Source organism: Pteropus medius, unplaced genomic scaffold (genome assembly GCF_902729225.1).
Source record: "Pteropus medius unplaced genomic scaffold, Ma_sr-lr_union100, whole genome shotgun sequence".
Lineage (NCBI taxonomy): Eukaryota > Metazoa > Chordata > Mammalia > Chiroptera > Pteropodidae > Pteropus > Pteropus medius.
Genome location: NW_024349801.1, coordinates 24,927,525 through 25,055,659, shown reverse-complemented (window position 1 = coordinate 25,055,659; position 128,135 = coordinate 24,927,525). Strand labels below are relative to the sequence as shown.

General features: G+C 38.2%; 5 protein-coding genes, 1 non-coding gene and 1 pseudogene across 8 annotated transcripts in view; 4 read left to right on the top strand and 3 right to left on the bottom strand.

Moving 5' to 3' along the window:
* Nucleotides 1-7,511: 7,511 nt before the first annotated feature.
* Nucleotides 7,512-21,610, bottom strand: GATM (glycine amidinotransferase). The gene is made up of 9 exons (XM_039888241.1): nt 21,351-21,610; nt 19,644-19,862; nt 14,268-14,463; nt 13,302-13,492; nt 12,198-12,335; nt 11,890-12,054; nt 10,369-10,432; nt 10,030-10,146; nt 7,512-8,041 (listed from the first exon to the last, which is right to left on the bottom strand). Exons 1-9 carry the CDS (start codon nt 21,417-21,419, stop codon nt 7,929-7,931), a joined length of 1,272 nt encoding a protein of 423 aa, XP_039744175.1. The 5' UTR covers nt 21,420-21,610; the 3' UTR covers nt 7,512-7,928.
* A 16,773-nt stretch (nt 21,611-38,383) lies between these two features.
* Nucleotides 38,384-55,114, top strand: AFG2B (AAA ATPase AFG2B). Of its 3 annotated transcripts, none has more exons than XM_039888240.1 (8): nt 38,384-39,564; nt 40,559-40,744; nt 44,991-45,149; nt 47,681-47,890; nt 48,393-48,585; nt 50,684-50,814; nt 51,674-51,799; nt 52,975-55,114. In XM_039888240.1, exons 1-8 carry the CDS (start codon nt 38,464-38,466, stop codon nt 53,140-53,142), a joined length of 2,274 nt encoding a protein of 757 aa, XP_039744174.1. In that variant the 5' UTR covers nt 38,384-38,463; the 3' UTR covers nt 53,143-55,114. The 3 variants fall into 3 exon arrangements, 2 of the variants coding, with proteins under 2 accessions (XP_039744174.1, XP_039744173.1); XM_039888239.1 differs by having other exon boundaries at nt 48,393-48,617; nt 50,680-50,814; XR_005658521.1 differs by having other exon boundaries at nt 38,430-39,564; nt 50,680-50,814; nt 52,975-53,133.
* A 48-nt stretch (nt 55,115-55,162) lies between these two features.
* On the top strand, nt 55,163-55,236 carry TRNAV-UAC (transfer RNA valine (anticodon UAC)). Its single transcript has one exon. It is a non-coding gene; the product is annotated as a tRNA-Val (tRNA).
* A 3,302-nt stretch (nt 55,237-58,538) lies between these two features.
* On the top strand, nt 58,539-62,852 carry COXFA4L3 (cytochrome c oxidase associated subunit FA4L3). The gene is made up of 4 exons (XM_039888238.1): nt 58,539-58,886; nt 59,061-59,146; nt 60,068-60,128; nt 61,704-62,852. Exons 1-4 carry the CDS (start codon nt 58,851-58,853, stop codon nt 61,770-61,772), a joined length of 252 nt encoding a protein of 83 aa, XP_039744172.1. The 5' UTR covers nt 58,539-58,850; the 3' UTR covers nt 61,773-62,852.
* A 21,964-nt stretch (nt 62,853-84,816) lies between these two features.
* SLC30A4 (solute carrier family 30 member 4) lies at nt 84,817-111,558 on the bottom strand. The gene is made up of 8 exons (XM_039888237.1): nt 111,366-111,558; nt 110,718-111,222; nt 104,725-104,871; nt 92,612-92,765; nt 91,032-91,233; nt 90,256-90,361; nt 89,362-89,496; nt 84,817-88,721 (listed from the first exon to the last, which is right to left on the bottom strand). The coding sequence occupies exons 2-8, from the start codon at nt 111,106-111,108 to the stop codon at nt 88,567-88,569; spliced, it is 1,290 nt and encodes a 429-aa protein (XP_039744171.1). The 5' UTR covers nt 111,109-111,222; nt 111,366-111,558; the 3' UTR covers nt 84,817-88,566.
* Nucleotides 111,559-113,515: 1,957 nt separating this feature from the next.
* The window catches only part of BLOC1S6 (biogenesis of lysosomal organelles complex 1 subunit 6), a 43,680-nt gene continuing 29,060 nt past the window's right edge, over nt 113,516-128,135 (top strand). The window contains exon 1 of the mRNA XM_039888236.1: nt 113,516-113,712. The gene's annotated coding sequence lies outside the window, so the exon portion shown is untranslated. The remainder of the gene's footprint in view (nt 113,713-128,135) is intronic.
* Nucleotides 125,894-128,135, bottom strand: part of LOC120622829 (39S ribosomal protein L3, mitochondrial-like) — a 3,238-nt pseudogene continuing 996 nt past the window's right edge.

Below are 128,135 nucleotides of genomic sequence, written 5' to 3'. Positions count from 1 at the left end.
TCCTTTCCTTTCCTTTCCTTTCCTTTCCTTTCCTTTCCTTTCCTATCCTTTCCTTTTCCTACTTCTTCTAACTATTATACATCTCTGGAGTACCTACTAAGTGTGAGGTGGCAAAGAGGACTCAGAAAATAATTTTTTAAAATAGTCCCTGACTTCAAGAAGTTTACGAAGCGTATAAAACATATGCATAAAAATTATAATACAAATTGCAATGCGGATGTTCTATGTCAGTACTCCTTTTAAAATGATCAGAGACCAGCTACTCAATCAGAATCTCTGGTCATAGGGCTTAAGAATCTGCATTTTAGCAAGGCTTCTAGGTGGTCTCATGCACATTAAAGTGTTTTATATGTTTAAACATTTCCTTGGAGACTCTAAGAAGAAAGGGGTCGATATCATCATAAAGAAAGCAGGAAAAAAAGGAGTAGAGAAGAAAGTCGGGGAAATTTTATGACTTTCTCCAGTAATGATTAAGTGACCAGGAAGAGAGAAAGTACTCTGCTCTTTATAGTTGGCTTTTAGCATGTCATTACATTGCAGATTAATCACTTTAGATTGAAGATTAGGTAGAAACTCCTAAGTTGCAGAGTTAAATGGATTTTGAAATATGGAAATTCCTTTGTACTTCAATCAAGTTTAAAAAACTGCTGGAACTGTAGTTCGAGCTTAGAAAACATATCTATATGTAAAGCAGCTTGATATGATTGGGATCGAAATAGCAGTAGTTATCATCAAAATGACTTTCCCATTCTATACGTTTTACACATAAGCACTGTTTTGCTTTGTAATTTTAGGTTAAATTTATTAAGAAACATTATCAATCAACTGTATGGCAAAAGCGAATTTCCAAAGCTATTTATGTAGTGTTCAATAATAGTAGTTGAGGGCAGTTCTCTTTCAGAAAAATTTTTATCTCAGCTTGAGCTCAAAGAATTGCAATGAAAGCTTTACCATTGCTAAGCCATTGAACTACTTTGTGGGACAGCAAGTTGGAATATTCACACAATTCTTCAGTCATTTTAAACTCAGTATTGACTCCTCGTACAATCAACAACTAAATAGTATCAGTTAACATCTGTTGACCCATCAAGAGCTAAGGAAAACAACTCAAAATCACTTGCTTTCTTGTTTAATTGACTATTGATATTGCTCCCAATGTCCTCAACTCTTAGAGCACTCTTCACACCAAACGGCTAGTAGTTTTAAACAAGTTTGTTTTTTTTCTGGACACATTTCCTCAGCTGATGTAATCAAATGCGATTTAATTACCTCACCATCAATCAGCACATGGCTTTCCTTGTTTGGCTAATAAATGAGGCAGTAGAAAATGTACTTTAATTGTAGCCTTATTTTCATTTTTTATTTTTGTGAACAAATTTTGCTGTGATGAGATATCCTATTTTCAATTTTCTAATTTTTCTGACCATTTCTCTCCTGTGAGTTAGGGATAGTGTGCTTGGTTTGGTAATATCAACATATATTGTATTCTTTTAGCACAGCTATATAATGTTATTGTGTAATAAACGCAATGCTCTGCCATCTAATCTGATCAAAATAATCCACACTCTGCTGTTCCTTGGAAGGATGACATTTGAAGTCCACTTTTCTTTTCTTGTTTTGACATCATGGGAATGCACTGACAATAAAAGAATAAAATATCACAGATACAGTGTTATATAAGTTATCTGAACCACTGTCAAATTGTAACCATCAGTGTGATTCACAGTGGTGAGCAGTAGTGTGAAGCAATGATAGCATTATAGAAGGTCTCCGTCACAACTACTTAATTCTACCATGATAGCACAAAAGCAACCATAGACAATACATAAATGAATAAATGTGTCTGTAAATGTCACAGTAAAACCTTATTTATGGACACTGAAATGTAAATTCCATGTAATCATCATGTGTCATGAAATACTATTCTTCATTTGATTTTTTTTTGAACTAGTAAAGAATGCAAAAAGCCGTTTTAGCTCATAGGTCGTTAAAAACAGGTGGTAGTCCAGATTTGGCCTGCAGGCCATAATTTGCTGAACGGTGCTCTAGAAGATGAACTGAGGCAAGAATGTTTCAAGAGAGAGTCTAGAGAGTAGCCACTGAAACTCTGAGTTCTTTGTTGAAGTTAATGACAATATTGTGGGCCAAACTTCAGGTGGATTGAAGTGGATAGTAAGAAAATAGACATGGGAAAAATAAGCAAATCTTTAATGAAATTTCACTCTGAAAATGGGGGTGGGTAGTGGTGAGAAATGAGAGGTAGCTGGGGAATTGCGTGATTTAAAAGAGAAGTTTGTGTTCAATAGGAGAGATTTGAATATGAGCACTTTATTTTCTCTTTCTTTTTTTAATAAGGAAAATAATACCTATTTTGAAGTTTGTTAGAATGGTCAGATGAGATACGATATGCTTTGTACCTAGGATGATGCCTAGCATATGGTGGGTTCTCAATAATAGGTATTAATATTCTTATACGTTCACCTTTATCTCTAGCCTAGAAGTGGTTTAAGATGATACCTGGTTGCTGACACCCCTAGGTAATTAAAAAAAAGCAATCAAAATTCTTTTTTTGAAAAAAGATAACATCCATGATTGTACAAATGAATCATATAAACCATACATTGATTTGGCATATTAGTGGATTTATTTTTTTTAATATTTTTTTATGTAACTTTTTTTTCTGTAAAGCATATATGGAGTTACTATTATGACCCAGAAATTCCACTCCTGTACTCAAGAGAAATGAAAGTGTATGTCCACACAAAAACTTATACTCAAATGTTCATGGTAGCATTATTCATACTTGCCAAAAAATGGAAATAACCCACATGTTGGAAAAATTCCACATGTCCATTCATCAATTGGAAATAACCAAATAACCCACAAATAAAATGTGGAATATCCATACAATGGAATTTGTTCAGCCATAAAAGGGAATGAAGTACTGATTAGAGCTACAAAATAAATGCAACTTGTAAACATTTTGCTGAATGAAAGGAGCCCATAACAAAAGACCACATACTGTATCATTCCATTTCTATGAAATGGCCAAAATAAACAAATCTACGGAGACAGAAAGTAGGTTAGCAAAGGCCTAGGGCCTGGCAGAGAAATGAGGAGTGACTGCTAATGTGTATCGGGTTTCTTTGTGGAATGACACTTTATAGTCTGTGTCTGATAATCTGATATCTGGAGTCCCTGTGGATATGTTTCTATTAAATGTTGTTTTGCTGAAAGGGTCTTTTCTCCTCCTGCATCTGTCTTTCTTTAGTTGTGTGAGGGATTTTGTATATAAAATTTTATTTTTAGAAATATTTTGAAGCCTAGATGGATGTTATCTTTCTTCAAAAAAAAATTTTGATTGCTTTTTCCAAATTACCTAGGAGTGCCAGCAACCAGGTGTCATCTTAATCCACTTCCAGGCTAGAGATTTTTCTGGGCTACCTAAATAATTTAAAGTTGAGCTGCAGACAGTGCAAGGGCTGGTTTACTTCCAACTCATCTTAATTTCTAGTGTGCAACTGGCGTCATGCACAGCCACATTGGAGCCTAACGAAAAAGAAACATCAATACTACTGATCCTGTCTCTATTTTAAAATTTGGTATTTCGTTCATCATGATTTTTTCATGAATTTTATTAATTAATTTTAATTAGTAATACTGCAGTAAAGTATTATTTATCTGGATTACTGAGGTTTTTAGTCTCCCTGAATTTTGTGCCCAAGATGAGCACTTCACTTACTTCACTGTACCCTCAGCCTTGGTATTTTTACATCTGCTTTGGATTTTTATAGCCTGAGAGTTTGAAGAGACAAAGTTGTGGGTCTCCTCTAAAACTTCTTATAAAATCTCATAGAGATTTTGGGGGCACTCTCAATTTCCTCCTTTATCATCTACTTAGAATTAAGCACCTAAAGATTTCCATATAATTAGGGCTGAAGTGGATTAAACATAAACATTTATCTTCACTTTCCCCTGAAATTGCCAAAAAATAATAGTAGCAAAAAAACGAGGTAAAAACTCGCAAGGATTAAGCGAAGGGAAAAGAGAAAACAGTAAATGAGAACTGTCTACAACTTTTTGGAAGACGAGACAGCTGATGGAGGAGTGATAGCTGATCTAGATAGCAAGGTAGAGGAAGCAGAGACCTACTATCTACAGAGACAAATAATGAGAAGTGAGCCAGTCCACCCCACAGAATTCCACAGAAAACGTGTTGTTCTCATTATCAGTTGTCAGGGAGAGGAACAGCAATTTGCATTCACATGTTATGGATTATAATACATTATTATTGCATCACGTCAAAGATATTTGAACTGAACTCATCCACATATTGTTATTGTCTGGTCAGGTGGAACCTAGATCTAGTACAACTGGACAATGTTCTAATATACTATATTGATATTATGGTTACCTCAGAAACTGAGGATTAAACTAAAAGTGACCTTACTAAGATCATAAATCATATGACTGATTGGGGATGATTGATTAACTCCCCCAAAATACAAGGCCTTGCACAAACTGTAAGACTTGGGAGGATTGCATGAGCTGAAGAGATGACAAAACAGAGTGTGGGTTTGGCTGCCCTGGGCCCTTTGCTGAGGCAGCCTTTGGCTTTGATGCATATTCTTACTTTAACATTGTTGCTATATTGTGTCCTTTTCCTGCAATAAACTGTAGATTTAGAAGAATTGTCATTTGGGGTCTATGAGTCAGCAATCAAACCTTGCTTAACTGTTACTGTTAGTGCACTAAGTGATGGGAATCTGAGTACATTTTATATTATTCTAATTTCTCAAAAGAACCTATGCATCCAAATAGTTGACCCAAAAAATCTGAGGTAGTGTCTTGTTATAGTCTCCTGGAACTACTGGGGGGTATTTTTATGTAGTTACGAGTTAACACACTATAGTGGTCAGATCCATGAGCTTTATTTTTAAAGGCTATTCCTGAAAGGAATACTTTGCTTTTTACTAGGAACTACACTTGTCCTACAGTGTCAATATTAGATATTTTTATTTAAAATTAAGTTCATTTTTATGACAGTGGTTCATCTTAATATGTATGGCTGTTTCCTCTAGACAGGGAATTACAGAGAGGCTTGGTGTTCCCTAGGAAGAGTGATAATCTGAAGTTATTGATGTTATCTGGACACCTGATATCCATAGCGGCAGATGGTGGGCCTTCTGTCTGCTGGAGATCAGAGAAGCCACTGGGTTGCAGGAGTGGTAGATGACGGGTAGAAAAGAAAACTGATAGCAGCTGTGTGGTAGAGACTAGGCTGTTTCTATTTTCCTCTATAACCTTGACAAAAGAGCATACCCAAGAGTAGTATCATAGGATCTAAAAATAGAAACTTTATTAAACCATTCAATTGAGCTATCTTTGTTGGAATAATTGTCTTATTTAATAACAATGCAAAAGGGACAGATGAGGAAGAAGGAAGAGTCCAGGATGACTTGGCCAACAGAGTCAATTATGATATTGTGTGGAGCCTATAATGCCTTTGTATATCCAGATAATGTCCACAGACAGTTGGGAACAGGACCTGAAGCTTGGGATAAGATCAAGACTAGAAGATCTAGGCATAGGGTCTCTGCTCCCACATGACCCTGGTAGTTAGTAGTGGATATGTGGGAGAGGAGGACCGATGCACAGACGAAACTGCCCAGGAGGATCCAGATGAGGAGAAAAGGCCCAAGTATAGTACCCCATGGACATCTACCTCTTAAGGGTGGGAAGAAGACAATCCAGTGAAGGAGCTTGAAAGTCAATACAAAGAGATGGGAGAAAGAGGTATCACAGAAACCAAAAAGAGGAGAGACTTTCAAAGGAATGATTAGTAAAGCCTGAATAGAATCCACTTGAGAGGTCAGGTCAAAGATATTATCAATACTTTGCAGCGATAAGATAGAAATCAGCAGAAGATTGAGGAATAAATAAAAGGTGAAAGAGTGGAAATAGTAGATGTATTCTTTCAGGAAGCTTAGCTCTAAAGAAAATGAAGTTGCCAGAGGAATAGTTTTTGTTTAAACATTATTTTGAGCACGATTATTTGCTAAGGGAAAACATACACACATAGGTTGCAGTTATAAAAAATATGATAATTGATGTAGCAATTTCCTGAAAGAAGAGAGAGATTAGAATTAAAGGACAGTTGTGAGGATTAGAGCTGGTCAGAAGGTTCACCTCTTTCTGCAGAAGTAAGAGAAGCGTCTCTGTAGAGGGTTGAAAATGAAAGGCAAGTGATGAGATGATGGTCTGACTTTTCTCTTTAGAAGCTTAGCCAGTAAAAGCAAGGAGAGAAAGAACTTTAACCAGAGAAGGCAAATGCTGATATATCTGTACGGGACTGAGCAGAAAAGCTGAGGGAACTGACACCTGACGGCCTCTATTTTCTCTGAAAAATGAAATAGTGTGATCGAGTAAGAGAACATAGTGAAGATTTAGAATAGCCACTGAGGAGAATGTAGAGGGGTGTATAATAGAATCTCCAAGTAGTATGTAGACTTTCAAATATATACTACAAGTGTGCACCAATCCACATGACTGTATAGATTTCTCAAGCAGGATTCAGTCCAAGTGTAGGACTGATAGGTGATTCTGTGGTGTATGAAAAAGGACACCAGGATATAAAGGAGTTAAAAGGCATGGTCAAAACCTATGTATGACTCACGTCAAAGTACATTTCCCCTACCCCCTTGAGATTTTTCACGAATCAAAACATTTAGCATCTTGAAAAAAGACTTTTTTCCCCCACGGGGACCTAGAGTGATTCCCGTATATTCAGAAGACATTCAGATATTTTTGAATGAGTAAATTGATAAATAAATTTTGACTCTCCGAAACATTTTTGAATACAAGTATTAGGTTTAAATTTTTATCTACTAGGGATGGATATATTGATTATTTCAGAGCATTAGGTCTGTCCCAGGAGCTAGATCCTACAATTTACCTATGCTCAAAATAATTAGACCGACGCCAACCTTTAATAAAATCCCTTCTGTAACACAAAAGTTTATTAGAATAAAAATACATGTACAATATTCAACATGAAAATGATCTCACATCGCATGTAGGTTTTACCATTAGTTTTTTTAATGCTTTTAAAGTTTGGGCTTAAAATAATTTGCACAGCTGTAAACAAATCTTAGATTGCAAAAGATGCCTTGTATACACTACATATGAAACATCAAAATTTAGAAATGGAAACTGACAGTTATATCCTATTGCACTAAATAGTTCTGTAAAATTTTAGAGAGGAGAAAGAGATTAAAATAAATCACTTGAAATGAGGTAAATTGTATGAAGACATTTTTAGCAGTAAATATCACCAGTGTTGAGATGAGAATATTAACAACATTCATGGAAAATTCACTTAAATGTTTGCATAGTCTATGTTATTTTTTAAAAACAAAAATTAAAAATTAACAGTATTTCTTATTAGAAAAAGAGATAATTATCTGATTTACTTAATATTTGTGTACATTCTAAGTCTTTCATTCAGAAAAAAGAAATGATACAAACATTCACAAGTCTAGCAAAAAGTTAAAAAAAAAAAAATTGAAGATTAGGACCAATAGTTCAAGCTGCCTTTTGGAAAGAAAATTAAAAACAGAGGTAGATAGTTAAATATTAGCTTCCAAGTTACTCAAATGATTAATTTTTGTCTTGGGACACTTTCACCAAATTTTTACGCTTGAAGCCAAACAGCAAATAAATTTAGGAGTAGAGAGTAAGACCTAGCACAAGTTATTTTCCTTATATTGAAGAAAAGGAATAAACATAAACCAGGCTTAAGACCCGTGTTAAGGATATGATTGTTTAAAGCCCTACAGTTGATGCACTTTTTAAAGCAGGAGAATGAACCTTGTCCCTATGCGTCCTAGGTTTATCTGAGGCCAAGCCACAAGCTCCATCAAGCACGGTCAGTCAAAGTAGGACTGCAGGGTGCCTCGGCGCCGGACATCGCAGGTCCAGCAGTGGAAGCCTCCTCCCAGAGAATTGGCATTACGAATGTTAACCTTAATGGTACTGATACCTGCATTGAAAGAGAGATACGTGACCAGTTAGATGGACTCACATGAAAGTAAGCCTAAAGATGGGTAGGAATATTCCTGTCATTCGAATCCTTCAGTCTACTCTGACCCAGGACAGTCTTTCAATTTTATTTTCATCAATTATATTTCATTTGATCTATTCCACTGCTAATATAAAACCTTCACCAAAAAGTTAACAGAGACTCTGAAGTCAATTTTGTGCTACTGACTATTCACAAGTGAATAGGTAGGATGAGCAGACATATTTGTCAAATGTTCAGAAATGATCAAGCACTAAAATTTCAAGGCCTTTTAGAATTATGCTTTAACTGTTTTATCAGACTGTTTTTAATTTTACCATGTCAATTTAGTAGGAAAAGTATAATTTAGCCAACTTGAGAAGCTAACTTTACCTACTCACATATAAGCAGAATTTATCTGACATCATTAACTTTTTACCAGGCTGCCTTAAGGAAACAATGGAACAGAGCTTGTACTTTAATATCTGGGTTGTATGGTCAGCTGGGTACCAAAGCTACTCAAGACAATTAATTAGTTTAATCTGGCACCGTTTTTATTGACACAGGTACGATGTTTATGGCACAGTCACCCAACAGTATTTAGGAAAACCCTGTTGTTCGGCATAATGTGGTTTTAAAACAATTTATTCTCATCTCTCGAGGAACCCATTATTTGGAGGAGAGAGATAAGCTACAGAGTCACTAAAGATTCCACTGGTATGGTGAGAGAGGAAGGCAGCAGAAGACACCCGGAAAGACTTTCCTGAGAAGTGAGACTAAGCGGGGCTCTGAAGAGTAAGAAAAAGGTTTGGACAGAGGTAAGAAGTGGGCTTGGGATAAGGAGTGGGCTTTTAAACACAAGCATATTTCGTGATGGACAGATGTATCTCTTATTCAGATTGCTAGATCTACATTAATCCTGAATTGGAGAGAATTCAGTTGCTTGAAAAAATTTGCTTTAAGTTCCCTATGCCTAAAAAGACTTTATTACAAAAAAAAAAAAGACAAACCAGATCTTTGGTATTTAATAATATTTTAAGATGAGAAACAATAAAATCTTAATGGACAAAGAAACTGAATAACCTGAGCATTTGGGTAATTTAATGAAAGCCATAAAAAAGTAGTATAGCATTAGGGATTAAATCATTATTTTGGGCTCAATATAGACCTGACAGGCCAATCCTTTTATACTGATACTACATTAAAGAGGGATGTGTCAAAGGGTCAAATAATTTTTCCTGGGTCGTAACACTGGAAATATAAGACAAAATATGACTCAATTACAAGTGTACAACCTAGCTTTATTTGACACTTAGGATACATGTTAAAAGTGATCATCATACATACTTCTGTACTTTATATAAGAACCATATGAAAATCTTTCCTTTCAATACTATTCTCAGCAGTATTAGAATAACTAGTCTAAATTTTGAATATTAGGACAAGCAAACTCCCACCTAAGTAAAAACCAGTTCTGATTTTTAGTTCAAAGTCGACTGATTTACTGACACCCTCTATTGCATTCCATTACTTTGTTCACTGTACTTATCACACATATAAAGTCACTTCTGTATCTGCATCCTTATAAGTCCTTTAAAATATGTAATGACAATTAAATTACTCTAAAGGATCCTCAACAATTTCTTATCTGGGGCAGGGCTGAATAATCTCTATGCTCATCTACAAAGGGGTAGCTCTCCATACATGGGCACCAGGAGTTTACGTAAGTCACAGAAGATGGATACACTTATTGCTAAGGGAGTGCCTGAGGAGTCTGGGATACTCTTCCAACCTTATGATGTTATGACTGCTGAAAACAAAAATACTGTCCATCTACAAAATAATAACTTGGTACCGCTAATAGGAACAGAAAGGGAATTAGATAAAGCATACATCAGACCTAGTATTTCATTTCTTTAGTTCATTTAACATTTTCATGTATGACAACATGCTTCATTTATTGTACATACCCAGCTTTTCAAACATCTTTTGAATTGGGACTTCATTGGCATCCACCATAACACGTTTTTCATCTAGCATTAAGACATTCATGGAAAGCCATTTGGATGACATCCAGAGTGGGTGATCTAAAAATAGCAACAACTTTTAAATCATGTCTGCTTTCATTTTTGTTTAAAGCAAAGATTTGAAAGTGAAGAATACTAAAGAGGTAGTTCAATTCTTTCAGCAGTTCACTTTCCCTGCAAAATTTTATTTTAACCTTAAGACAATTAATCTATAAATGTTATGAATATCCTTGATGACTGAAGTAATCATTTTAGTCTATGAGTATATAAAAGTAAACATACCATCTGGGATGACTGGTATTGGAGGAGTAACTATGGTCCATCCTGCTTTTTTGAAAAGATCAATCTGCAAGACCAAAAACAAAAACAAAAACAAACCCCAAACCCAAGGAGGGTTAAATCTATATATATTATTTTTATCATTCTTGGTCTCCGATAGGCTTTATGATTAATAATTCTTTTTTGAGAAGCCGTCTTCTCAACTAATATAAAGAAATTAAAATTTCAAAACATTTCGATGATTTTGTCTAAATCCTAATTTAAAATGTACATAAAATCCCCACATTACCAAATTGAGGTTTAAAAGTAACAGAAATGTTAAAGCTTTTAAAAATATTCTTGTGCTTTTCTCAGGTTTAAGAGATTTTAAAATACCTAAGATACTGTCCTTGATAAATCCTCATTAAATGTGACTGTGTCAAACCCATAGTCCATCCACTTCATAGTCCATGCGTGATAGTATAAAGACAAATGTTTGGGTAGTATTCCCAAAGAACCATAACTGTAACTTAGCCATCCCTATGTTCACATACCCACTTAGTATATCAATGAATTATATTAAAGTAAAATGACTAATCTTCATCACTGGGTATAAATATATGGCATAAAAATGAAGTTATAAGGTAAAATCATGATTTTAAAAAGAAGTACCGCAGCCTAGCAGATAACACAAAATCATTCACCACCCAACTGGAAGTAGGGGGCAGCAGGCTGAAGTGGGAGGCTCAGGTGATGGGGACAGACCAGCTGCAGTGCAGCATCTCTGTTCCTCCCTGCAGGGTAGGGCTGGCCAAGAGAGGCCTGACCCACTGGAGAGGGAAGAAGACACCCACTGCCCATTGGCAGTGCTCCAGACATGCAGGAATCATCCTGTTTGCAATTCAGCTGCTGTGGAACCCGGGTTACAAGTTATGAGATATAGTAGTCCTTCCACCTGTCTGCGGTTTCGCTTTCCACAGTTTCAGTTACCCGTGGTCGACCAAGGTCCAAAAATAATAAATGGAAAATTCTAGGTATTTTGAGAGCGAGAGAGAGACCACATTCACATAACTTTTATTACGTTATATTGTTATAGCTGTTCTATTTTGTGTTAGTTATTGTTGTGAATCTCTTACTGTGCCTAATTTGTAAATTAAACTTTATTATAGGTATGTATGTACGCGAAAAACACAGTATATCCAGGGCTCTATCCATGTACTATCCATGGTTTTAGGCATTCACAGGGGGTCTTGGAACATATCCCCTTGGGTAAGGGGGAATCACTGCAGTACCACTCTGTTCGATAAAAACACTTCCATAGGCACAAACTTGAGACTCTGGCAGCAGCAAGCAGCCAAAGTCAAAGTCTAATGACATTACACTGTGTATTTCTGAGTGCTGGATATTTTTGATCATAATAATGTTAAACATTGCTGAATTTGTCATTTAGAACCGTTAGGAATCGCAGAAGTGCTTAAAATAAAAATGGCGATTTTTTATTTCAGTTGCTAGACTTACTTTTCCAAAGTCCTTACTTTTCCTTACCTGGTGACATGGTCTGTCAGGATTGGAAAGCACAAGACCAGGTCCAATGATATTGAAGGTGGCATCAATATGCATTGGATTGGGATCTTTAAAGGAGATGATATGCACTCTGTAGTCTGGAGCAAGATGCCTACGCATCCATTCAATGCCTAGGTAGTTTGTAACCTGAAAATAAAAGAAAGACATAAATCTATAAAGATTCAGTTCTATATTTAGATAACTAAAAATAGTTACAATAAAAATATTTGAATTTAGAAATTAAAAATACAATAAGAAAGTGTGAAATTTCACAGGCAGCCTTTATCCACCTGGCTTCTCTGTGCAAAAATATCTCTTCCAGCTCGAATGAAGTCAGCAGCATCAAAGCATGGCTCGAACTCAGTTGTCACGAATTTTCCCTGAGCAGCCAATTTGTGTCTGTCTGCCACAGAACGAATGGGGTAATCCTAATTGGAACAAGAATAAACACACACAATGCATTGGTTCATGAAGAAATTATTTATAGGACATTCATTACTAAGAAAATTAATTTAACATCATTTTTTTCTCAAAAATACTACTACCCTGTTCTAGACTAAAAAATGCACAGGGCAGATGTAGGCCCATGCCAACCAAACTAAAAAAAAAATCAACATTTAAGAAAACATTTAAAAACTAAGCATGATAGCAATTTCCTGATACTTAAAAGCAAGCAGTACAGAGGCAGTACTGATTCTGAAAATATTCCATGACCCATGTATTGATTTATGTAGCTACCTATAATACTGAAAGTCAACAGGATGAAGTCATTCTGTATTTAGAAAAGGAACTTGGTCCTGAGCCTAGCTCTTACCATAAAATGAGATCCCATGCTTCCCCTGCCAAATGTGACTGGGTGTGGTGGAATGAATTTATTACTATGTCTTTAAACTTCTAGAAGAAATTTTGATTTTTTGATTCTTTCTATAAATGATCAAGTAGTGATCTAATAAGGGACACACACTTCCTTTCACTGTGAGTTCGGCCTATAGACCAAAAGCTTTCTCTAAAAGAAGAGAATGGAGTTCAGCCTAGTGACTTTTCTGTCTTCAACAATGAATAGGCAAGTTTTTCTCCCTGAAATGGAATGATACTACTCCCTCATGGGGTTGTTGTGACATATAAACAGGATTGAGGATGTAAATAAAGCTCTTAACTCAAGACCTGGCACATGACAAGCATCAAATAAGGGGCAGCTATTATTACTATTATTGTTATTATCACTATATCATTTACTCTTATTTTCATCATAAAATGATCATTTTTAAAAAAGCAGGTGATGCTCTCGGTTTCTGAAATGCATAGCAAATACAAGGTATCTGAGACTCTCTATCTCATTCTCTGTGGATTATGGAGAAAATTTACTAATAAGCTCGCTATACTCAGGAGCTTACCTGGTCATAAAGCTCATCAGCCATTGTGGGCTTAGGAGCCGTAGTCCACTTGGCGCCACGGTGGAAGTAGTCTTTGATAATCGACCGGTATGCGCGGTACTCAAAGAAGCGGGCACGCCATGCCATGGGAGCTTCGATAATCTCATTTCCCACGACTATCAGGATGTCTCGAGGCATCGCACCGTATAAACCTGTCAGACCAAAAAGGCCCACAATCACCTCAGTAATGCTAATTTCAAAGACAGAGAAGTCTATATTTTATGATTCCATTTTTTCGGTTAAAAAAAATTTACAGAAAATCTCTATGTGTGAATGTATACAATTATATGCAAATAGAAAAACATATGGAATGATACATATTAGATTGTTAACATGAATTCTGTGTGAGGATGGTGAAGCCAGAGCAAAAAAGAGAGAAATGAAAAGGAAAAAAAATGAAACAATAATTAGTCCTTATTCAAAGAGGTCTTGAGCCGCCAAGTTTTCACCTTTTGTAAGCTCCCTTCTTGCTACACAGAAACAGTTCTTCAGGGAATATCAGTACCACAAGATAAAAATCGGGCCAAGGATGACTTGTAGAACTATAAATTAGAACACTAAATTCAGGCACAGGAACAATCTTGTAACAGTGTCAGTTAAAAATAAAATGGGAATGTTTCTGTTCCTCTCTTAACTTTTATTCTTGAGGAAAATTAAATAGAATCCACTGTTCTTGTGTAAGAAAATTACCATAAAGTTTAGAAAAACTGTTTCTTTCAGGGAGATTCCAGATTTACAATGGAATCTTTAATGTGTACATCTTAATCATATCAAAAAGAACCTAAGTGTTCCTTAATTATCTTTAAAGTTTTGAAGGATTATTAAAACAAAGGAATCTCTGAGAAATTATCAGAATTTTCTCCTTACATATTAAGAAATAAATTAAAAATTAAGATACTAGCAGTTTAGGTATATGACATCACTTACCCGTAGACTCAAAATCCGGAGTTTTATACTTTAACGACCAGTCAATGGGGTCAGGCCTCCTCACTGTCACTCCTTCCATTTTTAAAATATTGCACATTTCTTCAATTTCGGCAACAGCCTTTTTCAAATGGTCTTTGGGAAAATAATGGCCTCCATGCTTTTGGTAAAATGGCCAGTACTTTTCATATGTGTTGGCCTAGAAGTAGAAGAAAGTAAGTGAAATATTTATAGGAGAAAAATACGACTCTATCATGATAGATTCATAAGTGGTGAACTATGATTTATATAGCCTAACAGAATTGAGACAAAGATCACATCTTGTGAAGTATTGATCCCCAGCACCGAGCACAGCACCTCTCTGGGAAGACACTCAATATCTGTTGAGTGAAGAACTCTAACTTCCCTCAATGTTTTGAGACCTTTTGCGCCTTCTGTCTGAGATCTCATGCCCTCCTACTCACAGCACATCTACCCTCACACAGTCTCGGAATCCTCTTGGGCCAGTTTCTACATGTTTCACAGACAAACCAGGAGATGGTTGCCCTGTTAGAAAGTCTCGATGAAATCAAATAAGAGAACAAACGAAATAGCATAAGAGACTAAAAGCGCACTTATACTAAGATAAAACCTAGGGCTATCCATGCATCCCAGAATTCTGTCTGGAAAACTGCAATTCAAGATATAGGAAAATAGAATACTGCCTCCATAAAGGTTAGGGACATACTCTCATATATGCTTTGTTTCTCTTAAAAAAACATTATTGATTTTTCCCATTCAACAGAATTGCCACTTGGCAAAATTGTGCAGCAGTACAAGTCTGCCTGTGGTGCTTCCTACCCTCCTCGTGCCAACCTGTCTCACCTCACCACACCTTTCCTTTCTCCAATCCATCCAAACTCTCATACTGCTTCAGGTCCTTACATAGTAGAAGAAAGTGATCTGATAAACGAATTCACAAATTTTTAGTAACTAAAAAAAAGTTTAACATTTAGAAAGTAACCAAGGTTTACATGTATTTTAAAAGACAACTAAATGGACAACAGCTGAATGCTTTTTAAAAGGCTCAATCGATTTGCTAAATATTACTATAAAATACCGATTTTCAAAAGTATAAAAATCTGGAAGAATTATTCATTGAGATTGTTTTGCATGCAGCTAAGTTCTCGATTTAAAGAAATACATTGGGAAATGTAGGTGATGCATGGGGATGTAATTTGTCCAGACAGATAAAGCGGAATGCCAATCAGAAGATTCAAATGCTCTGGACTGTCATCGAAAAGTTGGCAAAGTGATGTGCATTTAAGTATTTTACATTAAAAAAAAAATGTTTAAAGCAGGTATTTAAGAAATATTTTCTTATAGCATTGCTTAACCAACGACCAGTCCTGATCACCCCATATAAAAAGGTTTCCATCATAAATCAGACAATTTCAGATAGTGGTAAGTGCTATAAAGAAAGGAAAACTAGGTAATGAAATAGAGTATGTCTAAATGTCTAGCTCTTTAATGTCAAAGACAATCTCTTTTCTGGATTTTCTGTTTTTACTTTTATTTTCACCTCAACCTAATAAATATCAAACTTATGGAGGCAGACCTGCTTCTTGTTAGTTCAGTATCAAGGTTCACATCAGTTAGACTGGGGCTGAGACTGCTGGAGAAAGATTAAGAATATGAAAAACCACTCTTTTGCAAACACTAAGAATGCCAGTGAAGCTCTAAAACGGGTTGGCAAGCTAAAGTCCACGGGCTAAATAAATCTAGCCCGCAACTGTTTTTGTAAATAAAGTTTTATGGGAACACAGATACACTCATTCATTTACATATTGTCCATGGTTGCTTTTGTACTACAATGGCAGAGTTGAGTAGTTTCAACAGAGACTTGTAATCTGCAAAGTCTGAAATATTTATTATCTGGTCCTATACACCTCCCCTCCCCCGTTTAAATTATTAGTTAGCTGCTTTACTTCTGAAGATCTATATGCAAACAACAGGCTCAATTTCTGGCCCATGAAAAATGTTATCGGTATTAAAAATGTGAGTAGTTTTTAAGATCAATCTACTCTTTTAAATACAAAACAAAACAAAAGCACTCCGCTGTTTTCTACGCCTAGGAAGTCCTGCAGCAGCAGCCAGAAGGAGAGGATAAAAATGACTCTTTATATTCCTCTCAGACACATCCTGATACTACATCCATTCACCACTTCCTCCTTCTCATGCCAGGCACATCTCTTACAGTCCACTGAGGGACAAGAAGTCTTTGAAAATTTAACAATAGGTTACAGCAGATGCACAGCCATGTTGTCTGGCCAGGCACAATCCAAAGTACCCTGTGTGATTATTTGTGCAGAGTGACGCTTGCCTTGGTAAATATAAACTTCCCTGGGAGAAAAAAGTTGTTTGAACAAGTTTGAGTTTCCTCGTATAGCTCATACTCTAAGTCTATACAAAGTCCAAATCATCATGGCACATTATATTTTCTAAGAGATAGTTGGAAGCTATTTACACTTTCTTTATAACCCTGCTAAGTGAGTTAGCAATCATTTACCAAGTGTCTGCAAGATAAACAAACACTATATTAAATGCTTAGCATATAATATTAATAATGTTGCAGAGATGTGGCTGCATTCTAGAAACTTTGTTGTCTTTCAGAGCCTAAAATCTTTCAGGGGGTTTGACAAATGGATTTTAAATACTGTCTTTGGAAGGCTAGGAAATCTCAATATAAGGTTCTTATTTATAGCTGTAAACATATTATATTAACTTTGATTGATTTTGTATTTTATAAAAGGTCCTTTATCAGTGATTTATAAAAAAGGGCAAGAGCAAAAGAAAAAGCACATATTTAATGGGAAGTATTTACTGTTTTGAAGAATAAAAAGCCATTTAGCATTTAAAAATTATGCTTCCTGACAGCTATGTTCCTCGTTCCCATAAAATTTCTCTAGCACTTACATCTTCCAACATATTTTATGCTCTAATTGCATATAAACAGTTTATGATATTGTTTTATCTTTCATTGTTCCCTAAATTGATTAATACATCTGTGTCATTACCCTCCAACTAGAAGGTCAGGCCTTGCCTTCTAGGGACCATACATGTCTTAGACTTATTTCCTTTCCATCAATACCTAGATTAAGCATGTGACATAAAGCAGAAGTAACCAGACAAATGAATGATATCAATACTGCTAATGTTACTTATATCTACAACCATTATACCTTCAATGTACTTTTGTAATGTAATTAGCAAACTGGGTCTATATAACTATAATGAGCTATGGTTTTGTCTTTTAAGATACTTAACATGTAACCTTTTACCTTCATATTTATCTCATTAGGTAGATAGCAAACTTCTTAATATCTTCATTTTACTAAGGCCCAGAAATTTCTGGAATCTTGCACAAGGTCAAAGAGCTAATTAACCGAGACTAACTATCAAGCTTTATGAAATATTTAATTCAATCCTGGTCTCCTGACTTCAGCCTGGTATACTTCCCACAAGCCCATGAAATTACAAAGTCTAAAGTTATATATAAATCAAGTGACAAAAAAAACCTCAAAATGTCTGAGAATTCTGATTCTATAAGATCACATGGTATAAAAGTCAGTAATTTTAAAGACAAGAAGAAGGATTAACTAATGCCTTAATTTTAAACTTAATTTCACCCAATTATAATGGTTAGCGGATGGGACATCTTTCCAAGAAAAGACTTTAAAAAGATCATGCCTTTTAAAACATGTGGATGATATATAAATTAATCTGTTCATCAAATTTCAAATATCAGAACCAAAGGTAGTTTAGAACAATTAGAAGTTATTACTTTTTCTATTACTCTATCTTCGAGGTCCTACTCAAGGATCATTTTCTTGGCTAAGACTGCCTAATTATTCAGCAATTGGTCATTGTTTTTTCCTTAGCTCTCCTGGCACTTCATTTCAACTGCCTTGGTAGTTGGTTGGCATAAGATACTTAGTATTAGTCTTCGTTTCTACGTGAACATCTTTTCTCTCCAAATGCTAAGTCATTTTGTGCTAATACCTCTGGAGCCCTGCTATAAGGTAGGCAACATTTTTTATGATGATGACAATGATATAACAGAACTTATTTCCTCAATCCACATTACAAATACAAATGTAAATATTCAGGAAGAATATAAGGACATTGAAAATATATTTGTAACACACCATTAATGGAAGCTTAGACTGTGTCTACAGTGTTGATGGCAGTCCCTTAGATATGGGACCCTTATGCAGTATACAACCTGAACATCAACCCATGGAGGCCCTGGCCACAGCCATTATAGATGAAGAAACACTAGGAATTTTTTAAAAGGGAGATATTACTTGTTACAGGGAAATCCTGTAAGACTTTGTGGAAGGTGCTATTGGAGCTAGGTGGTCATAAGAGGGGTGCAGGAAGTTGGGTGGGAGACCTAGGTAGGAGCAAAGTCATGAGGTGTGTTTGAGGAACAGTTTGGCTGCTTATATGGTTATCTTAAAAAGTCTGCTTAAAACCAAAGTGGAATATCAGAGGTGAGAAAGACCCAAACAGGAATGAACCTGCTAACCTGTCACATTAACACATGTCTAAATGAGTCTGTGAGTGAAATGGGAAGGCAGACCAGAGCCAGATTGTGAAGGATCTTGAATACAATGAGGACTTTATCCTACGTAGTGTGTATGTTGGGGGAAGGGTAGAATATAGAGACGTGATAACATCAGGATGAGTAACATCATTGAATTTTGGTTTAAAAAAAATCACTGATCAAAGCTGGAAGGTGGTTTGGAGAGAAGAGCAAATTAAGGCGACCAGTTAGGTGTTAACTGCAATAGTCCAGGCAGTAGATGACATCCTGACCTAAGGCAGCCGCGGAAGCATGGAGGCAAGGTTCATTTTGACAAAAGGCTTGTTAGATCTTGGTGAATGGACACGGAGGTGACTGAAATAGAATCAAAGATGATTCTTTGGTGTTTCAGCTTGAGTAAATACGAATGCCAAAAACTAAAAGGAAGAAACGAAGAAGGGTCCAGTTCAGCAGAGTGACTAACAACTGAATTCAAGATGTGTCAAGTTTTAATCCTGTTGCAATATGTGATAAGGAGTTGATCTGGACATAGTTCAGGAGAGAAATCTGAACCTGAGTGGAAGTGGGAGCTGAAGCTTTGAGACAGAAAAAGAGTCTCGCAGAATCTGGAGGGAGTCATCATTTGTGTAGTGTCAAATACTGCAGAGATGCCAAGTAAGGTAACTTAAAATCAAGCACTAGATTTGGGGCTTCTGGAGTAAGCTAAAGTGAGGATGAGGGTGAGAGCAGAAGCCAGACTGCAGAAGGTGAGGAGCGAACCCACTTCAGACACGTGAACACTCTTGCTTTACCTTCACCTCCACGGTGAATGGTGGAACACAGGCGTTTTCTGCTCTGCCCACTATCACTTCCTCTAAGGGATCCCATTCGTTGTAAGAGGAGACCGGGCAGTCCTTGGGCAGAGGATCAGTGGCCTTGTCATCAGCTGCACAGGAATTCTGGGAGGAAGCCGTAGCTGCCTGGGTGCTCTGGAAAGTTCGCTGCACCCATCCTGTTAAGGTTCTTCCAAGCTTCCAAAAACAAAGAAAAGATTATTGTGTAGTCCTATATAGTACCTGCGGGGAGGGGTAAGTAGCAGTGGGATGAAAACTCAAGACAACATAATGGGACATTTAAAATCCGTTTGGAGTGTATAAACCAAGTTGTTAGTTTATAGGTAAGTAGTTGGGTTACAGGTAAGTTTTACCTTTCTTTTTACTTACACATTATCTTCTTATATGTTATGTTAATTGGCATTAACTCTTCAAAACCCCTCAGAAGATTTTTGTCCCCAGTGATCACACACTTATATCTCAGAATAGTTTTCTGCAATCAAGCTTTAGTCAAACTTTAACCATCTTGTCTGCAGATGATGGGTCACCTTCTTCCCAGAAAACTACAGAAAGCTGCTCCATGTCTCCCTGCCAAGACTAGCTGGGGGAGGGAGCCTCCTTTACCCTTCAATATCAAAGGTACGAACGTTAGACTCCCACGCCCCGCCCGCACTCCAAGTAAAAATATGTAAAGGTCCTTATCTTTCAGAATAATCAGCTTCAAATCAAAAATCTTTCATTGCTGACACGCTTCATATTCTTTGGTACTACATTCTAAGAATGATCAAATGCCATTTGCTCCATTTTACAGATGGCCCACAGTCCCCTAGCCAAGACAAGGATTAACCTGAGCACAAATTTAAACAACTAGAAAGGAGATCTAAGAACTTCAAAAAAGCCTTTAGAAAATGCAGGTCCTATAAAAATCTAGAGCAGGGAAAGTCCCTCACCCACCGGGCAAAACGCGAGTCCCCAAATCTCTATCCTACTCTGTTAAAAGCCTTAGAGAGAGGCAGGAGGGGAAGCCAGAATGGGGACCAAAGCAAGGAGAGTGACAGCTGTTCTGAATCCAGTTGCTTGGGGGAGCCAAACTGCCCTGCTATTTCTGTTTTAGGAGCTAGGAAGGGTCTGCAGGCACGCGCTCAGCTCACGAACCAGGGAAGCGGAGGGCGGGGACCAGGCAGAAACTCTGGGTACAGAGCAAACTCGCTCCAACTCCTCTCGCAACACAGGATTCCATGTTACACTTGGGGTGGGCCTGCTCGCTCCCTCTCCATCCCCAGTTCATACTTTGCTTCTTTCTTCTCCCGTCCATCCACCCCATACTCATGCCCAACTTCATACCTACCCAAGGCAATGAACCCCAATAACACCATGCTTTTACTAAGAGGTGTTACTTGTCACCCCAGCCCTTTACTCCCCCGGTCGCTAGCTCCGTGGAGCGAAGAGTCTGCTGGGAAGAGCGGCGCCCCCTGCGCTGATCGCCACCGAGGTCCGACGCGCGCAGAAAGCAACCTATCCACAGGGTGCGGCCCCAACGCCTGCCCCCCGTTTCCTGGGACACCGCCAAGCTCCCGGCAGCCAGCAAAGGCTCTTGAAGCCGAACTTCCAAGGCGGGTCAGAAGGGACGGGGTCATGCAGGGCTGGCTGGGGAAAGCGAGGGGACAAGGCGGGCGGCGCACGCACCCGAGACCCGATGTAGTGCACCGCCTCCGCGCCGCGGCTCCCGCCGCGCAGACACCGCACCCGCAGCATTTCCCCGCACCCGGCTGGTCCACGAGCCTAATGGTCCTGGCGCTGAGCCGCGTCGCTCGGCTCTCCCGAGAGCGCGCCCGCAGTGGGGTGTCGGGGCGCGCGGCCCGCCGCCTTTTGTACGGTCGCCCCGCCCCGGCCGCCCCCCGCGCGCCCATTGGCTGCCGGGAACAGGTGGCTGGGTCGTGGGGCCGCCTGGGGTTAGGAAAGGTTAGGGACTGCCCCCGGCGCAGGGTAAAGTGCCCCGGCCTCCCCACCCTTTTTTTTTTAGTCAGTTAATCCACCGACTGACTTTTGCTGCGCTGGAAGAAGGCTCTCCTGGGTTCGCCCAAGGAGGCCACGAGTGTCTCAGGGAAGGAGAGGAGCACGCTGTTTCTGACGAAGTAAATTAAAGAGTATTACGACTGTTGTTTTAAATTTACATTTAAGGATATAAGCATGCAAGGCGTGTGTACATCACACATTTAAATTCATCTGTGTGCACTGACCCAGTCCCCTTATATTACAGTAAACGAAAGCATCTAAAGTTTAGGTGGCTGTTCAGGGCAACACCGGGATTGAGACTAGAAAGGATTTAGCGTGGAATTCAGGTCCTCCGCTCCCCCCCGCGGTGCTGCGCTTTCCACCCACGAGCCTGTTAGGTGTTCTCTGGAATACTTATCGTTTCAAATAGTCGTTCGCCATGTGCCCCTGGCTTGAGAAATTCAATCACGAAAATAGAGACAAATGTGGGCCAGAAGTAAGAGAGGACTACAGTTAGTTTCTTCGCTTCTATTTCATGTATTTAAATTTTCGTTTCAGTTTGATTAGGATACATTTGTTAGAAAAGTAGTTCCCTAACAATGCAAAGTCTTTATTGCTATGGATTTGTGCTAAACAGAGAACTCAGTTTAACGTTTAAGTTCCTAGCAGGAGAGGGGGCAGAGAGATTTGAGTATTTCATTTTTGTACCTACAAAATAGATGTTTATTTTTAATGAGCTGTTTTTTTAATTCTGGTATCTCAAACTTGTTTTCTAAAGTTCGTTGATGGAAGGCACCGAATAGGATGGCATGGTGGGAAGATGTGTGCAGAGGGAATTGGGAGAACTGGGTTCTAGTCTCGACTCTGTTACAGTGTCTTCTGGAATGGCAATCTTCTAATTCTCATGGGAAGAACAATTGCGTTTATTGTCCCTAGCACACAGGGTCGTTGAGGGGCCAACGGGAGAGACGGTACATGCAGAATTTGGTGTGGCACTAGATATATATGAATACGAGATAATATTTTGCCAGCTTGAGACTTCCAAATGTGATGATAGGGTAAAAGGAGCCAGTAAGTCTAGGTTACATCTTAGCTCTGCTTCTAACCTGCTGTCTGATCTGGAACCAAATTCCTTCATCTTTCTAGTGAAGGCTTTAGGAAATCCCTAACATTTCTCAAATTTTATGAAGTATCTTCTCCCAACAATTAAATGTGGTCACCTCTAAGGTCTAATTCTCTCAGTATACTTTGGGTAGATAGAGATGTAATCCTCCTCAATAAAGGAATTTCAGAGTCCAGTAAGTACACATAATGAATGGTATTGACATTATACCATTTCTGTCTGAGATCTGAAGACTCCTCGTGTCACTCATTAAAGACAATATTTTAATTTTGTAAGATGTAAGAATTGGGGGTACCTGGAAATATGAGGTCGAGTCATCATTAAGTTTTACATAAAGAAAAACTCTTATTATAGCCATAGAATCCAAGGGAAAGTGGATAGAGCCACTCAAACCAGTCCTACTGTTACAATGGCAAATCGAAGCACTTTTCTCACCCCCTTTTCCTTTCTTATTTATTTGTTTAGTATTTATTTATTTTTGCTCTCGAAAAAATTCTATAACAATTTTTAGACTGACCATTGATTAGAAGCACAAGTCTTCCATACTGGTTCATTCATCTAATACTTGGCCAACTCTGCCAAATATCAATGGTGATGTCTGAGAACTCCTTGGTCTTTAATTGCTGCCTTTTTTTTCCCCCCAGATAAAATGGAATAAGCTGTGAACTCTTGGCTTCTTCTCCCTAATTGGCAATAGATTAGTTTTGGTGTGGTTGCATGTTTTCATTTCTCATGGATAGCTACCTAGGATTGGAATTCCCGTGTCACGTGTTAACTCTGTGTTTAACATTTGGAGGAACTGGCAAACAGTTTTCTAAAGTGGCTATACCAGTTTTACATTCCCATGAACAACATGTGAGGGTTCCAATTTTTCCACATCCTCACCAGCACTTGTATGTTCATCTTTTTTATTATATCCATCCTACAGGATGTGATATACAATGATATATCATTGTGGTTTTAATTTGCATTTCCCTAATGACTACCAATGTTGACAATCTTTGCATATGCCTATTGGTCAACAGTACAACTATTTTGGGTCACCTCAGTCTTAGAAGAGGTACAAGATGAAATACCTTTATTTAGGGAGGAACTAATGCCCATTGACAGGGACTAACATTCTTCTTTCAAGTGAGGCAAAATTAATAGTTGTTTAAAAATATAAAAGGAGAATACTTCTTTAAATAGATTGTGTAGGACTCTAAGGTTAAAAACACCCTTCATCTTTAAAAAATGATGAAAGTTAACCTCAGAGTTAAATGATTGAGAGGAAATTTCTCTTTTAGAGTATGTAAATAAGTAGCGAATACAGTTCACTATTAAAGAATTAAACAACGGGCTTGTCAGAGACATTATCACTGATACTCCCTTTTGGAGAAGGCTTTGAGACTTGCTTAGAAGTTAGTAGAAAATATAACAAATCTACTGTTTTGTAAAGGTAAAGTTATCATTTTAATATAAATAAACGCATATAGAGACAGTTTACAGAAAAAATAAAGTATATGTGTATATATGGGGGAGTCTATCATGTGGCCCTACCCTTAATAGCGCTCAATAATATTTGCTGATTTAATTAATTTAAAAATCACTCTACCTCACAATAATAGCTGTTTACTGAGTGCTTATGGTGTGCCAGATACAAACTTCATACATGTTATCTCATTTACTCATCTACGAGGAAGTATTCTTATAATAATCTCATGTAGATGAAGAACCTCAGCCTTAGAGAGGTTAAATAAATTGTCCAGAGTCAAACAGCTGCCAAGTAGCTGACAGAGCCAAATCCAAACCTAGATGTCTATGCCCTTAATTTCTACTTCTCTTGATTTTCTCACAAATTCTCAAGGAAATATCTATTGCATAACGTAAGATATATATGTAGTCCAACTACTTCTAATATTAGATATACTTCTGTAAGCTTCATGTTGTGTCACATGCTCCCAGTATCCTTCCGGATACCTCTGAGTGTTCCAGGAGCTATTTATCAGATAATTGCCCTTATAAGGATAACACTGTACCTATAAGATCGTGTGATAATGAATCTTTGACAAATTGAACTTCTGTAGGACAGCTATAGCTGAATGTTGAAGATAGAAAAAGACCAGAATGTAGTATGTGAAGCCTCTAAATGAGCACAGAAGTGACTTAGGCACTTTATTGATACCTCTACAGAACCAATAGAAGGGATTTTAGCATAGGGGTAGCTGTTGTCCATTCCTCCCCGCCCCAACTACAGTTAAAGAACATCAGGAAGGGTCTATCCCATTGGGATGGTTCTGGAAAGAGACCACAAGTTCATCCCCACTTAAGTACAATCTTGAGACTTCTAGCAGGGGCTAAAAGCTCACCACTCTGCTGAAAATGCTGTGCTTCACATTTCCTGCTAAGCTGGCACTTCCCTTTCCTAACCCAACAGACACCAGCAGTGGTAGTGCCGGCCAGGGGTGGGCCACATCTATTCAGCACCCAAGAGTGAGGAAGACATATTGGCCAATTCCAGAAATGATGCAGAAGTTAGTGAATCACCATCATTATGTTATATAATGTCAGTGCCACAGAGATTCCTTTGCCTATGAAAATTCTTGGTTTGGCAGGAAATATCCTTTAGATGCCTTAGTGGTGGGAAGGCAGCTCTCACTGAACTTTCTTCCTCGTCTCACTTGTTCAGCCCTAATTCCTCTCCCAGTATTTTTTCAACCCTCTTCTTCAATCTGACCCCCTATATTCATATCTGGCTTAGATTCTCAAAAAAAAAATGCGATGAAATAAGAAACGAAGAACCAACAACTAGAGAATGGTTAAGGAAATTACAACACATTCAGCAATTCCTATGTCATGCTATTAAGAGAAAAAGAACAGAATATGAAATTGTACTTATAGCATTCTCTCAACCATGTTGAATATCTATGCATATAAAAGATTGGAAAGAAATTCACTAAAATTTTAATAGTGACTATCTTTGGATAAAGATATAATGATATTCTTTATATTCTTTTTACTGCTTTTCTGCAATTTGTGCAGTTTTCTATGAGCCATTATTACATTTATAATCTGAAAAAAGAAACATAAATGCCATTTTTTTTAAGAAGCAAAAGTTTCTGTGTATACCTAGAAAGAATTCTTTTATTGTCACAGATGTTTTCTTTCTCAGCTCTGCCCCAAGAATACTGTAGACATTGTTCTGGGAGAAAACCTCCCACAGCCACCTGGCTCCCCTCATGTCCACACACGTGGTGATCTGGCAGAATGGGGAGATAAGCATGGGAAAGAAAGCACTTCTGTCTGTCGTGTGCTTTGCCCAGCTCTCACAGATCTGTGCTTGCTATTTCAGCTCTTTCTGTCTCACTTGCTGCTGGTGAGGAATTTTCCAGAATTATCACTCCCAGCAAAAGGCAAATCTTTAGGTGGGCCCTGGGAAATGGAGAACATCTTTATCCTTTTCCCATATTTCTACTTGGTTTGGGCAATATCCCAGGAGAAAGCACTTCTCAGTGCCACCCCCAAGATCATTTAAGTGGCAAAACTCCTCCCTGTCCCCCTCCACCAGTCACATTCTCACTAAAGAAAAGTCTACTCAAATAGAAATATTCAGAATTTGCAAGCTTAGATCAAAGACAGAGCCAATTTTGGACTTTTGCTTAGAAATCCTAAATTGCTGTTTCTACTATACTGTTCAGAATTTAAAAGCAAAACTATATACTAAGACTGAAGATTGCAAGGTCTGAGCCACAGGTAATCAGTTGTAAGATGGAATTGGAATGATCTGAGAGGCATGGATTTTTTTTTTTTTTCAATGAAGGCTTGATTTAGAAATGACAGAATATGACAGCTAATGCATGGCCTTTTCTAGAAAGTTATGTTGTTCATGTGACAGCAGCTAAGTCACCTCAGGGGACAGATTTCATGCATATCAGCATTCCCAAGAGAGCGCATCTGCAACATGAGACACTTGTGCTTTTCTCGCCCAGTTCCATAGCAACCAAATTGCTGACTCAGAAGAATGAGAAAATGTAGTAATCCCAAATTTTCATACACAGGCATTTAGAATAAGTGTTTACTACTATAGGACTGATTCCTCACTGACTTTGGTTAGATCATATGGTATTATTTCATGGTCTTCTTAGTTTCTTAGGTCCAAAGCTTTCTCTACTCTCTACAGGCAGAGTGGAGCAATATCTCCCTGTGCAGCAGCATACCTCGTTAATACCTCTTTTATGGCACTTATCACAGGGCTGTAACAGCTTGTTTGGAGATCTGTCTATTTCACCAGACTGAGACCTCTGGAGGGCAAGCCCTTGCACCTAGCACAGCAATTGTTGCTTAATAAACGTTTGTAGAATTATTATGTAATCAAAATGTTAGTATTTTCTCCTCCAAATTGATACCACACTTTAAAACAATATTTTAAATATTCGAGAGGGGAATATTTATAGAAGTTTAGAATTGGGAGGGACCTCACCTTGCAAATGGGAAAATCGCAGCTAAGAAAGTCCAAATAACCCGTCTGAATTCATCGAAAATTGCTGAGATCACTTCTTAGTGCACTTCTCTTTTAGAGAGTTAAATGAGATTTAGGAAAATGGTCTTTGATTTTATGCTCTGCAAATTCAAATCTGTAAGCCTTTAACTTCCAGGTTTTGTAAAATGGTGCTCAAGAAGAGTGTTAAGTACAGATATTATAGGTAGGCATTTCACACAAGTCTGCCCTCTAAACTTGTGGAAGCTACGTGTCAAGAGAAATCTTACTTTAATATGTTAAAACTATTTTCATGAGTTTGTGGGAAGTTTTATTTTTATTTTCCATTACAGGTTTTATATTTATAGAAAAGTTACAAAGATAGTACAGAATTCCTGTATATCTGTTATCCAATTTGAGTTTCCCACGTTATCATCTTACACTAACATGGTACAATTGTCAAAACTAAGGAACTAACACTGTGCATTACTATTAACTAGACTTCAGACTATTCGTATTTCACCAGTTTTTCCACTATTGTCCTTTTTTCATTCCAGGATCCCACATTACATTTAGTTGTCATGTTTTCTCTGGTCTCTTCTGGTCCGTGACAGTTTCTTAGTCTTTGTTATTTATGGCCATGACAGTTTTGAGGAGTACTGGTTAGGTATTTTGTAGATTGTCCCAACAGCTGGGTTTGTCCTATGTTTTCATCGTGATTAGACTGGGGTTGTAGGTATTTGGAAAGAATACCACAAATATGAAGTACCTGTCTCATCACATTATGTCAGGAGGAAAATGACATTTCCATGGTATTACTGGCGATATTGACCCTGATCACTTGGTTAAGGTGGTATTTGCCAGTTTTCTCCACTGTAAAATTAGTATTTCTCCTTTCCAGGCTATTTTTTGGAAATGAGTCATGAAACAAGTCTGGGAGGGGAGAGAGGTTTTCTTCATACATTATTTGTAATTCTTCTGTAAGGGAGATTTATCTCTTCTTCCTTTATTTATAGAAATTTTAGTTTAATAGATAATAACAAGTTATTGAATCCATGGGAAGTTAAACTAAAATTATAACTATATAAGCATAAGTTTTAGCAGATGTAAAATAGGCATATGGTGTTGGAATATGAATTTAAGAGATAAACATCTCTTTGGCGATACCACCATGGCTGAAACATTTCATATTAATAAACTTTCCAGATAATTAAAGTTTATTTTTTTAATTGCTAAAAGTTTTTTTAATATATAAGTTTCTCCCATTCTATGGCTGCTTTTCTATGATATATCATATGCTTTTACCTTCTTGAACAGAATATGCTGAAGATGATTTAACCTTTTTACAAAAATTGATCATTATACTGAAATTCACAGCAATGATGATAGTTGAACTTGATGACTTCTAAAGTTTCTACCAATCTAAGTTTAATAACTATTAGGCAAAATTAATGAAATTATGTCCCCAAATAACCGAAGCCTTCTTGTTTTCAACCTACGGTATTTACCTTGGGGTGGGGATACACTAAGTGGTCTGAGCCTTACTTCTAGACCAGAGAGAAGTGATAGGTGTTCACACAAAAACATCCAGGACAGCACATACAAATCACTTGGGGAGGTTTTAAAAGGCAGATTCTGACTCATGCCCGAGATTCTGCATTTCTAACAACTTCCCAGTTGATGCCAGTGCTGCTGGTCCATAGGTCACTCTTTGAGTAGCGAGGACCCAGGAAACCCCATATACCAGACTTTGTGGTCTGGCTGTTGACAGGGCTACAAGGCCAGAGAGTTTTTGGGACAGGGCAGAGCCTTTCTCTCATGCTGCAAAGAGCTTTGAGTGGACATGGATCATTCACAAAGTATAGCCAAAGCTTAGATAAAGAGAGAGCTAAGTGACAAAAATAAATACCTCATTCTTCCAATATAAGCTAAAGGAAGGAAAGAGAATTCTTTTCCTTAAGAAAATTACTTTTGAGGCAAACATTTCCTTGACTGTATAGTTCCTTTGATGTTGAAAAGAAGTATCCAGACTACATCAAAAGACAGTAGGCTAGTTTTATGTGAAGATTAGTTTACATAATCTTTAGAATATGTAAAGATGTGGAGAGAAGGTCCAATTCTAGAACTTGAGTCTTTTTATCCTAAAATTACATGTGAGGATTTTAGGACAGCATTAATGTACATTTTATATGATTGCTTCTACTATTTTTTTTTACAAACAAAAGGCGAGTTTGTCTGTCCTTCAAGACCTAAGTAAGCCACAGCAAGCTAGACCCTTAGCTGCTTTCTAACTAAGCTAAAATGATATATGGAATCTATATATTTAACTATACAATGAAATTATGATTCCTGAATGAAACGTAGTGTCTATTAGGGCAACTAATAAAGAGTTTTTGACTGTGAGAAGTCTTTCATATCATTGTATATATGACAGCAGCCTATCTGAGATAATTCTAGTCAGAAATGCAGTGCTGAGGAAAGAACACTATGCTGATCTGGTGACTTGAATTCTAGTCCCTGCTTGACCATTAACCACTTGGATAATATTAATTCCTTAAACAAGTCACTTAACTTCTCGAGGCCTAACTGGTTAAACTGATAATCTCAAGGTTTCTTTTAAGTTCTAGTTTTTCAGCACCCCATTCTGATATCTCAGAAAGATATTTTGTGTACATTTCAAACAATGCTTATCCCTGTTTATAATGCAATTAAGAAAGCCAATTCTGCCAACTTTGTGCCTAACCCTTGAGCAAGTAGCAGCTTGAATGTTATCTGATATCAAGTATTCCTCCAAGGAAAAATAGCTGAGATTTTGACCTCATTTCTTACATTGATATATTTGTGGTGTAAGCTAGCTATGGTTTAGTTAATGTTATGCAGAATTATTGCTAAATTCTCCTTTTCCCCAGATAAAAATAAAAGTTTATAGCATGAATTATTTTTTTATAGCATGAATTATTAACAGTTGGTAAGATTCTGAATTTATCATAAGCGAGTGACAAAAATTATACGAGTTGATTTTAAAAAGGTAAAAATTAAAAAAGCTGACTGCTACCTGAAAAATTTTAGCTTGGTAAATATGTATCTAAGATGGTGGCAGACACTATGGCAAAGTGATATATAGCACAGCACATAGTAAAGAGTGTGGGCTCTAGAGCTATACTTCCAGGTTTGAAGCCTGAATCTACCACTTACTAGTTGTATGATCTTGTCAAGTTATTAAACTCCTCTGTATCTCAGCTTTCTTGAATGTAATAGGGATAATACTAGTACATAACTTATAGAGTTATGATGATTAAATGAATATATGTAAAGCACTTAATACTACTCACTACAAGTTAGCTATTATTATTATAATTAGGAACTGAAGTGGACAGGTCACATTAATAAAAAGATGCCGAGAGCAAATTCAGAAATGGGGAAGATAGTACTTTCCATATCTGCTTCCTATATTGAATATTCTCTGTAGTACATGCTAAACACTCTTGTTTGAAAATATCACTATTTGTGTGTGTGTGTTGCAGTATATCAAAGAGACTTCAGATATATCATCACATTTGAGTATCAGCAATCTAGAAAGGTAAAATCTCTCATGCAACTTAGAAAATACTGCTGACTTGCAGAATGGATCCTGAGAGCAATAAAGCCCAGCACAGGAGGATACAGTAGGCCATCCATTCCTATCTGGATCCTGAAGAGTGTTGCTGGGCTTTTAATATGTCACCAGAGATGTAATGTGGGGCTATTTCCTTTCCCAAGGTGACCTCATCGTACATTTCTTGAAAGAATTATGTTTGATCATATCTTCATATTCACCAAATATACTGCATGTTTCTTGGTAATAAGCATCTTTTGCATGCCTTAGCTATGTATCAGAAAGTAGCCATTTAAGGCACCCTGTCTGTTTAGCCCTGAGATACTTGTGCTGCAAGGCAATATCCTATAGAACAATACCACAAAAATGTTTCAGAGAGAATTAAGGGACCAGTAGAAAATGGCTATATGGTGATGATGGAATATAATCTCTAGCTGAGTAATAGGAAATATGAATCAGAGAAGTTATTGGCTTATTATTATTAATTAAAATAATAACATTGACTACTTACTATGTGACTGGCAGTATGCCAAGTGTTTTATGTGAATTTAATCTCCATGATATTGAAGTACAGCAAACAGTAGGAGCTCAATAAATATTTGTTGAGTAAATGAATCTATGAAGTAGGAATTACTTTGATCTATTTTACAAACGAGGAAAGTTAGTTTCAGAATTTTAAGTTTTGCTTAAGGTCACATAATTATTAACTAGTGAATCTAGCTTGTAAACCCAAATTTAATTATAGCATAGCGTAGTGTAGTGGTTCAGAGTGCAAATTTTGGAGCTGGCTAGTTTTGAATTCTAGATCTGACACTAGCTGTGTGACCTTGGGGGAAGTTACATAACCTTTCTGTGCCTCAGTTCCTTCATTGGTAAATTAGAGATAATAATTCCAACCTCTCAAGTTTTGGCAGATTAAATGAGATCATACATGTAAAGCACTTGGAACTGTACCTAGCACAGTATAGGTGTTACTGTTTAGTAGAGCCTTATATTACATGTCAGTAGAGCTTCCTACTTTTCAAAAGAAATTTCCATGAATTATCTCATAATATCCTTATAAGGTAGGCAATAATAATTACAATTAATTTTATAGTACGTCACTTAATCCTCAGAATAATCCATTTTCTAGATTATAAGAATCAGGCTCAGAAAGGTTAATGAATTGCTCAAGATCAGTAGCTAGCCCCTGTTGGGAGGAGGTAGATTGAAAGATTAAAGATGATTAACATACAATGTCAACTCTTAAAATCAAGAAAGAGTAGAAGGAAGACAGGAAAACAACTAGCTCATTCAAGGCAGAATGAAGCCATATGCTAAAATGGGTGCAGGTTACATGCTGAGGAAAGCCAGGGGAGGAATCGGTGAATTCTGTCTGGAGGTAGTGTGTTTGCCTAGAATCCATCCCAATGACCCCAAAGCAGGTCGGACACCATTTTGTGGTAATGAGACATACAGAGGTTACTTGAAGTCAGAAAAGTTTGAAGGTCTGAGAGTAGCAGAGCAACATGGAAAAAAGTTTCCCAAAGAAAACTTTGAAAAATGCCTAGGCATTCATGGCCACTCCCACTCATTTTTGGATGTGGGAGGGAAACACTGAACTTCATTTCAATGGATAAATGAAATATTCAGTACCAAGGACAATGTGAACAATGTGACTAAAGAAAGTTCTCTATCTACTTGAGAGGATTCAGAATGTGTATCTTCCTCCCTTTATCGTCAGTGTTGCTACTTTGGGACTCAGCAGATCAATTTCTTCTGGAGTCAGTCCTCCCATTTTAAGGCAGAAAGGTTATAAGATCTCTTTCTTTCCTCTCAAGGCTTGTACTCTTCCAGCCAGATCTTGCCAATCAGTGAGTTATAATGGTGCAGCAAAGATTTTCCTGTTCCCCCTGCCTGATCTGGATGCCTTGGAAAATAAAAATTAAAGATTTCATTCCATTCTTGGATGGGGTGTAGCAAAAGACTAGAGGAAACTCTGATGAAGTAAATACCTATGAATTACTATGAAGAAACCATTTTCAGATTGCGTCTTCCCTATTTCTGTAGACTGGCCTTGTTTTGGGCTCAGTCCCCAAGACCAAATTTTATATAACATTAGGTTAACTCCTAGAAGAGTTTGAAGGATTCACTATGATAGGTTAGAATTCTGAGGTCTAACATATCTCAGATATAATACTCAACCAGATTTTCTGAGATTCTTCAAGCTCATTGTCCTAAATTCATACCAAATCTCTAATAATTGAGAGAACAGATATATTTAATTATTAAGTACTTAACTAGCATTTTACTCTAAGTGGGAGGGGGGAGCAAAAATCATAAAATATTAGAAAAGAGTGGTACAAAGTCCCATATCACTTAAAGATTTCATTGGAGTGATAATACAAAGTTGCACTAGATAATTGCCTAGCAACACAAATAGAATGCAACTAGATGTACAAATATATGGATAGTGCTATATGCTGGACTTCTTTCTGGTTCAGTCTCCAAGATCAGATCTTACATAAAATTGAGTACACTCTTAGACAAGTTTGAGTGTTTGAAAGAGCTAGGATTTATTAAAATTGGTAATACCCCCAACCATTCAAAGTACAGTGATTTCCTGGCTGGATTAATACAGTGGCAATGTGAGGAGAAACTAGAGGGATGACATTTAGTTAGGAGGTGTTGTAACAATCCAATAAAAGTAATAAAGGTTCCTATTGATAGTAGGAAGAGAAAGGGAAGATGAATGTTTAGATAAGTCAGTGGCACATGGGTTTCAAATGGTGTGCTATATTCAACCTTAAGATATAGTATTGGAATATCAGCAATGATTATGGCAACAATCCTGACTTTTAACAGACTCATAATGATTGATTTAACTGAAAATTGTAAAATGTCAAGAGAGGGAGAGTTGAGTGATAGAAGTGGCAGGAAGTGTGGCTGCAGTCAGGAGCAAGGACATCTTCCCTGAAAATTACCCTTGAGGTCTACCTGAGTCTGCCTTGAATAGTGTCTGATGTGTCTGAATAGTATAAGATATAACCACATACCATGGGTCATCAGACTCTATTCCCTAATTTCAATTCGACAAGTATTTATTGAGCACAACTATATTCTAGCACACTACTAGATTCTTGTAAAGTGTACTGTAGATACATATTTTAAAAGTTCCATTCTTAAACTACTTACTATCTACACAGAGTAACAAAATAGCCTTCTATATGTAAAACAATTAGAAAAAATAGAATGTAAATGCCAAAGGTACAGTTAGGATAATACTGGCCTTCTTTCAATTTCTTAAACACGGTAATCATGTTTCACCCTCAGTGCACTGGCATAGCCCAACCCTCTGACTGGTACACCACTCCCCGCAGGCCCCCTACCCCTGGTCTTCTGCTTGGCTTTCTCTCATCCTGTAGGTTTCAGCTTCAGTGTTTCTTCCTCAGAGGGGACTTCTCTGCTTTCCTGTGTAAAGCAGCCTTTTTCTATTTATTTTTCTTTATAGCAATTTTCATCACCTTTAATTATCTGATTTATTCACTTATTGGGTCCTTTAATGTCCGACTTCACCACTAGACTATAAACTTCATGAAGGCAAGAATTACATTTTTTTAAACCACCATATACTCAGCCTCTGGTACAGTACATAGCACAAAGTAAATGTTCAATAAATATTTGTTTAATAAATACACGAATATTGTTGCTTTTGCTAGTTGAATAGTTTGAACCAATATCATGGGGAATAATTATCTTAAAGACTTAATTTCTGAAAAATGATGAAACAAAAAGTTTCCTGAAGATTTGCAAAAACAGACTTTCAGAATAGTGTTCTGTGAACCGTAGTTTGCTAGTCATTTGTAGTCTAGCAAAGATTTCTGATAGCTCTAATTGCTCCTCTTCCCTGACTCTGTATCTTGTAAAGAACAAGTCTAGCCTTGACATATGAGAAAAACTAAAGGTGGAAAAATTTAAAGAACAAATTTAACTATGTCTTATTTTAGAGGATTTTTATTATATACCTTAAAATAAGAAAATCTGTTTGACATACTAGGTATCTGAAAATAAGCTACTTGATATAGCTGCATGAACATGTTGAGATAAAAGCATTTGCAAATCATGCCTTTTCAAGTGTGGTTAAATAAATCTCTATACTTATCTATTATAATTCATAATCATTGCTACTATTCAAATATATTAGGGTTGAACATAACATGAAAATGGAAACTTAAGACAGATTAGCATTCATGGATCTATAGATGACTCATGCTACTGAGTTAACCATTTTCTTCAGGTTTTTCACAATTATGGCATATTTCACATCCTAAAATACATTTAATATGTAATATTATTAATGCTGAAGGCACACAAATAATGTACAATAATTACTCTAAAAAAGAAACGGGTCCCAACGATTTCTTTTGAATTTTAGACTTACTGTTAATTAAGAATGTTTATAGCTAATTTAATATTAGACAGATTGTAACCTTGAATATAACAACTGAAATTAAGAGAAACTTTGTTACATGCTTCTCTTTAGGAAAAGCTTACAAACGATTGTTTAGCAAGGCTATTTGAAACAATTCAAAGCTATAATTATTTTTAGGCTATAGCAAGATAAATTCCGTTTGTTCGGATTTGATCTACCACTAAATTTTAGATTTGAAGACAGTCTCATTTTGATATTTAATATAGCAATTAAATTATAACTTGGAAAGTGAGTTCTATATGCCTGCAGCATGTAGAAATTATTTGAAAATAAGTAACTATATAGACAACAGACTGTTTCATATACCATGGTGTGAATCCTGGGAAAACCTAGTAGAAGTCATAGCTGAGAATAAACACTTCAAATACAATCCAAACGCCTTTGGGCTTATATGGTTTTGGACTCCCTCTAGTGGTTCAACCTTTTGGTGCTTTAATTGGTACTCTTCAGGTCAGAATCACCAAATTTGGGGTTATATTAAAATCAAACGAATAAAAGAAACACACAACTCCTATTAGAACAGTTTTATGCAAGGAGAAGACTCTACCACTGAAGAGTATGATAAATGTGGATATTAAGATAGTTGAAATAATAGTGTTGCAAATAGTGGTTTGACCTAAAAGGACACTATGGATTTAACTGGTTAACTGGAAAAGCTAGTTATAGTTGTGCTGAAATCATGTAGATGAGAACTGAAAGCCCCAGGAAAAGGTTTCCTAGTTGCTTTTGTTTGCAATCTAAAGTGAGAATTGGACCTTTTAAGGAAAGGGTGAAGTGAATATTTCCTCGATATATAGGTCCTACAAGGTCAGAGAATTCTAGTTTGACAGTGTATAAAGTCAACTTTTCAGACCAACCCAAAGCAATATGTAGTTTCCTCCACATAATAACTCCAATATCACAGCCTCTACATCTGTTTTAGACCAAATGCAGAAAACTCTAAGTTTGATTTAACTTTATTTGCCTTCCTTTGTTGGCTTTGGTTATCTATCTGCCTTGGCTATATCTTATAAAGAGTCTCCTATCTCTTCTACATGACCATACTGAAAATATGAGGAGGAGGACTCCTATGTTCACTCTATTAAATTTTCACTTCCTGGCCAGTTCTGCACTGTAGATATACATAAATCTATCAACTCTTTTGTATGACAACCCTTTACATATTTAAGACAGTTATGTCTTCATTAAGTCTTCTTTCCCTTTTTTGATCCTCAAACTTCTTGGAACCAGAACAAAAGAACCTCCATAAGGTACAGGATTCATTACAGAATAACTTAGTGGGCATTTTATTCACACCTTCAGGGGGTCAGTAAAAATATTGGCTTTTTATTTCAGAAGATACGAAACTGTTCTTGAAAAGTCTGAGTTTGGAATCTTTGTTCTCCAAAGAGAACAGAAGCCAATAAGATTAAGAGAAAGAAGAAAATAGGATGTAATGGGTGACTTGCCCATTTCAGGACCTCTTTTTAATGTGCTAGTTTTCGACTCCTTTTAAGTTGTTCTGGCAATGGAGCTGGAAACATACAGCAGAGACCAGATGAGTGACTATGTAATCCAGACGTCAGTCATAGTGTCTGCCTGGGGTTTGGGTAGAGTGAGGCCAGGAACTGGCATTGGTTTTAAGATCCCAGATCTGATTACTGTCCATTGAGAAAACATTGCTATAGAATCTGCAGTTGATTACAGTTGACCCTTGAACAACACGGGTTTGAACTGCCTGAGTCCACTTATATGGGGATTTTTTTCCCCGATAACTATGTACTGTAAATGTATTTTCTCTTCCTTATTTTCCTAATATTTTATTTTCTCTAGCTTACTTTATTGTAAGAATATAGCATATTTTATATATATATATATATATATATATATATATATATATATATATATATATATATATATATATAAAACATGCAAAATGTGTTGAGTGTTTTTATTATCGTTAAGTCTTCCAGCCAACAGTAGTCTATTAGTAGTTAAGTTTTGGGGGAGTCAAATGTTACATGCAGACTTTTGACTGGGAGTGTGTGTCAGCACCCTTAACTCCTACATTTAAGGGTCAACTGTATTTGCATAAATAGAAAAAAAAAAAACACGACCTCCCAGTGTGTCTTAAGCACACTATCTGCAATGTCAATTTTGTAATCTTATAAATTTGGGTTGCAGTGAATATGGGGAAAATAGAAGTAGAAGAATGTGACTAGGGTAAAAACAGGGAATATTTTTTTTGACTTTGAATATCTGTACCTCTTTTTGATGAGCAGAATTAAAAAGAATAAGCAATGTATTCCAGTTGATACAGAGGAAAGATAATTCCCTATGGGTGCAAAGAGAATAGCAGGCAGTTTAATGTAGATAGGCATCGCCTCTAATACAAGACTTAGTACTGTCGTGCCCCAAATCGATGATAAGCACTTACCACATGAACGGAAGAGGTTATGATTAAGTCGTTGTTAAAGAACATTAAGAGTAAACCAGGAATCTGAACAGAGTGTATTGGTGTGCCGCAAATAAGTCAGATGGCCTGGTTTTTCTTCTTTCCCCTCTTCAAAGGATTTAAAATGCTACACTATGCTTCTCTCTTGCTATGCTGGCCCTTTCCTTTACGAGGGCATACAAACATGCTGGACCTCACAAACAGGTTGGAACTCAGGTAATTGAAGACTTCAAGGCTGTATTTCTCAGCTACCACAAGTCACCTAAGACATTAACACCAGAGCACTCCAAAATACTGTGTCCCTGAGGGAGGTTGCGGTTTTTTCACAAAGCAGTCTTTAGGCTGACATTCCAAAAGCCCAGGTGGTGATGCTCGAATCCGAGAGCCAAGGAAAGAGCATGCTATTCCAGCGACTCTCCAAACCACGATCATTAGACCTCGTGAAGTTAGCTTACGCTGCCTCCCAGACACCAGTAACAAAGGTTTTGTTCATAAAGTTCTGGAATAGGCGACTGGATTTCATCAAACAGGACACAACAAAATAGATCCCGCGGGGCCAAAATGTCTAACTTTCCGATTGGCTCTTTCGGCCTCCACTCAGGGGCTAGTAACTGAGCGTCTTTTCTGGCGCATGCGTGTCATCTGCTTCCGGTCGCGGTGCTCGGTGCACCGGTTTTTCTGCCCGGCTGGAATTCCTACCTCACTTTCTTCAGCCTTGGTGTGCAATGGCTCCGGACTCAGGTCTCTTTGATGAAGGGCCGCTCTTAAAGCTCATACCCTTAGACACTAGGGACCGGGGCACCCAGCGCTGTCGCCTGGGTCCGGCAGCGTTCCATGCCTTGGGAGCGCACTTGGGCTCGGCGGTGAAGATCTCGCTGCCTGATGGCGGCTCCTGTCTCTGCACCGCCTGGCCGCGGCGGGACGGAGCGGACGGCTTTGTGCAACTGGATCCGCAGTGCGCGAGCCCGGGGGCGGCAGTGAGGGCGCCGGGGTCCGCGGGTAGTCTCAGCCTGAGCCGCCTCCGCCTAGTGCCCTGTCCACCCCTTCGGCGCCTCACCGTGTGGCCAGAGTTGCGGGAGCAGGATGGCGCGCCGGGTTCCCTGAATCCGACTGCGGTGCTGGAGGCAGCGCAGGAGCTGCTGAGGAACCGACCGGTCTCCCAGGGCCACGTGGTGGCCGCTCCGCCGCGCGCCCCCGGCCCAGTGGCCGCCCTGCACATCGTCAGCGGGGTGCCGAGCCCGGATCCGGCCGGGCTGGTCACGCCTCGCACCAGCATCATTCTCAGCGGGGAGGCACCGTCGGAAGCGCAGCCGCAGCCGCAGCCCGAGGTGCCCCTGGGGGGCCTTTCGGAGGCATTCGACTCGCTGCGGGAGCTCCTCTGCCTGCCGCTCCGCTACCCCCGCGCCTTAGCCGCGCTGGGGCTAGCAGTGCCGCGCGGGGTGCTCCTGGCGGGGCCCCCTGGAGTGGGCAAGACCCAGCTGGTGCGGGCGGTGGTCCGGGAGGCGGGCGCGGAGCTTTTGGCAGTGAGCGCCCCCGCCCTGCAGGGCACCCGGCCTGGAGAGACCGAGGAGAACGTGCGGCGGGTCTTTCAGCGCGCCCAGGAGCTGGCCAGCCGTAGGCCCACCCTCCTGTTTCTGGACGAGGTGGATGCCCTGTGTCCCCGGAGGGGCGGTCCACACCAAGCCCCCGAGAGCCGCGTGGTGGCCCAGGTGTTGACGCTGCTAGACGGCATCGGTGGGGACCGCGAGGTGGTGGTTGTGGGATCCACCAACCGGCCGGACGCGCTAGACCCAGCGCTTCGCAGACCTGGAAGATTTGACCGGGAGGTAAAAAGGCCAGGCCAGTTAGTCCATTGCCCCTGGAACCTTGGCCTCTTTTCGCCCTGGTTGGCTTCCCCGAGGCGTTTGTCACTTAGGTTCGGAAGTCAGTGAGGCTGGAGTGGGGTTTTTTGGTAATGCAGAGAACACGTTCTCTGCCCATATATGATCTGCTAGCCAGCCAGGACCTCTTTTTCCTAAGTCAAATTGTTCTGAGAAGCAAGATGGTCATTAGGGATTAGTTTTGTTGTGCAGGCCCTGAAGATGGGTACTATAATCAGTAATGTTAAATTTTAAGAGAACTAGATCTGCACATTCTCATGAATGTGGAATGAGAATTTAAAGTAGAAGGATAGCCTCAAGACATGTATGATAAAAGGGTGAAGGCAGGGAGGAAGTAAATCAGAGCAGACATTAACTCATCTGGACTTACTCATTTCTTCCCAGGATGCCTGCATCCTATCCTACAGGTATGCACAATTCCTCCCAGGAAGGCTGAGTATTAAAAGCTGTCCTGTTTTATAAGCTTCAGTCCTAAATTGATTCTTGATTTCTATTAAATAGTTTGAGTAATGGTTAATTTAAGTGATGTTTGAACTTTACGGTAGGATTCTAAAGAGACATGATAATTGCACACTTAGCTCAATCTGTTTTGAATTTCATGGATTTCTTCCTGGCACAGTCTAGTACCACTCCTGAATAAGCTTCATGAGGACCTGGACCTAGACTGTCTGGTTTACTGTTGTATCTCTGGCTCTTAGAAGTTGGTACGGTCTCAAAAATAACAAAAACTTGTTAAATGACATATATAATTTTCAATGTACAACTTCCTAGCCAGCATTCCTCTTCTGGAAAATTAGGCTTTTTGTATATTTAGAATCTAAGGTATGCTTAAGAGTACATAGTAATAGTTCCAAATATGCTCACTAAACTTTTATACACATTTGTGAGGATAAAAAATATTTTAAACTGATTTTTCTTTCTTTTTTTGCTCTGTAACCAGGTTGTTATTGGGACTCCCACATTTAAGCAAAGAAAGGAGATTTTACAAGTGATTACCTCAAAGATGCCCCTCTCAAGTCAAGTCGATTTGAGCCTCCTTGCAGAAATGACAGTTGGCTATGTTGGCGCAGACCTGACTGCCCTCTGTAGGGAGGCTGCCATGCATGCTCTGCTTAATAGTGAGAAGGTAGGAAACACTGTTTTATGACCACATACTTTTTTTTTTTTATTAATGTAACATTAATTTGGGAGATTAAAGAAAGTGGTAAGTACATTTTCTGGGAACTTTTGATACCTTCTACAGCTTTTTTTAGATATACATTTTTACATCTGAAACATTTTGAGTATATACTGCAGCCATAATGCCCCTTTAGCTTTGACAACTTAACCGTATATTTCCTAAAGACAAGAACTTTAACCACAGTGCAATTATCATGATGAGGAAATTAACACTGACATGATACTTTTACCTAATCTATGTAGACCTTATCCAAATTTCACCATTTGTCCCCCTAATTTCCTTTAAAGCAAAAATTTAATAAAGAAAAAATATTTTTAATCCAGGATTACATATTGCATTTAGTTGTCATGACTTCTTAATCTTCTTTAATCTATAATCTAGAACCATTCTTCAATCTTTTTTTTTATGATTAACTTTTTAAGAGTACAAGCCATTCATTCTGTAGACTATTCCTCAGTTTCAATTCGACTAATGTTTCCTCATAATTTGATTCAAGTTTTGCATTTTTTGTAGGCGTATGACAGAAATGTTCTTCTCACTGTGTCTATTAGGTAGCGAATGATATTTCTTTGTCCTATTTCTAATGAAGTTAACTTTGATTTCTTGGATAAGGTGGTGTCCCTGATATTTCTCCATTGTTAAGATACTATTTCCTTTTGTTATCATAAGTGTCTTTTAGGGAAAATAACCTTTTCTAACTCAGGAGAGGATTGAGTGCCTGGAATATTATTTAAATTTGGCTTTGACATTCAAATCTTTAATTCGTGACTACCTTTCTTAAAAGTATGTAGGATGTTAGCTTAATTTTAAATATGATAGTTTTCAATGCTATGGTTTGGAAAATCTATTCACCTTGTAAATAATAAGTAATCTTGAATTCCTAAACCCCTTCAGAAAAAAATTTCAGCATGCTGAAATTCTGAGACAAAATTTTTAATCTGTTGTAACATTAAAATTGTCTTTTGATCTTTTAATTTTTAAAACCCACTTTTTAGGTTGTTTAAACTATAAAAGAATGACATCCTAAATTTTGAAAAACTTTTTACTTAGATAATTTGTATCCTTCCTCATTTCTTTTTCTTTTATTTTTACTTTTACACTACAAGTGGGGAAGGAGTTATATGAACTTGTTAAATTCTCATCTGGGTTTGGACCCGAAACTGCTTGAAGATTTAATGATAAGTCCCATGTGTAAAAGTGTGAGAATATATGCCTTTGAAGGGATGAAGAGAATACCAGGGATGGGAAAGGAGATTTCCATTTAGGATTCCCTCTGCTTTGAAGTTCCAGGTTTGACCTTAAGCACCTTGGCTTAGGTGGACCAGCCAGCTGCTGTCATCCTAGGGTGGAGCCCACTGCTACTTGAGGAGGGGCCTGCCCAGGCATAGTTACTACAGGTGATGGCTGAGTTCATAAACAACCAGGGGAAGTGGAAGAAAGGCAAAAAGGAAGAAGGGACAGAGGCATCTGGAGAGGTACTGGCTCCATCATTTTCTTCTTTTCCCCTCCAGGCAGCTAAGGGGCTGCTGCTGCCTCTTTCTGTGCCAGGACAGACAAGGGATGCCTTAAAGTTTGTTCAACTTTTTGTGAAATATTCCTCTTAAAGGATGAGAATTATAGTTTAACATATACACATATTCACACAGAGGGGAAAGAATTTTATCTGCCTGAGAGGATTATGAGAATCAAATGAAACAATGTACACACTATGATCTTGAAATGTAAATAGGATTTTCAAATATTAGTGGGTGTTACCTAAAAATTAGTATTCAAGTACCCAATATCTAATACTGCTGGCCAGTAAACAAACAAACAAACAATTTAACAAAATAATAGTGTTCTTTGAGAGAAATTAAACAAGATAAATAATTATAAGGAAAGTAAAAATTGCCTGAAATCTCACCTCCCAGAGATTATAATTATTAACATTTTTAAAAACTGCTATTTAGAATAGCTCCATACATACATATTTATTTATATAATCTTATATAAATAGAATAAAATAGTTCGTTATTGAAATTGGGAATTTTTCGACAACTAAATGTTCAGAATTTGATATAAAAGGGCAAATACTTAACTATAACACAGATATTACAAATAGAAACATAAGGAATTTTTAACTGTAACAAAAAATATGCTTCACTAGAATGATTAAGGGAATTGCAATAAGGATTCTCCAAAATATTATCTTAGAATGAAGATGGCCTTTCTTAACCTAACATAAAACATAATAGTCAAAAAGGAAATGACTTACTAATTTGACTATTTTGGAATTGGAAAATAATACTATACCAAAGATAAGACATGAGACAGACTGGGAAAAATACTTTTTACCCATGACAAAAAGACCAATTACCTTGATATAGAAATAACTGTCACATATCAATAAGAAAAGACCAACAATCCAAGATAAAATGGGTAATAAAATATGAACAGGTAGTTGACAGTAAAAGGATTATAAATGGCCAATAGACAAAAACTTCTCATCTTTACCTTCTTTAAAGATTAGTCTCCTTCAGTTTTGTTTTAAACTTTCTATTTTGAATTGATTAAAACTTCAAGGAGAGTTGCAAGATAGAAAACTCTTGCTAAATACTTTATCCAAATTTTTAACATTCTGCCTAATTAGCTTTATCATTTCTCTCTCTCTCTGTATGTATGGTATATATGTATATGTGTATACACATCATTTTTTTCTGAATCATTTGAGGATGGGTTGCATACATCATAACCCATTATCCTTTTATATTTTAATGTCTATTTCCTAAGAACATAAATGTTCCCATACATGACTACTATATGGTTAGGTATAATCATTATATTCAGGAAGTTTAACACTGATGCAAAATGTTATCAGCTCTACAGTCCTATTCTGATTTTGGTAATAGTTTCAACCTTTTTAGCACTCTTTTCCCTCCAGTACAGGATCTAGTTCTGGATAATGTATTATACTTAGTTTTTAGTTTCTCTTAATCTTGAATACTTACATAGCCTTTTTTTTTGTTGAGGGGGTGGGAGTAGGGGAAGACATTTTACATTGACCTTTTTTAAGGATGCAGGTCAGTGATTTTATAGACTACCTCTCAATTTGGGTTTGTTAATGTTTCTTCATAGATTCAAGTTTGCATGCTTGTTGGGAATACGACCTAAGTGGTAGTGTGCCCTTCTTAGGGTATCATATGTGGAGGTACAAGATATCCACTGTCCCTCAGTGGTGATGCCCCTAATTGGTGACTGATGTGATCAACCTGTCAAGGTTTTGCCCAGTTTCTCCACTGTGTAGCTGCTATTTTCCCTTTGCAACTAATAAATCTATGAGGAAACCCTTTGAGATCGTGCAAATATCCTGCTCCTCGTCAAACTTTCCCTTCCCTAGATTAGTATTCATTGATGATTCTTGCTCAAAACAGCCTTTACTATGGTGGTTGCAAAAAAGGTGATTTTCTAATCCCGTTATTCCTTCTATCTCACTCTCAATTAAAGAAATTTAATTAATACAATAGTACCATTTCCTCTGTCACATTGGCAGAAATTTAAAAGTTTGGTAATATCCAGTGTTGGAGAGGTGTGGGGAGAATAACAGCTTCATTTTATTGATGTAGCTTTGAGGACAGTTTGGTAATAGCTATCACAACTAAATGTGCATGCTCTTAAACCCTGTAATTCTACTCTGAGGAAATTATTATATAAAATACTTGACAAGCTCACAAGCCCTTTCAGTTGTTTCAACTTTGTTTTTAATAACAAAAAACTGGAAACAACCTAACGTTCAAGGATATAGTTAAATTATGGTACATTCATAGAATAGTATGTTATGCAATTGTCAAAAAGAGTGAGGTAGAGCTATATTAGTTGACATGAAAAGATTTCTAAGATAAATAGGAAAAAGTACAAATTTATATGTATAGTATGCCCTCTTTTATGTGTCTGTTTGAAAGTGTATGCATATGCTTATTATTATAAAACATACTGGGATGATACACAGGAAACCATTGACATCCTCTGAGGATGAATGTTGGGCTAGAGGGAGAGAGTTAATTTTTGTACCATGTGTATAAATCTCTTTATAAAGATAAAATAGATTTACAAATTCAAAAGAGAATTTTTTAAAAAAATAATTGTGTTTATATATCACAAAAAAGTTCCAGCTCATTTTTGGTTTGTTTTTGCTTTTTTGGGTGTGTTTCTTCAGAACCAGGACAATCCGATGATTGCTGAAACAGACTTCCTTGAAGCTTTTAAAAAGATTCAGCCTTCATCCTTTCGAAGTGTCATTGGACTGATGGACATCAAGCCAGTTGGCTGGGAGCAGATTGGTGGCCTCGAAGATGTAAAACTGAAGTTAAAACAGGTGAGATAGAGAATCTGCTTAAGCCGGTAGACTACTGCAGTTTAAGAGTAATGCGTTTATGATGGAAACAAGCTACACTGAAACTGCTCTTATTGCTATCACTAATGCAATCCTAAAAACTAAATCCAGTGATTCCTTTCAGCCCTAATTTAATCGGACTTCTGTAGGTATCAAATACTGTTTTTCATACTTCCCTACTTCACCCTCTTTCTGTTTTTTTTTTTGTTTGTTTGTTTTGCTTTTTTTGCTTTAGAAAGTTTATAATCTAGAATAGGTGTCAGCAAACTTTTCTGTAAAGGGCTAGATAGTAAATATTTTAGGCTTTGCGAGCCTTATAATCTTTGTTGCAACCACTCACCTCGGCTGTCGTAGCACAGAAACAACAGACAATACAGAATGAGTGCTTGCATTCTGTTCAAACGTTACGAACACTGAAATATTATAATTTTCACATGTCATAAAATATTATTCTTTTTTTTTCGAGCATTTAAAAATGTAAAAATGATTCTTAGCTCATGGGCTGTACAAGTACAGGTGGTGAGCCTTAGTATGGCCTGGATGGCTACTTGATACTGGTTCTCACAGTGAACGTTGAGGGACACAACTCTTCAGATCCTCTTACATGCATTTCAGTTTTAGAAATTGATTTTGCCAATTTACCTTCAGGTGATCCTGCCATAAGGATCTAGGTTTCTTTAACTACTCCCACAAAAAGATGATTTATAAGTATCCATTATAATATAGGGTATATTATAATTGTGGATAAGCACAATTATACCCTAATTTTTTACATGCACTGTCTCATTTAATCTTTACAAAACACATGAGAGAGATTAGCCACACTGTCCTGTTGGAAACACTTTCTTTAGCTTTGAGATGTTAAGCTTTATGCATTTCTTAACACTCTCTCCTGTATCTTAAATGCTAGTGCTCCAAGTTCCTGGGAGTCATCCTGTTTTTGCATTCTCTCAGTAAGTCCATGATCTCCTCGATGTCCAAGGCTTCACCTATACCCTGAGAACTGTTAACTCAAGAGCTTTATATCCAGCTCAGATAGTTCTTTTGATAGAACTACTTAGTTGCCTGCCTACTGGATCAATTCCAGGGATCTTAAAACTCAGCTTGTCCAGCATTTATCTCATCAGTTCCACCTCTACACCTGGATTCCGGGCCTCAGTGAATACAGCCAACCACCCCATACCCTAAGTCAGAAACCTGTCTTCTAAATTCATGGGGTCATGCCATTTGTATATGTAACTTCCCCTCTGTATTTAGAACTTAGTTCTTACGTAAAATACAGTTACGTTTTATGTTTCGAATCCATCCCTTCCACATCATCCCCACTGCCTGTGATATATCCACCTTATATTTGCAGTCTAAATCATTGCAAGAGACTTCTAACTGGTGTCCCTGCCTCGAAGTTCTTTTCTTTCCAGTCCATTGACCATACTGCTTCCTCATTGCTGCCTAAAACTTTCAAAGTCCATTGGGATCTCGACTCCTCCCTTCACTTCAACTGCGTTGCTCCTTGCTTCCCCCATCCTCCCCTCTGTTCTTGTTTACTGTTGGCAGGATGCATTAGATGGTTTCATATGTCTCTGTATGTATTGTTCTCTGTGGAATGCCCTTCTCTGGCCTGGTCTTAGTTTACAAGCCTGTCTCTCCAGCTAAAATATGAGTTCCCTAGATACAGAGGTCTTATCCCTTTTTTGTAGAGGGACAGCTTATCAATAGGTAAGAACTTGTGCTTTTGATTTACACTGCCTGGGGTCAGTCTTAGTTCTGCTACCTGACTAGCAATAACACCTGGGCAAGTTACTTTTCTAAGCCTGAGTTTCAACATCTGCAAAATTATGATGATAATAAAACTATCTACCTCAGGAGTAGCGAAGATTTATTTACTATTCAGTTAATATTTATTGAGTGCCTACTTTGTGAAGGTGTTGTTCTAAGTGCTGGGGATTTAGAGTTGAACTTTACTTACATTCTGGTAGAAGCAGAATGACAAACCCAACATGGAAAAAATAATAATTTCAGATAAGTGCTCCACAAGTAAAAGATGGGCAGTAGTATAGAGTGACTAAGAGGATGAGAGTCAGCTTTAACTGGAGTGGTTAGAGAAAACCTCTCTAAGGAAATAACATTTGAGCTGAGACCTGAATGATGAAGGATGGCTGCACAAAGATTTTGGAGGAGTGTTCAGGGAGAGCAAATAGCAGGTAAAGACCATGAGATGGGAATGAACTGGAGTGTTTGGGCAATAGTCAGGCTGTGTAAGACCTTGTAAGCAGTCATAGGTGAGGATTTTGGATTTGGAATTTATTCTAATTCTGATGGGAAGTCATTGAAGGATTTTAAGAGGAAGCGATGTGACATGACTTAGGGTATAAGATCACTGGCTACTGTGTGAAGAATGGACTGCATTTCCAGCTCATAACAGGTACCTGAGAATTGTTGAACAAATGAATTTACTGAATTATTTAATGTTTTATTGTTACATTAAAACAACTTTTATTTTTGTGTACTTACAGAGCATCGAATGGCCTCTGAAATTCCCTGGGGAATTTGTTAGGATGGGTCTGACACAACCAAAGGGTGTTCTCCTGTACGGGCCTCCTGGATGTGCCAAAACCACCCTGGTGAGGGCGCTGGCCACAAGCTGTCATTGCTCTTTTGTTTCAGTGAGTGGAGCTGATCTCTTTTCACCTTTTGTCGGAGATTCAGAGAAAGTCTTGTCTCAGGTTTGTTTATTTTCCTCCAAGTAGTTAAGTTTACTTTTGAATTTTCATTTCATGCTTTAAGGATAAATGTTATTTTAAAAAATGTAACTGGCTTTTTTTTCCTATTAGAAAAGTTATACATACTTATAGAAAATTTAGAAAATATAGTAAAATTTAAATAAATCTTCCATAATTCCTCTACTTACATTAACATTTTGGTGAATTTCTTTTGTCTTACTGTGTCCTTGGGCAGGAGATATTTATGTGTCTTTATGGTGATTTTTTAACTTAACATTATCACTTAAAATTCTATATTAAAAATTCTTTGATAATATGTTTTTTAACCCCTACATAATACTCCATTATTCCTTGTTTTTTTATGCATTCCTCATTTCTTAGACATTTAGAATCTTCTTCTTCTTTTTACATGTTAAAAATTATGAATGAAAATGTAGAAAACATACATTCATATGAGTAAGGCATAATGTATAGCTTTTTAATATTTTTTATTCTCTTAACAAAGGTATTTCGACAAGCAAGAGCAAATACTCCAGCAATTGTGTTTCTGGATGAAATTGATTCAATCTTGGGGTCTCGATCAATCAGCAAAACAGGATGTAATGTTCAAGAGAGTGTTCTTTCTGTTCTCCTGAATGAATTAGATGGTGTTGGACTGAAGACTATAGAGAGAAGAGGAAGTAAATCAGATCAACAGGGTAAATACAAGGAGCTGAAAAAAAATGAAGAGGTATTTATTAGCCAGAATACACCAAAAATCCACGCCAACATTAAATAAAATGCATCTACATTCGCTTTTCCTGTGCTGGATTCATGTCACAGAAAGAATTATATAATTTTAATTTGCCTCTATTAGGATTTTCACAGAGCTGGTAAAATTGTGATTTAGCTGAGAAAGTAAGGTAAATTTTATAATAACTTATATATTAATGTGAATTTTATTTATCCTAAGATTTAGAAATATAGCTTTACATATTGCTAATGGAAAAGGGAATTTCTTTTAATTTTTATATCCTGATAAACCAGTGTTCATCCTTTCTAAAATTTTTTTATGTGAGACAAAACATTATTTCCAATAATCTTAGTAATTGAAAACTTTTAGTTTCCTCAAGGAATAGTTTTCCTTGGTTATAATGAAGTTAAAATGGCCTTTGGAAGCCCTCTTCCTCCCTTCTGAGTCTTCTCCAGGTAGAGTTTGGTATCTTTAAATAATCTCTGACAGATCATTTTTATTTTATTCTCTTCTTGTTATTATTTCACATTTTTAAAATTTTTCCGTGGAAGAGGAGACTCTTACGGCTTCTTAGGAACCTATTCCACTAGAATTCAAAGGGACCCATGAGGTTTTCTAATCAAATCTCTTCATAACAGGAATTCCTTCTATAGCATCTGAGAGGTGTTCACTTAGCCTCTGCTAAAATACTTGCAGATATAGGGAACTCCCTACTTTAAGAGATCACATTACTGGAGAACTAACTCTGATTATTCAGTTCAACAAACAATTTTGAATGCTTAGTGTATGAGGCCTGGCTGCTTTTAGATATTTTTTGTCTGTATCTAGGATTTATATACCTGTAGCTTATGTTGATTGTCATATTTCTGCCTAAGGAAAGAAAAATAAATAAAAAATGAAGTAAATCTCCCTCTTCAAGTACATGAGAACCAAGACTTTTTTTTTTTTTTTTAGCACTTTATTTTATTGTTAGTTTCAAGAGCACAGTACATTGGTTAGACATTTATATAGTTTATGAAATGATCCCTAGATTACTCTATCACTCCTCCGGCTCTCCACTTAGCCATTACATTACTGCTGACTGCATTCCCTGTGCTATGCTCCCCATTCCCGCGACCATCTATCAACTACTAATTTGTACTTTTTTAACCCTTCACCTCTTTCACCCAGCCCCATAAACCCCCTCCCCTCTGGTTGTCACTAGATTGTCCTCTATATTCATGAATCTGTTTTCGATTAGTTCTTTTTGTTAGATTCTGCATATAAGTGAAATCATATGGTATTTATCTTTTTCTGTCCAACTTATTTCACTCAGCATAATAACCTCTAGGTCCATCCATGTCATTTGCAAATGGTAGAATTTCATTCATTGTATATACGAACCATACATAACTTCTTTATTCAGTTGTCTGTTGATGGGCATTTAGGTTGCTTCCATATCTTGGCTATTGTGAATAGTGCTGCAATGAACGTAGGGACACATAGATCTTTACAAATTATTGTTTTTGTTTTCTTTGGATAAATACCCAGAAGCATAATTGCTGGGTCAAAAGGTAGATCCATTTTTAATTTTTTGAGGAACCTCCAGACTGTTTTCCGTAATGGCTGCACCAATTTGCAATCTCACCAACAGTGCAAGAGGAGAGAACCAAGACTTTTCATAGCCATACATCTCTGTGTTAGTATTAGTCATATGCTTCTGTCTTTTCAAGTTATCCATTTAAATTGTGATCATTCACTAGGGCTTAGGGCCCTCAGGCACCAGATTTTTTCTGCTGTGAAGTAAGGCTTTTCATCAGTTCCCACATGGAGAGATGTCTCTCACAATTGACTACTTCCTTTACCGTATGAACAGAGTAGCTCTTTGATTAATAATTTGTTTTTAGGGTACCTTGATATGGAGAATGTAGTCTGGATAGGAAGTGTAAACATTTCCAGTCCCAAGAAAAAGATATCCCTATTTAAAAACAAATGGACCTACTGATTTGTAATTTTAAAAAAATACATTTAATAATGAACAGTTTATTGACATTACTTTGTATTGTGTGTTTTCCCTCAGTTAGAATTTCAAGAAGTTTTTAATCGAAATGTCATGATTGTTGCGGCAACAAATAGACCTGATGTGTTAGATGATGCCTTGTTACGGCCTGGAAGATTAGATAAGATTATTTATATTCCACCTCCAGATGAAAAGGTAATCATTGTACACATTTACTTTGTATGAATGTTCTTAACAACACATTAATGTCTGCTTTAAAGAGCTCAGCAGAATTCAGTCCCAAACTGCATGTGAATGTACGTGGTATGTGTCGTCTACTGGGTTCTGCATTCTTTTTTGCCTGGTGGCCCTTCATAAACCATCATTTCATTCTGCTTTTGTTGGGTACTCTCTCTCTGTTTTAATATAAGCCTAAAAGTAAGGTAGTTATTTTAGTCGAGTTTGTTGGATCTACTCAACATTATTTTGCAACTCGAATGGAGGAATCATAAAATGCTAAAAGGGAGTAAAAACATTTTGGAGATTATCTGGATCAGCAACCTTATTTTACAGTGGAGAAATCTGAAATTATAGAGATTACACGATGTATTTACAGCCAAAGAATCAGTGAATTCGTTGCCCTTAACATCCAGAGCCACTGTCAGGGAATAGTGAAAGACAAAGAATGAATTTTTTTTCCTTTCTTGGTCTTTTATCAAGTTTTTGAAAGGATGAGAAAAAAATTTTTCGTGTCTGTTTTTAAATATGTCTGATCATGTATTTACTTTTAAACATGTCTGATGGCACTGTTTGTAACCAAGAGAGAAATTCATTATGTCCGTTTGGCTATTTTAAAAATTAACTATAAAAATATCAAAATTTTATCATGATGTTATTGTTGTTACCATCATCATATGAGCCGTTGATGAGTTAATCTTTCTTAGCTCTAAGAGAAGTGATTCTTTCTTATTGTTTGATTCTTAGATATACTTTCTCTGTAATAAACTCTAACTTGAAATGTTTTAATATAGCATCGTGTCAAACATTAAGGTTATAAACAATTTTTATGTTCTAGGGCAGGCTTTCTATTTTGAAAGTCTGTACAAAAAATATGCCATTGGGGCCTGATGTTTCTTTAGAATACCTAGCAGCAGAAACCTGTTTTTTCTCTGGAGCTGATCTTGGAAACCTCTGCAAAGAAGTAAGTGAATTAGCGAAGAAACCTGTGGTTTGAAACATTCCTTCATTTATTCAGATCTCATTCACCTGTCAGCATTTACTGAGAGATGTCTACATGGCAGGCACCATGCGAGGTGAAACAGACAGATGTGGCCCCTTTCCTCACAGAACTTACAGGTTGATGGGGGGTGTGCAGAGACAAATTGTAATCCTGAACTGGCAGTTGAAAATATGTAGTGAGTTGGGGAAGTTTACAGTGCTGCGGAAGGACCTAGGAAGGAAACCATCAACAATTGGATGTCATAGAAGGCTTTCTGAGAAGAGGGCATGTAAACTGAAATTGGGAGGATGATGAAGGAGTTAGCCAGGCAAAGGGAGGAAAGGAGAGTGTTTGAGGCAGAGGGAATACACTGTGTAGATGATTGGAGATAAGAAATGACATGGCATTATTGAAGAGCTGGACAGATCACACAGGTCCTTGTAAGCCACTTTAAGACATTTAGACTTTGAGGGCAAAAGAAGCCATTGCATGTTCTTCCTTTTCCATAAACTTTTATAAAATATAACATTCAGGAAAATGCACAGATCATAAGGATACAGTTCACTGAATTAACATAAAGTGAACACATTTGAATAACCACCACTTGTGTCAAGAAGGAACATGATCAACATCTAGAACCTTCCCTTGGGCTTTTCCACTCTATCCCAAAGGGAACCACTCTCCTGAACATTTGGGTTGCTACCGTTTTGCTATTTTGATTATGCTGCTATGAACAGTCTTGTATATGTCTGTTAGTATACATGTGTATGTATGTCTATTTCATGTATGTATACATCTACACAGAGAATATCACAGGGTATGTGTTTGATCTGTTCCTTAATGAGCAGTGCTGTGTCTTGTTTAGAAACTCCTACTCTGAGGTTGGGAATATAGTCTCTCATCTTTAAAATATGTTTATGGGTTCATAATTTATATATTATTCTGCAACTTTTTTTCCCCCATTTAAGGCTAGAGTTTAATGTAGAAGAAAAGATGGTCTACTAAGAAGACTTTTAATCACTTTTTATAGTGTCATGAGTATTGGAATTCTATGAAGTGAGGCTGAGATTTTTGCATTCAGGCTTTAAAGTATTACCATATATTATAATAACAAAAATGAAGCAAATTAATTACCTCCTATTGTTTGTCTCTCATAGGCAGCCTTGCTGGCTCTGCAAGAAGATGGACTAGAAGCAACTACAGTGAAACAAAAGCACTTTCTAAAGTCACTTAAGACTGTAAAACCATCCTTAAGTCACAAGGATTTGACTTTATATAAAAACTTATTTCAGAAACAAGGATTTTCTAACCTAGAGGACATTTAAAAATTACATACCTGCTTAAGGATTAATTGAAATGTGAACCTGCATTATAGTTTGCAAATTCACTCTTTTAGAGTTTGCGTGCATGTTTTTTCTTGTAAATAAAAACACTTGTGCCTGATAAACTAAGGTTCATCTTATTTCTAAAAGGTATATTAAAATACAGTAGTTTAGGAAGAAAGTATATGTATGTTGATTTTGTAGTTGGGGTGGTGGTTTTTATTTGTTTGGTTTTGGTTGATTGCCTTTTTAAACTTTATTTTGAAGTAATTTCATACTTACAGAAAAGTTGCCAGAATACTACAAAGAACTCTTATAAACTCTGAACCTGGATTCACCAGTTTTTAACATTTTGCTGTATGCTGAACTACAGGCATACCTCATTTTATTGTGCTTTGCTTTATTGCTCTTCACAGATATTGTGCTTTTCACAAATTGAAGATAAGATCCTCCATCAGCAAAAAGATTACAACTCGTTTTATTGTGATACTTGTTTTATTTGGTGGTTTGGAACCAAACCTGTAATATCTCTGAGGTATGCCTGTATTTAAGAATAGATATTATACTTAATGCCCCTTTGTCCCCTTAATACTTCATGTATATTTCTTACAAATAAGGTTATTATATGACCACAGTGCAGTTATCAAATTCAGGAAATTGAACATTAATACAGTATTTTAGTCTATTGTCCCATGATTTTCATCCATTGTGCCAATAGTAATATTTTTTTCCCATTATAGGATTCAGTCTAGGATCATATAGTCCAATAGTTGTCCCATCTCTTTAGCCGAAACAGTTCCTCAGTCTTTCTTGTGACATTTTTGAAGAGTACAAACTAATTATTTTGTAGAATAATTGGTTCCTGTTTGTGTTTGTCTGATAGCTTATCATGATAGATTCAGATTATGCATTACAAGTGGAGCACTACATAGTGCTATCATGTTCTCAGAGATCACAGCTAGAGGCATGTGATGTCTGTATATTATTGGTAATGTCAATTTTGATCTCTTGTTTATGGTATTGTACAGTTTCTCCACTGTATAGTTATAATTTTTCCTTTTGTAATTAGAAGTGTGTTTTTTAAGGAGCTAGATTATTTTCCATTATTACAAAAGTAATTAGAATGATAGAAAACACAGATAAACCCAAAGAAAACACTTGTGCATTTAACTTTCCAGTTTAGGCATGTATAGATAAGATGTGATACTATGCAACTTTTGCTTTTCAATCCTAACAATATCTGGTAAGCATTTTCCTTAGCCGTTTTTTACCCACAAGGTGCCATAGTAGGTGCTGGAGTGTAAGTGAATGAGACAGAGATGGCACTAATAGGCCATTTGGGAACACGGACATCAGACAAATCATGCAGTGAAATACGTTCCACCAGGAGACATGCTTCAAAAATATAGGGTGCAATCAGAGCATAGTACATGAAGTAGATGAAGTCATAAATATTAAGCAGTCAATAGGAAGTTTTCTATTTCTGATTGGAGCCAGGACTCATTGTGTAAGTAAAACCTCACTATTTGGGGAATAATTAAAGAAAAGATCTGTCTTATAGGTATAACATATAATTCAATTAAAATTATTCTAACACATTGACTCCTTGCTTTTGAGCAGAAGGGAAAATACCTAGAAAACTTAGTAGAATTCTGACAGCTTTCATTCATGTTCTCTATCAGTTTTTGATTTTATAGGGCAAGTCGGCCATTAAACCTTTGCCATCCCTAAGCCTGAGGTACACTGGTCTGAATCCCTTAATTCAGATTCTAGCTGTAGGTACTTATTTTTTCCTAGAAATTTCTAGTGGTCAGGCTGGAAATTCAGTACCCATACTTTGGTTAGAGGCCGCATTCTGATTTGAAAATGGCTTTTTAATTGTAATTATAATTTCTCAACAGAACTTTGGAAGCCCCCTGAGAACAAAAACTGTGTTTCCTCTCATTGAAATAATAAATGATGAAGTCATCAAGGATTTCTTTGACTTAGGTTTTTTTAAAAAAAATTTAAGTTGGTTAGGGGTGGCTCCATAGTGTAGTGGTTAGCACGTCTGCTTTACACGCAGAAGGTCCTGGGTTCATGCCCCAGGTGGAGCCATGGACCATACCCCGGGTGCGCCAGACCCTCCGAGTGCGCTGGGGTTGCCAGGCCCCAGGTGTGCCAGGCCCTGGGTGCATGCCATGAGCATGTGGGAGGAGATGCCCTGCCTTCAGAGATCCAGTTCTTAAGAGGAAACGGCAACATCCGTAGGTCTGGGGTGGATATGAGGGGTGAGGAATTAAAGGGGGGAAAAAATTAAATGTGTTGGGGTAACATTGGTTAATAACAAATTTTAGGTGTACAACTTTCTAATAAAACATCTGTATACACTATTGTTTGCTCACCACTCGAAGTCTATAATTTCCTTCCATCAGCATATATTTGACCCCCTTCACCCTCTTCTCCTCACACACTTCCCCTGATAACTACCAATCTGTTGTTTTGACTCAGTTTAAATGCGATTTGAAGATGGCTTTGGGCATCTTCCAAAAGCTGTTCTTAACTGTGAGAAAATTAAAATACTTCAGCTTCTAAGCCCCTGGGAAGTATGAATAGCTTTTCCTGTACATTGAACTTGAACTTTCTGAGCCATATTAACAGCCTTAAACAATATAGTGGTACACCTCCCCAATACCTGCCAAAATTTAGCAAATCTAGTATTTGCTAAACCTGGTAAATAGGCAGCCACCACAGGATGGGCAGGAAGAACTTAAACAAAAGCTATTTAATAAAAGAATATTTTTCTTATAAAACCTGAGCTGGGTTGATTAAAATCTAAGTTTAAACTCCTGGAGTGAGAACCTTGCAGTCATGGCACCATATTCCTGCAATCCTGGGTTGCAGCAGCTAGAGAAAGTTCTAGAACTTTCTGACAATTGGGGTAGGGACGAGAAGCTCCCCCAAAGGATTATGGGCTTCGGAGCATCCAAAGGAGGTGAAGTGTCCTGAATGGGTCTGTTTGGGGGCTGCCAGGGTTTGAAAGGGGGGAGCTGTGCCTGCTAGTCATCCTGTAAAGACCAAACTACATACTGACCTTGCATCTCCACAAGTTCAGTGAACCTGGGCATTAACCAAAAGAAGGGAAAGGGACTTTCTGGGTCTAAGTCTCATTACTGTGATAGAAAATAAGCAGATCTTAAAGGTTATATGGGAACATTATATCTGTAACTATATACAATATGTAAATTTTTAGAATGTTTTCTGAACATTTTCAAACATACATAGAATAAGAAGCTCCCACATACCTAATATCTAGATTGAATAATTAGTATTTTGCTAAATTTGCTTCATTTGTTTTTTTAATTGAAGTGTTTTAAAGTAAATCCTAGACGTAGTATTTCTTCCTTAACTATTTCCATATCCAATTTCTTTAAAGTTTTTTAAAAAAATATAATACTTTTATCACACCTAACAAAATCAACAAAACTTTTTAAACATCATTTTGTGGTCTGTATTTAAGTTTCCTTAATTGCCCCTCAATTGTCTTTTACAGTTGGTTTGTCTATTTGTTCAAATAACTACCCTCACCTTTAGTAAGTTTTCTTAGACCCCTTAGTCAGGGTTAATCGTCTTTCTTTGGCACCAGAAAGTAGGGTTAAAATTGTTTATGCACTAAATTGTAAGAACCTTGAAGTAAGAGACTTGTGTTTATTAATCTTTTTAATTTACCATGACCCCATTCTCAGAATAATGCCGACTACTACAAAATAATACTGCATTTTGAAAAGAAATGATATCAGCAAAGCCGTGTTCTGAGTTTAAGACATTACTAGGCAAGGGCTATACATTTTAATTTTAATTTGTGGGCCATGATACATTACTGTAAGAGTTCTTCCTTCCTCTCCTCCTTCCTAGAAAAACTTATCTTTAATTAACAAAATGAAGCTTTTTAAAGAACTTTCTGACAAAAATAGCTTTAGAAATCCTGCTGGAGGAGCATTAAAAGGCTTCTTTGATTCTGTTCAATATAAACTAGGGAGAATTAATGTTGAATTTTATTGGAAGTATCTGATGTTATTCTAACCAATTGGCAAATGTCTCCAGTTAGAGCTCTGGGGTTACATTGTAAGAACCCTTGTCAGAATAAGTGGTGAGAAGCTACATTTATGATCTGCCTTATATAAAACAAATCTTTGCAAATAATAATTACTATTTTATTGAATGCTTACTATAGGCAAGGCAGAATGCCACGTACTTTACATACATTCTAACATTTTTTTCCAACTCCCTCCTGAGTTAGGTTTGTCCCCAGTTTACAGATATACAAACTGAGATCCATAAAGGTTAAGTAGTTTCCTTGGAGTCGGTCAGCTAATAAAATATGTCAGGGCTGGGCTCTGAACTCAGGTCCCTTTGAATGCAATGCCCATGTCTAGAACTAAAATGGGGTTGAAATAGCTGTGTCTGACTCTTTCTGGAGACAGGATGTTTCCATTTTAACGTTAACTCAGTTTGAACTTGAAAAAGTTTTAAAATAATTGTTTTAAAATAACTGTTTTTAAATAACTGAGCTTGCGTGCTTGGCTTAAGTGCAGTAGCTGAGAGCCGGGTGCATAAAGAACAGTAGTGTTGAGTGCCAGGCAGACCTGGGTAACCCTGATAGTAACTCTGCCACTTACTGGCTATGTGACTTGAGCACTTCTGAGCCCAAATAACATGTCGAGAAGGTTCCGGCACAGTGTCTGGCACACAGCCCCTGGTTTAATAGAATTATCGTTAGCATGATCTGGTTTTGCAGCCACTGGCATGCTCTGTGCAAGGTGAGGCTGCTAGCTTAGGGATGAGTTAAAGGGGACCTCAAGACGGAGCCCGCCGACTGGGTCATCTCAGAGATGGACCTTATTCTGGAAACCTTAACAGCTGATTATTTTCTTTATTGTTCTCTCTCATCTCCTGACTATTTTAATGGGGGAAAAAAAAATCAGGACACCATGGGAGTTATTTTGAAAGACACTTTACTATTTAATTTTAATGATCTTCATATGTAATTATCTTCATAAAAACTGTACATCACTTTTTTTTTTGTAGTTTTTAATGGGATTGGATTATTTCTAATTCACCTGCCTGCACTCGAGAGCCTCTGGGGTGGGGGACCCCCAGCTCTGCAGCTCCTTTTTCGGACTCCCTTTTAGAAGTATTGGTTTTCACCCAGGCCGTGGCCATCAGGGCTCCCCTTGTTCTCAGTTCCACCTCCTCGCAGGCTCCAGGAGTGGCTGGGAGCCATCCGGAGTACCAATACCCAGCCTCGAGGTAAGAACCGCCGCGAGTGGCACGAGGCGCCGGCACCCGCGTTTGGCGGCGTAGCGTCTGCGGGCACCGCGTCCTGCAGGGGGCGCCCGGGCGCCGAGCTGGGTAAGCAAGTCAGGTCGCGCAAGACCCCCGCCCCGGCCGCGTGACCTGAACACCCTGGCCCGGCCCTTCCGGAGCGGTTGTGATCGGTATATAAGGAGCAGAGGCTCGGCTTCTGTTTGGTGTTGGGCGTTAGCATCGTCTGCCCGCGTCGTTCCGCTCCCCAGGTGAGCCGCCCTTGGGCGAAGGCGCTGCCGAGCCGGCCTCAGGGACCTTTCGGACAGAGTACGTTGGCCCTTCTGGCGCCCACTAGGTTGGAGCCTAGTGGCTGAAGTTTCGATCAGTATCTTGGAGTTTTTATTCTAGCTTTGGCTGAGGTCATCATGAACTTATTCCAACTCCTGATGAAAAAGAAGGAAGTAAGTTTTTAAAGCAATTGAACATCTTGCCTAAAAATATTAATTTTTAAAGATAAACAGATCTTTAAAAATTTGAAGATTTTGAAGAAAGTACAAAATACATAGCTATTGTTGTATTTGACACGTTTTACGTTGAAACGTAGGAGTATTTACCCTCAACCTGTTCTCTACTAGCTTATTCCTTTGGCGGTGATCATGACGGCGGCAGCGTGTGGAGCGTCGTCTTTTGCTCTATATTCCCTTAAAAAAACCGATGTGATGTAAGTAGGCACCATTTATAAAAACGTTTTTAAGCAGTGTTAGGGTGACCTTCAGCTTATGAAATGGGAGATATCAGTTTCCTAGCTTTTATCCCAGGAAGAACGTTAACTTGTGAACTTGGAGTCAGGGCTAGAAAGCATACTAATATCAGCAGACTATTAAATTATGATATTAATAAAATTAGTTCATTTCTTGTATCTAAATATCTTTAGACCCATTGCCCTCCCCCCCTTCTCCTGCAGCGAAGTTAAATTTGATTTTTTTAAACTTAAGTTTTGAAATGTAAAGTTCTTACATGGTCTTTGGGATACAGATCATCAAATAAATCAAAAATTTTAATGAAATTTTAAAATTGCAATATATTAGAAAGATCTTTCCTAATGTGGTAGAGTTTATGGATTCAGTTGTCTGCAGTGAACCTAATCTCAGCTCTGGATATAAGAAGGTAAAATACTGTGTATCCTGGAATATGAGGAAGAGAGAAACTTGAAATTGAATGAACTTGCCTGGTATAGAGTAATAATGCTAGGCTCTCATAGAGGGGCCTAGAGCTCTGCAGTTCACCATCTATAGAGTTAAAACCCAGCCCTTCTGCTGGTCCCAGAAATTAGGGCAAGAACATATTTGTTTGCTCTTAGCCCGGCACTTCTACCTCCATTGCTATTCAGCTTATGAAAACATTCTCCAGGATAGCCCAATAAAGGGAATACAGACCTCCTACCCTACAAAGGAATTGATCCCTAATGTTTGAGCCAAACTGTGAAGCTCTTTTAAAGAATCTTCCATCAATTTCAGTTAACTAACAAATGAATGCCTTAGCATGCAGTCTGGGTCTGTCCCTAGCATGTTTATAGACCCAATATCAGAGTTGGTTTAAATGAACGTATTTTAATGTTTAATCGGCTTTCTTTTATTTTTAGCATTGATCGAAAAAGAAATCCAGAACCTTGGGAAAGTGTGGATCCTAATGTACCTCGAAAGGTATTGCTGAGTTAAAAAGTGATTTACATTTAGCCCAAGCCTTAGCATCATTGTCAGTAAAATAAATTGAATGCCTTTCACTTTTAAGGTGCCGCTTCGTGTAGTGTTAAAGAGAATGCTATAGAGTTGTAGAGATCTAGTTCAAATCCTTGCTCCATTATTCAAAGTTGATTTTAGACAACTTGACCTCTCTGAGGCTCTCAGAATCTGTAAAATGGGCACAGTAATAGGGCTCTACCTCAGGGTTAAGAGAATAAAAGAAGATAAAATACAGAGTCCTTTAACACAGTGTCTAGCCCATGGTTCATACTCAAATACTAACTTTTGTTATTATTGTCATATGTTATCTAATTTTATCCATTACTTATCTAAAGTTAATATAAGGTCTATTGTGATAAATAACAAGAGTTCTTGAAAACAAGAGTGCCATTCTCTTTAAGCAAAAGTAGCTAATATTCACTCTATTGCAAAGGTTTTTTACATTTTAAATGTTTTGAAGGTAAGAAACATTTAGTCTGGAATGAATACTGCTTAAGTCTGTCAGGGAAGCTTTTTGTTATTTTTTAAACAAAACTTTCAAATAACACAGTTTGACCTAGTGAGGACATTTAGGATCTTTTATTTTATTTTTATTTCTTATATTTTTTTCTTAAATTTTTTTTTTCATTTTTTTATGGTGACATTGGTTAACGAAATCCAATAAGTTTCAGCTGTACACTTTAACAGTAAGGCATTTATATTTACACAGTGTGTTCACCTCCCATAGTTAGATTTCTTTCTGTCACCACATATTTAACCCCCTTTATCCCATCTACCTTCCCCCTCCCCTCTCCCCGTCCCCTCTAGTAACCACTAGCCTATTGTCCATGTCCATGAGTCTCTGTTTGTTTGTCCTGTTCATTTGTTGCTTTTAGGTTTATATCCCACATATAAGTGATAACATGTGGTTTTCAACTTTTTCTGTCTGGCTTATTTTGCTTAGCATGATTATCTCAAGGTCTATCCATATTCATTTAGGATTTTAAAAAACTACTTGCATGTCCTAGGTCCTAGGGTAATAGAAAACTTCTGAAGATAAATGAGAATCTCTGAATGTGAGCTCTTTGGGAGTTAAGGACTGTCTGCAGCTCTGTCCCTTTTCCTTTATAACTTAGATCATTTGTACCTTTATTGAACAATTACAATGAGGAAACTTTGTTAAGAGCCTACTATACGCCACACCCTGTGCTAAGAGCATTATACAACCACTCACAGGGAGCAGACTCACTTTTTGAACTTATAGTTCATGTAAAACCATGGGAAATTAAAAAATCTAGATCCTGTTAAGTGAAAACGGGGCAAATATATAAGACCTTTCTCTCTGATCTGTAACACACAGGGACATGAGGGTTTTTAAGAGGGACAGAATGGTAGAAGTCAGCACATTATTGTTTTTTCATGTTTTAGGGATGGGAAGATTACAAATGTTACATATGGCGATGCTTTTTGTAAAGAGTATAGACAAATCCCAAAAGGGGGTGTAAGGAGGAAGGACAGATCCTAATATAACACTGTTATTTTGCTTTTTTGTTTAAGCTTATAACAATCAACCAGCAATGGAAGCCCATTGAAGAGTTGCAGAAGGCGCGAAGGGCGTCCAGATGAGCAGTCCTCACCTCTTTCTTCCAAAGAGTGCTCTATGAATCTAGTGGAAACACTTCTGCACAAACTAGACTATGGATACCAGTGTGCAGAAATGCTTCTGCTACATTTTTAGAGCTTGCCTACATTTTTGGACTCTGAATAGGAATTATAAAGGTAGTGTGGTAATAACCACATAGTCCAAAAATAGGTTTCTTATTGTAATTTGAGTTTTGCATATTGAAAATTTTATGTTTGTGATGCCTTGAATGTTTTTCTTAATGTGTATACACATTTATAAGTTAGATTATCTATAATAAAATAACATTTGTTTCAAATTTCTTAAAGATTAGATACATATCTTAATAGAGGGAAAGTCTTTTTATGAGAGAAAAACATTTTAGAGCATAGAGCTTCATATTTTAATTAATATCCAGTACAAAGTTCTGTATAAACTTTTCTTTCAAGTTTATTCATTCACCAGAAATTTATTGAGCACCTATTGTTAGCTAGGTACTGTTGAGGTTCAGGTGAGATAAAGCAATGAACTAAACCAAATTCTGGAGGGAGATGAATAAAAGATGGTAAGTACAATGAGGACAGTGAAAAAGAGATGGGGTATGAGGCTTACAGGAAGACTGGTTTTGGAGGAAGTGCGGAAAATCTGGTGGTGAACAGGAGTGTGGGGCATGCTGAGGCTGGCCCTGCCCATGCCAAGGCTAACAATAGTGCTCCTGTGAGGGTTGTGGAGGGGAGGATGGAGAGCACCCTACAGGGTCTGGGACCCCTCTTCACTCTAGCCAATGGTAACTTAGAGACCAAAGGTGCAGTCAAACCCAGCATGCCCCTGGGTTCCCCTTTAACTGTTCTAAAAAATTGGTTTCCATTAACTTTTTTTTTTTAAATGAGCTATAATTCACATATCATAGTATCCATCCATTTAAAGTGCACGATTCATTGGTTTTACAACCATCTCCACCATCTAATTCCAGAACATTTTCATCACTCCCCAAAAGAACCTTGTACCCATTAGCAGTTATTCCCCATTCCTGACCCGTCTCCCTCTAGCCCCCGGCAAATACTAATAAACTTTGTCTCTATGGATTTGCCTGTTCTGGACATTTCATTTAATGGAATTATACATTCTGTGGCCTTTGAGTCTGGCTCTCTTAGCATAATGTTTTCAAGATTCATCCATATTATACCATGTTTCAGTATTTAATTCTTTTTTATGACTAATTTCATTGTATAGAGATACCATATTTTGTTTATCCATCAGTTGATGGACATTTGGGTTGTTTGCACTTTTTGGCTGTTATGCATAATTCTGTAAACAGCCATGTTCAAGGTATTTTTTTAATTTAATTAGTTTTAAGTATACAGTACATTGGTTAGACATCTATACAGTTCATAAAACCGACCCCCCAATTGCTCCTTCCTTCCCCTGACCCTCCACCTAGCCAGCGTGTTAATGCTTATTGCAATCCTTATGCCGTGCTCCCCATCCCCATGACCATCCATCAGCTACTAATTTGTACTTTTTTAACCCTTCACCCCATCCCCCAGCCCCCAAACCTTTCTCTCCTCTGTCCATCACCAAATTGTCCACTATATTTGTGAGTCTGTTTTCGATTAGTTTGTTCTTTTTATTCCTTAGATTCCACATATAAGTGAAATTATATAGTGTTTATCTTTCTCTATCTGACTTAAATACCTTCTAGGTCCATCAAAGCAATATCTTTTTCCATCCCCTTCTAGTCTCTATGTGTCTTTTAATCTGAAGTGAGTCTCTTATAGGCAACATGTAGGGGTCTTGTTTTCCTTTCCATTCATCCACTCTATCTTTTGGTTGGAGCACTTAATTTTTTTCCATTTGAGGTACTTATTGATAGGAATGTAGTTGTTACCATTCTTTATTCCTGTTTTTGATACATTTTTTTCTTCTTCGTAAAGAAGTCTCTCCAACATTACCTGTAATACTAGCTTGGTGGTGATAAATTCCTTTAGCTTATTTTTGTCTGGGAAGCTCTTTATCTGTCCTTCAATTCTAAATGATAGTTTTGCTGGATAAATTATTCTTGGTTGTAGATCCTGGGTCTTCATCCTGTCGAATATATTTTACCAAGCCCTTCTGTCCTGCATAGTTTCTTTTGAGAAATCATCTGCCAGTCGTATGGGTGTCCCCTTATATGTAATTATTTGTTTTTCTCTTGCTGCTTTTAATATTCTTTCTTTGTATTTAATCTTTGGCATTTTAATTATGATATGTGTTGGTGTGGGCCTCTTTGGATCCCTGATTTTTGGAATTCTCTGAGCTTCCTGAGGTCTTATGTCTATTTCCTTCACCAGGTTAGGGAAGTTTTCCATCATTATTTCTTCAAACGGCTGTTCAACATCTTGATTTTCTTCAATTACACCGATCAGATGGATATTTGGACCCTTAATAGTGTCCCATATGCTCCCTAAATTATTTTTATAGTCTTGGCATCTTATCTCTTGCCATTCTGATTGTGTGTCCTTGGCTTTCCCATCCTCTAGATAGGGCATTTGATCCTCTTCTTTATTCACTTTGTTTATTCCTTTGTTTATTCCATTTAATATATTTCTTATCTCAGATAATGTGTTCTTTATTTCAGACTGGTTCCTTTTTATAATTTCCATGTTTACGTTTTTTATCTCTTTTTTGAAGTTCTTACTGAATTTATCTACACTTCTCAAAAGTTCATCGAGCATCTTTATAACCTGTGTTTTGAACTCTGCATCTGTTAGATTACTAGACTCCATTATATCTGGCTCTCTATTCTCTTCTCTCATATGGCTTCTGCTTCTTTGTCTTCCCATTGTGGCTGCCTTTTCATGTCTGTTTTTATGTACTAAGCAAAGCTCCTAAGTCTCCTGGTCTTATGAGTGTGGGTTTGTGAAGTAGGTGACCAGTGGCACAGTCCTGAGAAGGGTTCAGCTGCAGGCCAAATTTAGCCCAAGTCTCTACCCCCCTGGGGCTACTTGTTAAGCTTCAGCAAGCAATCCACAGATGCTGTGCTTATAGTTACCTCAAAAGGCCACACTAGAAACCAAGGCCAGCTTCCTCCAGTGTGAGTCTAGGTGCTGCTCAGCAAGGAGCACCTGACTCACTGAGGATACACCCGGATGTGGCTTGGGTGCGGCCGTGAGTTGGGGGAAGTGGGGTTTCAGGGAATCCTCTGGGTGGAAAGACTTCTGTTACCCAGTTTGATGATATCATGACTATGGCAGCACTGTGTCCGGTGCACTGGTAGCGGGGAGGGCTCAACAACGAACAATAGATACCACCAGCACTTCTGTACAGAGTGATTCTCGCCTTGGCTCTCACTCTGACAATGTCTCCTTGTAAGTCTCTGGTCCTCCCTGCAAGCAGGTGAATCGGCACTGGTGCTTAGAGTGAGCAGGTCTGTCACCGTGAAAATCCGCTTGCGGACGCAGCTCCTTTAAGAGACTTTAGCCGCAACCACTGCTGCAGCCTCCGTTTCGCTCAGCCTCTCAAGACGGGGCAGCCCCGCGTCCTCACCCCATCCTACCTTCTGCCACTGAAGGGTACTTTCTTGGATTTCTCCCTGTTCATCTAGATCCCAGGCGATTTTTCCTTGCTGCTGCTTCTTGTTTCCATCACAACTTTGATTTGGTCGCTGGAGGGGTGAACAGAACCTCTATCATCTATGCCATTTTTTTCCCTCTACAAGCTTTTGGGTAGCCATACCTTTTCAGTTCTCTTGGGTACACACCTAGGTTTGTTAACTCTTTTAAATCAAGGTGATAAATGCTTTTTTCTTCATTTCTGTCTGAATATAATAGAAATTTAAGAGAAGGGCTAAATTCTTTTTACCTTCACCGCAATAAAAATTAGCTCTTGCTAGAGACTTGGCAATTCGGGAAGGATTAAAGAAAGACTACTTCCACCAATCTTTGTTGCTTCCTTGTCACCTCAAGTGTTCCCAGATGAAAATCTCCGATGGGCCATCTCAAGGAATTACATGTACCATTTAGGAAGCATGACTTTATTTGCTTAAGTTTATAAAATGCAATATAATACCATTTAGGCAAATAAAAATGAAGAGTTGTGATGGTTGGCTAACTAGGAGACCAAGTGAGGGATGACTATGCCTTTCAACTTTAAAACACAAACCTGATTGAAATGCAGTGGCTGTAAGGGGTGAACATGGCAATGGAAGATACTATGCAGCAGGTTTGGCCAAGAGCAATTTATTTTTGTTTGTGTTCTTAGCATTTTCCTCAAATGTTTTATTTTGAAAATTTTCAAATAGGCAGAGAAGTTGAAAAGTTAGTACGAAGAATACTCACATTTTTTTTTTTTATCAATGAACATTGTGCCACATTTGCTGTATCTCTCTGTATATTATGCTCTTTTTAAACGAAGTCTTTGAAAATAAGTTACAGACATAAACCTTTTATGCCAAAGAGAATGGACATTGTAGCTGAACTGCTTTCTCTACAGAGGTCGATCTGGAAAAGATCCTCTTAGATGTGGATTTTGAACTTTTAAAATTCGAGATATAATAATAACATTTTCATATAATTTAAATATTTAAGAAGTCGTACAATTACTGAACATCCACTATGTGGTATTCATTGTGCTGGCCTAAAAGATCTGGTATAGGAAAGGGACACACACCAATGAACAAATCAAAGCAATATAATGACAATAAAGCAAGGATAGAAATGGACAAATGGTATAAAGGAAAGCTTCTCAAAGAAGATGGATCCCTGAAAGACTAATTGGTCTCGTTTCTTGAAAAACTAATAAGTAGAAGTCAGCAAGGCAATTGAAGTAGAGGCATGTATTTATGAAGGCATAGAGGGCTAAAATAGCACATCTTCTGGAAACTCGAAGTAGTTTAAGAATGGAATTTAATATTGAAGTGTAAAGTGGGATAGGTGGAATGTGTCGGGACTTTTATTATGCTGTTATCCTGCAGGCACAAAGGAACCAGAAAAGGGTTTTAAGTTTGGGAAGGAGGTAATAGAATTTACTTAAGGGAGTGTTGGCTATAGCAACTAGAGGTGATCTTTGAAGGGACTTTGGAGGCCAGAGACCAGCTGCTGTTAATAGTCCAGGGTACAGGTGGCGGGGCCATAACCCAAGGTAGTGATGAAGGGAATAGAAAAGAATGGGATGCATTTGAGAGTGATGAGAAGACCTCAAAGCTTATTGGAGGTAGCTGAGAGATGTACAAAATGACTCCCCAATTTTTCACCTGGGTAGTTGGGTAGGTGATGGTGCCAAGACAGAATACGGGGGTGGGGAGGAAGGAATGTTAAAGGGAGGAGTGGAAAAGGAAGAGAATGAGTTAGGCTTTGGAATTGTCACATTGGAAAGCCCAGTGAGCTATCTAGGTGGATTACTTCTGGAGAACTGCAGAGAGGTGTGAACTGGAGACAGTTTAAGGGGTAGTAAAGCCAAGGGTGTAGCTAAGATTGCCTACAGAGGGCAGAGGGCATCTAAAGTGGAATGGGGACTGAACGTCATAATGAAGGATGTGGGCAGAGGAAGAGGATCTGGACCCTGACGGGACTGAGAGAAACGCTGAGGGAAGGAGAATTGGCAGACATGTCATGGAACCCAGAGAGGAAGGAGTGGTCTTTCCTGTTCTGGTTTGCAATTAAACCAGAGCCTGGAGTCCTTTCAACTTTGTGGCCTTGAGCCTTAAGCAAACATCTGTAATTCTCTCTCAATAATAAGATCTAAAGTAAGCTTTCTGAATGAAAAAAGTTAAAAATCATATTCCATATCATTAAAAACTGGAGTGAGGTCTAATTAAATTCTCATTCATCATCATTTTTTATTTTCTAGGGGAAATTCTACCACATTTTAGTTGAGACTTTGTGGTAGAGAATGAAATTACAGGCCCTGAAGTCAGACTGCTCTGCCCCTATGCTCTCACTACCTATGTTGCATCGGCCAAGCCTCAGATTCCTCATCTATAAGATTGGGTTAGTTGGTACCTGCTTGGGTGAGTTGTGAAGACAATGTGAGATAACAGTTATAAAGTACCTAATTTGATGTTTAACATGTACTAGTTATTCAGTAACTGTTCTCTTTTCTCTCTTTTTATTTATTTATTTATTTCTTTATTTTAGAAAATAATTATTACTATAAAGTAGAAGGCACTCAGTGTGTTTAAAATATTCTGTTTTCATGAGAGAGAACATCACCTGTTTGAAATTTCCACATGCCTACTTCTGGTGATTGGTTAACTTTTGGTTCACAACGCCTCAATTATAAACTTTTGTGAGAGCATAAACACACCTATAGATAAATGCATCTTATCTTCACACTCACCTACATAGATACCTAGCTAAAGATAAGAACGCCTGTGTATATGCCCACATAGATGATCTCACATCCAGAAAAGACAAAATAAAAATATTTAGATATCTGATATATAATATAAAAATACATTCTTAGAAACAAATGTCCATATTTTAGTAAGCACTATATTCGTACAAGTACATTACATATACTTTCACATTCAAAAGTAAAATGTGGTTTAAATAAGAAAGGGTGAAGTTGAGTGCATGTACCTAAGATTGTGATAGGAATAGTATTAGTTTCCTAGCGATTGTCTCTTATAATGTCTCTTCCCCGTGCTAAGGAAGTTGCCTCCGGTAATTATATAATTTCTCTCTAGAAGCTAAGGCATTTTTGTTTTGTTTTGTTTTTGTTTTGGTCGTGTTTTACTGTATCATTTGCCAGTGTGCATACTACTCAGCTTTAAAAATAAAAATTAGAATAAAATTAAGAAAAACCCTAGATTGTATAAATCTTGCTCATTCATTCACCTGTCATGACTTATAATACATCTCTAATAAAATATTACTTATTTGGAGAGAGGGTATACCATTTAAAAAAATTAAACTCTACTTTTTTGTATTTACATCAAGAAATGTATGTGGATTTTTCCTTAGTTGCATGTAATCGGGAAATTCATACTGTTCCTTGGTGTTTGTTACGGCTATGTAGCCTCAGGCAAGTTAACCTGACATTATTTTATAATGTCTTTGCTTATCTGAATTATCCTTATTAACAAATATTAGAAATGGATTCATATTACAAGGCAAATGTGACCTATTATTTGCTTGTTATTTTGGAGACAAATTCACTGAGTCAGCCACTGAACGTTGCTCAAATTTTGTTTCAGAATTTTTTGAAGTGGCCCTATTTACTTTAAAAATTATTTTTAATTGAGGTATAATTTAGATATAATGAAACGAATAGGTCTTAGTTGTTCAGTTAGAAGAGTTTCGACAATTACTATCTGCACCCGTCAAACCATCATGCAAAACAATTTATTGAGCATTTCTGTCACCCTAGAAAGTTCTCTTGTGGCACCATTTACTTTTTAAATTAAAAACCACTGAATTGTACACTTGAAAGAGGTGAATTTTACGGTATGTGAGTTATATCGCAAAAAGGAAAAAAAGGAATCGGCTCCACTTTTACTTGCTATCTCACCTTAAGAAATAACAGAGGCTGGCATAATTATTTTCTGCCATATGAAGTAACCCCCTATCCTATATATTTGACTTGCTTTCCCCCCCCCAAAACAGATAAGTTAGAAATTGCTGAAGATTGTAAGAAACACACTAACAAGACCAGCGGAATCAGTGCTGGTAGTCCAGTCTGTCCCTGTGTTGACAATAAGTAGGCTTGCTATGGAGAGAGCTGGAAGCACAGTCCAGATACTGGGTTTACCTAGTATCCAGGTGATGCAACTATTACCATCCACCGAGGAAGGGCTGGGCAGAGTACAGGGTTACCATAGCAATAAGACTATCCTGGCAATAAATCCTCTCTAGGGCAAGTGAGGATTTTCAGGTGACTTCACAGTTGGATTATATGCTTCATCAACTTCTCCACCCGTGGTGTGTGTCGGGGCTGCCCAGAGAGTGGGGAACCCTCCGTGTCACCAAACCAAGTCCTCCCAAACCATACTAAGAATCGGGCTAATTCTTTCAGTGGAAGAGCGTTTCTCAAATGTTCACTGTGCATCAGAATCTCCTGGAAGGCATATTCAAATGTGGATCACTGGGCCCCAACCCCCAAATTTCTGCTTCGGTAGCTCTGGGGTGGGACCTAAGTATTTGGGTTTCTAACGATTCCCCACATGAGGCTGATGATGCTCGTCCGAGGACCACACTTTGAGAGCTACTGTGCTGAAGCTCTCTATGGCCTTTGGTAATTTAGTGGGGGAATTCTTGCCTGGTCAGTAATATTCCAGACCAGGCCTGAGCCAACAGTCGAACTCTTGCTATCTGGAGAGCAGGGTCAGGCCAGGTGGAAGACTCGGGAGGGAAATGCCTCTCTAGGCCAGGCCACCCTGGCTGCCTATTCAGTCACACGGACCTCAGCTCCCTAATTTTTCAGTTCCCTAATAAAGCCCACTGAGGAGCAGTGGATTTATTAGGTATATGGGCAGATGCATATACAATTGCGAACATCTTCATTTTTCTGTAGAGATAACACTACTTGCCGCCCATGTCAGGACAGATGGAGGTGGTTCTGCCAGTAACGAGTAAATCTTACATTAACTTAGCTTCACATTTGACACAGTGGTCAGGGAGCAAGTGGACAGGTCAGCACTCCAGGCTCTGTCAGTCAGAAGGGGGGCCCTCCCGGGGGGGTAAACCTCTGAAGTAGGTTAATATTTAGAAATGTTTCACTGAGATATTTTATTCATGTATTATTTCCTTATTGCTCTTCTTCCCTCCAGCTTTAAGATGGGAGCATTTCTTGCCTTTGGGTGAGAACTGAAATCCAAAACAGTGCTACTCCAAGTACAGTTGGGTGGACTATTTGCATCACCTGGGAGTGATGCAAATTCTGAGGCTGCACTCTAGACTCTGTGAATCTGAATCTCTAGGGGGAGGCGCAGGATTCTGTGTTTTTTATTTTTATTTTTATTTATTTATTTATTTTGTGCATGTGTGTGCGTGTGTGTGTGTGTGCGCGTGCGCGCGCGTGTGTGTGTTACACATAACCTCTTTAGATTATTATGCATGGCTAGTGTTTGAGAAGCATGGGTCTAGAACAAAGAAATTTCAGCATAGAGGCTTCAAATCCCTAGCTGAGCTCCTAAAGCCAGTATGCATATGTACACAGTACACGTCAGGAGAGAAAGGGGTTTTCCTTGGAGAACAAAGCTTGGGAAATAGCACAGAGTTTAAGTTCTAAGCTGTGGAGTCGAGAAGAATTTGTGATGCTGTAGTAGCCCTCTCTACATCCAAAAAGAAAAACAGTTTGATCAGCAGGAAGGAGAGAGGATGAGAAGGGGGTGAGATTAGATCTTAGAGGACCTGCAGTGTTTCCGCTCTCCCTCTCAAAGAAGCCACAAGGCCCCCACTTGCAAAGGTTTTACTAGCCTGGTCAGACTCTCTCGGGAGCTTGAAGTGATAGATAAGAGTTACAGTCAGAGGCACACACCCGATGAGAAAAGTCAGGGCTGAGAGGCAGTCAGAGGGCCACTTGCACCCCAAGTTACTGAGAGAGTAGAGATGGAAAGAAGCCAGTCAGAGGAGGACTGAGCAGAAAGCTGGAAAGGAGCTGAGGTGAGGAGACAACAAACACATGTCCAGGGCCAGAAGGATTACTATTTTGAGTTAAGAGCCCTGAGAAGGGCTGAGGGCAGCTGAGAGGCAAAGCATCAGTGGAAACAGTCATCACCCAATTCCTGATTGTTGACAGTTTGGTCTGCATGCCTCACCTGGCTGGTCTGAGGGCCCCTCCTCCAGGCCTGCCCTTGTATCTCATCCTGCACTGACACTGGGGAAGGTTCTAGTTGGGGTCGTCCCCTGTGGACCTTTGGCTACGGAAGAGCTGGCGCTGAGGAGGGTGTCCCCTCAGGGTTCCACAACCCGGATGGAAGGGTCCTGAGAGGTGCCTAGACTACAGAGCCCTGTGATGTTGGGCAATCTGGGTGTGTTCCCAAGGTTTCTGGAGAGCTGGCTCATTCCCTGTGTCACTCACTGAAAACAACCTCAGCTGTCCAGGGTGAGGTCAGTTTCAGTTTAGGCTGCTTTGAATACAAAAACAAAAATTCTCTTTCCTCTTGACCGGAAAACTTACACCTAAAAGTTTGTTGAGCTTGGCGTTGAGACAGAGCCGTCAGGAAATGTTGGTTTTCCTCTTGCTCTGCAGGACCTTAAATAATCGAACAGCCAAGGTGTGCTGGGCTCCTCGCTAAGCAAACTCTGGAACATGATCCATAATGGATAGGTGGGTGGGTGGGTGGATCAGTGTGCAAACCTCTTCCTCACAGAAGCCTTTCCTGATCCCCCAGCAGGCCCTCATGCCTGTACTTCCATAGTCCTTTGGGCCTCTCCTTTTAGTAACCTTATCACAGTGTCATTTTATGTGCATCTTATGTGCACCCAGGAAATTAATTTCTTCTCTCACAAAACTGGAGCTCCACGAGGAGCTATTTGTGCTCACCATTGGGTCACTAGCAGCTGGCATGTGCCTGATGTATAGCAAGCAGTCGTCATATATATCTGTTGAATAAATGAATACTTAAAAACCTTGATAATAAGTATGCCAGCAATTAATTGTGGCTGAGTCTTTGCAAAAGGACTTGTCATTTCATTCAGAAAACATTTAAGGAGCATCTGCCACGTGCCATGTGCTGTGCTAGGGAGTAAAGATGGAAATAGGTAATATAGGGAAAGGGCTTATACGAAGGTAAAGAAAACAGGGTCTCTATCCTGAAAAATAAATATAGGCTGGGGGTGAGACCCACCCTCCATGGCAGCAGCTCTGGTGTCTTACCCCATTGTTCTCTCTGTAAAGGAAGCTTTTTCTCACATGGTCACGGTGTGGTGAAGACATAGGACACAGCTTAGCTCCCAAGATGAGAACAACAGACTTAGTAGCCATCCTAAGTGATGGCCTTGCTTGGTGAGACAATTTGTGAATCCCCTAGACTTAGAACTCAGGTTCTAAGTCTAGAAGTTTCAGCACTGGGAGAGATCTCAGAAGTGGATGCCCAGACACAACCCCAGCTCTGCTGACTGAGGGACAGTGTGATCCAGGAGAAGCCCCAAGCTCTCTGCATCTGAAAAGCTGGGGTGGGGTGGCACCTGCCTCAAGCACGGTGGTGAGGATTCGGTGAAATGATACAACAACACCTCTGTGAGGTTCAGGAGACTCAGAGCACCCAGCTAATGAGGAAGTGTGCTGTGTACCCCATATATGCATACCACGCTGTCAACATCCGTTCCGCTGGGCCCCAGGCTCTCTGTGCTCCTGAGAGGCTCTGAGGCAAGGTCTTGCTCCCCAGTGGGCAAGGGAGCTGAGGTCATTGTCTGCTTTTGATACTTGTCCCTGAGTCACTGCCCGGGCCTAAGAAGGGGAAGCCCAGCCTTGCTGGCTGTAGACAAGCAATCTTGCTCCACTGGCTCTGGGGAGCCTAACTGTCCCTCAGATCCTGCAAGTACATGGGGTCCGGTGGCTGCCAAGGGCAGCAGTCAGGTGGTGGAGCCAAGAGCCTTCTCCCTGCTCAGCCGCCTCTGTCTCACGGAGCCTGCCTACTGGGGCCTGTAGGGCGTACGGTGTTTTTCCAGTCCCTTCCAGCTCATGTCAGGTCTGCTGCCCACAAGCCGCCCACCCAGGGTTCTCACATCAGCTGTCTTCCCTGCAACCGAGAGTCTGGCTCCATATTGAAAGCTGGGTGGTGTCCTGGAGACCCACGCCCATCATGGAATTTCCCCAGTTAGGTTTCTTTGGCAACTGCAAGGCCACAGGAAGGTCGAAGCTGGTGAAATACAGCAAGAATGCGAGGGAGGAAGTGCCAGCCCTGCCCACACTGTCTGGAGTCCCTCCCAAGGGGACAGGAAAGCATGGAATCTCCACAAACAGGACCCCGACACAACCAGGAAGCAGGTGGGTCTCACCTTACACACTTAACACCGGACTCCCCCGTTTAGAGCAGGGGTTCTCAGTCCTGGCTGCACATTAGAACCCCTGGTAACTGCATCGGACTCTCTGGGGTGGGACCAGGTTGGGCAGCAGTGATTTTTAAGCTCTCCAGGTGTTTGTAGTGTGCAGACAATGTTGAAGGAGACTAAGAAAATAAAACATGTACTCAGGCATAACTTGTGTTGCAGGTTCAGTTCCAGACCGCCACAATAAGTGAGTCATAATCTTTTTGCTGGTAGAGGGTCTTGCCCTCAATTATTAAAAAATGCAACATCTGTGAAGCGCAGTAAACTGAGGTATGCCTCTAGGATCTGTTCGGGTGTGTGGGGGCTGGGGGCAGCCTGGGTTCAAATCTTGCCTCCATCACTTATGAGTTGGGCCACAGCAAGTCTCTCCACTTCTGAAAGCATCAATCGCCTCATCTATAAAGTGAGAATAATACAGAAAGTGACTACCTTATAGAACCAATGTAGGATGAAATGTAATAAGCTTCTTCTGACAGCACTGGTCAGTCAGTGCTGGTCATTCCCTTACAACTGGAACTCTTTGCCGCCTTATCTGTGACTCCAAAACACAGAGTCCTTGTGTCTGCTCCAGCTTTGAGCTCCCACTACTTTGTCTATACAGTGCCTTGCACGTAGCAGCACTCAATAAATATTTGTCGAATAAGTGAGTTGGAAGAGGATCCTTGTGTAATGTTGAGACTTGCTTCTAATTTAGCTCTGGAATAAATCTAAAGCCCATATATTGATTTTGTTTAGCAATTTATTCCTTTTTTATTTATTCAGTTTTTGAGTGTCTAAGAATTTAAGGATAAAGACACAATTGCCATCATTTGAGGAGTTGAGGGTCTAGTGGGAACACAGATTCATGACCTTATATTTTCTTTAGCATGCTATAACGTTGACACAGGAGCCCCGAGGGGAGTGGAGGGAGGGAGGGGGGAGTGGGGAGACATCCGCAGAGGATGGAAGATGACCTTTGAGCTGGGCCTTAACAACAAAGAAATGGGGAAAGGCATCGAGGCAGAGGGAACAGCTCCTACAAAGCCCCAGAGGCCTGGAGGGTGTGATACAATCTGGGGACGGTGTGATATGGCAGGAAAGAGCATGGAGTCGAGTGGTGGGAGATGAGGCTGGGCAGGCAGATTGTGGCTCCAGGGCTTGAGGGCTGGGCTAAGTGGTAGGGGCTTCATCCTGTCAGCCAAGAGAATCCAATCATGTTTATGAGCCAGGAAAGTAAACAGAGCACACCTGTGCTTGGTTTTCTTCATTAAGGCTGCCCTGGCAGCCACTGCTTAACCAGGTGAGTCCTGACGCCAAGTCACTGTGCCGTCTGTCTCCTGGTCCCCGCCTGGGAGAAGCCTATCAGTTTGGGTCAAATTTGCACCCCCACTTCTGGGTCAGGAGGGCGGATGAATGAGTAGGTGTGGAGGTAGGTGGGGGCGGCGATGATTCCTGTGAGTTTCATTTGTTTGAGGCATAACTTTCCGGTTTAAACCAGCTGGAAAAGTTGGGGCAGCCTAAGAAAAACAGGCAGCAGCAGGGCTTAGTGGAAGGCCCCCCTAGCTGACTGAAAGTCAGGAGACCTGCCTTTTCTGTTTGTTTTAAAGAGTGACTGTCATACCTTAGGCACTTAATTAGCTCTCAGGACCCTAGTTCATCAGCTGTAAAACAAAGGGTTGGACCAGGTGATCTTTCAACTCTTATGATTACAAGGAAGGAGGAAGCTCAGGGCAGCAGTGTGGGATTAGCTGCAGAGGGTGGGGTTGCCCAGGTGGAAAAAAGTCTCTTCTAGACTGGACAAGAGGCTTTTCAGAGTAGGTGGGTGACAGGGCTGCCTCCCTACCTGACCTCTGCTGCTCCTAGAACTGGGCTCACCCACAAGCCTGGGCAGCCACTCCTTACCCAGGTGGCATCTGTGGGCAATGGGAGGTGGAGAGTGGAGTTCCCCCCTGGACCCAGCAGAGAGGACCCCAGGCGCCTCGAGCTGCCCTAGGATTCAGCCAGGGTCTGGCTGCCCCTCTCTCTCCCAGCAATGTGCAGCCCACAGGAACCAAGTCCAGGGACAGATACTGGACTCCAGGGAGCAGGGCGGTGGGTGATAGTGGGAGGTCAGCTGGGGCTTTTGGGCCAAGCGTCTGGAGGAAAGATGGTGGGGCAGCCACACTGAGTTGGCCCCTGTGTTCTGGAGACCGCCCCACGACACATACTCTTAGTCACACTCACCCAGGAGCCCTTGGGTTCACAAGCATCCTTGTTCTAAGACATATTTCTCTGTACCTTTATTAGTATTAGCGCTCAGCTCTAGCCTTTTCTGACTATGTGAAATCAACGTGAATAATTTTATAATTAATTTTTTTAAAAATGCAAACGCTCACACATGGATTAAGAGGACCCAGTGGTCATTCACGCAGCAAACACAGAGGATTTATAGTGCTGAGTCCAGTGCTAGACCTGGAGGACACGGGGCCTGGACTCTGGGCTCTCACAGGGGTGAAAGCAAGATCATGGAATCACCTAGGAGGTTCAGGGGAGATTCTCAGGAGGAGAGAACCCCAAGCTGAGACCTGGGGGACAGCTCAGGAGAGGGAGCAGCATAGGTGGGGCCAGAAGGCAGGTCCTACAGGGAGTTGACAAGGAAGTGCCCCTTCTACACTCACCACAGTTATAACCAATTATTTGTATAAGTTGACAAGGAAACGTTCCTTTTCCTGTACTCATTACAATTATAATCCATTATTTGCAAAAGTATCATTTAATATCTGTATCCCCTGCTAGGCCACAAGCTCTAGGAAAGGGGACAGTGCTTGCTATGTTCTCTGCAGGATTCCACTACCAACTCGGTACCTAGCACATAGTAAGTGTTCAATTAAATTGGTGTACGAGTAAATGAGAAATGATTCTAGCGTTAATGTGAGTCCGATCAGGAAGGAATGCAAGCCAGCTAATGAGTTTGGATGTTCTAATGACAACAGGGAGCCACCGAAGGGAATGAATGGCTCAGTCAGTTTCGTGCTCTGGGAATCCCTTTTTGGCTTTGTTGTGGACGATGGCTGGAGACAGAGGGTGGTAACCTAAACTCAAGCTGTGGCTGTGGAGACGAGCAGACTGTGCAGATTTGAGAGTTTGAGGAGAAATGAAATGCTCCAGGGGTCCAGGGAGTGGCTAAACATAAGGAATAAGGGTGACTGAGGCACCAAGAGGGTGCCCGGGCCTCTGGTTTGGCAAGTTTACCACCCAGGTCCTGCCGCACCACGTGCACACCCCATCATGGATCTCATCTTGGGACACTGTTACAATTCATTATCTCCCTACGTGACTCTCCCTTAGGTAGGATCAGGGCCGGTCACCTTTGCATCCCCAGTGCCCAGCACTGTGCCTGGTATGTAGCAACTGCTAGTAGGCGTTTAATGGAGGGAATTCTGATTGGAAATTGTATATATATACAACTTTAAGGGAGGGTGATTTTATTATTTAATAGATGCAATGTCATAGGCATCTTACAAAACATGAGTCACATGAAAGAAAAAGTCACTTAAGTTTGGGAAGCAGTGGTCAGAGGCCTGGGAGGGGTAGGAGGCGAGGAGGAGGGGTGTGGGGAGAAGAGGGAGGGGCTCCCCTGAGCTGTGAGGGTCACTGGACAAAGGAAGCCTTCTAGATTAGGCAGCCAGTGAGACGGGAGCCTGTGGAGACCAGCAGGTTTGGAAAACTAGGTGATAAGTTTGGGTACCTGTGGGACATCTAGCTTGAGACAGAAATTGGTGCGTCATCAGCAACAGAAGGTTCTGGAAACCTTAGGTGTGGGTGAGAAGACACAGGGTGAGTTGTGGCAGGATGTGGAGAGGAAGGTTGGGATGCCCCAGAGAAAAGAACTTTTAAGGAGGGGACAGAGGAGTGAGTCAGGGAGCATTGTGGATATCTCAAGACTCTGAGGCCAATGACTTCCTCTCTGTTCCCTCCACCCTCCTCGTTATTATCCCTTTACGGTAGCCGGGGAGAGGCACCAGCACTGTGGAGCCTGTATTGAAACCCCGGCTTCACAGGGTTCAATTTCTGCGTGTGCTTGGCTCACTTCCCTTTTGTGGTCACAAGAATGCAACATTCTGTGGTTTGTTTCCCCTCTGTGTCCTCACAAGGCCAGCCTCCTGGACTGCTACCCTTTCTCCTCAACTCAGTCACTTATTACCTTGTTGCCCTCCACACCCTGGCTTTTTACCCCTGAATTCCTCCAGGTAGTCCTGCCTTTCAGAGCGAACCGTCTGGCTGTGCCCTGGGGGGAAGCAAGGGGGTTTGCCAGTTTCCTCTAACTTCTTCCCTGCTTCCTCTTGCCTCTCCTCCCTCTGGTCTGGCTGAGAAAAAGGTCCAGAGCTGGCAGCAGCTGGCGGGAAACTCAGGGCTGGCTGCCCTCCCAGTTTCTGCGGCTCTGGGTGAGGTACAGCGGTGCACTGGCACATGTATAACAGGCACCTGGGGCAAAAAGCCCTGATTGGAAGTATTTATTGATCCCTGTGGTGTAACTATTCCCACCAATTTCAAGCAACCAACAACAAGTCATGAACACAGGACTGGGAAGAGGAGTGTGGTGGCATACTGTCACGCCCCCTTTTCCACCACACGGACACAGTAGACGTAGGCAGCCTCGAGAGCATATGTAACTACAAAATGTAGTGAAATAATTAGGAAGTGATGAGTTTTGAGTATCACTTTTTTAAAAACATAACTCATTGTAAGGTTTAACCATTTAAATTTTAAAATAATGGCTGTTTAAACAGCTGATTCGCAAAATTCCTAAAAATTTAACAATGAGCTCTTGCAAGCAGTATGAACTGGCAAACCACTGAGTGCCATCTGGGCCAGCAGAAAAAAGGGAGACTTCAAGTCCTAAAGTTCAGGGGACAATATTTACACTGATATGTACTCTTGCCTGGCATCCTCTCTCTGCCCAGGCCTTGGGCACTCAGTCTGGATGGCAGGTGATGGGCAGCAATTCTCAGCATCCCCTTATAGTCAGACCCAGGAGAAGCAGATTCTGGCCCTGGGCACCCTCTCCCACCTGGCAGATGTGTGCTTTCTTGTGCCTGGTCAGGTCCCAGCCTCTGGATACCTACCCTGGCAGTCCCCAGAGTTGGGGAGTTGCAGTGGTACAATGTGCTTGTCTTCTGATAATGTGAAATCCTGTGAGGGCTGGAACTTGCACATTGCTCAGAAAGCGGGCTTGCCCAATCATTCTCTGCAAAGAAAACAGAAGAGAACAAAGCCTCTTTCTGAGCCTTTCTCTATTTCTATGGACTGCAAGGGGCAAGGATAGTGCTGGGTTTGAATGGATGTGGGAGAGATGACAGCTTTGGGGTGCAACTGAACCTGGGGTCATTTCCGAACAGTGGGAATGAAAAGCAACCGTGGGTTCATTCAATACATTCCAAATGTGCCATCCTTTGTGCTAGTGTTGTAGCCTCCAGCCCCTGATAGACACACGGACCACCAGGCATCAGTGAGTTATAGGAAACACACTCTTTATTCAGCCAGCTGGGTCTGCTCGGGGTACGCAGACCCCAAATTAAGCAGTCCCGAAATGTAGAGGTACAGGGTTTTTAAGCCCTAAACCCCATTCTTCATCCTGTTTGAACACACAAGTCTATTTTTCTTCTTTTTACTAATTGTCAACCCACAGGTCGGTTGTGCAAACGGGGGGTATAGAAGCAGAAAGCTTATTGTTAGAGCGTTATGTTCCCATGGGCGATAGCCAAACAGTAATTTTCCAGCCAGCACACTAGGTCTTGGGGGACATCAGAGGTGGTGACCTTTAGTGGTGAAAACCTTGTCTTGGTTGCCCCAGGAAGTAAGGGACATTTCTGGCTGATGTTTCTGTGTTTCTGCCGATGACCTTTGTGAAGACTAAAGAAAAGGAGTCACCTCCCCACATCCCACATGCCTCAGGCCCTAATTTATGTCTCAACTGAAGGTGCCTTCCCTTGCTCATAATCACGGCCAATCACAAACCAGCCCATCGCAACAGGCCCCTCCCTGCTCCCTCTCTGGGAGTTGCTGCCTGTACCTGTAGTGCTTCTACATTGTCTCTTGGGGTCTTCCTTTGGGTGTAGGTGGAGTTCATGTGCTCTGATTTCTAAGCTCAGGAAGGCTAGGGCTTTGTCACTCACTCACTCATTCATATAACCACCCAGGTAAAGAAATAAAACTTTGGCTACTTTTGTTTTTATTTATAGAAAGGAGGATGGAAGGTCTGTTCAGGATTCATTGGGGGGTCAGCTCAGGGGAGCATCCATCCTGAGTGGGGGCAGAAGGTGAGGCAGAGGGAGGCAGGCTGCCTGCCGGTCACCTACCACACCTCAGGATTCAAACACGTTCACCTACAAACACCTCTTCCATCCCGGCAAGCGGGGCTGATTTCCCACTAGGTTTCTGCGGCTCATCAAGTCAGTTTTAAGCAATCACAAAATATAATTAATGAAAACAAAACTGAAGAGGAATTAAGGTAAAGGAGGTAGAAAAAATACTTATAAGCCCCTGACCAAACCCCCGTTCTGCTCTGCTCTCCTTTCGGACTCAGTGCTAGTGGATACCTACCTGCCTTCTGTAAACCGTGAGACAGTGTCCAGATGCATGGTACTTTTTCTCTCTTTTTAAAATTGGCCTGTAGATTACTCACAGAGGGCATTTCAGTGTGTTCTGCTCTGTGCCCCTCCTCTAGACAGCTTCACTTGGCTTTCCCACGTGTGGTAAAGACCTTTTTAGTCTTTCTGAGAAAAAAAAAAAATTGTGTTGTTCCCATCAAGAAACCCAGTTCTAGCTATATTCCATCCAGCTGTATCATGGTTTTAAGTCTGATTTCTCACTGTTTAACATTGCTTATTTGCAAAATATTTTGGGAGATTTAGCTGAAATTCAGACACAACCAGTGGAAGGCTCAGGAGCAAGGCTAGGACACCATCTACTGGTTGCTTTAAGTATGACAAAATTGAACATGTTGAGCCTCCTGTTTGTACAGGTGAAAGAGTTGATTTTACCGTTAAAGATGGACAAGATGTGTACGACAATACATGTAACTAACAAAGGGGTTGTGTCAGAATCCATAAAGAACTCTTACAGGTCAATATAAAAAAATCAATAGAAAAATGAGCAAGGACACTTATAAGTGCTCTTTGTAATAGAGGACATACAATGCGCAATCGATTTATGAAAGATGGTCAACTTTTTATTTTCAGAAACTCATAGTAGGAAAAGAGATGGAGGAAGGCTCAAGTATAGTGGAAGCCTAATTACATATTCTGGAACAAACAAACAAGAACAACCCAAACAAAAACCTCCCAAACACCTCCCAGGTAATTCAGATTTTAGCCACTTGGGGGAGATCTTTCCCTTTACTTTGATTTTCATCAGAGAAATGAAAATTTAAACTACCGTGAAGTACCACCACATATCCTCCAGAATGGTTAAAATTAAAAGACTGACAATGCCAAGTTGCCAGAAACGTGGGGCAACAGGTACTCTCAGACATTGCTGGTGGGAGTACCAATTGATACAACTTTGAAAAATCATTCAGCATTATCTAGAGGCAGAGATTGGGACCTGGCATGAGAAGGCCTTTTGGGGCCAGACAAGTTTTATTTCTTGACCTGGGTGGTTATATGTTGTCTTTATGATAATTTATCTTTGATGTGAGCACTTGAAAATGCATGTAACACTTCAGTTATAAAGTTAAAAAATAAAAAATTAAAGGTGGAATGGTAGTGTGAGATTGCTAACCAGGAGGATACAGGCAAGAGTATGGAAAGGTACTAGTTTGGGAAAGGAGAGAATCAAGTGTAGGCTGCACAATCTCTCTACATATTTCAGATTCTTATCCCAGGGCGTCTGCCTATCTTGCCTTGAGGATTCACGCCCTATGCATTTTGTTTTGACTCCGCCAGTCCCTTGAATTACTTCCTGCGGGACTAACAAAGAGTTGAAATCTGTCCAGTGGTTTTGAAGAGCACCAGTGACCTCAGGGGAGATAGTTCAGTCAAGTGGAGGCAGCGAAATCCAAAGTACCATTCCGATGCCTCAAAGAACAAGAACTCAGTTAAAAACCAGTAAACATTTGGCTATTTTTTTTGCCAAGCATACACGTAATTATATTGTGTTCCTAAATCATTATACTTACATTACTTTTATACATCTATTGCCTAAAATTTGGTTGTGATTTTAAGTACATTAGTCTACATTGGATTGCTTTTGTATTACATGTTTCCTAGTTATAACTATATTTAAGGGTTGTCTGTGACCTATTCTTGCCTTACAATTCTACCTATATGACTTTGGGCAAGTCACTTAACTTCACCTGGTCTGAATTTCTTCATTTGCAAAATGAAGATTATAATATTCTTCAGAGTTCCATCATGAGGATCAAATAATAAAGTGCACAGCACAGTGTCTAAAATGCAGTATGGGCTCAATAAATGTTAGCGATTATTTTCTCCATAAACCAAAAGTTGACTAATTTGGTATGGCTGATATATGGGAGGTAGGATAGTGGTGGTGGAGAGGATGGAACTGGGGTGGAGTAAGCAATCACTAGATCAGAAGGCTTTTGTGTGTCATTACCAAGGGGATGGACTTTATCCTATAGGCTAGTTTCTCAAGTCATCCCTAATAGGGGTGTGACCTTCTATCTGTCGGGATGAAGGTATGGCCCAAAATGCTCTCCCAAAACATCATGCTGTTGTTTCATTTCCTATTTAATTTTAAAAATACATAGGAATTTTGTGTTTTATTCAATAACATGTTCAGTGGAGTGGAGGTGGCCTTCAAAGATCAATTCTTGGTTGAATGATTATAAAATAGATGGCATTTAAAAGTAGTCTCAGTCCACTTTAGAAAAAACCATTTCCAACCAATTGAACCAACTTTTTGAGATGTCCCAATTTCAATAAAATATATCTTAAAGATGAGAATGTGTCAAAAACCAAATATATATCACTGAACACTTTAAATTTTATAATGCTTTATCTTAGGGGTTTAAAAAATATCCTGGCCTTTGCAAAATATTCTTACACAAAAAAGCAGAGGATGGAATAGGCTTGTATTCTCATAATTCTGAACCTTCAGTCAAGCTGTAACAGGTTAAGAGCTTGTTGGAACTAGGATTTGCCCTGTCACTTGCACAGGTGAACATGACAGATTAATGAATGGAAGTCCAGGAAACTCTTCTCTTCACTCCACTTCATACCTTCATTGAGGTCAAACATTCGCTATAATCACTGTTCAGAGGCAAATATCCCTGCAACCATTTACCTGTTAGCAGGTTTCCTCTGGAAAAGAAGTGGGGCAAAGATGATAGAGAAAGGTGGGGTCAGATCTTCAGTCCTAGAAATGTCAAGGGAACAGAGGTGTCTATCTTAATTTCATGAGGCCTCTAAAAATTTCCTACTTAAAAAAAAAAAAATCCTACTTTCTTACCAAGAAATAGCTCAATATATTTTGAAGAATACCAACCCCCACGTATTTTTTCCATTGGCCAAACTTTACAGCTTATGTTCTGTGAAAGTCACATGACAGCCTTAAACCAGAATGCTGCTTGAAAAGGATGAGATCTTTGGTGATAATCACTGAGGCTGGATTTTAAAACCTGCTAATCTTAAACACATGATAAATGTAGAGATAATATTTAGTCATAAGGCTTCATATTTCCTGTTTATACTTAGCCTATTTTCTAGCTTACAGCAATTATAATAGATCATAGTTAGAATTATAACCAAAAATATTCTACTAGTATCTTAAAGCTGAAAGTTTAGCATAATCAAGAGCTTGTAAAGCTGTTAGTTACCCCAAATTAGAATTTGTTAGTATCTGACATGGACTGAAAAAATGACCCATCAAGATAAAAATATAGCTAGGTAGATGATCAAATAATATGCAACATCTCTTTATAACTTATCTAAAACTATTTTATTAGTATTTTTAAAGATAGTTGAGTCTTTTCCTGGGTAACTGAAAAACTTGAAAGAACATTATTATTTTAAAAGCCTCAAAACCAATTTTCATCTCATTTAGCAGATAAAATGTTTTCATTTGTGAGCTCCCAGTTGGCATAAACTATATAAGGTACTCAACATACATATATTTTTATTTCCTTTATTTTAATTAAAGTTATTAAGTTAGAACTTCAGCGAACAATTTAAAAATCAAGTGAACAAGCTTTATGTTGAAAAGTATCGTTAAATGATTCTGGTGATGATAGTGTTCTGGGTAGAAAACTGCTTTGCTAGTTAGTGAACGTTAGATATGGCACATAGATATTTGAAAACTTGCTACTCTTTTCCTACATTTTTGCTCCAAACTCCAAGGGAGATAAAGAAAAAAGGTCAAGGGGAGAAAAGAACCTTTGGTACCTCAGGTAGCCTCAGGTTGACCAGTCACAGAATCTTCTAAGTGAGCCGTCTATGACGTTACAGCCTTCAAACAGTTCAACAAGGTACACCAGGAGCTGGCGAACTTTTCGTATAAAGGGAAAGATAGTACGTTTCATGTTTGTTGCAACTACTCAACTCTGCCACTGCTGCATGAAAGCAGCCACAGACAATGCATAATCAAATGAGTGTGGCTGTGTTCAAGTAATTATTTATAGACAATAAAATTTAAAGTTCATGTAATTTTCACATCATGAAATATTATTTTTAAAAACCATTTTAAAATGTAAACATTCTCAGTGCTTTGGGCCACACAGAACAAGCTGCCTTTGACTTGGCCCATGAGGCGTAGTTTGCGGACCCCTGGTCTACACTCTCAGACTTCATGACCGTCCTCACCAGTCTTACACTGGGCTTCTTTCTTTTCCTTTCTGCCACTGTTGCTGGGGATGAAGGGACATTAAAAGTGACTGATATAAAATAAAAAAGGTGAATGTTCTTCTAATATGTCTTTTTATCCTATCTGGAAGATTTTTTTCAGGCTTTTTTATTAAACATCCGAGAGGGCATTATAATCAGAGATTATAAGACTGGATAGATTATCATCTATTTTCTAATGATTTTCTTTTTAAGAAGATTATGTTTCAAGGCCTACTATTATTAATTAATTAAAAAATAAATTTGAGGGACTATACACATTTTCATTTTTTAATAAACCACATGGAAAAACAATACTATAATAAGTGTATAGGAAATTACAATTTAAAAATTGCAAATACAGTATATATACATATACTATACTTTGATTTTAAATTACATGGACAAACCCCAGCTTCAAAATCTTTCTAAAATCAATCATATGCAAAATACCTGGTTTCTGAAGGGGTATATCGAAAAGCATATACAATTTCTTAAACTGTGATATGGCTTAATAACATTTATTTAGAGAAGCATAAGGTTTCCAGATGTACAGTATCTTCCAAGTGTAAAGAGGACTTACTGTCACTTTTCAATTTCGTGTAGTAGCTATTTCAGAACACACTTAATTGCAGTATTTAAATTGACACTGTCAGAGATTTAACTGGGAAAGTCTCCATAGATGTTTTCCAGTCTTACCAAAAATCAGAAATTGTTGGTCCCCACAATATGATTCGAAAAACAAGTTAGATCCTTTGTAAGCAAGAATTCAATGACAGGCTGGCCTGAATGCACACACACAATTCAATACTGAAGAAACTCCCACAATTTCCTCTGTCCAATTTACATGCTCCTACCGACATCACAAACAATTTTCCTGACCGGTGATCTGTAAAACAAATCTGAAGCCCTGTCTGGTGGGATTCACACGACAGAACTCTATTTAGGGTTTGCCAATGGTATTTTGGTTAATCAATTATTTGGAGATCAGACTTGCCTCCCCTCAACACAGCCTATTGCAAGGTGTCACTATCCATTTGTGACTAATACCCAATAGGCTCATGAGCTAAGTTTGGTTCAAAAACAAACTGAACCACATGAACTAATACCTAGGAACACATTCTATAATTTTACATTTACTATGTGTGAGGTACAGTCAACAGAAAAATTTCTGGGTTCAAGAGACAGAACCAGAACACTGGGACTCCTCGGAGCAGGCAACTTTGTTTTAGAAAATGGAAATAAAGCATCCAAAGTTGCAAAAGAAACAGCAAAATAAGAAATCCTGTGATTTGGCAAATAATACTGATTGGGAAACAATACAAGTTGTGAGAATCTGGACTCACATTATACAACGCATAGCTAATGGAAAATGTACGTGGGAATTACAGTCACTGGTGGTTCTGCATTTCAAAGCTCTCTGAAATATGCCTTATTTAACTACATTCCCCACATTTTATTTCCAAGGCAGCTCAGTCGATAATGAAACAATAGCACTTTTCCTAAAATTAATCAAAAGGTTGCATCTGGCCAGAGTTGTGAAACACAGGTTTATGAACACAAGTAACTCTGATTATTTGCAAATGTTAATTAAAACACACCGCACTGAAAAACTGCCCAGTTTTTATGTTGGGATCTGTTTTCCCAGGGAAAAAGGAACAATGCTAGATGTTTATCCACACTCAGCCACAGCTTCCCAAAGGACAATGGAGAGCTGTTTCTCTGAGAGCTGGGTGAGGAGCATAATTCCTGGTTGTAGGTGACGGCACACCAAATGCTCTGTGTCAGAAACTGTGCAGTCCCTGCTCCTATCTGCGAGGTTCACATCCTTCTCTGTGGCTTTTGTCAAGTTACAGTTAAATCTATGAATTCTCATATTTCACAGACTTAGTAAAGTATAAGTACAAAATCTGTAGTTCTTGCTACAAAAAAACAAAGCACAGGAAACTTCATGTGTACCTCATTTTAAACAGAACATGATAATTAAGATTTACAAAAGTTTTCAGTGTTTCTGCATTTTACAAAAGGATCCTTTTCAATCCTCAAGTGGATTTTAGATTGTTTTACCCAAAACTTTTCAAGGAACAGGTCAATGTGAAAAGTCAGATATACCTATTTAAGAAAAAGGAAAGTTTACAAGAAACAAGCTTAGTAGATACGAGAAACAACTGCAAATATGGGAAAATCTATGATAATACAATGAATAGTCTTTTCTCTTGGTAGGTACCCAAATCCATAAATGCCCAGATGTGCACTGAAATGCCTCTGTTATTCTTACTTGCCTTCTATATTTGACTATTTTGATTTAACCAATTTGCTTTTGATTTTTGAAAAATTAAAATCATTATTTTAAATGGATTCATAGTAAGAATCCCATACATTTTTCAACTCAATTCAATAAACACTGGGCTTTATAAGGTGCCATTAACCCATATCAATTCTTTTGTTGGATACCATCAACTCTTACTAATCTTTTAGGTAAATTCAGGTTTTATCTTAGGTTTACTTATAGCGAGGTACTTGGTAGAAAGTTGAAATGTTTCCTTCATTTATGTTCTAAGTCATCCACACACCTATCAAGGATTTTGGCTCAACTTGTGTGATACACGTTTACTTTGAATAGACTCCTCATGCGCATAAAGATAATCTCAAAACCAACCGCAAAATGAAACATGAATATTCATGATTGCCTCTTTAATTAAACTGTTACCAATTAGGTTGCCTTCAGTTTGGAAACATGCTTAGCCTCCCCTACAACACATTTAATCCACCCTATTTCAGTGCTTTAACACACACACAAACACAGAGTCAAAAACCCCTGAAGTTTTTGTTTTCTCTTCCCCCAATCCCTTTGAGCATTTCTACTATGGTATTATTAAAAAACTTCAAAATTATATTTTAGGGTTTCTGGAGTCCATGGAGAATCCCTAACCTATGTCATCAAACAGAAATTCTCTCTGGAGGAATGCGGTTAATCCCCGCTGTGAGAGGTGGGTATCACAAACAAAACCTCAGCCCTCCAGAGTTCCGCCCTGAAAGGGCACACACACACGAACTGGTATGGCGGCAGGGAGCAAAGTACCAGGCAAACTTTTGGTACAAAGCGTAAGGCAGTTTTTAAAAAGACAGAGCATCATCATTTACATTTTGCAGTCTCTGTTATTCTTAAGTAAAGATAAATTCCATGAAGAATAAAAGTGATTTCAGGAAGACTTAGATCTGAAACTCCATACTCTGTCCTTGCTCTTATATTTTGTTTAAATTATCATATAGTAATTTGAGTTCAACTTCTCTGCCATTTAGAATAACACTGGAAATATTATTCCCAATATTTCCTAAATAATTTCATGACAGTGACCACAAAATGTAAAGATTTGGTTCTGATAAGATTACAAATAACCAATAACATTAACTTTGAGATTTAAAACCCTGTAGCAACTGGAAAAAGTTGTTCATAAAGTATAACTATAACATTAAGACTTATTTGTAAAATAAAACATTTCTGAAACACTTAGGAATACATGCTTATTCCACTCTGGATAATTACTAGTACTTTCTGAAATCAGTTGAGAAATAATTTTTGTAAAAAAAGAGCTTGGTGGCAAATTCCAGAAGCTGGGTGTCAAGATTATGTTAAAAAAAAAATTCAGTTTTCCAGCACTGCCTTGATATAAAACGGTCTTTGAAAAGGACTTTTAAATGCAAACACAGAACTCTTGATGCTTCTTTTAAGACATGTACTCTGTCATAATTAATAAAGTATGGTCTTGGATTGTCTTCTATGAGGTAACTGTAGGATCACGTCTCATTCTGTAAACCGTGTTTTGGAAATATCTTCATTTGAAAACCATGATGAAGTCTCATTTTACCATTAAACAGAAACTAGAACTACTGGGCTGACTGTAAGACCGGTGCATGACATGGACACAGCTGTCAGGGAGTCTACTTTCTTATTTAGGTGTGCATTTATTGCTCTCAAGTCTGTGACTGCAGGATAAATAAGGCAGTAGTCCCCCAAACATCTAAAATTAGGAACTGGAACTCCGACAATTTGCACAAGTTCTGTCCACTTCTTGCCTGTAACTCTGAAGCTCAATAGTACATTTATACATGCCAAATGTGTTCAATAACATATGCTTTGCTTTGGACTGTACTTCCTCCCATTTAGATGAACTTCCAGGAACTGCAATGTCAAGAAAATATCATTACTATTCATTATACATAGTTACACATTAGTAAATAAGACGAGGGAAAAAACAATCTTAGTATAACGTGAACATATTTTTATTAGTTTGATTTCTACCCTCTTGAAGCTATTCTGTCAGAGAAGTGTGTCAGCATAATACAAAGCCAGAATGGCCTATCATTATCTCAATCTCTCCAGTCCACTCTGAGGTACAGAAAGAATACTAGACATCAATTACAAGTCTTTCGCCTTTTGTACTTTTTTTAAATAAACCACATGCATGTGCTATTTTGATAAAAAAATAAAATAAAAAGCACCAATCTACAAAATAAAGAAATAAAAACCTAGGGTCTAGCTTTCTTATGTAGAAAAAGTATGGTAAATATTTAAGTAAATATTAAGTAAATATACTTGATGCCTTTAATCTGAAGGCAAAAATGTGTAATGTCTCATCTCAAAGAGATCAAAGTTACTGCTCTGCTATCGATACTGACCTGCAACTCGCCTTTTGAAGAGCCCACACCTCCCTTAAAACAAATCTTTCCAGCAGAAACGTCTTCCTACTTAATTATAAGCACAGATTTTAATTCCAAAGATAGAAGTCCACCCACCCCAGCATTTACCGTCAATGACATACTTAGCTGTATGTGCACTATGGCAGTGGGTTTTCCTGAAGTGAGAGACCAGACATTTAAATCTTCCACAGAATGTACATCTTCTATTTTCATCAAAGCTTCTTTGATATAGTCTACATTCAAATGCCTTGGTACACCTATTAGTTCAGAATATATCATTTATAAGTAAAGTTTATTTTGGGGAAAAACATTATACATTATTAATGACTTTTTTTTTTCAAAAGAAACCAAATGGCTTTGCCAAATTCATTTTAAATGAATACTTTAAAATATATTAATACTTTAATATAAACCATGAACACCTATAGCAGATATACATAAGAGGTTAATATTTTTTAAATGTTCATTTTCATTAAAAAGGAATGTTACTCATACCAGAATACTTTAATTAACAAATAGCTAGAATAGATGAAAAAAATCCAATGATGATAAACCTACTGTTGAGAACTTATATTTACATTCTTACACTTAATATTAGTAAAGCAAGGATGCTGAAAATATAACAAAGTAGCAAATGCATATTAAGGAATTAATAAACCCCTAAATATATCTGCTTTAAGAATCAAAAGAGTTGCATTCTTGTCCTAGCTCTACAGTTTATTAGTAGCATTACCTTAAGTGATGCTACCCCTCTGAGTCTCAATTTTCTTGTAGGTAAATGGGGATAATAATGTCTGCCTTACCCACTTTTCTTAGCTATTATAAGGACCAAATGGATAACAGATGGGAGAGTGTATCTATTCTTATGTTTATATACACGTAAGGTGGTGGCACTGTAGTCTCATAAGTATTAGTAAAAAAACAGGAAAAGACATGACTCCTACCTAGATGCCCCCCACCTCCATCCGATTTAGGAAAGTAATAAATCCACAATGGGGATATTAGTGAGATCTTACCTTCTAGTATTATAACTACTGTGTCCCATATGATGCGAAATGTTGTAAAAGCCACAAGTAATGAAAATACATATGTACAGATGGGATCAGCAATCTTGTACTCTGGCTGTAAGGTGAGGGATCAAAATTGTGTGATTAAATACTGACAGACATAAAACAGACCGTAAAGAGGAGTAAGGCATACTCTGTTCCCTATTCTTTAGCAGGACTGGAGAATACCTTTAAAATTTGGATATTGCAATTGAGAAACATTTTCACTCTTTCCTAGAATGTTTAAATGTTTTTCTTCATGGGACCGATTTCCAGAAGTTTAATTGTTCTATTGTTGTTTTCCTCTGTGCCTTCTCTAAATCTTCCTCCCAGAAGGAGTTTTAGCAGTCATCTATCTGATTTAAGCCCCTCATATTAAAGAAGAGGGAACTCAAGTTTAGAGTTGAGAGACTTGCTCAAGGGCAAAGCATTAATGGCAGAGCCAAGACTACAACCCAGATCTCTGGATTTTACTACAGTGCACATTCCAGTACCTGGCAGTTCAGTGACAAGGCTTAAAACTGAGTTATCCAGTGAAGGCACTACCAAAGCCAGCTACAGATAAGTTACCTTAAGACGTGATAGTGCTAACAAAAGAACTATACTGGTGGCTCAATCAGGCTTGTGTATTTGCAAAATGAATAGGATTGGCACTCGTGCCCAGTATACTGATTAAAGAGAATCACCTTTGGTTTTAATGTTGAAATTAAATATATTTCAAATAGAAAAATTAGTAATCGTCTTACCTTGAATCGTATGATGTATGCAGCTATTAGCACACCAACACTCTGTACCAAATCCCCCAAAGCATGTACAAATGCAGCTCTCACTGCCAGGCTATCCTGGCCATGGTTGTGTCCACACCCAGAACCTGTGGTAGAAGAATTTGAAGGCAGGGAGTGGGAATGGGCGTGATGGTGACCAGACTGGTTCAACAGAAACCCCATTCTGTTAAAAATAAAAGAAAACATTATTCTTCTTCCTACCATTATTAAAAATATTTGTTACTAATCAGACATTAATGAGGCAACATGGAACTCGTTCATTCAATAAATATTTGAGTATTATTTATCAGGGACTGTTTTAGGTGATGGGTCAAAACAGTGAAGACAGACAGACATATCCCTATCCCCATGGAGCTTATGTTCTAGTAGGGAAGGCAGAGAAGTAAACAAATACCTAATGTACTACTGCCAGGAGATGAGAATGCTTTGAAGAAAAGTAAAATATTGCAAGGGGATGGAGAGTGATAGGGAGAGTGGTCTGAGAAGGCCTCTCTTAGATTCCATTTGGGCAGTGACTTGAATGAAGTCAGGAAGCAAGCTGTGGGGGAAGAGTGTTCTAGGCAGAAGGAATACGAGGGCAAAGGTCTTGAGATGAAAATGTGCTCTATGTACTTAAAATAAGGATCTTATTAAAAAGGCTTTGGTAAGGACTTTGGACTTTATTCTATGTATGAATGAAAGCCACTAGGACAGGGACGGGCAAACACTGGTCTGTAGACCATATCTGGCCCACTGCCTGTTTCTGTAAATAGTTTTATTGGGACACAACCATGTTCACTTGTTGACATACTGAATGTGGCTGCTTTTGTTCTGTAATAGCAGAGTTGAGTAGCTGCAAAAGAGACTGGCTCTAAAAGCCTAAATGTTTACTATCTGGTCCTTTACAGAAAAAGTTCGCTGACCCCTGACCCAAATGATTAAGTATGTAACTTAAAAATTTCAGTTTTTGGGAAAAAAAGTTGGTAGTTAAAAAAAAAAAATCTCAGTAACATAAAAGAATTATAGAAATTAAATAAAACAAACTTTGTCTTAAATTCCCGATTATTAGTCAAACTTCAGTATTGCTGAGCAAACTAACGAGGAATTTATAATTCTAACAGTGTTTTATTAATATTTATAAGAAAAAGTGATATACTAGTTTATATTAAAATGTCACTACACATTGCTGAATGCATGTATGTCTCTAAGTTCACAGTATTTGAAAATATTAATGTGAAAAAAATAGAGTGTATGAGACGTCATTATAATGGTGGATACCTGTCATTACACATTTGTCCAAACTCATCTAATATACAACACCAAGACTGAACCTTAATGTAAACTACGGACTTTGGGTAATTTTGATCTATCAATGTAGGTTCATCAATTATTACAAATGTACTACTCTAGTGAGGGATGTTGATAATGGGGGAGGCTATGCATGTGTGGGCGTAGGAGATATATAGGAAATCTCTGTATCTTACCCTCAGTTTTGCTGTGAACCTAAAACTGCTCTAAAAAGTAAAGCCTATTAAATTTTTTTTTAAAAAAATAGAGCTTACATTACATTAACTGCAACTCCAACAGCTGCGGTAATGAGCATTATATCTCCATTTATTTCATACTTCATATGGATAGTTCTTTGGACAGCTTCATATAGGAGGAATCCCATAAGTATATACACCAACAGCACACTAATCATAGCTGACAAAACCTCTAGAGCAAAAAATATAAAAAGATGTATTTGCAGATGGTTATTACACTTCATATAAATTAAAGACACGGTTATTACACTTCATATAAACTATATACAATCTTTTATTTATTTATATCTTCTTTCCTCTAAGAAGATAAAAATACTATATCATTTTTGTCATGTTATTTTCCTTAAAAATTTTTATTATTATTTGATATAGAACATTTTTTTAAATTGGATATAACTGACATGTTAGTTTTAGGTATATGACATATATATATATTTATTTAAGTGTTTAGTAGTTTGATCTAGATCCTCCACTAATTCACTCCTACCATATCATACCATCCCCTCATTTCTTTAGGGTTAAATTATGTATATTTATAGACCATGCACATGGTAAAAAATGCAAAATTGAGAAAAAAATATTTGTAACATGCATGACCACAAACTAATTTCTTAATAGATGAGTATACTTATAAGTCAATAACAAAGTGAACCCACAAGAAAAAAATGGGTGATGAACATAAATAGTAACACACAGAAAATAAACAGAAATGGCCAATTAATCAAAATCAGTCTTAATATAAGAAATTCAAATAAGAATAAAATTCCTTTTTGGCTCTTACTAAAATTGGCAAAGGTTAAAAAAAGTTTGACAATAGCCAGAGTTAGCAAGGACATACTGGTGGAAGGACCAAATGGAACTATCATTTTGGAGAGCAGTTAGTAAAACTACTCAAAATTCCTTGATTCTAGGAATCTATCTGATAAGAAACACATCCATATGTATGTGAAGATACCTAGAAGGTTTTTCACTGTAGGTTTGTCTGTAGCATCAAAAAAAGATCTGGAGACATCACTAATGAAGAACCTAATAGATAAATTATGGTATATACATATAATGGGACACCATACAGCCATTTATATACACACGCGCGCGTGCGTGTTCGTGTGTATATAAACAAAAATTAGGCAAATTGATACTCATAAGAAAGACAAGAAAACGTTACATCTGGAAAGTGAGAGTAGGAGCTTAGAGAATTTATTTTTCATTTTATTCTTTTTGGTGATGTCTGGAAAGTTTTAAGTTTTTAACCACAAACATGTATTACCTTTAGACTAAAAACAAACACATTTTTTTATCTATGCAGGTATTCATGAGTATACTCTAACCCAGGAATTCCTCTAAGAATGATATACACACACTCTTGCTGACTGAGTTGCCCATGTGCAAAATAAGGTATATTATGAAGCTATTCATCAAGCATTGTATGTAATAGCAAATAATTAAAAACAATAAAAAAGTAATTAGTAGAGGCCTTATAACATGGGATACTATGCAGCTGTAAAAAAGAATAAGGCTCTTTATGTTCTGATAAGGAATAATCTCCAAAATACAGAGTTATGTGGAAAAAGCAAAGTACATACCAGTGTGTATGGTGTTACCATTTGAGTGAAAAGGAAAACAAATATATAAATAATCTGTACATGTACTCTCTGGAAGGATGTACAAAATACAGATTAAAAACTGGTTGTGAGGAGAATGGGTGGTTGGGAGACAGGGACTTTGCACTATACGTGCTTTCATATCCCATATGAATTTTCTACGATATGTGTATAAAGTAGAAATAACTTTATATCTTCAAAATAACAAAAAATAGGGCAATGTGAAATATATATATTAAAATAATCAACTAACATTATATAAAACAAGTGTTGACATTTAAAACAATAAATGCAAGAAAATATTTTTAAAGAAAATTTTTCCTTTAGAGAAACCAGGCATTAATACTATGAAATATTAAAAGGTAAAACAATCTGGAAAAACTGTTATCTGGGTTGACTCATTACTCAAAGGTTCCAGGCAATTCAAGTATACCGGATGGACTTTGATACACTTTAATTCCAACAAATAAATTACCACAGAAAAATTATTTAGCAATTATAGCTGTTTCCTGAAGACATCTCATTAATTTAGATGAAACTCCAATAAAGTCCTGTGTATCAACAAAACAGATGGGATAAGACAAAAAACACAATTACTATTCAAAACTATAGTACACCTATTCCTGACATCATCATGCTTTGAAAGACACACAGGGCTGAAGAAGACAGAGAAAAGACCAACTGAAATATACAAAGCTGTGGAGAGACAACCATTTTAAGTCCAGACTCTAAGCTCCTTGAGAATAGGACCAAGCTACATTCCATGTTACATTTACTGTAGCACTTGGCAGAGTGGCCTGCATCTAGTAGATACTCAAATATTTTTGGATAAATTTTAAAAATGAAGTTAGGTTGAGCAAGGGAAGATAAAAGACTACACAGTTAAGAAATTTAAACTAAATATGAATAATAGGTTACTGTGGTCCCCCCTTATCTGCAGTTTTGCTTTCTGCGGTTTCAGTTATTCACAGGTAACCTTGGTCCGAAAATATTAAATGAAAAATTCCAGGTATAAACAATTCATAAGTTTTAAATAATGCACTGTTCTGAGTAGCATGATGAAATCTCGAGCTGTCCCACTGCGTCCCACCTAAGATGTGAATCATCCCTTTGTTCTGTGTATCCATGCTATATATACTCCCCAACCGACCGTTAGTTGCTCAGTAGCCTTCTCTGTTATCAGATCAGTTATGGGGGCGGGGGGAGAGGAGAGAGAGAGAGGTAGATAGATCACATTCATATAACTTATTATAATATATTGTTATAATTGTTCTACTTTATTATTAGTTCTGCTGCTAATCTCTTACTGTGCCTAATTTATAAATTAAACTTTATCATAGGATGTATATACAGGAAAAACAGAATATATAGAGTTCGATATCATCCACAGTTTCAGGCATCCACTGGGGATCTTGGAATGTATCCTCTACAGATAAGGAAGACTACTATATTTACTAAATCAGAGATTACTATATTTACTAAATCCCCCCCAAAAGTAAATAGGTTAAAAGAGAAGAATTAAGCCAAATACAAGACAGAAAACACACGGAATTTCTTGTCTTAAATTATACCTGCTAATGGTAAAATAAACATATATAAATAATGTAAAGAAGAAATAATTAAAATTAAACATTTTTTAAACTGTAAAATCTCATGTACTAGTGGCAGTCTCATTTTACTCACAGAGAACTTTTTTCTCTTTAAAATTGGTATTTAAAAAATATCAATCTTTCTCAAACTCTGCCAAAAATAAAAAAAAAGAAAGAGAACTTTAATTATGTGTCAAGATTGAAGCTAGCAATTAGGCCACCATAGTTTTTAAGGTGCCTTAAAATCTTAAGTATGAAATTATAAAGCAAAACACTTTACATTTAGCTATACAAGTTAATGACATAGAGATGTGATTGCTTATGAAAATCTAAAACCAATAATTAAAAATTCTTTTAAAACCTCCTATAATTAGGTTGACCATACTTTCCAGTTTTCCCAGCATAGTTCCAATTCATGCATGTTGTCCTAGCATATTATTACAAGTGCCCCATTTCACTCTCAAAAGTGTCCTGGTTTAGATGATAAGTTCCAATAGTTACCCTAGGAGGTCTGCTAAATAAAATGTTAGATGCTGGGTTAAACTTGAATTTCATATAAACAACAAATAATTTTTAGTATATGTATGTGCCATGAAATATTTCAGACATACTGGGCATCCCATAAGAGCCACATGTGTATTTGCGCATGCGTGAAATTTGGTAAGCTCACATCCCAGTGATAATTTTCTGAAACACTTAAAATCACCTTCTTGTGAACGCTCAGATAAAGTAAAACAACCTTCAAAATAAAGTAAAATAAGAGTCAAACTAAAGCCTAAACAGAGTTCCTACGCAAGGAAGATTCCCACCCTCAGAAGGTCCACTAGGCTCCTGAAGCTGAAAACAGTAGTTTTCCACAACAGTTTTCACCTACATGAGGTAGCATGGAAGGAATCCCAATGTCTGTCCACAGTTAAGTGTAAAGGAATTCAGCTGATTCCTAGAAATTCCCAAATGACATAAGATATTACTATCAATGACATCCCTTTTCCAGCAAATAAGGAATGTGCCTTATATCCAGTTCCCTTGGTGAAAAGCAAAGACATTCATCTATTATTTTTTATTCTAATCACCGGTCAAAATGTCTTCTAGCTAGAAAACTGATAAATACAAAAGAAAAAAAATTTAAAATAGATTTTTAGGGCTGAGATTTACAACTGAGAAGCATAAGGTACAGATAATATTATATAGCTAAAAACCCTAATAGTAGAAATATGACCATTTATTCTGATAAAACAAACAAAAAACTCTTTAAACTGGTGAAATATCATGGATAGGACTAATCAGTGTTTAAATTTTTTTCCTAGTATTTTTAACATGATGGAATGCAGATAAACATAGGCAAGATTCTCTCCCCCCAACCTAACCCCCCACAATGTTTAAGAGAGAGGGATGCTTTCAATCAACCACCAAATTATGACTCCCTCCAATCTTCTCATTCTTGCTCTGGGTTGGTCTCTGGTCACATAATGTACAAGTAAGTTTTTCAAGACAAAAGGAGTGCATAGCATATAGATTTTTCATTTTCTAAGGGAGGCCCAGGAACTTTAACAATTGAAACCCTAGATTTCTGTGTAAGTTACTACTCCATTAGCTTTAGAAAAACTTGCCTAAATGGAAATTTAGCAAAAATGAAAAACTCTTGAATGAGATTTTTATGGAAATTCTAGAAAACCTATTATTATAGTAGTTCTAACATATTTTGCTACTTCACACATAAATAATTAAATCAGTCTACCTGGCTGAACTGTAGCATTGAAGGAGGGAGTAAGATGAGTGAATATGTGTTTTTTGTTATAACATCACAGATCTTTTTATTCAGCTGAAATATAAACAAATGTTTATGGTCAATGATCTAATAAAGACCAAAATATACCCTGAATTTCACATACAGAGAATAAACACTTTTAGTTTAAATGGCCAATAAATGGTAAGAGAAAATATTAATTATTAAATTGGAGAAAACATAGATGATTATCAAATTTCGATACTATAAAATATAAAAAATGTTTACTGCACATTTTAACACATCTATAAACTGCCCAAACTAGAGGTTTTCAAGATTCATATGATAAATGTTCAGTACTTCTGTCCTTCTGTTAGTCTCCATTATAGTACCTTATTCTTTCTCTTTGTAGCATTTAATATAATTTATGATTATGTTGTGTTTGTCTACAAATTTACCGCCTGCCTCCCTATCCTATATTATTATTCTTTCGACAGGTAACTACTGAGTGCCTACTCAGTGAATGAGTAACAATCTGCTTCAACTATGTAAACTGCACTCAACCTAAGCATATTTGCTTTTTTGTGAGTGCTGCTTAGGTGTACTAGCCTATCATAACTGTTAACTTTGCTAATGCTATGATGCCAATAATGAATACATTTCCATTAAATTATATAACATTTGTCTTTCTATTCTCTCAAAGAACTACATTTAGCACACATCTAAAGAGAGATTTCGGAGGTCTATTAAAAATCAATAGGGAAGGAGAGTGGAGATATATTTTCTTCTTTTATGCTATTTTTCTCTTCTATCTTCTTCCAACAGAAAATAGGAAAGAAATAGAAAAATCAGTGGGCTGTATTGGATTTGCCTAGGACTTCCAAATTCATCTGTATTTCAGCTCAGCCACAGACAATCCTATAGCACTCAAGCTAAAGACATCATATAGGATTTTCAGTGGCCCACTCTTGCCACCACAATGCCAAACCAAACTGCAAAGTTTGTCTTTGGAGCCTCTCAGCTCCTATATAGTCTATTTCCTGCCTTCTTACCATTCTATCCATCCCTATTAATCCCAAGGTGCCCAAGACTCCAAGTTGACTTCTGGCTATCCAACACTGGCTACTTCACTCATGTCTTCCTTCTGCCACAGTAAAAAACTCCCATTTCTAGGAAGTAGCTATTCTTTTCCTATAGATGTTCATGTGATATGAATTAATTCTAAGATATGAATAATGAATAGGCATAACTCTTGTCATGGGTGGGAGGAAGGTGTTAAAATGAATCACTAACTGGAGAGGAGATTTTTTTTTTTGGCTGATGTATGAGGGAAGAGATTTTTTTAGCTGCATACTTTCTGCTCCTTTAGCATCAGGGAATAAAATAACAAATTACATAGAACTATATTATAACCATATACCTACCTCAGGACAACCATCATCTAGCCAGATTGGCCAAGGTTTTTGCTCAGTAGAAGTACACATTGCTACAAAAGACTCCTGCACTGTCACTTTGCCATTAACCTAGGCTGATGATCTGTATTACCAAAGCGTATATCTTGCTTTTTATTTCAAATACAGACAACTATGCTTACAACAGTCCTCTCATGTGACCACTATCTTTATCTAATCCATGCAGACTCTTCAGCCCAAGAACTGGAAGAAAAGCCATATAAATAAAGTCAATTATACTCGTAATCCACAGAGAAAGAAAAAAGTAGAAAGCAAGCAAGGGGATGAGGCTGTTCTCTTTAGAAAACACATTGTTCCTTTGTCTGGGAGATAGTGCCATTCCTCCTAAGGAATTATGGGATTTCTCCCACAATGTGGTTTCATTAAGTTCTAAGATGGCATACCCACAGTCAAATAAATCCAGGCATTTAAAAACAACTCACATACAGAATCTACTCTGCTCTCCCTCTTCCCACAAAAGAGCTGCTATTGTAAGCTCACTGTAAAGTAATAAAGAAAATAAAAGAAAAAGAAAAACCTGAATGATTTTACACAATCCATGAGCTCACATAAAAGAAAAAAAGGTACCAAAAGAATGGAACTGACTCCTGGGATAGCCACTTAGGCTTACTCTTCAGATCTAAAACTACCTTTCTCTCACATTGATTGAAGGATTTTAGCTAAAATAAATTTTGTTTTATTGCCAGAAGTGTTACCAAAGACCCAAACCAAAAAGCACATCTTTTAAAATTGTTATTTAATCATTTTACTCTTCCCCAACTACCTAGCTGAGACAGTTATGCTGACAGGATAAGAATTCTGATTAGAGGGAGAAGGAAAGGCAGGCAATTTTGAGAGAGATAAAAAGTCGGGGTAAGATGATATACTGGCAGGTAGAAGAGGAAAGAAAAAGAAGACCGGAATTCACTTTTACTGAGAATTTACTCTGTGCCAGGTACCATGTTAGGTTACTTATACTTTACCACTATACCTTATGTATTTTTCACAATTATGCAATGCAAGTATTACCGTCCCTATTTTACAGAAGAAACTCATACTTAGAAAAATTAAATCATTCTCCAAAACATCATATAGCTAGAAAAACTGCAGATCTCAGATTTGAACTAAAGACAATTTAACTACAAAACTCTAAAAGTCATAAGTACCAAAACAAATAGGATTGGCTTCTCACTGAGATAAGAAGAAACTTTCTTCTAATTTCTTAATTACTCAAAAAGACCTAAAATCTGGCTGTACTACCTAGCTATGTTATGGATCAAATAAATATGTGTAGTCTAGTTTGTGAACATGACCACAGTTTCAGAATTATAAATAAATGTTTTAGAGTCCCAAGTATTTTAATCCCAAAATTTCAAAAACACCTCTTTTCCCAGTTTGGAAACTGGTTTAATTTGAGGATTGTGATCTATACTAAATTATCTGTTTCACTGTCTTTGTATCCTTATTTACTCAGCCTGAATATGCAACAATTTGATTAATAATCTATCATACAGCACTTATTAGTGCCAGATACAGAGTTTAATATTATCTGTTCCTGTCCCTACTTAATTCATGGTCTAAAAGGAAACACAGTTTCATAAAAATAGCTATAAAAATGTGATAAATGCTGTCAGACATGTATAAAGTGTTATGAGAAAACGAAAAGGGAATAACTTTAGGAAATGATATTACTACTATCTGATTACCATTCACAGACATATATCTCCAGGTCTAGAACTGGGTATATAGTATGCTGCTGCCTTTTGCATAAGAAAATGTGGCAGGGAGTGGGATATGAACATATATATGCATTTGCTTATAATTTCAAAAGGAAATACTGGAAAGACAGGCCAGAAATGAATTAAAATGGCTGCTAATAAGGAGTGGTGTGGGAGGATTGGGTTGGAGGGAACAGAATGAAAGTAAGACTTCTCTATAAATCTTTTCCTTTAAAAAAATTTTTGACTTTGCAACGTTTTTACATATTTACAAAATAAATCAACAAAGAAAAAACCAACCTGTCCTACCCGCTATGCCATCAGAACAAAACAAAATTCAACAATAGTAACAAACCAAAAGTTTCTTAGGGGCATTCCTTCTTCAGTGTTTTTCAGGACCTGAAGTCTTGGTATTACAGGTCACAAGAGGCACACTATTTAAATGTGTCCAATGTAAACATACCTTCTCCCACAGAACTTTGAGATTACTCATGAAGCAGTGGTATTTTATGGAACACAGGGACAGCCACTGCTTTGGTTTACAGTTTTATTCAATTCTACATAACCTTGTTGTTTTTTTAATTCTACCCAAGCTACCACAAAATTTTCTCCATGACTACTAACTGTTACTTCAAAGAACAGAGTAAGTGATATATCCTTATAAGATTTTGGTATACAAAGACGATCCCAAAAGGCTCTTCTAGTGTGAAGGCTTGAGTCCCTCCTTAGCTCTGGATAATATTCATCTATATATATCTTAACAATTCTCTTCCTTTAATTTTTTAAATGACTTAAAAATTCAGATAAAATTCACATAACATAAAATTCACCATTTTAACAATCTTAAACTATACAATTCAGTGGATTTTAATGTATGCACAAGGTTGTGTAACAATCACTACTATCTAATTCCAGAACATGCTCATCACCCCAAAACGAAGCCCTACACCTATTAAGCAGTCACTCCCTTTATTTTTCAAGTTGTTTTACTGAGGTTCTTAATAATACAACTTCAGACCTCCTAGATTATGCTTTTATACTTTTTAACTTTTCTTCCCATTTTTATCTTTTTGTTGTATATTCTGGGAGACTTTCTTGCTTATGTTTTCTAGTCCTTCTATGGAAAAATTTTTTTAAATTTCAGAAATAGTTCAAAGAGCTTGTTCTTATACATTTCTATTTCAAAATATTTTACTCTTTTACTATTCTGAGTATATTAATAAGAGTATTTAAAACATTTTCTTCTGTTCCTTAAGTTACTTCTCTTCACTCCAGTACTAATTTTTCTGTTAGTTTAGTTTTGCTCACTTTCTTTCCTGCTGCTGTTTTTTCTAACTTGCAGAAAGATCTTTGGTTGACCATTCACATTTAAGGCGGAACAACAGGGAAATTATCCTTTGTAGAAAGGAAATGCCAAAAGGATAAGCAATCAATTAATTAAAATGGTTACTAATAAGGGGTGTAAGGCAGGACAGACTAGGACAAGTATATTTAGGGTGAGTAGGTAGGGGACCAAGCTGTAAGACTGCAGAACCCTGATCTTAGTATGAAAAAGACTTCTTTTGGAGCATCAACATCCACACTAGAAGTCTCAGCTTTTCCCCAAACATTTTCTTCAATTTCTTTTTAGAACTATCTGTTGTTTTTTTAGGGGGGAGGGAAGGAATGCAGTTGGCCTGAGTGGAGGTGGGGGTAGGAAGGAAGGTAGGCGCCTAGTCAGCTAGTGGGAGCAGCTTCCATTTATAGTCATTCAATTAATCTTCCTTGTTTTCAACCCCGATTCTCACTTCTCATCTCTGTTCCATGTCTTCCCTGGAGATGTGTTGGGCTGATCCAGTTCCTAGCTTAGTGTACTCTAGGCTGCAACTTCTTGGCTTGTATCTTTCTTCACTCCACACTCATTTACTTTCCAACTTCCAGAAATTTCTGGAAATTTCTTGTTTATTGGTGACCAACCATTTGCTTCTCTCTGTTGTTTTGGTACTTTTTATTTCAATGGACTATCAGAAGAGACAGGAGTCAAATGTTGATATCTTGTCCATTACCTTGAACTTAGTACTTTTAAGAAAAGGGAAAGATCTGACTTTCTATAGAAATTTGCAGAGACACAATAGGACCAATCGGTTCAATTTTCTCTCATCTTTTCATAGTGCTTGTTATCTATGAAGAAACAAAATGACTATCTAGATAAATACTAAGTACTCCTTTGATATTTAATAGAATTTTCATGATTATTGGTTTTTAACTTATATGTAGGACTTCCTATGTTCTGTTACTGCATGTTTCTGGGGGTAGAGTACCACTGTAATTTTTATTAGAGTTCTAAAGGGTTGATATCCTAAAAGAGGTTAAGAACCACAGGACTAAATGAAATGTACTCTCGAATAGAACTAGAGGGTAAAAATCCCCATTCCATGATGTTATGTTTTCGATTTTAAATTGCAGGTGTTTAAATCAAAAAAAAAATCAAGTTTGAAAATAATTTTAAAGTTGTTAAAAAACTTCAAGGCAATCAATAAACGAATGTATAATATGTTGGAAAGTAGTGGAGTTTCTTTTAGGAACACATCCAAATGCATTACACAGTGGCTTAAAAAATAACAGAAAAACCTCACTTAGGGCTTTAGCTCTCTTGTACAGCAGTTAAGAGTCCTGAGCGGTGGGGATGCCAGATAAATTCCCAACCTGATGACTTGGATAGCTACTTGGAATACAGCCATTCAGCTACAATGTCAAGTTTTACATTAGAAGACCCAGTGATTAAATTTGGAAGACCTAGACTCTAAGTCAAGATTAGGCTAAAAAGTAACAAAGAAGGAAAGGGAATGATTGATTGATATAATAGCCAAGAGTGTCGGGGTCTCCACAAAATAAAATGACAAGATATTAATTCTGGTTCTTTAAGACAGAAAACTTTGCTGAAGCTACCTAAATGTCAACTTTTGGATTCTAAGCAAGTGACACATGGTCATATGACACTTCATGTAATAGTTCAGGTAATTATTTCATATGTATTTTAAAAATAAGTAAAACATTTAAAAACAGTAAAAGCAAGAAGCACAGTTGTGTGGATAACATATGTAATTTTAACCTCTTAATTAAACATTAATATTTAATATTAATAAATATTAATATTTAATAAAATGTGTGCATTGTTAAAAAGAAAAATGGCACTTGTTAAAACATGGTAAAGAAGACTTTATTCAAGGGAGGAAGCTATTAAGATAGGTATAGGGACCACTGCAGTGGAATTTTACAGGCGGGGAGAGATTGGGCTCAACTCTGAATACTGTATGGGCAAGTAGAAATTTATAGCCAAGAAGCAGAGTGGGAGTCAGTGGATGGGAAATTACTGAGGAAACATCAGGAGAAAGGGGGATTCTGGCTAAACTGATCTCAGAATTCTTGCTGATGACAGGCCAGGGTGAGGAGACATCAGATATTAAGAGTAGTAGGTTCTGTTAAATTTGCTTAGCAAGGTTCTTGCTAAAACTAGATTTTATAAGGAAATGCACAGATGGGTTTGGGAGAATGTTCAAGAGACTGACTAAAGGTCAAGGAAAGAATCTTTGTCAGCATTTATAGAATTATGTTGATACAATGGCCTCAAAGAAGGTCAGCCACACAGTATATGTTATATATGTATTACAGTAATGCTTAAAATCTGGTTTACAGTAGCTTCGGTTGGAATACCTGAAGTGAAAGAAGGAAGTTAATACTCATTAATGAATTAAACCCATGTGGTTTTGCTTGGTTCAATAAACTGAAGGTAAACGTTATTCTAATAACATCTTAAGGACATAGGAAACCCATTTAAAAATTAATGATTACCATATAATTTTATATGTGTAAACTGTTTAGCTGACTGGGCTGAATGTACCTTGGAAGATATGTGTTTGAATGAATCCTGTTGTTTTATTTTCATTTGCTTTGTTTGTCTATTTCAACAGGCTATCACCAGAAAGATTTCAGTTAATCAAAAGTTATAGTTCATTGTGGTTTTACCATAAAATTTTACAAACGAAAAGAAACTGCCAGTTACCCACCTAAGCGATGAAATCCAAAGGTGAATCTTTTCGTTGGTGATTTGGAAGACAGCCACAAAGCAAGCAGGGTCAGTATGATAGCACTTAGATCAGTCAACATATGAAGCGCATCTGTCATGACTGCTAGGCTATTTGCAATGTATCCACCTTAGAGCAAAGGTGAGAGGGAAAAAGGAGTAAGTTAACTAATATAATAAAAGTAAAGCAATCAAGTCAAAAATACATACCATCCTACAAAACATGAACTTTACAATTAAATCAAGGAACCTGAAATTTTATGCAAAACATTAAATATGCATATTTTTCTAGTGAAAACGTCCATTTCAATGAACAGATTCTCTGAGGAGTCAATGACCTTAAAAAAGAAACTCTAAACTTGGGGCTAACACATAAAGAGTAATTGTGTTTAGCACTGTAGCTTTAACTTATTAATTCTACTATCAGATAGTGAAATTAATAAACACAATATCTAAATATTACAATAATGCTGAAGAAAAAGTAGGTGTTCACTTGTTTGGGAGAGTTTGAACATAAAATCCAACTGAAGAAACTCATAAAATGCACATTAGTTCAAAACAAAAGAATTAATTGATTCACATGGATATATATAGCAATGTTTCCGAATAGAGGGATAAAAGGTGGTATTTAGAATACAAAATTTTCAATTTTATATTGATTTTCCACCCCCCCCCACACACAATGTGTGTGTATATATACGTTGTTCCAGATGGTCAACTAATTTTCCTAGCACCATTCTATGAATAAGCTTTTATAATACAGAGTATTCAAACTTTTATGTGTATCAGAATCATCTGGAAGGTTTGTTAAACTACAGATTAATTGACCCCACTCCAGGAATTTCTAATTAAGTAGGTCCGGATGGGGCCTGAGGATTTACATTTCTAACATGTTCCCAGGTGATGCTGATGCTTCTGGTCTTGGAACCACACTTTGAGAACCACTGTTGTAATGTCTAGTAGAACTTCATGATCAGGGTGTTGTGACACATAAGTGTGCTGAGCTACTGATCCTTCTATTCCTTGGATAGGTGTGCAGAGCCAAGAGTAGTAGGAGAACTGGGGCTGGTGATCTTGTAGTCACATCCATTTACTCTGGTGTGCTCTATACAAATATCATTTTTTATGTATTCTCTGACATGAAAAAGCTGGAAATCACTGAGAGAAAACAGTTTGTTGGTTAAGAACATGGCACTCTGATATCTCAGAGACTCTGAGCTAGTTACTTAACATTTTTGAGCCTCAGTTTACTTATCTATAAAGTGAAGATAATAAAGCCATAGCGTCCAATAGAACTTTTTGAGATGATGGAAATGTTCACATGTGGCTATTGAGCATTTAAAATATGGCTACTGCAATTGAGAAACTGAATTTTATTTTAATTAACTAAAATTTACAGGGCCACATGTTGATCATCAGCAAAAATAGCTGAGTAAAGATCTCTGAAAATCATCTCTTCCATAAAAGCAATAAGAATATGGGCAAAAATTGTCCAAATTAGCTTTCTCAGAACTCTGGAAATGAACAAAAGGCTGTTACAGTAGCATTTATTCAAGGAAAATGGATGTTTCTTGGTAAGAATAGTGAGCTCTGTGGCGTTTTTAACGTGTCTTATACCCATCTCCCCAACCCCAGCTTTTCGGTAGCCTTGAAAACAACAAGCAGCAATCACAGTGGTAGTACTGAACCCTATATATACTGTGTTTTTTTCCTAAACATATAGTAAAAACTTTAGCTTAGCAGCCACTGCAAGGAATGAAATGGGGCTGGAGCTTCTTACCTGCAAGACTGTTTTTGACTTGTCTTGGAATTCTGCCCTGTGGAAACCCCAGGGAGTGTTTGTCAAAAACAATCAGAGGCAACAGATAACAATGTGTTCTGAAATTTCATACTGAAGTACACGGTTTGCTGTGTTTTTCTCGACTCTTTCAATCTGGAAATGTATACCCTTCAGTTCTGGGGTTATTTCTTCAAGTACAGTAGTACCCACTTGTCTGCAGGGGATACGTTCCACGACCCCCAGTGGATGCCTAACACCATGGATAGTATAGAACCCTATATATATACGTTTTTTTCCTACACATACATACCTATGATAAAGTTTATGGTTTTCCTATGGCATATCTAAGTTGCCAGCAACCCAACTTGTGCATTTTGGGGGTCGGCTATTATTAGGTAAGAGTTACTTGAATACAAGCACTGTGATATCTGGACAATTGAGAAGGCTACTAAGTAACTATTGAAATGGGTCCAGTGTACACAGCGTGAATACCCTGAACAAAGGGATGATTAATGTCTCGGGTGGGATGCAGCAGGACAGTGCAAGATTTCGGCATGTTGCTCAAAACAGTGCATAATTTAAAACATAAATTATTTCTGGAATTTTCCATTTAATATTTTTGGACTTTGACCATAGATAACTGAAACTGCAGAAAGTGAAACTGTGGATAAGGGAGGACGAGTGCAATAGTTGGTTTTCTTGGATCTATTAAGTCAGTTACTTCTTATCAGTTTCCTTTTTAGTTTCCTAAATTTGTGTTGCTATTGTCTCTTCTCCAGTTTTCCCCCTCGCGTGTGTGTATGTGTGCGTGTGTCCCTTTACTGAAGTTTAAGAGAGGCTTCAGGAGAGAGTACAATTAGATGCATGAGATTATTTGCCATCTTTACCTGAAGGTCTGTTTGCATTCACTTTTTAAGCTTTTGCATTTCCAATAAAAATGCAATTGTTAAGGTAATCAATAACTGTTACTAAATCCAATGGATATTTTAGTTCTCATTTTATTAGAACTCTCGGCGGCTTCATCTTATTTGTTACCACTTTGAAATCTCTCTTTTCTTGGATTCTAGACTGACTTCTAAAGTTGGAGTTCTTCAAGACTTGGGCTTTCTAGGTGATTCTTTCCCATTCCTATGTTATTACATACTGTATCTCTACCTTGACTTCTCTTCTAAACTGTAGAGTCATATGCTCACTAGACATCTTTACATGGCTATTTCACATCCATATGATAATATATTTAAAATAAACCTGATGCCCATGCCTAAATCTTGCTCTGTATTTTCTCCCTGCTTCATGGGACATATAAATGACATATATTTTCATAAACTCAGCTACTTAGGAGAGACACTTCAGAATCATTCCCGACACAGCAATCCCATCAATACCCACATCCAAACTACTACCCAATATTGTCAATGTTACCTCTAGAACGTTTCCCAATCAGTATTTTCTCCATTCACTCTAGTCCAAGTCATAATCATCTTTTCTGGACCTCTGCAATAGTTTGTTTCCATTCTTGCACCTTCCAATATATTCTTCAAATAAGAGCCAGAGTAATCTTTTAAAAAGGTAAATCCCATCATGTCACTCTCCACTTAAAAGCCTTCACTGGCTTCCCATTGTATTTAGAAAGCCTACTCTCATTTAATATGGTCTATCAGGATCTGCCTGTTCTGGTATTCCTGCCTCTTTCCCTCTTGCTTACTACACTCCAGCCAAACTGGCTTTCTTTTTAGGTCATTTTAAAGAATTGCAGGTTTTAGGACCTTTGTACACACTGTTCTCTTCACTTGGAAACTTCTCTACTCCCTTGCTTAAATAACTCCTGCTATTCTTTTTTTTTTCGGTTTAACCATATCTGGCTCATGCATAAACTATGCCCTACTGGTTATAACGTCTTATAGCTCCTTGTTCTTTTTCTTCATAGCACTTACGACAATCCGAATTTTAAATTTACTTGTGTATTTATTTGTTTAACATCTGTGTCCTCTTAGATTAAATGCTTCAGATAGTACGGATCATAATAGTTTTGTTCTCCATTGTATATCCAGAATACACAGCACGGTGCTTGACATATAGTAAGTACTCAAAAAATATTTGCTGAATGGAAGGAGGAAAAGAATGGACCTTATCTAAGGTCTCAGGCTGGTGGCAAATCCAAGATTAAAAATCAAGTCTCCTTTTTCAGATCTTTAAATTACTCTCTGCTTCCTAAAAAAGATGCTTTATTTCTACGTGCTTTTGACACACTTAATAAATACGCTACTGTATATAACTTAATTCTATATAACATTCTGAATAATAGTGTTAATGCCTTATCCTAATGCCAATCCTAACAACTCTGTATTGTCTAACAAAAGATTTTCATATTTGAAAATAAAGTCAGTATGTGAAAGGAAATAATTATTGTGGCTTTCACAAAACAACATTTACCAAATAAAGAGATTTCAAAAATGGTAAGTCAGGACAGTTAGGTCTTAATATTTTTTAGGCAAAATGAACTCTAAATTTCACAGGGGAAACTCTGGAATAATGTGATTTTTAACTTCAAATACTAAATATTAACTTTAAGAATCACTAAGTCAGAATGACTCAATATTCAAGCTGTATGAATTTGGGTAAGTCACTGAGTTTTAGTCTGCTGACACCATGCCATATCTAGCCACAGCTTCACTCCTGTTTTTTAATTTCTTCCACAGCTTAAGCATTTATAACACTCTAACACAATAAAAATTAATTCAACAAAAAATTATTGAGTGTCTGCTCTGAGTCAGTCGTTGTTCTAGGTGCTGGGAATTCAGCTCCTATTTCAGTGGAGAAAGACAGATATTAAATAAGTAAATACACGAACAAGATAATCTCTGATGCTGAAGGCTTTTAAAGTGGAGGACACAACAAGGGAGAAGAGAGGTCAGTTAGAAAAGGTCTCTCCGAGTCATCTTTTGAGATGAGACATGAATGACAAGAAACCTGCCAACAGAAGATTTGGGAAAAGGCAATCCATATAAAGCAGTGTTTTCCAAGCTGCAGGCCCTGACCACAAAATCAATTAAGTGGGCTGGGACCACAGTTGAAAAAAATATTAGCACACATCATATGAAATAAAACTTTTGTTTCGGTTATACATGTATTTATACATTGTGTGTATGTGTATACACATACATATGAATGCATGCACACCTACATGAGTCACAATATTAATTGTATTTACTATAGTGAGGTCAAAAAAATTTAAAAGCCACTGAGGTAGAGGGACCAGCCAGCCTGAAGGCCTTATGGGCAAGAAAGAACTTTATGAATTGTAGAAAGGTGGCCAGCTTGGCTGAAGTGAGCACTGGGAGGAGTGATATGAAATGAGGTAGGAAATGTATACAGTTTTTCTACATTCAATCTCCAACCAGCCCCTTAAATCTGTACTACCGCCTCTGTTCTCATCATGGTTTATCACTAAGAGACAACATCGGAGAATGATTTACCTGTTTTAATGTCACTTTGTAAATAGCCACAAAGAGAAGTTACACTGTGACTATGAAATTAATCTCTGAACAAAATATATTTTATAGTGAATGTATTACTTAAATAATTAAAAAATTAAAAACCAAGTTCATCAATCCTGGGGGAGCCATTTTCTAGTTCCTTTCAGTTCTTCTTTATAGTGAAAAACTTTCAAGTTAGCCAGTAGTATTTAATTCTGCAAATCTCTTGGCTATAAGTCCAAAAAGAATGGTATAAAGAGATCACTTAAGCCAAATGAGAGAAAAAAGTCAGGAGACTAGGAATGTAGATGTGGCTCTTCCATTACCATCTGATTTCCTCACAATTTATTTAACGTTACTCTCTGGGCCCTCAGATCCCTAATGTGAAAAAAAGAAGGTAGAGCAGGTGTCCAGGAAGGTTCCTTCATTCGTACTGTAAAATTTTATGACTCTTAAGTAATTTTAGAATCATTTACTATTTTAAACGTCGCAAAACTAACCTGGTGTTTTACCAGAGTTTTTTTAAAAAGAGGAAGTTACATGATACACAACGAAGATATTAATATAGTAAGTTTATGTTGTACATAGGTTGGTCTGCACTTTGGAACTGTGTGGCCTTTTCCCATCACACGCTTCCTGAAAAGAAAGTTTAAATCTCAAATCACGTGTAACTAAAGCTTGACAAATGTTAATGGCAAGTGAGTTGGCAACACAACTCACCTACAAGTTCTCCAATCATGAAAAGCAAGTACAGAACGGCAGCAATGGTCAACCTGGTTTTCACCTTTCTCTGCTTCAGCAACTCTCTCCGTTTGCTGCAGTTGTCACAAGGGTCCACCTTCAAACTCAGCTGACTATTGGTCAAAGGTAAGTCCTGGTCCAGTAGGGAATCATCGTCGCCCTGGAGGGCTGCGTGTGCCCCGTTAATAGGCCTTTCCGGGGTTTCAGAGCCATCATCGGCCACCACAACTCGAAGTTTATTAAATCGAGAAAGCCCCTCGTACCCAACCTCGTCAGAGAAGTCAAAGGCGCTGGTGTCATTCAAAAACAGAGGCGCATCATCCTTCCTCAGCAGAGATTTGAGGCGCTTCCACGCGCCCGATCCGGCCATGGCAGAGGCCGTGCGGCCGCGGCGCTGAACGGCTCGGTGCAGGCGGACGGCCGGCGGCTCCTACTTCACCGGAGCGCCAGTTCCCGATGGCACTGCCGCGCATCCCTCCCCATCCTGTGGAAAACGAAACACATTATAAATTAAAGGCGCCCCATCACAGCCCACAAGTTCTGAAGCCCCAGGCAGTGGGGGGTGGGGAGGGGGGCGCAGGGCCGGCTTGGAGACGCCACGGCTCCGCGAGGGGGCGGCACGTCTACCTGGGGCGCTGCCGCGGGGCCGCCGCTCATCTCCTCGCCCCCAGCCGGCTCGGTAGGGCCGGCTCGCACAGCTCGGCCCAGAGCCGCGAGGCAGCGGGACCGACCTCTCGCGTGCAGCACCCGCAGCTCCAGGCCGGCTCCGCGGGTCTGACAGGTTCGGGGCCGGGCGCCCGCGGCCGCCGCCTCTCCGTGCTCTGCGCGAGGCCGCGCGCGTGCGCCGGAGCGACCGCGGGCGAGGCGCGCGAAGGAGGGGTCGACGCAGGGACACGCAGGCCGCAGCGCAGGGCTGGGGCGCCCGGGAGGGGGACTGTGCGGGGAGCAGCGCGTTCCCCGGCCCTTCGTTCTCCTGTCCCAGTCCTGGCTGCTGGGCCCCGCGCGCCTGCTTTTGCCCGAGATACACTCACCCGCGAAGCCCGGGGTCTCCGGCACGGCCTTTCCACTTACCCTCGTTATAAGACAAATGAAACCGGGGTCCGCGGACTAAGTGGGTAGAATCGAACGGTTGGACCGCCCGGGGCTGGGTGTTGTGGCCGACAGTTCGCTCCAACGAAGGAGGGCCTCGGGAACAATCTTGGGTCAGATCTTGGTTGCGGAGGCTTGGCAGAAAACCAATTGAGCACTTTCTTGCTAGGTGGGAAGCCAAGCAGCTTTTCACTCTTCGAATTGCTGCCTCTCTGGCAAGTTGGCAAAATTTGCTGCCCAGTCAGGTCAACTTGGAGAGGGCAAGGCTCATGATTGTCAGCAGTTCTGTGTCCTGATTTATATTACCATTGTTTTTTCAGCTAATGTGTTGTTTGTTCTCTGTGTGCTCACTGCACATTCCTTTTGCCCCCAAGTATTCACAATATAGACTAAACCCAAGCACAGAAAATCTAGTAGAAATATTTTTTTCTGGCCTTTGGTTCTGTTTAAGTAAACAACTAATTTAAAATCTTTAAATTCTCAGTAGTAGCTTCTAATTTATATCTAAAGTTTAATGGCAAGATGGAATGACAATTATTAACTCCCCCTCTACCCCCACCTCCGTGATTTCCTGGATGGGTTTTAGGGAATTCGAGAGGCCTTAAACACGTGCAAAATTTTGTGGGTATACGTATTTCCCTGAGTAAGTCCGTTAGCTTTCATCATATTCTCAAATGGCTTTAAGACTCCAGATTTAAAACCACAGCAACAACAAAACGTTATCAGAGAAATGATCTTATTCTCTAGCTTCCACCTGGAGTTGAATTAGAGTACAAACTCCAGTGTTTTTAAATGTTGTATTTTCATAACAGTTTACATGGATTACCAAATTTCAAGTTACAAAAGATAAAATAAAAAGTCATAAGAAACATTATTTTCCTCCAAAGATTCAGATGACACTTTAGAATCTTGCATGCCCCAGTTATGAGAGTACCGACTGCTTTGGGACTACAGGGCAGTTCCTCACTTTTGACTGCCCACAATATTCCTATGGAGCTGCAGCCATAGGAGTCAGGTTAGGAAACCTGGATAAGAGATCCCATGGTTCCCAAGCCCAGAATATTCAATAATCAGGGCGCTCAGGTCAGCAGAATGGAGAGAGTTTATTGAAGGTTTCTTTCCTAACCCCAAATATCTTAATCCACCCAGTTCGGAAGTAGGTTATTTGTTGTTTTTAATTAATTTGTTAAATAAATAAATAAAATTCTAATGAGAGATACAAGTGACTCAAATATTTCAGGAGCGTGAGTGCTCTCTTTAGTATAAATTCTTCAGATGAGATTTCATTTAAGGAAAGGGGATAGTTGTTTTCAAGAAAAGTTGAGGCAAGAACATGGTTGGTTTTTTTAAAAATATTTATAGTAAACTTTGTTGAGAAGGACTGCAGTTCTGCATTCCAATTTATTTTAACTGTTTTATATCACTGATTACCTGGAGAGAGTGATGGGAGATTAGCAAAACTGTATGGTGATTTTAAGATATGTCCATAAATTCTGTGATGCTTCCCATCAAGAGGTGGAGCTTAATTCCCCCTCCCATTGAGTGTGGGCTGCTCTTTATGAATAGCTTATGGCCCATAATGAATAGAATCTGGCAGAGTGACAGTGTATGAGTTATAAGACTAGGTCATAAAAGGCATTGCAGCTGCCTTCTTGTTCTCACTCTAGGATCACTTGTACTGTAGGAAGCCAGAGCTACCATGTCATGAGGACCTCAAGTCCCATAGAAAGGCCCACGTGATGAGGAACTGAGGTCTCCTGTCAACAACCATGTGAGTGAGCCATGTTGGAAGTAGATCCTCCAGCCATGTTTAAGCCTTCACATGGCAGCAGCCTGGGCAATTTTGACTGAAACCTCATGAGAGATCTTGAGCGGAAACACCCGGGTAAGCCATTCCCAGATGACTCAAAGAGATTATGAGATAATAAACGATGTATTGTTTTAATATAGTAAGTTTTGGGGTAATTTGTTAGCCAGCAGTACAGAACTAATACACTCTACATCAGCTTTCCTTTGCATCGGAAAAGACACTTTTTCTTTAATAATATGGGCTCTTCTTGTTCCTAGGCCTGCCTTTGGGTTAGTGGCATGATTTCTATCATTGAGTTTGAAATTGGGCTAAACAGACTTTTGTAAATAGTCTTGGAATGGAACCACCATTTGCAACCTTATTTTTATGTATTCATAGTTCATAACAATAGACAAGTGAACTTTTGAAACAATCCATTTATAATCTGGATATTGCCTGTAGTTCTGCTAGCTATTGCTCAGTATACCATTCTTTTATAGGATATTTCATATTTCTTTCTAGTATGAAGAGCTTTTTTGTGTGGGCAAATGAAAAAAGTTGCCAACCATTTAGCCCATTGCCTAACTAGGTAACCCACAATACACAGTTTGTTTAGGTAATAGCAGAGGGCTGTCAGTTCACTTGCAAGACATATAACTTGGGGAAATTAACTCTAATAGATGCAAAATATCCTATGTTTGAACCTGTTTTCTGGCTCAGATAGCTCTTGGAACAAATGTCAGTACTAAAAATAACACTACAGCTAACATTTACAGGCACTAACATTGCCAGGCACTATGTAAAGGACCTGACAATATTAGCTCATTTAATCCTTACAACATCACTATGAAGAAGGTAGCGATTTAAAGCATGGATCTTGGAATCAGACTTGTGTTTGAATCCTGGCTTTTGACCATTTACAGTCATATGATCTCTGGCAAACTATTTAATTGTTTTGTGCTTCAATTTTCTTACCTATAAATTGATGACAGTAGTACTGCTACAGAGGGCTGTGGTGAGGATTATATGAGAAAATGCATGTAAAGCATGTGAAACTTAGCATATATAGTTCTTAGCACATACATAGTACAGGCTCAGGCAATGCCAGCCATTATTATTTTTTAAGTAGATGAAGATGTGGAGTCTCAGGTAAAGTAACTTGGTCAGGGTTGTGTAGCTAGCAAACAGAGCAGGAACACAATTTCAGATTACTTTGGTTTCAGAGCTTAAGCTCTTAACCATTACTCTACACTGTCCCCCTTGGTTACTTTCTGTACGCAAGTGGAACGATCTGCAGAAAAGCATTTAGACTTCTTAGAGGTGTGCTAGGTGAGATCCCTGTTTCATATATCAAAGATCTGCCATCACTGTGAGACCTCAGCATCATCCTGTGAAATCCCTCTTGGAAATGAAAAAAAAAAAAAAAAGAAACTTTTTAAAATTGAAATATGGGGAGAGGTGCCACTTAGTTGACAGGTTCTAAAGCTGCATATTCCCCATCCTGAGAACTTTTTTCTCCATTGGAGTAGTAGGTTCCCATAGGATGTTTTTGGAATATGCCCCCTTATTTTTTTCAGGAGGAGATGAAAGCTGTTGAATGCATATGAACAAGGCTACTGATGGGATATACAGCTGTAGCGAGTGTAATCATTTCTTCCTTCTATGGATTACTCTAGTAACAGAGTGGCTGGAGATTCAGTTTAACCCCTTGTCCGGGGGAGGGGAAGAGGGACCCAAAATAGATAAAAGAATTACCCAAGGACAGGTGGATTACCTCTTGAACAGGGAGGAGTTAAAGGAAAGGATCTCTGGCCTGGGAGTTCATCTACCTTGTCTGGGGCAAATCTGTGAGCCAAAACCTACTCAATCAAGTTCATTTTTTTCATACTTTTGTTTTTGTCTTCTCTTAGTTTTAAAAGTAAACATTCCTATGGATTTTTCTAACTGTTTGGCTGAAGGAGAGGGAATAAGAGGTCCCAGGTGGGACAGGGGTTTAAGGGCCGAGCACACCACTGGAGTCTGGAGATGGTGGCCAGGCTAGGGGAACTTGAAGGGTAGAAGTATGACTTTGGAAGTGCTTTGGGAATGCTCATCGTAGACAAGAGCACCACATGAGAACTTCGAGAACCTGGTTCAGCTGCTAATTTTGTCATCCATTTACTGTGATTCCTAGCTGAGCTCATTTTCTTGTCTGTAAAAGTAGAAAATAATATTTGCCCTATTTCATAGGGACACTATAAGAATCCAATGAGATTTTGTATGTGAAAGCATTCCTTTTTCTACTAGAGAGAATTATTAAAGACCATGCCATCTGAACCAAACTGCAAAACAAGGGTACCAGAAAATACTGGTTATCAAGAATCTTCCACTTGTATCTGTCCTTTCTTAGGATTGCTGAGTTCCAGTCCTTGGTTTATTAACAACATGTTCTGACTTATTTAGATCTCTAGATCACCACCACACATTACTCATTTCTATCCTAAGCTGTTTTTGTGTCCATAGCACCTAACATCACAATCATAGCAGGATCCCTGTAAATACGTATGGATTAATATAAGAAAATATCTTAACCATAGAGAATTAATCCATAATCTTAAATTACCCTCTAACAAACATTTCTATTTCTTTCAGCCAGTGTGTAAAGCCATTTCTAAGAAATTCTTACTGGTGAGATCATTCTGTCTCACAATAATTAGAGGTTATTAACACACTAATAGTTTATATTTATGCTAGACTTATTTCAAAGAACATTATAACCTTTCTGAATTAAGCCAGGACAAAGACGCAACTGCAGACAAAGTGACTCTTTTGTGGGCTCTAACAACTGGTAGCTTTAAACAATGAAGGCCATTGTGTAAGAACTCCCTCCTGGAGTTAATGTGAGGATTAATTAGATTAAAATCTGCAAAGTGTTTTGAGTTTTTCTCAGAATTCTTTTATAAATAAAGATAGCACTAATTGTTGTTTTTTTTTTTTAAAGTATCTTTATATTGGTCTTCCCAGAACCAAATGTAACAAGTTCACCTGCTATTTAACTCCCCATTTTCCCTGAAGCAAAAAACCCAAGACTGGGCCAAACTAAATTACCTTTAATGGTTTTAAACTGATTATGGGAGTACACATGACTGACTAAAATTTAGTACCCTAATCACAAAGATCTTGGTGTATGATTTACATGACATAACAATGCCTCATAATCACTATGCTACATGGTAATTAGATTTAAATTACTGTAATTATTGTAGCTGGTTTTTACTGACCAACAAAGTTTTACTTTCCTCTTTGTTATTTATATTTTAATAACTTACATTCTGCTCACTTGCAAATAGGTTTTAAAGCAACCTTCCCTTTAGTAGTTCTTATCCCCAAACGTGAATGTTGTAAGTTTTACCTGGTGCTAGCTACTGTTTAATCCTCACTGTGTGTGTAGAAACACTGACTCAGACATCATATAAAAGACAGGAGCCTTTGATCCAACTCTCTAACAGCTGAAGTTCCTTGGGAACCCCTTCTCTTCAGTCTCTTGGTCTTCTCTGATTCTAACTCTGTCCCCAGTGACCCACCCAGCCCATGTTGTCCCGTCCCCTGACTCTGGAGCTGCTCTAGATATTCTGAGTGTTGCATGTGAGGCAGCAGAAACTCTGGAGCAGACCCATATGAGGTCCTCATTTATAATGAAGAGGCCCATTATAAGTGAGGAATCTGTCTGACAAGTGACTAACTGTCCTGGTTCACTTGGGACAGGGGTTTCTAGGACATGGGACTTTCAGTTTTCTGGGATAAGTTTGCCTCTCAGGAAGAATAGATTCTTGATATTAGCTGAGTCTTTGCTGGGCAGGGAGAGACTCTTCCTTAGGAAAGACACTTTGTTCCTTTTGGGCCCTGCAGCACACTGGGTTAGGTGTTCTTAGGGATTTCTCTGGATGTGACTCCTGTTGCATTGTAATGATAGAGATCAGAAGTGTCCAAGAGGGAGATCAACCACACGCATGGCACCACAACCATGTTAGAGTCGCTGAAGTCCCAGGCTAGTTCTGTAGCTTTACAGGTATGAAAACTACACCTGAGGATCAGGCTGGGGAAATCAGTGTGTGCTAAATGGCCCCAAGAGACTAAGTATATTACTGTGTAGTTGATACCTTAATTATCCTGAGGATGCACCTTTCCTGTTGCCCTGGATGCTCCCTTCACAGGACCAATGATATGAGAAACTATCGCCTTAGAACTAGAGCAAAGGTGACTGGGAGTTCTAAATGACATTGTTTTAGGCCTCATGGTCTCTCCTGGCCTTTTGTGCGCCTGTTTCTCTACTGGGGTGCCCTTCTTTATATTCAGCATCTAGCTAACTCTTATTCAGCCTAAAAACCCAGTAGATTCTGTCTCTACCTCCTTCCTTCTCTCTTCCCTCCACTCCCTACTTTTTTCTTCAACAAATATTATTTTGAATGCTTAGCATATGCAGTCATGAAACTATGTACTGGAGCTATAGTTGTTTATTAGACAAAGTCTGTTGATATCCCATCCCCCAGCAGTACTGTATACACATCCCAAATTCTAAATCTTTATCACTAATTTTCCCCTAAATTAAATGCAGACTGTTGATATCTATATAAATTTTAAGTGAAAAATAATACAACTTTCTTCTCAGTTGAATTTTAGTCTAGTCTTCCTGAAATAATTTTCCAGGCCCCATCAGATGAAGTCTGCAGATAACCAACTCCATCCATTGTGTACTGATTTTTACAGTCAAGGGCATGAAATTCACTTAGTATTACTCTAGTTGCCTTTAGTCCTCCCAGTCGTTCTTAGTTCTGAGTTGCAACCTCACTGCTCAGGGCCCCGTCTTCATTTTTGAAATAGTTTAGATATTTTTATCCCAAAATACATTACTTTGCACTCGTTTCTACTAACGCTCATTTGTCAGTTGTCTGACTACATGGTCAGATTTATAAGGTCCTCTGACTAGCTCAAGGATTGGCAAACTTTTTCTATAAAGGACCAGACAATAAATAATTTCAGCTTTGCAGCAATACCCTGATGCCAGTTGCAGTTACTCAGCTCTGCTATTGTGAAAGCATCCATGGATGCTAGTAAACAAATGAATATGGTTTTGTTCTCATAAAAAACTTTATTGACAGACACTGAAGTGTGAATTTCATATAATTTTCATGTGTCACAAAATATTAGTCTCCTTGAGATTTTTTTTCCCACCATTAAAAAATGTAAAAACTACTCCTGGCTTGGGAATGGCACAAAAACAGGCAAAGGCCGGATTTAGCTTGAGGGCTATAGTTTGTTGACCCTGATCTAGGCCCATTGCTGGTTAGACATGTTGTAACAGATTTTACTGCATATTCTCTCCTCCAGATCATCTGTACATGTCTTAGTGAGCCCCATCCTAGCACAGATGCTTGAGGCTCTTTACTTGGTTCCATGATCCCTGCTTCTCAATAGCAATATTTAGACAGCTTAACTGTCCTCATAGAGGTTGGATATAGCTGGACCCCGCAACCCACCAGAGGGCTTTGCTTGTGGCTGCCCAAACTTCCCAGTGGCTCCTGTTAAAATACGTTAGACTTTCCAGAATTGAAATCTGACTGTGTCTCCACTTTCTCCCACACCTGAGCTATAGCTACACCAAACTTGCATTGTTTGGGGCTCTTGACGACAACCACTGTATGTGCAGTTGCCTCTTTTAAAATGCTTTTCTTCACAACTCCTTTACCTACTTAATCCTAGGTAAATTCTAGAATGACTCTCCCATGGCACCCATCACACCCCAATTCTAAAGGAGTCCATTGATTACATGCACTCACGTCTCACTTTGTAACTTTATTTTCATTAGTGGCATTATTAGACTAATGACTGCCTCTAAATCCCTTGTTAGACTCTGTGCTCCATGAGTGGGGGAGACTGTCTTTGGTTGCACTGTATCTTCTGCACCTGGCCCTGTGCCTGGCACGAAGTAGATGCTCAATAGGTATTTGTTGAATGGAGGAACCAGAACCTAACCTATTGGCTAGGGCATTACTGTCTATGACATCCCCCAGCCCTTACTGGCAGAGTGAACTTGGATAAATTACAAGGATCTCTTTGAGCCTCAGTTTCCTTCTCTGTAGAATGGAAGTAATAACTACTATAATTGGGTCGTGGTGACTTAAGTGAGATAATGTGCCTGGCACACAGCTTGCCTTAGTCACTGTTAGGTTAATGTTAGTCCCCTTCCCCACTCCTTCTCATTGATGTCAACTCTGTGGTTGCCTGGTGCTTCACTTCCACTTACCCAGATTCCCCAAGTGCACAGGACTCCGCCTTCCTGAGGAGAACTGCACTGTTTCCTCAGAGAAATCCAGAAGAAGAAATTTGACTCCCATGCCCTTTGTACATCTGCTGCCTTCCCAGGACTGTCACTTGGGCCTTCTAGTTCTCTCCTCTGACTGGAATCAACAGGACCCACACATTGTGTTTCCGTTTGAGCTAGTTCCTTGTTGCCTCACAAAGCATTCCAATTTCAAGCGACTTTTATTTCAGACTCTCTTTAGAAATCAGTCAAAGGTTTTCTTAAGGTCTCAAAGTAGATAACATTAAGTACTTCTCTTTTATCTGCATGCTATTTACTTCCAAAAAATTAAATTTATTTGTCAAGTTTTCTACTTAAAAACACCATCTTTCCGTCCTTCTCTGAAGTTAATTTTGTTTGAGTGTTTGGCCTACTTATTTCACAAGTAAACTGTAACTTCCCAGGTACCCTCCAGATTTATATATATTATCTTAATCATAATAAATACTGTCTGATAAAAATAATATTTTGAGCCCAGTATGTGTCAAGCACTGTGCTAAGAACCTTATATACATTATTTAATTTAATCCTTATAACAACCCTCCATTGTAGACACTATTACTCCCATTTTATACATGAGATAAATGAAATTTTACTAAGTCACAAAATTAGAAAGTGGTAGAGTCAAGATATGCATTCTGGTTTGTCCCAGCCAAATGCCTGTCATCTTCCTACTCTGACATTTTCCTCCATTCTTTTGCTTGGTGGTTGGTGATGGTGGTGGGAAGGGTATGTGTGTCACATTCTCACTTTTGTAATCTCCTGTGTGAGCAGCCAGTTGTTATGACTGGTTAGTTATTATGGTGAATGATCCCTCAATGTCATATTATAGTTCCATCAGAACCTAGGTAGGTCTTGAAGTCTTACCTTTTCCATTCATCCATCTAACCAATATTTCTTAACAGGCTGTGTTAGTCTATTTGGGCTGCTATAACAAAATACCACAGATGGGGTGGCACATAAACAACAGAAATCTATTTCTCAGAGTTTTGGAGGCTTAGACGTTCCAAAACCAAGGCAGCAGCACTGTTGTGTTCTGGTGAGAACCCTCTTCCTTATTCATCGCCAGCACCTTCTGACTCTGCCCTCACATGATGAGAGGGACTGGGGAATTCTTTGGGGTCTTTTTATAAGGGATTAATCCCATTTATGAGGCTCCACCCTCATGACCTAATCACCTCCCAACAGCTCCACTTTCAAACACTGCCACATTAGGCATTAGGATTCCTACATGTGAATTGGGCGGGAGAGTGAGGACATATTTAGACCATAGCAGAGGCTGTAGAGCAGCCACTGTGCCATGTACTGTACATTCCCTAGGTCAAAGAAATGTGTCCCTAGTTTTTAAAATGAATATATTGGGGAGTTAGTGGAAGAGGCATTTGGGGAGGGGGATGTGGAGGTAAGAAAGATGGAGAGAAAAGAAAAGGACTCCCTATGAAGTCACTGTTCTGGGCCCATGGGTTGTGTGTGTGGTGGGGGGGCATTGGGTATGATGGGGAAGGCAGGAGAAGATTTGTGAGATTCTTACATACCCAGATAGAAGTGATGACGTGGAACCAGCAGAATTTTTCCTTGGCATGAGATACTGGTACTTTATGGTTTTCAGTTCCCTTCCCAATAAGTCGGTACTTTCCCAGCTCTCCGATGTTCTCATTTTACTTTTTCCAGTCAGCATAGATGTTACAATTGCATTTTGTTCTCTGTAAAGGTACCATTTCCACTATCTTGATAGCCTACCAAAATGGCTGCAGTGGCTGTACTGTGCAGAAGGGGTTTACTTCATTATCCCCTTAGTTTTTCTTTTGTACGTGTTCGTGTGTGCACAGTGTGCGCACATGTACAAAAGTGTATGTGGACTTATGCATGTGAGAAGTGAGGGAATCTAGATTGTTGTAGTTCAGTTATTAAAGTCATGTTCAAACAGAGGGATCTTGGTGACTAGAAGAGTCCTCACAGTGGCATGTGCCTCAAGAGTAAGAAACTTCATTTTGTTGGCACCCTGAGAATGCATTCATCTGCCATTAACCTGGCTCACAGAAAATAATAAATACAGAGAAGAACATTGTGGGTATGTAAGAAAGTGTACACATGTTTTAGAGATCCATATTGAAGTAAGTTGGGATGAAATGACTTGGGTGTAGCATTTGCTGTAAAATATTTTTGTTTTTAGTGAGGCAAGTGTGGGAAAAATCTTGGTAATGATCAAATCTGGTTAATGAGTATTTAAACTATTCGTTATACACTATATGTGTTACGTATATTCATTATACTACTTTTTCTACTTCTATGTGTTTGAAATTTTTCTTAATATAAAAATTTAAAATATAAAGAAAATGACAATGATTTATAGAGAGAAATAAAATAGGTGACCTGGATATTCAAGTTACTTTAACCAGGAATATAACATGGAAAGCCAGTTTGATTTAAGACTGCTGGGTACACCTAGAATCCTAGCAAGGGGAGTTAGCTATAGGATCCAGGCTTAATGGCTCCTCGCTCTGGGGTCATTTCCACCAAGGAAATCCACTTCTTGTGGGACCTGCTTCCATCCCTCAGATTTGTTTGGAAAGACCTTGGCTTTCCCTGAGCTGCCCTAGGCTGGATAGAAGCTTAGTATTCTGCCTCCTGGTCCAGTGCTCTTGTAGGACTTTATCTGTCTGTAAATCCAGGGCATCACCTCACTACCATATTGCTATACTTAACTATTATTTTTTGTAACATACCAATGTGTTATGCAAAAGATTACTGCTCCATTAACCATACAAAATGATTGAACCATCCAATTCTGTTTCCAAGTCTTTCTTCAGAAACAATTGATTTGATCTCCGCTTATTAAATTATAACTCCAATAGGGTCTCACCTCTCTAAGAATACTTCCAGAGTATCTTTGAGCCCCGCAAACTCTTTGTTTACTCACTAAGAGCTTCCTATTTTACTCCAACAGATAAATGATTCCTTCCTCTGGATTTCACTTTACCAGAACCATTTTCAGAGGTTGGCTTATTCTTTCATTTGAAATCTTGTGAGGTCCTCACACTTGTTTCCTCCCCACCCCAGCCATGTCTCAGGTGGAGCTGTTCATTATCCAGCACATAGCAAAGTTAAAGCCTAATCAGCCCAAGACCACCAGGAAAAAGCCAAAATCAGACTTACTGACCCACAATGAGGGGTGCACTTCGCTAGAGTTGTGAAGTACCACTCTCCACAGGAGACCTCTTGCAACTGTATTATTATGGAAATGTTCAGATTAATTACATAACGGATTTTCCTCATGTATCCGCAGATGAGTTATTGCAGGAGAGATTATTTTTAGAGAATGAAAGCTAATGTCAAGGGAACAGAATGAGGATTCCAGAGGCTTCTGGGTCTGAGTTCTCCCATATGACTCTTGTACCCTGGGACCGTAGTAGTCACCCAAGGCAATGATATAATCCCGTATGTAGCCAGGAACTCCTTTCTCCCCTTCTGCTTGTCTCTCCCTGGATCTAGTTCCAGGCACTGTCTCAGAGACTTGGACAGCTGATGCCTGCACCCGTGGGCTTCTCCCATCACACTCCTCGTCCTCATGTTGTGCACTTAAATCCTGCTTCAGGCTGGGGAAAGGGAGAGTTGGTGCCTTTATTGCTACCACCAATGGCCACAGACATCTGTTTCCTCTGCTTCCAGCTTCTGGTTTTGCTCTAGGACCTTTGAACTGCTACTTCTTCAGCTAACACTCCTGCCTGATCCCTGTTCTGTCAGATCTTCTACTGGTTGAAACCTGAGAAGCAGCAGGGTACCTGAGGATTCCTGACTTTGTGGTTTGACCTGTCTGCCCAACTCTCTGCTTAGATGGCACCAGCTCCAGGAATGACAGACCTTGCTAAAGAGAAAGGCACTAATGATACCTCTGTGTTTTATCAATTGTTTTCAAAGGCATGATTTAATTTGACTCTATTTCAGATCTATAAGATAGTTATTATTCCTATTTGAAGAGATAAGACACTAAGACACCGTGAAGTTAAGTAATGTGTTTATAGTCACAAAGTTAATTGGTAGCAGGACCATGATATGAACTGGGATAGTCCACCTCCTGGAAGAGTTTATTTGTATCTAAATCCAAGTTATTACTAAACTACTATATTTCTATAATTAAAACCTTATTTGTAGCAACCACATTATGTTACCACAAAGGTGACTCATTATTAGCAGCAGACTGAGATTGTTCAATAGCCATATGCCATATTCATTTTCATCTATATGTTGAATTTATTAATTTAAACCAGACATTTCAAATTTTTTATCATGAATAATCAATAGATATCTATAGTTGATAAATCAAGACAAAGAAATATAAATATATTACCTAGAATTTTAATGGCAATTAATAGAACTTAAATGTAATAAAACCTCTGAGTAACGGGTGAGAGTGGTGGGGTTGGTGGGGATGGGTGGTAGGAGATTTTTGTTTCTCATTTTAGATACTTCTTCAGAGTCTGAATTTTGAAAACATGTACAAGTATTACTTTTATAAATTAAAAAAAGTTTAAAAATAGAAAAAGAAATAAAAAGTATTCATCAATTAGTGATTGCTTAAATAGTCATGAGTAATACTATGCAGCCAATAGCAAAAACAGGATACATCTATACAAATTTTAAGTAAGAAAAATAAATTACAGAATGATATAGTTAAGATAATACCATTTATTTCAAATTGTGTGTGTGTGTGTGTGTGTGTGTGCGTGTGTGCACGTGCGCACATGCGTGTGTAGGTAGGTAGGTTAGTATGTGTATACCAAACTGGGACTATACATATTAAAGTGATATCAAAGTAGAGAGGAGAGAGACTTTTATTATTTATTACCTATTGCTATGCCATTTGATTTTTTTTCTCAATACTATTTGATTTTTTTCAAGGAGCATGCCTTGAATATGAATGTGTATGGAATAGTCTGCAGGTTCAAATATAAAGTGATTCTGAGTGTTTCTCTTTTCCTTTTTGCCATGGAAGAGCCAAGTGTGATAGTATTGTGTTATATATGAGGGTCAGGATCTTACAGTGCCTTGTAGTAAGGAAATTTACTGGTTCTTGGCTCCTTTAGAATTGATACAAAAGGGAAGTTTGTGAATTGAATCGCTCCACTCTCATGACTTAATGTCACCACAGAGCTGACCAAAAGTCTGATTCATGTTTCTTTTTATGTTTTTAGATTTCCTTCCTCTGCTTGGTTTTGAGCAAATGTTACCAAGTCTATGTGGGATTTAAACTCCCAAATCCTGTATCTGATGATTGTAACAAGGTACCCATCCCACACTTTGGAGTCCTGACTAACTCTGATACTAGTTAGAATCCTTTTATTTATTTATTTATATATTTTTAAGAATCCTTTTAGTAATTTAGTTATTTTTGTATTTTATTTTATTGTGGGAAGAACACTTGACACCCTCTTAACAAATTTTGTGTTCATTATTGTTGACTATAGGTACAATGTTGTACAGCAGATCTTTAGAACTTATTCATTTTTTTTTAATGAAAGAAGTTAAATTTATACACACCTCAAGATAAGTTGAAAAAGTTGTGGCAGAAAAAGAATGAATCCCACAAATTAACAGAGATTTTGTTAATATGCAAACTGCCAGTCTATCTATTTTTGGCGTATTCGATCTACTTAAGTAATTTGTTTAAGTAGTAATTATTCTAATAAAATTCAGTTGGAGGATGAGTGATATAGTTATGCCCTTGACAAAGGTGACAAGTGGGGTGTTACCGTGACTGAGAAAGTAGAATATAGTTCTGGTTATCTTATTGTTCTAGCTAATCAAAGTTTACAGAATATAGGAGGTTCTGCCATGTCCAGTGAGGGTAGGCAGATGTAGTAGAAGGCTTACTGGGTTGTCATCTGTTTTCATTATACAAATCTTCTGGTTGGTCCACAGAAGATTTTTCACAGAAATCTATTTGGGCAGTTTAGAATCTCTGATCATTACTGAGCAATTTTTATGTCTAGGTGCAGAGCTATTTACTTAGGTTATATTATCCTTTTTGTCCATACTTTCAGTCTATTTGCTGTCCCATCTATACTTCATTTGTCCAGGTATTTTAGTTCCAGGCTAGGCTCTGACAACGTCACTGGTTAAAATAGTCCCTGGTCTCCTGTGAATTTTCATTTGATCATGATTAGAAGGTTGGCCTTTAAATTTCCATCTTTTCATGATGCCTTGAAAAGCTTTACCAATAACTTTTGCTGTGACATTTGCGTACTTGCCTGGGTGAAAGTGAGCAGCATAAAGAGGGACTGCCTGACTTTATTGCAGCATTATCAGTTACATAAAAGATTTTAACTTTCTGTTTTGGAAGCAGTTTATTTGCAGGAGAATTCCAGTATAGACATAGATTTATGGAACCGTTATACAGTTTTTCCTTCTACAGTTGGGCTGCCATTTTTTTCCACTATGGTTTTCCTTTGGAATATATTTTAGAATGTGCCAGTTTTATATCTGAAATAATGTGACCATATGCTTTTGATCATCCTACTTTGTTGAGAGTGTTTATCATGAAAGGGTATTGAATTTTGTCTAATGATTTTTCTATATCTATTGAGATGATCTTGTGATTTTTATTCTCTATGCTGTTAATGTGGTATATTCCATTAACTGATTTGCATATGTTGAACCATCCTTGTATCCCAGGGATGAATCCCACTTAATCATGGTATATAATCCTTTTAATGTGCTGTTGGATTCAGTTTGCTAGTACTGTGTTGAGGATTTTTACACCTATATTTATCAGGGATATTGGCCTGTCATTTTCTTGTGTGTCTTTGTTTTCAGGGTAATGCTGGCCTCATAAAATGAGTTTGGAAGTGTTCCTTTTTCTTTAATTTTTTTGGAAGAATTTGAAAAGGATCAACATTAATTCTTCTTTAAATGTTTGGTAGAATTCACCAGTATATCTATCTGGTCCTGGGATTTTCTTTCTTGGGAGGTTTTAAATAATTGACTCAACCTCCATAGTTGTTATATATAGATCTGTACAGACTTTTTATTTCTTCTTGATTTAGTCTTTGTAGGTTGCCTGCTTCTAGGAATTTATCTGTTTCTTTTAGCTTATGCAGTTCATTGGTGTGTAATTGTTCATAGTAGTCTTTTATGATCCTTTGTCTTTGTGACATCACTTGTAAACTCTCTTCTTCCATTTATGATTTTGAGTATTTCCTTTTAACCTTAGTCTAATGAAAGATTTGTCAGTTTTGTTTATCTTTTAAAATTTTTACTCCTAGTTTTGTTGATTTTTCTCTATTGCTTTTCTATTTTCTATTTATTTTTGCTTTAATTTTTGTTATTTCCATCCTTTTGCTAACTTTGGGCTTAGTTTGTTCTTTTTCTAGCTTTGAGATATAAAATTAGGTTGTTTGAGATCTTTTTTAATGTAGGCATTTATCACTATAAACACTGTCTTAGTACTGCTTTTTCTTCAGTATTAACTATTGGCTGTAGAATAAGTATTGGAATGTTGTGTTTCATTTTTGTTTATCTTGAGGTACTTTCTAATTTCCTTTTTGATTTATTCTTGACCTAATAGTTGTTCAAGAACATGTTGTTTAATTTTCACATATTTGTGAATTTTCCAGTTTTCCTTTGTTGTTGATTTCCAGTTTTATTCCATTGTGATTGGAAAAGATCCTTGGTATGATTTCAGTCTTCTTAAATTTGTTAAGACTTGTTTTGTGACCTAACATCATCTCTCCTGAATAAAGATCTGTGTGTCCTTGAGATGAATGTATATTCTATTGCTGTTGGGTAGAATGTTCTGTATGTCTGTTAGGTCAATTTGGTCTATGATGTTATTCAAGTTCTCTGTTTCTTAATCTTTTGTCTGGATGTTGTGTATTGAAAGTAGGTTATTGAAGTCTTCTACTATTACTGTATTTCTGTCTATTTCTTCCTTTAGTTTTGTCAGTTTGATTGACATATTTAGGTGCTCTGATGTTGGGTACATATATATTTATAATTATTCCATGTATCTGGTATATTGATGTTTCCTCATTATATAATGTCTTTCTTTTTATCTTGTGACAGTTTTTTATTTAAAGTCTATTTTGTCTGATGCAAGCATAGCCACCCACTCTCCAGGAATCCTGATGTTATGTAAGAAGTCCAACTACCCAGAGGCCATCATGCTCGAGAAGCCATGTAT

Excerpts from the sequence above, each read along its gene's own strand:
- GATM (XM_039888241.1), bottom strand. The coding sequence starts at position 21,419 with ATGCTGCGGGTGCGGTGTCTGCGCGGCGGGAGCCGCGGCGCGGAGGCG. Across the intron at positions 19,863-21,350 it reads TGCACTACATCGGGTCTCGG|CTTGGAAGAACCTTAACAGG; the intron begins GTGCGTGCGCCG and ends TGTTTTTGGAAG. Across the intron at positions 12,055-12,197 it reads TTTTTGCACAGAGAAGCCAG|GTTACAAACTACCTAGGCAT; the intron begins GTGGATAAAGGC and ends TTTTATTTTCAG.
- AFG2B (XM_039888239.1), top strand. The coding sequence starts at position 38,464 with ATGGCTCCGGACTCAGGTCTCTTTGATGAAGGGCCGCTCTTAAAGCTC. Across the intron at positions 40,745-44,990 it reads CTCTGCTTAATAGTGAGAAG|AACCAGGACAATCCGATGAT; the intron begins GTAGGAAACACT and ends GTGTTTCTTCAG. Across the intron at positions 45,150-47,680 it reads TAAAACTGAAGTTAAAACAG|AGCATCGAATGGCCTCTGAA; the intron begins GTGAGATAGAGA and ends GTGTACTTACAG.
- COXFA4L3 (XM_039888238.1), top strand. The coding sequence starts at position 58,851 with ATGAACTTATTCCAACTCCTGATGAAAAAGAAGGAA. Across the intron at positions 58,887-59,060 it reads TCCTGATGAAAAAGAAGGAA|CTTATTCCTTTGGCGGTGAT; the intron begins GTAAGTTTTTAA and ends GTTCTCTACTAG. Across the intron at positions 60,129-61,703 it reads ATCCTAATGTACCTCGAAAG|CTTATAACAATCAACCAGCA; the intron begins GTATTGCTGAGT and ends TTTTTGTTTAAG.
- SLC30A4 (XM_039888237.1), bottom strand. The coding sequence starts at position 111,108 with ATGGCCGGATCGGGCGCGTGGAAGCGCCTCAAATCTCTGCTGAGGAAG. Across the intron at positions 92,766-104,724 it reads CTTTGGATTTCATCGCTTAG|AGGTTTTGTCAGCTATGATT; the intron begins GTGGGTAACTGG and ends TTTTTGCTCTAG. Across the intron at positions 89,497-90,255 it reads AGTAGTTATAATACTAGAAG|GTGTACCAAGGCATTTGAAT; the intron begins GTAAGATCTCAC and ends CTGAACTAATAG.